General features: G+C 28.8%; 3 protein-coding genes across 4 annotated transcripts; 2 read left to right on the forward strand and 1 right to left on the reverse strand.

Moving 5' to 3' along the window:
- Positions 1 to 25,441: 25,441 nt before the first annotated feature.
- Positions 25,442 to 43,520, forward strand: LOC129968889 (transmembrane protein 181-like). The gene is made up of 13 exons (XM_056083221.1): positions 25,442 to 25,689; positions 27,260 to 27,437; positions 27,555 to 27,645; positions 31,051 to 31,181; positions 31,268 to 31,393; positions 31,699 to 31,779; positions 31,872 to 31,971; positions 33,914 to 34,041; positions 34,976 to 35,125; positions 35,223 to 35,325; positions 35,673 to 35,897; positions 38,643 to 38,709; positions 42,840 to 43,520. The coding sequence occupies exons 1-13, from the start codon at positions 25,541 to 25,543 to the stop codon at positions 42,904 to 42,906; spliced, it is 1,596 nt and encodes a 531-aa protein (XP_055939196.1). The 5' UTR covers positions 25,442 to 25,540; the 3' UTR covers positions 42,907 to 43,520.
- A 2,784-nt stretch (positions 43,521 to 46,304) lies between these two features.
- On the reverse strand, positions 46,305 to 61,918 carry LOC129968888 (pre-mRNA-processing factor 17-like). The gene is made up of 13 exons (XM_056083220.1): positions 61,650 to 61,918; positions 57,578 to 57,664; positions 53,875 to 54,004; positions 52,966 to 53,064; positions 51,075 to 51,217; positions 50,858 to 50,954; positions 50,270 to 50,484; positions 49,758 to 49,905; positions 49,544 to 49,659; positions 48,899 to 49,109; positions 48,382 to 48,482; positions 47,027 to 47,070; positions 46,305 to 46,764 (listed from the first exon to the last, which is right to left on the reverse strand). Exons 1-13 carry the CDS (start codon positions 61,794 to 61,796, stop codon positions 46,587 to 46,589), a joined length of 1,716 nt encoding a protein of 571 aa, XP_055939195.1. The 5' UTR covers positions 61,797 to 61,918; the 3' UTR covers positions 46,305 to 46,586.
- Positions 61,919 to 76,819: 14,901 nt separating this feature from the next.
- LOC129969405 (glutamate receptor ionotropic, kainate 2-like) lies at positions 76,820 to 118,844 on the forward strand. Of its 2 annotated transcripts, XM_056083967.1 has the most exons (15): positions 76,820 to 77,069; positions 86,790 to 86,945; positions 88,632 to 88,883; positions 89,831 to 90,027; positions 90,123 to 90,176; positions 92,014 to 92,172; positions 96,466 to 96,621; positions 97,628 to 97,732; positions 98,565 to 98,675; positions 102,631 to 102,840; positions 104,342 to 104,703; positions 106,864 to 107,062; positions 111,570 to 111,792; positions 114,872 to 115,134; positions 118,441 to 118,844. In XM_056083967.1, the coding sequence occupies exons 1-15, from the start codon at positions 76,997 to 76,999 to the stop codon at positions 118,609 to 118,611; spliced, it is 2,691 nt and encodes an 896-aa protein (XP_055939942.1). In that variant the 5' UTR covers positions 76,820 to 76,996; the 3' UTR covers positions 118,612 to 118,844. The 2 variants fall into 2 exon arrangements, with proteins under 2 accessions (XP_055939942.1, XP_055939943.1); XM_056083968.1 differs by lacking the exon at positions 102,631 to 102,840.
- The last annotated feature ends 4,947 nt before the right edge of the window (positions 118,845 to 123,791 follow it).

Here is a 123,791-nt window from a genome sequence, read left to right on the forward strand (position 1 = left end):
TTCGCAGTTCAAGCATCTTTCCTGCAGAGTAAGTAATAATTCTATATATTTGATTAATTAACGGTTTTAAGTATAGCTCTATTAACTAAGTATTTTTTTCTTTTCCTTTAGAGAACGAAGGATGGCGAGTAGAAAGGCAAATAAAGAGGAAGGAAGAGAATCTGGACTCAAAAAATCTAATGAAGGAAGCACATAACCGGTGAAACGAAGAAATTGAAATATTTAAAACTTTTTGGATACTGAAAATTCAGCAACGGAGGCACTCCTTCTCTATAGGGTAAGTGTTGAAAAAATTATTTTATATTCCGTAGCACCTTCAAACTCTGCGCATTCTCGATTCGAAATTAATCTTTTGATTTCATTCCTTTATTTCTTTTGTAGATGAGGGTGGGTTGTTGGAGAGTTGTTAGTGTTGTGCTGAATTTTCACAGTCCTTCGCAGTTCAAGCATCTTTCCTGCAGAGTAAGTAATAATTCTATATATTTGATTAATTAACGGTTTTAAGTATAGCTCTATTAACTCTGTATTTTTTTCTGTTCCTTTAGAGAACGAAGGATGGCGAGTAGAAAGGCAAATCCAGGTTAAGGAAGAGAATCTGGACTCAGAAAATCTAATGAAGGAAGCACATAACCGGCGAAACGAAGAAATTGAAATATTGAAAACTTTTTGGATACTGAAAATTCAGCAACGGAGGCACTCCTTCTCTATAGGGTAAGTGTTGAAAAAATTATTTTATATTCCTTAGCACCTTCAAACTCTGCGAATTCTCGATTCGAAATTAATGTTTTGATTTCATTCCTTTATTTCTTTTGTAGATGAGGGTGGGTTGTTGGAGAGTTGTGAGTGCCGTGCTGAATTTTCACAGTCCTTCGCAGTTCAAGCATCTTTCCTGCAGAGTAAGTAATAATTCTATATATTTGTTTAATTAACGGTTTTAAGTATAGCTCTATTAACTCTGTATTTTTTCTGTTCCTTTAGAGAACGAAGGATGGCGAGTAGAAAGTCAAATCCAGATTAAGGTAGAGAATCTGGACTCAGAAAATCTAATAAAGGAAGCACATAACCGGCGAAACGAAGAAATTGAAATATTTAAAACTTTTTGGATACTGAAAATTAAGCAACGGAGGCACTCCTTCTCTACAGGGTAAGTGTTGAGAAAATTATTTTATATTCCTTAGCACCTTCAAACTCTGCGCATTTTCGATTCGAAATTAATCTTTTGATTTCATTCGTTTATTTCTTTTGTAGATGAGGGTGGGTTGTTGGAGAGTTGTGAGTGCCGTGCTGAATTTTCACTGTCCTTCGCAGTTCAAGCATCTTTCCCGCAGAGTAAGTAATAATTCTATATATTTGATTAATTAACGGTTTTAAGTATAGCTCTATTAAGTCTGTATTTTTTCTTTTCCTTTAGAGAACGAAGGATGGCGAGTAGAAAGGCAAATCCAGGGGAAGGAGGAGAATCTGGACTCAGAAAATCTAATGAAGGAAGCACATAACCGACGAAACGAAGAAATTGAAATATTTAAAACTTATTGGATACTGAAAATTCAGCAACGGAAGCACTCCTTCTCTACAGGGTAAGTGTTGAAAAAATTATTTTATATTCCGTAGCACCTTCAAACTCTGTGCATTCTCGATTCGAAATTAATCTTTTGATTTCATTCCTTTATTTCTTTTGTAGATGAGGGTGCGTTGTTGGAGAGTTGTGAGTGCCGTGCTGAATTTTCACAGTCCTTCGCAGTTCAAGCATCTTTCCTGCAGAGTAAGTAATAATTCTATATATTTGTTTAATTAACGGTTTTAAGTATAGCTCTATTTACTCTGTATTTTTTCTGTTCCTTTAGAGAACGAAGGATGGCGAGTAGAAAATCAAATCCAGATTAAGGTAGAGAATCTGGACTCAGAAAATCTAATGAAGGAAGCACATAACCGGCGAAACGAAGAAATTGAAATATTTAAAACTTTTTGGATACTGAAAATTCAGCAACGGATGCACTCCTTCTCTACAGGGTAAGTGTTGAAAAAATTATTTTATATTCCGTAGCACCTTCAAACTCTGCGCATTCTCGATTCGAAATTAATCTTTTGATTTCATTCCTTTATTTCTTTTGTAGATGAGGGTGGGTTGTTGGAGAGTTGTGAGTGCCGTGCTGAATTTTCACAGTCCTTCACAGTTCAAGCATCTTTCCTGCAGCGTAAGAAATAATTTTATATATTTGATTAGTTAACGGTTTTAAGTATAGCTCTATTAATTCTGTATTTTTTTCTTTTCATTTAGAGAACGAAGGATGGCGAGTAGAAAGGCAAATCCAGGGGAAGGAAGAGAATCTGGACTCAGAAAATCTAATGAAGGAAGCACATAACCGACGAAACGAAGAAATTGAAATATTTAAAACTTTTTGGATACTGAAAATTCAGCAACGGAGGCACTCCTTCTCTATAGGGTAAGTGTTGAAAAAATTATTTTATATTCCGTAGCACCTTCAAACTCTGCGCATTCTCGATTCGAAATTAATCTTTTGATTTCATTCCTTTATTTCTTTTGTAGATGAGGGTGGGTTGTTGGAGAGTTGTGAGTGCCGTGCTGAATTTTCACAGTCCTTCGCAGTTCAAGCATCTTTCCTGCAGAGTAAGTAATAATTCTATATATTTGTTTAATTAACGGTTTTAAGTATAGCTCTATTAACTCTGTATTTTTTCTGTTCCTTTAGAGAACGAAGGATGGCGAGTAGAAAGTCAAATCCAGATTAAGGTAGAGAATCTGGACTCAGAAAATCTAATAAAGGAAGCACATAACCGGCGAAACGAAGAAATTGAAATATTTAAAACTTTTTGGATACTGAAAATTAAGCAACGGAGGCACTCCTTCTCTACAGGGTAAGTGTTGAGAAAATTATTTTATATTCCTTAGCACCTTCAAACTCTGCGCATTCTCGATTCGAAATTAATCTTTTGATTTCATTCCTTTATTTCTTTTGTAGATGAGGGTGGGTTGTTGGAGAGTTGTGAGTGCCATGCTGAATTTTCACTGTCCTTCGCAGTTCAAGCCTCTTTCCTGCAGAGTAAGTAATAATTCTATGTTTGATTTATTAATTGTCGCTCTCTTTAATCTGTATTCTTTCTCATTTCTAGGGAATGATTATGGCGAGTAGAAACTCCAAACCAGTGGAAGGAAGAGAATCCTTACTCAGAAAATCTAATGAAGGAAGCACATAACCGACGAAACGAAGAAATTGAAATATTTAAAACTTTTTGGATACTGAAAATTCAGCAACGGAGGCACTCCTTCTATATAGGGTAAGTGTTGAAAAAATTATTTTATATTCCGTAGAACCTTCAAACTCTGCGCATTCTCGAATCGAAATTAATCTTTTGATTTCATTCCTTTATTTCTTTTGTAGATGAGGGTGGGTTGTTGGAGAGTGTTGAGTGCCGTGCTGAATTTTCACAGTCCTTCGCAGTTCAAGCATCTTTCCTGCAGAGTAAGTAATAATTCTATATATTTGATTAATTAACGGTTTTAAGTATAGCTCTATTAACTCTGTATTTTTTTCTGTTCCTTTAGAGAACGAAGGATTGCGAGTAGAAAGGCAAATCCAGATTAAGGAAGAGAATCTGGACTCAGAAAATCTAATGATGGAAGCACATAACCGACGAAACGAAGAAATTGAAATATTTAAAACTTTTTGGATACTGAAAATTCAGCAACGGAGGCACTCCTTCTCTATATTGTAAGTTTTGATAAAATTATTTTATATTCCGTAGCACCTTCAAAATCTGCGCATTCTCGATTCGAAATTAATCTTTTGATTTCATTCCTTTATTTCTTTTGTAGATGAGGGTGGGTTGTTGGAGAGTTGTGAGTGCCGTGCTGAATTTTCACAGTCCTTCGCAGTTCAAGCATCTTTCCTGCAGAGTAAGTAATAATTCTATATATTTGATTAATTAACGGTTTTAAGTATAGCTCTATTAACTCTGTATTTTTTTCTGTTCCTTTAGAGAACGAAGGATGGCGAGTAGAAAGGCAAATCCAGGGGAAGGAAGAGATTCCTTACTCAGAAAATCTAATGAAGGAAGCACATAACCGACGAAACGAAGAAATTGAAATATTTAAAACTTTTTGGATACTGAAAATTCAGCAACGGAAGCACTCCTTCTCTACAGGGTAAGTGTTGAAAAAATTATTTTATATTCCGTAGCACCTTCAAACTCTGCATATTCTCGATTCGAAATTAATCTTTTGATTTCATTCGTTTATTTCTTTTGTAGATGAGGGTGGGTTGTTGGAGAGTTGTGAGTGCCGTGCTGAATTTTCACTGTCCTTCGCAGTTCAAGCCTCTTTCCTGCAGAGTAAGTAATAATTCTATGTTTGATTTATTAATTGTCGCTCTCTTTAATCTGTATTCTTTCTCATTTCTAGGGAATGATTATGGCGAGTAGAAACTCCAAGCCAGTGGAAGGAAGAGAATCCTTACTCAGAAAATCTAATGAAGGAAGCACATAACCGACGAAACGAAGAAATTGAAATATTTAAAACTTTTTGGATACTGAAAATTCAGCAACGGAGGCACTCCTTCTCTATAGGGTAAGTGTTGAAAAAATTATTTTATATTCCGTAGCACCTTCAAACTCTGCGCATTCTCGAATCGAAATTAATCTTTTGATTTCATTCCTTTATTTCTTTTGTAGATGAGGGTGGGTTGTTGGAGAGAGTTGAGTGCCGTACTGAATTTTCACAGTCCTTCGCAGTTCAAGCATCTTTCCTGCAGAGTAAGTAATAATTCTATATATTTGATTAATTAACGGTTTTAAGTATAGCTCTATTAACTCTGTATTTTTTTCTTTTCCTTTAGAGAAGGAAGGATGGCGAGTAGAAAGGCAAATAAAGAGGAAGGAAGAGAATCTGGACTCAGAAAATCTAATGAAGGAAGCACATAACCGACGAAACGAAGAAATTGAAATATTTAAAACTTTTTGGATACTGAAAATTCAGCAACGGAGGCACTCCTTCTCTATAGGGTAAGTGTTGAAAAAATTATTTTATACTCCGTAGCACCTTCAAACTCTGCGCATTCTCGATTCGAAATTAATCTTTTGATTTCATTTCTTTATTTCTTTTGTAGATGAGGGTGGGTTGTTGGAGAGTTGTGAGTGCCATGCTGAATTTTCACAGTCCTTCGCAGTTCAAGCATCTTTCCTGCAGAGTACGTAATAATTCTATATATTTGATTAATTAACGGTTTTAAGTATAGCACTATTAAGTCTGTATTTTTTTCTTTTCCTTTAGAGAACGAAGGATGGCGAGTAGAAAGGCAAATCCAGGGGAAGGAAGAGAATCTGGACTCAGAAAATCTAATGAAGGAAGCACATAACCGACGAAACGAAGAAATTGAAAAATTTAAAACTTTTTGGATACTGAAAATTCAGCAACGGAAGCACTCCTTCTCTACAGGGTAAGTGTTGAAAAAATTATTTTATATTCCGTAGCACCTTCAAACTCTGCGCATTCTCGATTCGAAATTCATCTTTTGATTACATTCCTTTATTTCTTTTGTAGATGAGGGTGGGTTGTTGGAGAGTTGTGAGTGCCGTGCTGAATTTTCACTGTCCTTCGCAGTTCAAGCATCTTTCCTGCAGAGTAAGTAATAATTCTATGTTTGATTTATTAAATGTCGCTCTCTTTAATCTGTATTCTTTCTCATTTTTAGGGAATGATTATGGCGAGTAGAAACTCCAAACCAGTGGAAGGAAGAGAATCCTTACTCAGAAAATCTAATGAAGGAAGCACATAACCGACGAAACGAAGAAATTGAAATATTTAAAACTTTTTGGATACTGAAAATTCAGCAACGGAGGCACTCCTTCTCTATAGGGTAAGTGTTGAAAAAATTATTTTATATTCTGTAGAACCTTCAAACTCTGCGCATTCTCGAATCGAAATTAATCTTTTGATTTCATTCCTTTATTTCTTTTGTAGATGAGGGTGGGTTGTTGGAGAGTGTTGAGTGCCGTGCTGAATTTTCACAGTCCTTCGCAGTTCAAGAATCTTTCCTGCAGAGTAAGTAATAATTCTATATATTTGATTAATTAACGGTTTTAAGTATAGCTCTTTAACTCTGTATTTTTTTCTGTTCCTTTAGAGAACGAAGGATTGCGAGTAGAAAGGCAAATCCAGATTAAGGAAGAGAATCTGGACTCAGAAAATCTAATGATGGAAGCACATAACCGACGAAACGAAGAAATTGAAATATTTAAAACTTTTTGGATACTGAAAATTCAGCAACGGAGGCACTCCTTCTCTATATTGTAAGATTTGATAAAATTATTTTATATTCCGTAGCACCTTCAAAATCTGCGCATTCTCGATTCGAAATTAATCTTTTGATTTCATTCCTTTATTTCTTTTGTAGATGAGGGTGGGTTGTTGGAGAGTTGTGAGTGCCATGCTGAATTTTCACTGTCCTTCACAGTTCAAGCCTCTTTCCTGCAGAGTAAGTAATAATTCTATGTTTGATTTATTAATTGTCGCTCTCTTTAATCTGTATTCTTTCTCATTTTTAGGGAATGATTATGGCGAGTAGAAACTCCAAACCAGTGGAAGGAAGAGAATCCTTACTCAGAAAATCTGATGAAGGAAGCACATAACCGACGAAACGAAGAAATTGAAATATTTAAAACTTTTTGGATACTGAAAATTCAGCAACGGAGGCACTCCTTCTCTATATTGTAAGTGTTGAAAAAATTATTTTATATTCCGTAGCACCTTCAAAATCTGCGCATTCTCGATTCGAAATTAAACTTTTGATTTCATTCCTTTAATTCTTTTGTAGATGAGGGTGGGTTGTTGGAGAGTTGTGAGAGCCGTGCTGAATTTTCACAGTCCTTCGCAGTTCAAGCATCTGCAGAGTAAGTAATAATTCTATATATTTGATTAATTAACGGTTTTAAGTATAGCTCTATTAACTATGTATTTTTTTTCTGTTCCTTTAGAGAACGAAGGATGGCGAGTAGAAAGGAAAATCCAGGTTAAGGAAGAGAATCAAGGACTCAGAAAATCTAATGAAGGAAGCACATAACCGGCGAAACGAAGAAATTGAAATATTTAAAACTTTTTGGATACTGAAAATTCAGCAAAGGAGGCACTCCTTCTCTATAGGGTAAGTGTTGAAAAAATTATTTTATACTCCGTAGCACCTTCAAACTCTGCGCATTCTCGAATCGAAATTAATCTTTTGATTTCATTCCTTTATTTCTTTTGTAGATGAGGGTGGGTTGTTGGAGAGTTGTGAGTGCCATGCTGAATTTTCACAGTCCTTCGCAGTTCAAGCATCTTTCTTGCAGAGTAAGTAAAAATTCTATATATTTGATTAATTAACGGTTTTAAGTATAGCTCTATTAACTCTGTATTTTTTTCTGTTCCTTTAGAGAACGAAGGATGGCGAGTAGAAAACCATATCCAGAGGAAGGAAGAGAATCTGGACTCAGAAAATCTAATGAAGGAAGCACATAACCGACGAAACGAAGGAATTGAAATATTTAAAACTTTTTGGATACTGAAAATTCAGCAACGGAGGCACTCCTTCTCTACAGGGTAAATGTTGAAAAAATTATTTTATATTCCTTAGCACCTTCAAACTCTGCGCATTCTCGATTCGAAATTAATCTATTGATTTCATTCGTTTATTTCTTTTGTAGATGAGGGTGGGTTGTTGGAGAGTTGTGAGTGCCGTGCTGAATTTTCACAGTCCTTCGCAGTTCAAACATCTTTCCGGCAGAGTAAGTAATAATTCTATATATTTGATTAATTAACGGTTTTAAGTATAGCTCTATTAACTATGTATTTTTTTTCTGTTCCTTTAGAGAAAGAAGAATGGCGAGTAGAAAGGAAAATCCAGGTTAAGGAAGAGAATCTGGTCTCAGAAAATCTAATGAAGGAAGCACATAACCGACGAAACGAAGAAATTGAAATATTTAAAACTTTTTGGATACTGAAAATTCAGCAACGGAGGCACTCCCTCTCTATAGGGTAAGTGTTGAAAAAATTATTTTATATTCCGTAGCACCTTCAAACTCTGCGCATTCTCGATTCGAAATTAATATTTTGATTTCATTCCTTTATTTCTTTTGTAGATAAGGGTGGGTTGTTGGAGAGTTGTGAGTGTCGTGCTGAATTTTCACAGTCCTTCGCAGTTCAAGCATCTGCAGAGTAAGTAATAATTCTATATATTTGATTAATTAACGGTTTTAAGTATAGCTCTATTAACTATGTATTTTTTTTCTGTTCCTTTAGAGAACGAAGGATGGCGAGTAGAAAGGCAAATCCAGGTTAAGGAAGAGAATCTGGACTCTGAAAATCTAATAAAGGAAGCACATAACCTACGAAACGAAGAAATTGAAATATTTAAAAATTTTGGATACTGAAAATTCAGCAACGGAAGCACTTCTTCTCTACAGGGTAAGTGTTGAAAAAATTATTTTATATTCCGTAGCACCTTCAAACTCTGCGCATTCTCGATTCGAAATTAATCTATTGATTTCATTCGTTTATTTCTTTTGTAGATGAGGGTGGGTTGTTGGAGAGTTGTGAGTGCCGTGCTGAATTTTCACTGTCCTTCGCAGTTCAAGCATCTTTCCTGCAGAGTAAGTAATAATTCTATGTTTGATTTATTAATTGTCGCTCTCTTTAATCTGTATTCTTTCTCATTTTTAGGGAATGATTATGGCGAGTAGAAACTCCAAACCAGTGGAAGGAAGAGAATCCTTACTCAGAAATTCTAATGAAGGAAGCACATAACCGACGAAACGAAGAAATTGAAATATTTAAAACTTTTTGGATACTGAAAATTCAGCAAAGGAGGCACTCCTTCTCTATAGGGTAAGTGTTGAAAAAATTATTTTATACTCCGTAGCACCTTCAAACTCTGCGCATTCTCGAATCGAAATTAATCTTTTGATTTCATTCCTTTATTTCTTTTGTAGATGAGGGTGGGTTGTTGGAGAGTTGTGAGTGCCGTGCTGAATTTTTACAGTCCTTCGCAGTTCAAGCATCTTTCCTGCAGAGTAAGTAATAATTCTATATATTTGATTAATTTACGGTTTAAAGTATAGCTCTATTAACTCTGTATTTTTTTCTTTTCCTTTAGAGAACGAAGGATTGCGAGTAGAAAGGCAAATCCAGGTTAAGGAAGAGAATCTGGACTCAGAAAATCTAATGAAGGAAGCACATAACCGGCGAAACGAAGAAATTGAAATATTTAAAACTTTTTGAATACTGAAAATTCATTAACGGAGGCACTCCTTCTCTACAGGGTAAGTGTTGAAAAAATTATTTTATATTCCGTAGCACCTTCAAACTCTGCGCATTCTCGATTCGAAATTAATCTATTGATTTCATTCCTTTATTTCTTTTGTAGATGAGGGTGGGTTGTTGGAGAGTTGTGAGTGCCGTGCTGAATTTTCACAGCCGTTCGCAGTTCAAGCATCTTTCCTGCAGAGTAAGTAATAATTCTATATATTTGATTAATTAACGGTTTTAAGTATAGCTCTATTAACTTTGTATGTTTTTCTGTTCCTTTAGAGAACGAATGATGGCGAGTAGAAAGGCAAATCCTGGTTAAGGAAGAGAATCTGGACTCAGAAAATCAAATGAAGGAAGCACATAACCGGCGAAACGAAGAAATTGAAATATTTAAAACTTTTTGGATACTGAAAATTCAGCAACGGAGGCACTCCTTCTCTACAGGGTAAGTGTCGAAAAAATTATTTTATATTCCGTAGCACCTTCAAACTCTGCGCATTCTCGATTCGAAATTAATCTATTGATTTCATTCGTTTATTTCTTTTGTAGATGAGGGTGGGTTGTTGGAGAGTTGTGAGTGCCGTGCTGAATTTTCACTGTCCTTCGCAGTTCAAGCCTCTTTCCTGCAGAGTAAGTAATAATTCTATGTTTGATTTATTAATGGTCGCTCTCTTTAATCTGTATTCTTTCTCATTTTTAGGGAATGATTATGGCGAGTAGAAACTCCAAACCAGTGGAAGGAAGAGAATCCTTACTCAGAAAATCTAATGAAGGAAGCACATAACCGACGAAACGAAGAAATTGAAATATTTAAAACATTTTGGATACTGAAAATTCAGCAACGGAGGCACTCCTTGTCTATAGGGTAAGTGTTGAAAAAATTATTTTATATTCCGTAGAACCTTCAAACTCTGCGCATTCTCGATTCGAAATTAATCTTTTGATTTCATTCCTTTATTTCTTTTGTAGATGAGGGTGGGTTGTTGGAGAGTTGTGAGTGCCGTGCTGAATTTTCACAGTCCTTCGCAGTTCAAGCATCTGTAGAGTAAGTAATAATTCTATATATTTGATTAATTAACGGTTTTAAGTATAGCTCTATTAACTATGTATTTTTTTTCTGTTCCTTTAGAGAACGAAGGATGGCGAGTAGAAAGGCAAATCCAGGTTAAGGAAGAGAATCTGGACTCTGAAAATCTAATCATGGAAGCACATAACCGACGAAACGAAGAAATTGAAATATTTAAAATTTTTTGGATACTGAAAATTCAGCAACGGAGGCACTCCTTCTCTACAGGGTAAGTGTTGAAAAAATTATTTTATATTCCGTAGCACCTTCAAACTCTGCGCATTCTCGATTCGAAATTAATCTATTGATTTCATTCGTTTATTTCTTTTGTAGATGAGGGTGGGTTGTTGGAGAGTTGTGAGTGCCGTGCTGAATTTTCACTGTCCTTCGCAGTTCAAGCCTCTTTCCTGCAGAGTAAGTAATAATTCTATGTTTGATTTATTAATGGTCGCTCTCTTTAATCTGTATTCTTTCTCATTTTTAGGGAATGATTATGGCGAGTAGAAACTCCAAACCAGTGGAAGGAAGAGAATCCTTACTCAGAAAATCTAATGAAGGAAGCACATATCCGACGAAACGAAGAAATTGAAATATTTAAAACATTTTGGATACTGAAAATTCAGCAACGGAGGCACTCCTTCTCTATAGGGTAAGTGTTGAAAAAATTATTTTATATTCCGTAGCACCTTCAAACTCTGCGCATTCTCGATTCGAAATTAATCTTTTGATTTCATTCCTTTATTTCTTTTGTAGATGAGGGTGGGTTGTTGGAGAGTTGTGAGTGCCGTGCTGAATTTTCACAGTCCTTCGCAGTTCAAGCATCTGTAGAGTAAGTAATAATTCTATATATTTGATTAATTAACGGTTTTAAGTATAGCTCTATTAACTATGTATTTTTTTTCTGTTCCTTTAGAGAACGAAGGATGGCGAGTAGAAAGGCAAATCCAGGTTAAGGAAGAGAATCTGGACTCTGAAAATCTAATCATGGAAGCACATAACCGACGAAACGAAGAAATTGAAATATTTAAAATTTTTTGGATACTGAAAATTCAGCAACGGAGGCACTCCTTCTCTACAGGGTAAGTGTTGAAAAAATTATTTTATATTCCGTAGCACCTTCAAACTCTGCGCATTCTCGATTCGAAATTAATCTATTGATTTCATTCGTTTATTTCTTTTGTAGATGAGGGTGGGTTGTTGGAGAGTTGTGAGTGCCGTGCTGAATTTTCACTGTCCTTCGCAGTTCAAGCCTCTTTCCTGCAGAGTAAGTAATAATTCTATGTTTGATTTATTAATGGTCGCTCTCTTTAATCTGTATTCTTTCTCATTTTTAGGGAATGATTATGGCGAGTAGAAACTCCAAACCAGTGGAAGGAAGAGAATCCTTACTCAGAAAATCTAATGAAGGAAGCACATATCCGACGAAACGAAGAAATTGAAATATTTAAAACATTTTGGATACTAAAAATTCAGCAACGGAGGCACTCCTTCTCTATAGGGTAAGTGTGGAAAAAATTATTTTATATTCCGTAGCACCTTCAAACTCTGCGCATTCTCGATTCGAAATTAATCTTTTGATTTCATTCCTTTATTTCTTTTGTAGATGAGGGTGGGTTTTTGGAGAGTTGTGAGTACCGTGCTGAATTTTCACAGTCATTCGCAGTTCAAGCATCTGTAGAGTAAGTAATAATTCTATATATTTGATTAATTAACGGTTTTAAGTATAGCTCTATTAACTATGTATTTTTTTTCTGTTCCTTTAGAGAACGAAGGATGGCGAGTAGAAAGGCAAATCCAGGTTAAGGAAGAGAATCTGGACTCTGAAAATCTAATAAAGGAAGCACATAACCGACGAAACGAAGAAATTGAAATATTTAAAACTTTTTGGATACTGAAAATTCAGCAACGGAGGCACTCCTTCTCTACAGGGTAAGTGTTGAAAAAATTATTTTATATTCCGTAGCACCTTCAAACTCTGCGCATTCTCGATTCGAAATTCATCTATTGATTTCATTCGTTTATTTCTTTTGTAGATGAGGGTGGGTTGTTGGAGAGTTGTGAGTGCCGTGTTGAATTTTCACTGTCCTTCGCAGTACAAGCCTCTTTCTTGCAGAGTAAGTAATAATTCTTTGTTTGATTTATTAATTGTCGCTCTCTTTAATCTGTATTCTTTCTCATTTTTGGGGAATGATTATGGCGAGTAGAAACTCCAAACCAGTGGAAGGAAGAGAGTCCTTACTCAGAAAATCTAATGAAGGAAGCACATAACCGACGAAACGAAGAAATTGAAATATTTAAAACTTTTTGGATACTGAAAATTCAGCAACGGAGGCACTCCTTCTCTATAGGGTAAGTGTTGAAAAAATTATTTTATATTCCGTAGCACCTTCAAACTCTGCGCATTCTCGATTCGAAATTAATCTTTTGATTTCATTCCTTTATTTCTTTTGTAGATGAGGGTGGGTTGTTGGAGAGTTGTGAGTGCCATGCTGAATTTTCACAGTCCTTCGCAGTTCAAGCATATTTCCTGCAGAGTAAGTAATAATTCTATATATTTGATTAATTAACGGTTTTAAGTATAGCTCTATTAACTCTGTATTTTTTTCTTTTCCCTTAGAGAAGGAAGGATGGCGAGTAGAAAGCCAAATCCAGAGGAAGGAAGAGAATCTGGACTCAGAAAATCTAATGAAGGAAGCACATAACCGACGAAACGAAGGAATTGAAATATTTAAAACTTTTTGGATACTGAAAATTCAGCAACGGAGGCACTCCTTCTCTACAGGGTAAGTGTTGAAAAAATTATTTTATATTCCGTAGCACCTTCAAACTCTGCGCATTCTCGATTCGAAATTAATCTATTGATTTCATTCGTTTATTTCTTTTGTAGATGAGGGTGGGTTGTTGGAGAGTTGTGAGTGCCGTGCTGAATTTTCACTGTCCTTCGCAGTTCAAGCCTCTTTCCTGCAGAGTAAGTAATAATTCTATGTTTGATTTATTAATGGTCGCTCTCTTTAATCTGTATTCTTTCTCATTTTTAGGGAATGATTATGGCGAGTAGAAACTCCAAACCAGTGGAAGGAAGAGAATCCTTACTCAGAAAATCTAATGAAGGAAGCACATATCCGACGAAACGAAGAAATTGAAATATTTAAAACATTTTGGATACTAAAAATTCAGCAACGGAGGCACTCCTTCTCTATAGGGTAAGTGTGGAAAAAATTATTTTATATTCCGTAGCACCTTCAAACTCTGCGCATTCTCGATTCGAAATTAATCTTTTGATTTCATTCCTTTATTTCTTTTGTAGATGAGGGTGGGTTTTTGGAGAGTTGTGAGTACCGTGCTGAATTTTCACAGTCATTCGCAGTTCAAGCATCTGTAGAGTAAGTAATAATTCTATATATTTGATTAATTAACGGTTTTAAGTATAGCTCTATTAACTATGTATTTTTTTTCTGTTCCTTTAGAGAACGAAGGATGGCGAGTAGAAAGGCAAATCCAGGTTAAGGAAGAGAATCTGGACTCTGAAAATCTAATAAAGGAAGCACATAACCGACGAAACGAAGAAATTGAAATATTTAAAACTTTTTGGATACTGAAAATTCAGCAACGGAGGCACTCCTTCTCTACAGGGTAAGTGTTGAAAAAATTATTTTATATTCCGTAGCACCTTCAAACTCTGCGCATTCTCGATTCGAAATTCATCTATTGATTTCATTCGTTTATTTCTTTTGTAGATGAGGGTGGGTTGTTGGAGAGTTGTGAGTGCCGTGTTGAATTTTCACTGTCCTTCGCAGTACAAGCCTCTTTCTTGCAGAGTAAGTAATAATTCTTTGTTTGATTTATTAATTGTCGCTCTCTTTAATCTGTATTCTTTCTCATTTTTGGGGAATGATTATGGCGAGTAGAAACTCCAAACCAGTGGAAGGAAGAGAGTCCTTACTCAGAAAATCTAATGAAGGAAGCACATAACCGACGAAACGAAGAAATTGAAATATTTAAAACTTTTTGGATACTGAAAATTCAGCAACGGAGGCACTCCTTCTCTATAGGGTAAGTGTTGAAAAAATTATTTTATATTCCGTAGCACCTTCAAACTCTGCGCATTCTCGATTCGAAATTAATCTTTTGATTTCATTCCTTTATTTCTTTTGTAGATGAGGGTGGGTTGTTGGAGAGTTGTGAGTGCCATGCTGAATTTTCACAGTCCTTCGCAGTTCAAGCATATTTCCTGCAGAGTAAGTAATAATTCTATATATTTGATTAATTAACGGTTTTAAGTATAGCTCTATTAACTCTGTATTTTTTTCTTTTCCCTTAGAGAAGGAAGGATGGCGAGTAGAAAGCCAAATCCAGAGGAAGGAAGAGAATCTGGACTCAGAAAATCTAATGAAGGAAGCACATAACCGACGAAACGAAGGAATTGAAATATTTAAAACTTTTTGGATACTGAAAATTCAGCAACGGAGGCACTCCTTCTCTACAGGGTAAGTGTTGAAAAAATTATTTTATATTCCGTAGCACCTTCAAACTCTGCGAATTCTCGATTCGAAATTAATCTATTGATTTCATTCGTTTATTTCTTTTGTAGATGAGGGTGGGTTGTTGGACAGTTGTGAGTGCCGTGCTGAATTTTCACAGTCCTTCGCAGTTGAAGCATCCTTCCTGCAGAGTAAGTAATAATTCTATATATTTGATTAATTAACGGTTTCAAGTATAGCTCTATTAACTCTGTATTTTTTTCTTTTCCTTTAGAGAACGAAGGATGGCGAGTAGAAAGGCAAATCCAGGGGAAGGAAGAGAATCTGGACTCAGAAAATCTAATGAAGGAAGCACATAACCGACGAAACGAAGAAATTGAAATATTTAAAACTTTTTGGATACTGAAAATTCAGCAACGGAGGCACTCGTTCTCTAAAGGGAAAGTGTTGAAAAAATTATTTTATATTCCGTAGCACCTTCAAACTCTGCGCATTCTCGATTCGAAATTAATCTATTGATTTCATTCCTTTATTTCTTTTGTAGATGAGGGTGGGTTGTTGGAGAGTTGTGAGTGCCGTGCTGAATTTTCCCAGTCCTTCGCAGTTCAAGCATCTTTCCTGCAGAGTAAGTAATAATTCTATATACTTGATTAATTAACGGTTTTAAGTATAGCTCTATTAACTTTGTATTTTTTTCTTTTCCTTTAGAGAACGAAGGATGGCGAGTGGAAAGGCAAATCCAGGGGAAGGAAGAGAATCTGGACTCAGAAAATCTAATGAAGGAAGCACATAACCGACGAAACGAAGAAATTGAAATATTTAAAACTTTTTGGATACTGAAAATTCAGCAACGGAGGCACTCCTTCTCTATAGGGTAAGTGTTGAAAAAATTATTTTTTATTCCGTAGCACGTTCAAACTCAGCGCATTCTCGATTCGAAATTTCTCTTTTAATTTCATTTGTTTGTTTATTTTGTAGATGAGGGTGGGTTATTGGAGAGTTGCGAGTGCCTTGCTGAATTTTCACTGTCCTTAGCAGTTGAAGCCTCTTTCCTGCACAGTCAGTAATAATTCTATATATTTGATTAATTAACGGTTTTATGTATAGCTCTATTAACTCTGTATTTGTTTCTCATTTTTTAGAGAACGAAAGATGGCGAGTAGAAAGGCCAATCCAGGGGAAAGGAGAGAATTCGGACTGAAAAAATCTATTGTAGTAAGCACATAATAGCGGAAACGAAGTATTCATATATTTAAAACTTTTTTTATACTGAAAATTCAGCTACGGAGACGCTCCTTCTCTATAAGGTAAGTGTTGAAAAAATTATTTTATATTCCTTAGCACATGAAACTCTGCGCATTCTCGATTCGAAATTAATCTTTTGATTTCATTCGTTTATTTCTTTTGTAGATGAGGGTGGGTTGTTGGAGAGTTGTGAGTGCCGTGCTGAATATTCACTGTCCTTCGCAGTTGAAGCATCTTTCCTGCAGAGTAAGTAATAATTCTGTGTTTGATTTATTAATTGTCGCTCTTTTTAATCTGTATTCTTCCTGATTTTCAGGGAATGAGGATGGCGAGTAGAAAGCCCATACCAGGGGAAGGAAGAGAATCCAGACTCAGAAAATCTAATGAAGGAAGCACATAACCGCGGAAACAAAGAAATTGAAATATTTAAATCTTTTTGGATACTGAAATTTCAGCTTATCCGGACGAACTCCTTCTCTATAGGTAAGTGTTGAATAATTTCTTTTATATTCCTTACCACCTTCAAACTCTGCGCATTCTCGATTCGAAATTTCTCTTTTGATTTCATTCGTTTATTTATTTTGTAGATGAGGGTGGGTTGTTGGAGAGTTGAGAGTGCCTTGCTGAATTTTCACTGTTCTTAGCAGTTCAAGCATCTTTCCTGCAGAGAAAGTAATAATTCTGTATATTTGATTAATTAACGGTTTTAAGTATAGCTCTGTTAACTCTGTATTTTTTTCTCTTTTTTTTTAAAAGAATGAGGATGGCGAGTAGAAAGGCCAAACGAGGGGAAGGAAGAGAATCTGGCCTCAGAAAATCTAATGAAGGAAGCACATAACTGCGGAAACTAAGAAATTGAAATTTTTAGAACTTTTTGGATACTGAAAATTCAGCTTATCCGTAGGCACTCCTTCGCTATAGTGTAAGTGTTGAATAATTTCTTTTATATTCCGTACCACATTCAAACTCTGCGCATTCCCTAATCGATATTAACCGCTTAACTGTTTTGCCCGAATGCTATACGTGCATCTATTTATCGAATTTTGATAGTTGTAAGCAAAAAATAAACCATTCATAACAATTATAATTCAATATTAAAATTACTTCGAATGCATAGATAAGTCAAGCATTCAATGGGTTTCCATTTGAATCAAAATAAGAAAATATTCCCAAAATAGAAGGAGTCATCTTATTAGATAGTAAAGAAAATTAAACAGTTAAGGGGTTAATCTTTTAATTTCAATCGTTTTTTTCTTTTGTAGATGAGAGTGGGTTGTTGGAGAGTGGTGAGTGCCGTGCTGAATTTTCTCTGTCCTTCGCAGTTCAAGCATCGTTTCTGCAGAGTTAGTTATAATTGTATATATTTGATTTATTAACTATTTTAATTATAGCTCTATTAACTCTGTATTTTTTCTCTTTTTTAGAGAACGATGGATGGCGTGTAGAAAGGCCCATCCAGGGGAAGGAAGGGAATTCAGACTGAGAAAATCGAATGAAGGAAACACATCACCTCGGAAACTAAGAAATTGAAATATTTAGAACTTTTTGTATACTTAAAATTCAGCTTATCCAGAGGCACTGCTTCTCTATAGTTTAAGTGTTGAATAATTTCTTTTGTATTCCGTAACACTTTCAAACTGCGCATTCTCGAATCGATGTTAATCTTTTAATTTCAACCGTTTTTTTTCTTTTGTAGATGAGGGTGGGTTGTTGGAGAGTTGTGAGTGACATGCTTAATTTTCAGTGTCCTTCAGGCTTGAATCATCTTTCCTGCAGAGTAAGTTATAATTTTATATATTTATTTCATTGACTGTTTTAAATATAGTTCTATTAACTATTTATTTTTTCTCAATTTGTGGTGAAATTGATCCTACGATGAAGGTGTGGTAAGAATGTTTTGGTAGCATCTGTGAAAAGAATATATCTTCACCACGCTGTATTTTCTGATCTAAGTTTAGAAAAGCAAGGAAAGAAAATATTAGCAATTTCTAATACAAAACATCCAAATGTCGATAAAGGTGTTCACTGTGAGAATCAATGTACCCTACGTAGACAGAGCAGAAATTGATGAACTCTCGATTTTAGTTGTGGTAGCTAGTAAAACAGAGGATGGGTATTATAAATTTGGTACTAAAACGGATATTTTAAAACAATTGTTTGAGAGATGTAAATTCAGTACTTACAAAGACCGAGTTATAACGAAAAAAGATGTCCCTGTTGTTAAAATATCTTTACTTGAAACTGCTATAAAACAATCTCTTCGTACCTACGTCGTGGTAGATTCGTGATTGCATGTCTACCTATGTATCCAAAATAGGTGTGCTTGCCGCAAAAATCAATTGCTATGTTATTCAAAGTGTCACATATCTTTAGATTGCACTAATATGCAGGCATAGTTTTATCCTATGTTTCGCAAATTCATTTCCTAAATTGTAATGATATGTTAGACCATTTGATTCTTTGTATTTTCAACTGATGGATGATTGATTTTCTCAACTTATTTGTTGTTACTTTGATTGTATTAACGTGGTTCTTTAGATATCGGAAAAATAAATAAAATTTTTAAATTTCGTTAATTGCAATGATATTTTAAACCGTTTTATTCTTTGTATTGAAGTTTTTCAATTATTTAATGAATTTTTCTATCGACTAATGTATTGATTGTCGATTGTATTAACTTGATTCTTTAGATATAAAAATAATAAATACATTTAATTTAGTATACAGAAATGTTGCTGTTGTTCCGGAAAAGATTTTATTTCCAATTTAATGAGTGCCTAGTAGTAAATGTGCAGATTATCTATTTAATTTCCAGATTATCAAGGTAATTTGTGAAATGTAACAGTTTTCTGCACTTTAATGGATTATCCTAGTTTATGTGCAGATTAGCTAGCTAAACACCAAATTAATTGATTTCTGCCCTTTAGCGGTAACATACATTTTATTACGAATTTGAAATGTTTCTTTCCAAAGCAGTTAGTTCCATCGTAAGACAAACAGTCTTACATACAGGTCTGTTGGATGCTGCATGGATAGCGAATCACCTGGTTTAGCGAACAAAATGGATGATTCTAGAATCTCCAGGAGTTTGGGCGATAGGGCCAATAGGAGACGAATTACGTCCATAATTTGAGAACTCTCTGTAATTTGTCTTGGAAACGATAATAGATTGGCAAAACAAGTTGAATCAGTTGTATAGTTACTGTCTGTCCACGACAAGAACACTGCTAGACAATCGTCTATGTTTACGGCGGGCGTTATAGAAACAGGTTACTGTAGGAAGAGTTCATTTCGCAGAGGTAGAAATTAATTCAAGTTTCTTACGTTGGCACATTTAACGCCAAATTGGCGATATTTGGTATTATTGCATTTAATTCTTGAAAACAAATTTAAAAAAATAATTCACTAAGCTGAAAATCATTTGCATACTCGGAATATTGAAAATATCTGATATTCCTGTCATATGTATACAAAGAACAAAACAAATCAAATAGAAAAACTGAATAATTATTTGTATGTCTAACGATTGCACAAGAAGAAAAAAATAATAATTAAGAAGTAAAATCATGCATGAAAAAACATTAATCGTCTTCATTTCATTTGTTTTAAATTTATATAAGTTATTAATATCAAATTATCCGCAGCAAACGCGAGGTAATCTGTCTAATTTAACATAAAAACTATAACATAATTAATCGTAATTGTTTCATAATTTTTATAAAAGGTTGCTTTTATTCTGTTATAAAGTAAAATGTCCATTATTAAATATGCTTGAAACCTTTCCAAATTTATATTTATTTATTTTTCTGATGTATATACTATTTCCCAAAACACAAAATTAACGATTACCATTCTATCAATTTTCAGATTTTAAAAAATCAAACTTTGAGTTGTAATTTATTTTCAATATGCACAAGCTTTTTACAGCATAATTAATTTCTCAAAGTTTATATGTAAAAGTATTCTGAATTTGAAGATAATTTAAGTGTTCATTCATGCACGTGCCGGATGTCCCGGACTTAAAGGAACCCAATTAAATAAGCCCAACATCGCTTTACATTATTCTACGAAAAACGCGGTAAAAGTTTGTTTTGGTATTCCAGATTACCATTTATTCATTTTCCCTGCCTTGAAAAAGAAATACAATTATTTCAAAGAAAAATTTTTCTCACGAACTGTCAATTCAAATAATAGAGTGATAAATGAACTTTTCCTTTCAATGTATATCAGTAGTCATGAGCTCGAAGTAATAAAGGATCCAAATTCCTGCATGCATTTTATCATTTCGGGGTTGAAAATTCTTCACTCCCAATGTTCTTCACATTTCTATTCAAAGCCCATCAACGCCGTTTGAGAATACTTATCTCCTACCGTTTATTATCACAATCAGTGCGCTTGAGTAGAAAGGAATCTCGTTAAATACTTTAATCCTTCTAACTCACATTAACGCGCATAAATTTTTAGATTCTTGGAATGATAGTTAAGAAGGAAAGCTATTGAAACAACAGGAAGGCGAGAAAACAAGCCTGAATAAATGACTATTTTTCTTTATTTTATTGAAAAAAAAAAGTAATGCGCTACCCATAATATAATATTTTCTTCATACCATTATATAGTTGAATAATATTTCGCAATAAAAAAAATTCAAAATCAATAATCAATTAATTTTACTTATACAAACAGCTGAGTATAATTTGCTTTAAAAGTTTCAATTGTTCCAAGAGTACTCAAAACTTCCGTTTTGTTCAGTGTCGAAACTTCATTTTTAATTTACCTAATAATTGAATTCCGACACTCCAACATTATGCACAATTTTACGTGCTTGTGATTTTAAAGTCACTCCTTTCTGGAATCGAAAAGGCATTTTAAAGGATATCAAAATTTAAGAGACAAAAAAAATATTAAATAATGAAATGCAGTTAATATTAACCAAAGAAAATATTAATAAAATATAAAAGAAGTAAGCTAAGCGAATATAAAGATACGTGCAACTGTGACTAAAGCGAGAAGACGAATGAGCAACAAGTTTTCTTTTATCGCTTCACATTGACGCCAAGAAAAAGAATACCCCCCAGACTTCTGTCCGATTCCACCCATTCAAAATGGATCGTCCCTACCTCAACCTGTTTCTATAACGCCCGCCGTAAACATAGACGATTGTCTAGCAATGTTCTTGTCGTGGACAGACAGTAGTCTGTTGAGTGAGAGTTGAGTTAGTCCAGGGAAGCACAAGCGTTGAGTGGAGCTCAAGTGAATTGTAGATTGAGTCGTGCAGTGAGCGAGTCTTGAAGTCAAGTATTGAAGCAGCCTCAAGTTGTGCGTTGAGTAGTATAGTCAGTACAATTAGAGTGAAGATGCAATGGAAAAAAGCAGGCGTTTATATAGACCTTCGCGAATAGCAATGTGAATTTTGTATTTCTGCTGCCATGCGGATTTGGGGCCTATATGATTGTTTACTACTGATTACTACTTGGCTGTTATTTGTTTTGAGCATTGCTGTGCGTCTTAGCTGAGTTTTGCCTATCAAACAATATTCCATGAAAAATTTACATTTTTTACTAAGACATCTTTATCTAAAGTCTATTATTATCTAGTCCTACCAAAATTTGTTGACAAGATGTGATTTTTTATTCATTTGTCATCCTGTCGGTTATACTGCCAATGCAGCGCAAATTATAAGCAGAGTGTATGATATTTGAATCAGGTGTCTCAAATTATGCTGACATTACATCGTCGACGTCCACCGCATTGAGTTCTTAATCGACCGCCTGAAAATTTTAGTCTAAATAAAACATCGCAATACCGACCAGTGAGATGACGAATACGAGGTCTGAACTGCCATGCTTTCCCCAAATTTTCACTAGTGAGAGTACGACGATTAGCCCACGACATCAGATTTAACGTGCACCAAGCCCACATACACGACGGATCTTTAATGGAATCTGGTTTCGAATCTAGAACCTTCTGATCCCGAGATCAACTCTTCCCCATTAGGTCACCTCGTATTCAGCAGTCGGCCACAACAAATCCTGTCGATACTGCTACGTTCAGTGGTGGCGGGGTGGTCGGCTGTACGCAAGAAGAAGAAGGTCACCTCGTATTCATGAGAGAGTGAACTGTTCTCTTTATGACATTTATGTCTATTTAAGGTATAATGTATAGTAACCGCCTTTAGCGACCAGCTGGTTCGCCGGACGGCATTGAGGATTTACTTTCAATTACATTTTTTATGCATTCATGATTCCTACGAAAAAAAAACTTTTATCATGAAATTATAATAGAAATCAAAGACATGTAATTTTAATTTCCTGATGTCTATTCTTTGTGTATTCTAATAGAATTAAATCCCATATCCCATTCAGAGTAATCATATTAATATTGTTACGAAATTTCCGGGTTCGTTTGGATAGTGGAAGTGATATGGTGTGGAGAACGCTCAATCAGCGTTAGAAAAAAAAAAAACGACGCTTATTTACACGAAGACAGAACAGCACAAAGACGAACACAGTAGCACACTTCAATAGACAGCAGCACACGAAGCGGATAGACAGAATCCAGCAGGAGAGGGGTTCCTGGGAGCTTCGCTCTACCGTCTCTCCAACGGCTGAACTTCTCGCTTTAGCTGTCGACTCGCTACTTCTCACATGACTTCACTTGCACCACTCACTTCTTCCTCGCAGCTTCAGATTGCCCGTCTTTTATAGTTCCGGGAGGCGGGGCTAGAATCTTCAGACCAATCAGCACGTCTCTGGGTGTATCTCGGTTCCTACTGGATGGATCGTGAAACTTCTCGAACTTTCCAGTGTAATCCATTTTGTCGCCAAAGTCGCCAAATTTATCGCCAAGTAGCCAAATGGTCGCCGAGCTCTGAGTTCATTGACGCTTAGCACGCACAGGACAGATCGTATATCCTGTCTTTCTTACGATGACACTAGTCGTACTGGGATGCAAAATTACAGGTTTGTAACAATAGTAAAAACGTAGCTATCAGAGTAATAAACTTTCCCGATGTCAGAATTTTATTATTTTTATTCCATACCAGCTGGTTCGCCGGAACTATTGATTATATTTGATTTCAGGTAGGTCGTTTAGATATATTTTCATCTCTCTGATTTCCTCAATTTATTAGTCGTTAAATTTGTGTGCTTTATGCTTTGGGTATCTAATTTTCTGGCAGCTATCCTGAAATTTGAACTTTAAATTAAAGTGGTAGCAATTAAACATCAATCAATATAAAAACATCTTTTGCTATGTCAAGCATATGTTTTTAAATAAGTATAGAAAACATAATCTTGAGACATTGAAGTTTTATGTGTATTACATGATAAATTTTCATAATTTATACAATATCACATTCAATATAAATTCCTCTGATTCATCATAAAATTCAGGTTTTAATTTTAATTTCAAAAGGAATTAGGTAATGTAAATATTGTTTCAGCCAATAAAAAAAAAACATCAAAAAATTATTAAGTCTTAATTTTATATAGTATTGTGGTCGTAAGGAATCGTATTCCTGACATTCTAACATTAAAAGAAGTTATTTAAGTTTTAACCTTCAGCGATCAAATCTAACCAAATTATGAAGGTCTGTATATTACAATTTTTGGCCAATCAATATTTTCATGATCTTAGGCCAATCTCCCTTATGGAAATTCTAGCTGCTAATTGGCGTATCTCTTTTTAGACAGCCGATAGAATGGTCAAATATCGCTCGTTTTTATAACTTAGTAAATTCAAATTTTTATAACTTACTCAACTTTTGTCTGGCAATTAGCAACAGACTGAGCCTTGCCTTTAATTCAAAACTATTCGCCTTTGGGAACCAACTGGTTCTCTGAGAATATTGGTTATATTAAACTTTGTTTATATCGTGTATGCATAACTTCCTGTCATGAATTCCGTTAAATTAGGATATATTAAAAGTGCATTATTTTGTCTCTTACATATGCTGTATTTATTGCGCGCATGAACTTTTCTAATGGTGATCAATCTTATGACATATCACAGTGCTATTAAAAACATAAATATCCGGTTTATGAATTTTCTAAATTTCGCGATATTGTAACTTCATATTTTATGCATCTCATAAATAATACAGATATTAAACAGAGCTTTAGCTTTCAATAATAGACAAAATATCACATGATCAGATGTCTGATGAAACAATAAAAAAGAATTGATTTCAGTGCAACAATGTAAGAAATCATCTGAAAAATATTTTTAAAAAACTGCCAAAATTCAACAAAAATTCACATGACAATTTAGCTAAAATTATAAAAAAGATAATTTTTTTAAAATTTCGAAACCATGTAAAATTTACTTTTTTACAATTATATTTATGCAAATTGTCGCGGGAAACCAAATTTCAGCTTAATTATTAATTAATGAAAAATCCAATTGAAATTTCGAAAAAATCAAACACATTTCCGATCTCTAAAGTATGCATATGCCAAATTTAGCAGCTGTAGTCCAAGCGGTCTGACTTGTAGAGTGCCCCCTCTCTCTCTCACACACACATTCATTCATCTTTATTCTTAGCATAGATGAAATTTGTTTGGAGTGTTTAATATTTTCAAGAACTTCTTAAAGAAACAATATTTTTCTTTTGAAAACTTCAGTGAGAAATCTTATTTGTGTACTAAAGTAAAATAACTATAACTTGGTCCCTCCGCCCCTTCACTAAGGGACACAGATTAATCTGATTGACCGGACCGCCACTACAGCAATAGAGGGAACTAAGATTGAGTCCTAAGGGCCAACACCGTTCATGGTGCAACCCTTCTCGCGAAAAGTAAGTCCCATCACCTTTAGGAAGTAGTCCTTACCTCAGAAAGTACCACCAGGGTCGCAAGAACCAATCATCATGCCGGGAGCTTGATGCTCTTCCAGGTGGGAGATTGAAGGAAAATAAGCAATTTATAATTGCTTCGAAAGATTGACATATTTAGCACTCTTTTGGGGAGGTTCTCTACATATGATCAATAAGTCCCGTCGCAATTATTTGGAAGGTCTTGGGACAATCCGCATGTTCTTGTTCTGGAATCTCAACCGCATTTGATTGACAGGATTGTTAGTTACTTTCTGGAGGGATCCATGAACTGTTATCGAAAATATTGTCGTTACATAGATTTCGATGGTTTGAATCATATCTTTCCCTCAGTAAATCATTTTTTTACATAGATTACAAAATAACTGTTCGTCGTCTCTATATTGATCGATCTCTAATTTCTAATTTATCAGATATACTTAAGCTATAGTCGACGCAAGCAGAAAATCTTAATTTTTTTTAAATATTTGGCAACACGTTGCGGTTGCCTAGCAACGAAAAGAATCGATTTTTTGAAATTGCGAAGTGGTGAATGAATAGATGACATGACTGGAGGACTCAGCCGTATGTTGCCGAATGCGTTGCAGAAAATACATTAATTGATATTTTATTTTTGTATCATGCCTTCTGATTTCAGTGCATTCAATCCAATGTTCCCAGCACGTACGTGGAGGCTCAAAATGCGATCAGCATTTTCGCAGTTCGGTGATATGTTTAGCGAGTTTGGAAAAAATATTGCTCCTACTTATTATCATGATCGCTGTGAGAGGTAAGATGATATTTATGAACATTGTTTTTTTTATTTATTTATATAATGGCGTGCTCTTGGTCAATTGTCAGTTCAGTTGAATTTTTATTTTAAAAATGATTAATTTATTGCTATACGTAAGCCTAATATTTAAAAGTTATTTGAAGCATATGTTTTTTTTTTTTTTTTTTTTTTTTTTTTTAAGATGTAGAATGCCTTATGCTTATTAGAAACTATATTGTCTTCGAAGATGGGTTAAAAGGGCATTGATTTGTGTAATTCATATATTAATGATGCATGGATTTTTGAAATGTGGTTTATATGTGTTATACAAATTTTGGTAAAAGTTACTTTTAGTGTGCACCCAGCTGCGCCAACAACGCCAAGTCGCCAATAAAGATGGCGGACAAAATAAACAAATACTTCCACAGAACAGTTACGGTTACCATTTCCCGGCATCTAATTAGGACTTTTTAAGTATTTTTTTTTTTTTCCATACTGCCCGGTGCCTTCTACAGATGCCTTCGGCATCTGTAGAAGGCACCGGGCAGAATTTTTTAACTTAAAAAAAACATCCTACGGCTTCGCTAGCAGCGGGAGCGGGAACCTAGTAGCTTCGCTAGCACATTTAACATAAAGACTGTGTGGAAAACAGAAACAGTACATAACCAAGAGAAAAGAAAAAACGGAGAAATAAGCAATCGGAACATTCTCCATACAAAATTTCAAACAAACATACTTTCCCCACCTTCATCAACTTGTAAAAGAATATATTCCACTCACCTTCCATCCATTCTGCCGGTTCGATATCAAACCATTCTCAATACAAAATTTCAAACAAGCATCCTTTCCTAATTTCATTAACTCGTAAAATATATATGTATGCATATTTAACTCGCTCTTCATCCATTCTACAGGTTCGAAATAATCCCGACATAACAAATTATGAAGGGAACCAACCGTTATAACACCAAAAGAATTACGAGAACTGCGAAGAATTCCATTTGCAGCTGTCTTTGAAAGTGAGAATGCAGACGATTTTTTTAAAGCGAATACTGACAATTAAAAATTGCAAAAGAATAAATATTTTCTGTTCGTATTCACATTAAAAAAAGAAAGAAGAAAATAACTTTTAATTATAAGCTTAAATTTCTTTATAATAAAGAACAAAAGTAAAATCTTTAATCGATATTTTTTTAATATTTTTAATTTAACATTTTTCATAATTTAATTGTAGTTTAAGTACAACTCAACCATTGCAAAAAGTAGTAAACAAAACAGCAGTACGGTTGCTAGAAGAGGAATCCGATGGGTTGCAATATTGGCGACAAACAGCTGGTGCACACTAATCTTCACTCAGGCCCAAATTTTAATTTTTTTCTTTGCGCTGATTAATGTTTCAACTAGAATTTCATTTGCTTTGCTTATTTTTTTATTTAACCAATTTTAATTATATTCTATTATTTCCATCTCTTGGATGAGCTCTTATTTCTTCCTGATGAAAAAAAAAAAAAAAAAAAAAAAAACTTGTTATTAAATTATTTATTTTAACAGAAAAATAACCTTAAACATTTCTTTGGTCTGTTTAAAGGTCAGTTCAGATGAGACTTTATACTATGCACAAAAGAGAATTTGTTCTTGCTATCTCTGGCTTTTTTGCAAGTTTTGGCCTATTTGTATTTATTGGACTTGCTGGACCTCCCATTACTAACACAATTACTGTAAATACTACTAACCTTAACCCAAAGCTTAACCATTCACAAATGGCTGTAAGTATGAATTATTTACTAAATTATTTTATTATCTGAAATTATTCACATATATAATTAAAATCTTATATGAATTTTTCATCGTTTTTAATTGTTTTGGTATTTCTCTATTGTTAGACTGGACCATTTGTTCTCCGTTCTCCTGCAGTATCAACTTTCAGTCAACAGTTATGGGTGATTGCTAGGATTATTCTTAAACATGGGGATGGTATTTAAATTTTTCCTAATTAAATAACAATTATAGTGTTTAGTATTTTTGTGTTCTAGATTTTAATGGTCTTTGGGAGAGATCTTGATTCTCAAATAATTCTGATTTCAAATTTCTCCTAATTTTCAAATCATTTCCTTTTTGATAATTATTAGAATATTTTTAAATTTATTTATATTGGCACTCATTTTAAAAACATCTATATTTTACTGTAATTGAGTCACCATTTTAGTGGTTGTTTGTGTAAGAATGACTGGACTGTCAAGTTTGTTATAGCTTCTTTGTTTTCTTATTTGTGATAGATGGATATCTTCAATCAGGAGCATCATCTTCAATAAATAACAAAAGTTAACTAGGAATTTAATTGAATGATTTTTCAATATACAATCCACTTAATTAGAAAGACCCACTGTATTTCAACTTATAATTATTATTATAAATATTTTAAATACCATTGAAAAAAATTAGATGATAAAATGGAATCACAAATCATTTAAGAAAATGTCGTTATAAGATACATTAATAATTATTATTGCCCAATATTCTTTTGACTAATAATAAAAGCAATAATTAAAAATAATAAATTCTTTTTTGTATAAATCTTTTCTTTTCTTTTGGCATAAAAGCTAAGTGTCTAAATAGAAAACAAATTCATTTTTTCAAAACAATATTTATTTGGCCTTGCAGACTAGTTGTAGTGTTAAAAATATCATTTCTTATTAAACAAGTTCTCTTGTTAAACATTTGTGCAATTGATAATGATGTTATTGCAAGGATTGAATTATTTATGGTTACTTGTGAATTAACTATGTGCCATTAATGAATGAAGTCAAATTTTGATTTTGAGAAAATCTATTAACATTTTTTTTTTTTTACTATTAATTTCTAGCGCATGGTTAATATATAAATATCAATTTTTATAAAGCATAAAGTTTTAACCATACTATATGATTACATTGTAGAATTTTAAGTACTTTTAATAATTTAAATTGTTTTATTTTCTTTTAAAGAATGCAATCTAATAATACTGAATTTCTGTTTAACTAAATTTGCAGTGTTAAATTTCTCAAAGCAATTAATTACTAAATAAATCCAATATCTAATAATGAATGAGTATGTGTTCTGGTGCTTTATTTAAGACCAGAGTCTAGAGCTGCCTAAATTGGCACATGTATACATTAAAAGATGGACATGTGCAACTTAATTTTTTTTTTGAAATTTTAATTTTAATTAATTTAAAATTAAAAAGATTTTTTTTTCAATAACTTACAAAAGATTTCTACTCAAAAAAGATTTCTGGATCACTAAAATTCTCAAAAATTATCTTTTCATTGATATAAGTTTTTTAAAATTATTTTTTCCTATTTTTAATCAATTAAAAAATATTTTAAGTGTATTTTACCACAACATATTTCATGTTGGAATGAAATTCAAATGATATTTTTTGTCACTACTAATGTTTAATCCTGAATTTTTTTTCCCCTTTGTAAACTTCAGAAGTAAGCATTGATGGAACTTTTTTTAAGTGTATCCATTTTGAAACACCTTACCTCTGATGACCAGTTGATTTGCCAGGAATATTCGTTATATTTAATTTCAGATAAAACATTTAGATATGATCATGATTCTATAAAATTGATAGACATTGAAACCACATTGTTGTCTTCTTTAAGATCTGTTCATTGTGTGTATGAATGCTTTGTAATGGAAATTAGTCACATAACATCATAGCACTATTAAAAACTAAAACTTACAATATATCTATATTTTAAAGTTTGTTATTGCAGCCACTTTTTTTATTTGTCTTGTAAACTAAACACACAAAATCCTTCTTTCCCTCTTCTTTCTTCTTGTAAAGTCATGTGATTAAATTTTTAATGAAACTATGAAAATTACTTGAATTTCAGAGTAACTATACAGCCTTTAGTTGGATATTAAATCAGTATTTTTAAAAAATTGCCAAATTTCAGAAAAAAATTTGTTTGATTATTTCATTGGTATCAATAAATTGATAGTTATTTTGAAATAGCATAAAATTCATTGTGCAATAATATTTTTAGAAGTTATCATGGAAAAATTTCAAAATGCAGCTAAATTTTTAATTAAAACTCTAGTTCAAATTTTTTTTAAAAATCGCTCTTTTTTGTGCATTTCCATTCTCTAAGTATAAATAGGTCAAATTTAGTAGCTATTGATCACATGGTCTGGACTGTAAATGCCATTACAAACACACATATTATCTTCATTATTGGTAGATAGAAATAGATGTATAAAAATATATTATCTTTCTTTTTTGTCTATTTTAGTGTACTGATTTTTTTTTTTAGTTGAATCATAGAATTTTTTTCATTAAATAATCCTGCGAATTATTACACATAAAACTTCAATGCTGAACAATTCTACTTTCTGTTCTTAAATTTTAAATAAAAGTTGGTATTTCTGTGTTGTAGTAAAAAATACAATATACCTATACCTAAATTCAATTGCTAAGCAACCAAGATGTATCTTTAAGATGGTTACATTATTTATAATGGAATTAGATGATCTTTTCATAATCCCAACTGTGAAATAATTCTGAAAGCCACTATAAGATTGTTTAGTTTTGTCAAGAATGTTTTTGTATTAGTTGAAGTTTAACCTCTTGTATTTTTTGAATGAAAGGTAAATTTTCACTAGAATTAAGATTTTCACAAGAATTCAGATTAATTCACTAGAATTAGAACAAAAATTGGGAGGATGTATTGCACAATGAATAGAATAATGCAAGACCTTTAAAATAGTATGTGTTACATGTCTATCAAAGATTAAAAATATTTTGCTGATGAAATGAGCAGCAGCAAGCTCATAATATATTCTGTTGGAAATTTGAGCAACCATTAATCTCTGTGAACCAGCCTTTAAAAAAAGGCTGCTAGTTATAACTAAATACTGAATCTACAAATTTAAATAAATGTATAGAAAGGAATAATCATGTTTATATTTTTAAAAATATGCTTGTTAAATTTAGTACTTGTGTATTAATTGCATACCAGTAGTAAACATAATCAAAACTTAGTTGAGAAAGAACCTTTTAGCAAATGGTCTTTGGTTGTTATCCCTGGCATGTGATTAATACACAAGTTCTCAGATTGTTCACAGTTAATAATTTTACAAATTTATAAAAATATTATGTAAAGCATATTTTTCAATAAAATTTTTTAGCCATTTAATGGTTTAAAAATTAAAAAAAACAACAACTTTTGACTACTATTAAAAAGCTCTTTACCACCGTTCTTCAGCAAATTTTATTAATTGAATACTGCTTCATTTTTGAAGAAAATATTTCATTAGAAGTTATGCATTCAGTAGGAAATTAAACAAAGGATATTAGCATATTCTTTATATATATGTGTGTATTTTATTCAGATGAGAGATTTAACAAGCCTTTCCATGTGTCTGTTACAATCCATGGAGTTACCGACCAAAACAAAATTGTTGTTGTCTTAGGGAATCAGCATAGCCACAACCGCACGAGGGAGCTTCATTGTTTTAATAGTGTGAGTCAGTTTCCTTTGCATAGATTAAATATTCTTTATACAAAACTATAACCAATTAAAGAAATATTTTCAAAAACATCTTTCAGGTATGTGAAGAATTTACCATACTTCACCTGGGTTTCTTAGATTATGCACATTACATCATAACTGTAAATTTTTATGGGCTTGAAAGGATTGAAGAAAATTACAATATGAAAGATGTAGTTTTCTATGTAAGTAGTTTTTTTTTTTTATTTTAAAATTCATAGAAATGTTAATGTTAATTCTTTAAATCTTAAGAAATCTTGTGTGATTCACTTTCAGTTTTAATTTTTCCTACTAATAGTTAATTTTTTTTTCTCTTATTCCCTTTATAATGTTTTGAATGGTATTATCAATTATCTTTTTCTTTTCTATAGTGTCTTATTTTTTCATATGTTATAACTTTACTTTATAAATATTTTTAAAATTTTTCATAAATAAAATTAAGAAAATATTATATTTGAAATTATAAGAACTTACTTCTTTTCTTTTGCAGTTTAAAACTTATAATCCCTCATTTACGAAGATTGAAATATGGTTTCGCTGCATCTTCATAGTTCTTACTTTTGCTACATCTGTATGTCTTTTATCAATTATCTTTTATTTCTTTAAAATTTCTAACCTTTTTTATATATAAAATCAATAAAATTTATTATTTGTATCTTATAGTGCTGGTTTGCATATTCATTGAGATTTTTCTACTTCTTTGATTGGTCCATTGAACAGAAATGGATATCTGTTCTTTTACCTCTCCTTGTATTATACAATGGTATGATAATTATATATTTTTAAATCTTTAAACATTCAAATGTACATCACTTTCATACATGGTAATCAGTGGTAGTTTTTCATCAAATTATAATAGAAGACAAAATGTGCCCCAAATATATCAGTTTTAGAACATTAATGTTGGTAGGTTGGTATTACTATCTGTAAACTGCAGAATGTTATATGCTCTATGAAAAAATTATTCAAAACATTCTATAGAGTGTAGTATAGGACTTAGAACTATCAAATGAGGTATATAAATTCTCGAGATGTAGGTAATTATTTACTAAAATGAAACTTTTAAAAGTCTTAACTAAATTTTAGTTAAAAATTTATAAACATTTTAATGTTTTTCCTCATTAATTTCAGAACATATTGTTGTACAAAAATCATTTTTTCTCATTTAAAATTCAAAAATAACTGTTCAGTCATATTTGTTTTATTTCTGAATAATTTTTTTTCTCTGATTTTGATAAATTAAATTCTTAAATAGATTTTGCAACGATATTTTGTGATTTTAATTACTATTAATTTTAATTAAATTATAATGATATTAAATACATTTTTTCAATGCACTTCATTATTATTGTATAGTTAAAGACAAAGTTTAGAAATAAAATAAAAATAGATTAATCAAATAAAAATATTATCATGCCATAATGTTTTGGGCCAAAGATTCAAATCTATTATAATTATTTTTCTCACTAGAATGACAAAACTCAAAATGTGTAACTTTTTCTTTAATAACTAAAATTTACCATTTGGGGTATTTTTGAAATTTTTGGTGACTTTTTCTTTAATGATATAATATGAGACATTTCAACAAGAAACACAATATCCTAAGATTGTACCTGAAGTATTGTTTTCTAACATCTATGGGAAAACAATTTATAGTTTTTAGTTTTCTTAGCTAAACTGTTTTCTTTTTTCTTCCCTTACACAAAATACTTATAATAATAATACTTATAATAAATAAGCATAAAAAGGAGAAAATTATAAATAAATTCAAATGACAAAATGAATAAAATTAATATAAATATATGCTTTTTGAAAAAATTTTAAATAGTGATTGAAATACAATTTCATAAAATTCCTATAAATTTTTCAAGAATCTGCTATTGTATCTTCACTTCTAAAATCACCAGTAACTACAAAATATTATTTTAAATATTTAATAACAGTCTTATAATTAAAGAAATTTTCACCTGCTGGCATATATATTCTTATTACTGATTCCATACCTTGCCAATAATTACAAAATATAAGTTTCCTCATTTGATTAAAGAAAAACTTATTTTCTTTTCATTTTTTATTATTAATGATATAATTCTTCTTTTCAACCAATGGCATATGTAGTATTTATTTAATGAAGATGTCTGCTGTTAGAGACCCTTCCCCCTTCAACTTTGAGTATATGAGCAAATTTTTTGTGCTCCTCTGTGTATTTAGAATCCTCTTTTATTCATTCAGCTTGCTTCTAATGCAAATTAGGGTAACTAGACTTTTTACAGCGGAAATATTCATAAAATCTCTGTTTATTAAATTAAGCAAATTTATTATTTTATTCTATTGTACAATAACCAAAACCTAAAGTACGATAAACTCCTAGATTTTTGCTTTGTTTAATTTTTTTGTACTCGAAACTTCAACACCAACCAATTTTAGTTCTACTATCCAAAGATCATTTTTGCAAATTGTAAATAATAACTGTTTTTAAGTTTATATAAAATGTTGCAAACAGCTTTTCTCTTGCCTTACCTTAAAAAAAAAAAAAAAACTATTAGCTTAAAATACAGAATTCTGTTGCATTCATTAATTTTTACTACTGGTTTTTACTTCTGATTAAAAATAGAAAAGTTGATTTAGATTTTATTTCTTGATTTAAATTACTTTAGTGAATTCAGGAATTGTGGCATTATTCAATTATTTTTCATCTTACCTAGATCCAGTATTTCCATTGTCATTTTTGGTAAATAGTTGGGTCCCTGGATTGTTGGATGCTATGTTTCAAGCAACATTTTTATGTGCTCTGCTTCTTTTTTGGCTCTGCATATACCATGGTATTAGACAGGTATATTTGTTTATTTGAATACATTATGAAAACTTTAAATTAAATTAAAGTTATACAGTTGAAATCTGATTTCTGATATTGTCACTTCACCAAAGACAATGTGATAAGTTTCTAGCCAATATGGAAACCAAATAGTCAAATTGAATGGGTTGTTTATACTGGTAGGCATTTTGCTTCTTAACATTCTCAGATAGCTGAATCATTTGCAACCAGACAAAAAATAGGCTTTAGTAAACCTTTTTTTTTTTTTTTTAATATTTACTTTATAATGTTTACCGTATACTATAAGAGATGTAATACAATAATCAAGCTTATTGCTATATAAAGATTAGTCACATCTGATATTTTAAAAGAATTTCATTACTGTAGATTGCTTGTAACAATTGCTTCTAACAAAATTTTATAAAAATTATCTTGTATTATTCTGATGTAAGATAATATTATAATCAGTATTAATAGGGTATGAAAATTTTGTGTTTGCTAATTAATTTCTCTTATTTGCATCGTATGTGCTGAAATATTCAATAAAAAAAATTCTTATCTTCGATAAATTAATAATTTACTTCTTCCTTTCTTTCAGTCTGCATCACAAATACAAGAGAAAAGGAGAGAAAAATTTTTCCCTTTAATGGTTTTGCAATGAGATTTTCATAGGAATTTCTTTGACATGTGTAGACTTAGGAAAGAAAATCTTGGGTATCTTTAAAAGAATATTCTATGAATTAGGGAATTTTATTCCTTTGCTCGGAGCATGAAAAAATATTTGAATCGTTAGATTTCTAGAGTGTTTGTTAAAAGTAGTTAAATAAAAGGTGGGAATTGATCAGGAAATAAGAGAACATTTTAGAATGATGTTAATATGGAATAAATTAATATTTCAATTAGATTAAGAAATATCATTACATTTATATATAATTTTTTTTCTCCCTTTCAGAATGAACGTAGTTTTTCCAAGTTTTACCTTCCAAAGTGTATTATAATAGGTTTACTTTGGTTATCTGCATTCACTTTAGCCTCTTGGCAGAAATATAATGAATTACGGGATCCCACATATAATTATAAAGTGGATACTGGCCATTTCATGGTTTGTAATTTTTATTTTTTCCATTTTAGAATGAAGTTGAAAAATAAGTGTCTGATAATAAATATGATTATTAATTTATGCTTCTCATATTTTTTAGGGATTTAAAGTATTTTTCTTTACTATTGGATCCATTTACTTAGTTTACCTGTTTTATCTCATCATAAGAGCTTACACGGAACTTCGTTCTATGCCATACTTTGGTAATATATTATTTTTTTTATTTACATGTAATATATTACTTTTTATTTTGGTGATCTACTTATTTTGTTTTTTAATGCTTTTGTTTTCTAAAATGCATTTCTTGACTCTCATATTATTTGAAGAAAGTAAAATGTTTAAAAGTTAGTATGAATATAAATGTTTTATATTTTAGTATAAAAACCAGTGCTGATTTTATATTAATATTATTCATTAATTTGAATTTAAACTTTTATTCAAATGCATTATGCAAAAGCAAACTAATCAACTTTTTACTCCTGTGATTAATCATTATTGTGTGTAATACTTTGAATAAAATGCTGGAATATTTTTCTTTTTATCCCAATAGATGTGAGATTGAAATTTCTTACCATTCTCATGGTAATTGTGCTGTCAATTAGCATAGCTGTTACAGTTCTTAGGTTTGGTGTTTCTGTCCTTCAAGATAATTTTGTTGCTGAGTTATCAACTAATTATGGCAGCTCTGCTGAATTTATGTCATTTTACAGTTTGTTGAATTTTTATCTTGTTACCATGGCTTATGTCTATGCACCACCAAGAGGAGCATTTTTTGGTAAATGTTTTTGATTTTTTTTTTTTTAAATTTAGTATTTACCTGAATATAACTACATAAGTAATCTTGTCGAATTCAAATACTTATTCAATTTTTTTGCTAGATAATTTAATGGTTATAAAGTGATTTTGTATCAAACATTTGTTATTAAGTTTCATTTCAAATAATTGGTATATAAAAATTCTGTTTAGAATTCTGACGAAAAATTTTGAATCAGTTGAGATATTTTAAAATTTTAACTGAATTTTTTTTAAATTGCAATTCTTGGGTGTTAATCACCCTTTCTTTTGAAAATTATGTTTAATATTTTCATTCACTGAGTTAATTTTCTCTTTTTTTTGTTGGGAAAAAATATTTTCATTTCTTATTTTTGTATAATTATTAATTTATTTAAATGAATTATAAATTATAAATAAAAATTTCTGTTTCTATATTGAATTTAAAATTCTCCTTAAACTATGAATATGGTATTGTAAATACTTTTAAGAAGTTATGAAAAATCATGTGGTTATAAAACTTTTAACAGAAATTCACTATTTCAGCATAGTATACTTTTCTATTGATTGAAATCTTATATATATATATATATATATATATATATATATATTGCACAATTTTTAAAATAATTTTTATTTAATCATTTATTATTATTATTATTACTTTAATAATATCAATAAATATTTCTATAATCTAAGATGGCCTGAGTAAAATTTGGCAAACTCTTATTTAGGGAATGTTATCTTTTGTAAATTATATATTTGGATTACTTTTAATGTTAATTTTTTTTTAAAAAAAAAAAAGTTCTATGATGGTTAAAAGAATTATTTGTCTACCTAATTTCTTAATTTCTGAAAGAATTGTTTCTTTATTTTAATTGTATTAAAAATGAAGAATCTTTCACATGTTTAGTAATTTATAATAAATTCTAATAAACATGAATAAGAAAGGTTATTAAAAATAATAAAATATTATTTTCTTTTATACAAAGTAAAGAGAAAGTATTGCGATTGTCAAAAAGATTTTTTATGAATCCTCACATTTTAGATCTTTCTGAGTTCAAAAACTCCTTTTTTGCATTATGTCTGTCAGTCTGTCTGTCACAATAATAACTCAAAATTACTTTGAGCTAGACTTAAAAAATTTGGACATGACCTTTAAACCAAATTTGTATTAAATTTTTAATGAAATCCATTCAAAGTCTGTCTGTCCAATATATATTAGCATGATAATTACTAAACAAAGAAGGCTGGATGGATAAAATTTAGTTTATAAGTATCTAAAGTGTAGATACTTATAAAGCTTGAAACCAAATCAGTTGAGTAGGTGACTTTCTGTCAATGTTTCACAAGCACTCAATACTCAATTTAATTCATGTAAACTCAATAATTCAAAAATATAATTACTTAAATGTATAAAATTTGATTTTGTGGCTATATTCGTAATTTCGTGTCCCAATTTTAATTTCAATCAGTTATATACAACGCTTCTAAAACACTAATTTGATTTTTGTTGATTATTTTTAAATGGCAAGGATTAATCACCAAAAAGATCGCTAAGGATTGATAATAAATTCTGTCAAAATACTAAATTCTCGTGACAGATCAGTATTTTGTAATTATTATTCACCGTGCTGGACATTTGCGACTTTACCCAAGGTCCACAATTTTAATAACACTTTTATTAGAGAGTATACAAGAAGGTATTGGAGACAAACTCCTTTTATGAAACTAGTTAAAATAAACCAAGTGATATTTTCCCTGATATTTATCACAAGTATCAATTTTTATATTTTATAAATCAAAATAAACAAATAATTTGTGCAACAAAAAAAAAAAATAAATAATAGGAATTGAATGTAATAATATTTTATTAAGCTGTCTGACAGATTAATTCACCTCTAACACATACTTACTGCTAGGAATAAGATGGTAAACACAAACACAACCAGTTATACTGTTTTTTAAAATCTCAGGTTCATGTTGCAAAAAAAAAAAAAAAAAAGATTTTATGTGAGGTATCTTAGAAGCCTCAGGTACCTCACATGGACACAATTTTAAATATCCTTTTTTATTTAAAGGTATATAAAAATTTATATACTTTTAGATAAAAAGGGTGTGGGGTGATTTATTAATACACACTTATACATCAGTCAAACATAACAAAGCTGAATATAAACAAATTTGATATTAAAAGATTTATCTACTTTTAAATGTTTTAACTAAATAAAACTATTTTGTGTAATATTAATAAACTTCATCAGTAATTGTTTATAATACTTAATAATAATAAATCTACATATACATCTAAATATATATTACAAACTAATAAATATTATGGAAGACATTTAAACATTTGAAATTTCCTTTAAAGAATATCACTTGGTTCTTGTAGTACATCGAGATAATTCTCTAATGATAAATGAGTGTACATTAAATGGATGCAAATTACACCCCACCTTTATGTCTTAGCCAATGAATATCTTTGCCAAAACTTCTTTTGGATATAGACTTTGTAATTAGCATTTCAAAATTTAATTAACATTTTTCTATCTTGATTAAAAAAAGATAATTAAAGATTAAAATGGCATTCAAAGTTTTAAAAAAATAAAAATGATATTTATAATTATTTAAGAATTTTAAAACATTTTAATGCACAAAATTAATCAAAACTTAATATATATCTAATATTTTAATTTCATAGCAATTTTAGAACCTGAACATACTGACATTTTTTTTTTTCTTTCAGAAACACGAGTAAAAGATAATCCCACCTTATCAATGATTAATGATTCTGATGAAGAAGTCATTTATGCGTAAGTTTTTATTTTTCTGACAATAATGGTCATTTATGATATACAGGTACTTCTAAAGAGAATGAAATAAGAAATTAATTTACTTAAAGGAAATAGATCTGCATTTAATTTTCAAAAAGTTACTCTTTTTAAATTTTGCAAGATTTTTTTAGATAGCCCTTGTCAAGATCGGTCAGTTAGAAAAAGTTTTATTTTTTCTGCAACAAGATCATTAGAAAAAAAAAACTATATATGTATCTTAAAAATTGTGTAAATTCTGCTAAAAGGAAAAATATTGGTACCATTAATTAAATTAGAAGTATATTGAAAATGACAGATATCTGATTAGACATCTGTCTAGGGTCACTTGACTGAAGGAAAGCCATGCTCATGAAAATTAAAAAACATTGTTAGCTTAGTTGCCTTTAAAAAATATAAATTCTTCTAATTATAAAATAAAAGAATAATATTAAGAGTTTGTCAAGTATAACTGATTATATATGTATCATTTTTCATTGATTCACTTTATTATGTTAGTATCTGTAAAGACCAATAATCAATATTATTCTTCATATTGTCGCTACCACTCAATCATGAATCATGATTTTTTTAAAAAGCATATTAAAAAGTTAATAAAAAAACAACAAAAACTGTAAATTAAATCATTAATTGATTTAGAGAAAAATATATTGAAATGTGAAGATAAATAATGACTAATTGATTTAAAGAAAGCCTCATAATGTGGACTGCAAAATCTCTAAATCCACCAATATAGGTCAAGAACTGGAAACAGAACTGATAAGACATGAGAAAAAAATCTTGCAATTCTGCCTAGATTCACAAATTATTTATAAATTTTCTGTACATTTTTTTTTTTTAATGATATATACATATTTGCATTGGAGCTGTAAAATCATCATAAATTTGCTCGACTTTGCTTCTTCATTGTTCAATTCATGTTGACATGATAATATAAAAAGAATTGTGGGGATTTAATTTTCATCTTGCAGGGCATCATAGAAAATTTCACTTTCATTATGATAAAAATTATTTTGTTGACTGAAATAATTAGTTATTTTTTAATTATCTCTCAGTATTTTTAATTGCTTTTATGGGCTATAATTTTAATTAAATTTTGTAGATATTTATTAGCTCATAAACTTTGCTTAATATTTTAAATATGTTTTCCTGTTTATGTTGAAATTGTTTTAATAATCTATTTCACTAAATTTTGTTTTCATTTTCATTTTTTGAAATTAATTAATGTGTTAATTAATACTATTAGAGTTAGGCCTAAAAGTACACAGTTCATAGTTTTTCATTATTTAAAGAAATTCTTTTGAAAATTTCTCAGATCATCACTTTAGAATTGTAAAATCTAAAGTGATGATTTTTGATTTAACATTTTTATCTTTTCATTACTGTAATCTAAATTTTAAAAAATAGATGAGAAATTATTTCCTATTCAAAAAGTTCCTCACAACTTAAAAAAGGTTGGATGTCAAGAACACACACATATAAATTAAATTATGTGTATGCATTCATTAAGATTAAATAACATTGTCCCTGGGATTGTGATGTCATTTGCAATTAATTGCTGTTAGCTTTATTAAGTAATGTTGTTTAAAAAGTAATAACAAACTGCAGGCAAGGTTTTTTAGAAAGGTAATTTATTTTCATCTGTAATATTCTACACTTTTTACAATGAGAGGGGGAGAAAAATGCTTTACCATCATTCACAGAACTGCTGGTATATCTATATCTGAACCATGGATCGATGAATAAGTCATGAAATTTTAGTAGCTTGTAGCATTCTGCAACTATTCATACTTAAAATATTCTTTGGAATTATTGCTTGTTTACGGGATAAAAACAGTCAGAACCCACTAAGATCATAACATGAATTACACAAATAATTTTATGTATGTATGAATGAAACAAACCATTAAATTAACTTTTTCTCATGTGGTTGAATTTTGAATGAAAAATTCTTTGATCCAGTAACACTTGAAGACTTTTTTGCAATCTGTAATTGGTCAAAAATTGTGGTTTGCCCCACTACTGATCTAAACAATGCTATTATAGATTTGTACATTGTCCCTATTTTCACATTTTTAAATGATAATAGAAAATTTTATAAATCATATGTAATTTGCTTCTTTATAATTCAATAAGGAAACAGATGCACATCTTTTTTCTAATCCATTTGCAGAAAAAAAGAAAAGTTTTTAATTTTGTAATTTTGCTTTAAAAAAATCAAATAAAGATATAAAAAAAGCACATTTTTTTGTAAAAAGAGAGGTCTATTTCAGTAACGTAAATTTATTTCTAATCTTATCTTGAATAGTTTTGTAATTTATATTACCTACTTATGTTCAAAAAGTAAAAAATTAAACACATGTTTCAAATCTTTGAAACTTATGTAGTAACTCCATATTGTTACTACATAATGCTTCACAATTTAAAGTAGTGTTAAATTACATCTGTTATTTAAATAGAATTTATTTTATATCTTCTGAAATTATTTTATTAGAAAATACCACAATGTTGTTAGTATGGAAAATAGCATCAAATTAAAAAATGTATTCAATTTTATTATACCTATTTTTAGACATTTAATTTCCACATCTTTAGGATTAATTGAAAACACCTGTAATAAAATTAATATTTGTATAGATGTTATTCAATCTTGTCATAGTCATTCCTAATCAACTAATTAGAATCCAGCTAATTCCTAAATTTTAAAGTGAAAAAAATCTTCTAAATGACAAAGGATTTTATTCAATGTTTAATTTAAGTGTACATCTGAAAAAATTACAATGTCTAAATTTGTATAAATCTCCCAATATTATTAATCATATTTAGTGAAATAATCTTATACCCTAATATTTTTTCCAGAAACATTTCATATTTCTTTGACTAAAACTGAATAAGTTATGAAACTGTACATATCTTTATTTCACACCATAGAAATAAAGAAATTCAAAGCTTTGCAATTCATGAAAGAAAACATGAACTTTCTTTGCATAAAATGTTGTTTGCAAAATATGATTAATTAAAAAAAAATTATAATTTACAAAATATGATTAATAGAGCTAGAGATTAGGTTTAGGTTAAATTATTTTTTCAGCAGAACTTTTCTTGACTCAAATGATATAAAAATTAATTTTTTACTTCATTCAAAATATTTTTATTTATCTCTAACAGTTAGCTTTGGGGCATGTTATAACGGATAGAATCAATTAGAGTGTAAAATAGCTAATTGTTGTACAGTTTAACAATTTTATTTAATAATGATTTGTGTTCCAAGTAAACTATAAAATAATAAGCATGCAATGATACAAGTTATATATTTTTTATTTTAATTAAAATAACTTTCAGGATTCTATTAATTAAATTTCATATGTTAAAATAGAAAACATCAAAAATAATAAATAAATTAGAAGCATGAATTCTTTAAGTGCTTTGAGAACAAAGGAGGCATAGTGAAAAAAAAAATTCTAACACAAAAAGGCTTTTTTTTCTATAATATATATATATATATAAAACAGTTTTGCTTTTTTTTTTTTGAAATACTGCCAACAAAAAGAATTTATATTTTATTCTTTTTAACAAACCGTTCTATCATTAGATCAATTGTAGAATAAGTAGTGAATATGCAGAATACTTCATTTGTTACACATTTTAAATTACTTAAGGTATTATTTATGAACTATAAATTAATATTTCTTCCTAAAACAGCACTTAAAAGTGATTCCAAAAAATAATCTAATTATTTAGTTTTATTTTTTCACTCGAATGATTGTAATGCATTAGGTATTGATTGCAATTCCTAACTGGAAGATTGCTAGTGGAAAATTTTATGTTTATGTTATTTTTAGATTATAATGAAATTTTGATGAAGTTATTTTTTTTATTACTAATCATTTTTAAATATATATCAATCATTTTATATATATATAGAATATTTATCAAAGTTTTAATTTCAAAAGCAATTAAGAAAAATTAATAATGATCAAATCTTTTGTAGTTATTGTCATATTTGTAATGATATTTTTATAAATATACTTACTTTTTATATTTAGAAAATATTTTTAAAAAATTTAAATTATACCTGCAGTATTAATGGATATCTACATATTTCATTTCAGGTCTGATTCGGAAAATAGACCTTTAAATCCAATTAGAAAAAGTCCAGATAAAGAAGAAAGCGATTAAAATTTGTGCACTGAGAATTGCTACATTTTGACACCAAAACAAAATTTCATTATTATGTTTCATGTCATCCATTTATTTAATCGTTTTCATTTTATTCACTTTATTTATAATCATATAATTTTCATTCATCTCAGAAATCTGAAATGGTAAGATTTACATTTTAGCATCAAACTTAGCAATGCAAAAATTATTCATGTTTGATATGAAATTTTTAAAATTCATACTGTGATAGAGTTTCAATTGTTCTTCCGATATTGTTGCTGTTATATTTATTCATACTATGCATATTTTAAAAAATATAATGCATTTCAGTTTAAACCACTTTTTGTTATGCATAGTTTCATTACCAAACCCAAGTATCTCTATACACAATGAATTATCTTCATATTTTGTACTAGAATTTCTACAAATAGAAGAATCATTTAACAGTGATGCATGAAATATTTCTCTCCCTTTTTCCATAATAATAAAATAGAAAAGTTTGCAATAATAAGTATGAAAGCAATTGACAACAGTGTGTTTACAATTTTGTTTTAGAAAAATTGTTTTAAGATTTACAAATTGCATAAATTTTAAATAGAAAGCATTTATGAAATTTTTTTAAATCTCACTTATGGAACTGTAATTACTTTTTGAGTCTACTGCAAACTAAAAATTAAAATGACTGTTAATGAGAAATTTTATTACTTTGAAATGTAGACAAAAAGATTTTTTTATGTGCATTTTTATTGTGAAGTGGAATTCAAAAATTTTTATGTAGTGATTTTAATTCAAAGAAGTTAAAGTGTTTTTCAAATTGTATACACATTCTATCAGTTTAGAAGTTTAAATTATGTTTGATCATTAAATAATTTTGAATTATTTTATTAAATAATGTCATTCTTATAAAGGCAACTTATAAGTGAAAGTACTTGTCGTATATCCTACAAATTAATATAATAGTTTTATCCTACATGTATAGCCAATATAAGTCATTACATAAATTATCATACATATGGAATCTTTAATAATTATCAATAACTTTAATAATTATTCTTCAGTTATTTTCCTTTAAAAGAAGGCTTTAGAGTAACAAGAGAAATTAATAGGAGAAATATGATTGAGAATTTGTTGAATCATTAACTTCTTAAAAACTTCTAGCATGAACTTTTTCCAGGTTAAGTAGAAATAACAATGTCATTGAAAAAAATTGTTTTTAAAGTATAATTTTATGTTTACAATAAAAGAAAATAGTCCTGTTATTAATTTGAAGTATATAGTGAACTCTCATATAATTGAATTAATATAACAATGATGAAAGCATTGTACTAATTATCAAGTGATAAAACATTCCCATATAATCTAGAAGATGGGATATCAACATTTTTATTAGAAAAGCAAATGTACACACTTACCTATTGTTTATATTTGATCAATACAACTGACAGCTGTAAAAGTAATATCTTACAGCAATGTAAGCAGTTACAAATTAGGCATGTTTAACTTGTATAAGTTCATTTCATAATACATGTCCCATATATTTCATATTTATTAATTACCTGAAACATGTTTATAGCTTTATATGAGAGTTTACTATTTAGAATTAATTTCTGATAAAAAGACCTTATTCTGTAAGTTATTTCTTATAATTAATTAATGGCATTAATTATTTTTTAAATTATAATGTTCATTTATAATAAATAAAACATAAACAGCACTGTGGCTAAAAAATTAACTTCTGTTGAATTATTCTTACTCATATAATGGGGATTAATCTAATAAGAAAAAAAATTATTTCAGATCTCCCACAAATATATTTTAACTATGCTTTTATTCTTTGTGCTATAGTTATATATTCCAGCATAACAGTAATGACAATCCTTCCAACAGTTTGCTAAACTCAAAATATGATCCTTATTTGTGTTGGATCCTTATGTTGAAAAAAATGCTGGACTGTTTTTAATTGTTTTAGATTGAAAATGGAATGCAGTAGAAAAATTTTGGTTATGAAAATAAACATTACTTTCATTATACTCTTCAATTACAGTAAGCAATAAAGTTTAGTGAGTCATTCCAATTTGGAATAATTAAATTTGCCAAAAAAAAAAAAAAACTGTATTCCATTTTTATAATTATTTACTTTCTTCTGTATGTATCTAGATAAGTTTATTCAGAAAGTTTTAAGAATGTTCCTCTGAGATTATACAGTACAATTCCTATTATTTTAATTTCAACCATCTGGATCACTTTGAGTAAACAAAAATTTTCAACTTAAACTTATTAAGACAGGAAAGCAACTGGTTTTGATTGATATATTGAAGCATTGACACTTTAATTCAATATATAAGAATACAAAATGTAAATTACATTGCTTTTGTTGTCATTAAATTGATACATTATAAGCATATTTGTGTTTTTCTTTTTAAGAACTTTATTTTTTGTCAATTAACTGAACCTGGTCTCAATTAACCTAAATAATTAGAATTTTATTAAAGAATACTGATTTGCATTTGTTTCAGCTATAAGTCATTTCCTTGGATATACTTAACCATAGTGCTGGTAATTCAGAAACATATGTAACGTAAGTTTTGTTTTGATATCCTTTCTTCAATTGATTTTAGTTCTTTTATCTTTTTACTGAATTTTATGTTCTTCCAAAATATACATACGGAATTTCATTATATTTGTGAATTTTAAAAGTTATTACCAAATTATTTTGTGTAATGTGTGGATGTTGTATTTGATTTTAAGAATAAATGTATAAGTTTTGTTGTTATTCTCACAATAAAAAATAAATTAAATTAACTTTGTAATAGATGTATTTAAAAAAATGTCACAGCAAAGGGTGAAAGAAATTGTTCTGAAAAAGATTGCAACTAGAATTGTTAACACAAGCTTCTGTGTTTGTTTACAGTTTTAAAATATATTGGGTGCCTTACACCAGCATGGCCCAAAAGATAATTTCTAAAACGTTGGAGATAGATAACATCAAATACAGTTTTTTTACGTCATTTTGAACTTGTTTAAATTGTTAACATATATTTAAAAGAGTACTATACTTTTGAGAAAATAATATTTCATTTTTTTTATACAATTCCCTTTCATAATTAATACAATTTTCTTGACATCCCAGTATTTTACATACAAAAGAAAAAAATGTTCTTACATTTTTGCAGCAAAAACTGATTCAGTTATTAAGCTGTATTATTTTATTTCACTGACTGCCTAATCAATCAATGCCCAGTTTCCTACAGGTGACTGTTGGTTGGTCTAAAATAATAAAATTTAAAGCTTCGTAATTCAACCAGTTTTAATTCTAGAAATATTGAAAGTTTTGTTTAAAATAGTAGTACATCAAGAAAATTTTATTAATAAATCAGATGTGAGAAACTTTTCTAAAAAAAATTACAAAGTCTAGATTGTTTTAAAAGTTTTTTATCAACACAATTAAATTTGTAACATTATTTACAGCATTTCCTCTAACATACATCTATTTTTCAATGTTTTAGAAATTAGCTATTGTATCACTATTAGAGTGGATACCTTATATTAAGAAATGGGTTTAAGAAAGCATTTCTTTTATTTGCTTAGTATGGATTTTTTTTAAAATTTATCCTTGCAGAAATAGTAAATATAGCTTTTAAATGATAATAGAATTTATTTACACATTTGTACATTTTCATATAAAGTATTTGCTCATTTCAGTCCCATAACTTCATAGTACCATCCCATCCAGCTGAAACAACTTTTGATGTTTCATGTGGATGCCAAAGAACACTGGAGCAGACATTATCATGTGCTTTAAATTTACTGAACAGTTTTGTTGTTTTCCAGTCCCATATATATACTTTTCCATCAGCATCTCCTGATACAATATAACTGAAAGGTAAAAACATATTTTTACTTGAACTCAGGCCAATAACTATCAACTTAACAACACATATTTTAGAACAGCAAAAAAGTTCATAATTAATCCTATTAATCATTTATCTTATATGTATAAAATATGTGATCACTGCAAAAAAATTATAAATTTAATAGATTATTTTAATAACTAATATGAGGAAATATGTTTTTAATGCTCAAAAATTCAATGCTTTTGTTAACTTTATTAATAATTAATAATGTAAAGCATACATACCTCATATCAGGAGAAAAGTCTAAGCTACAAGCATATCCAGCCACCTGAAAAAGAAAATTATCTTTAAATTCATATTTCTCTCTATATAATTATCTAAATTTTAAGTAATATATATGCTTAATGGTTTTGTTATAAATTAAGATTCTAATTTTTTTTTTAAATTTAATCATAATTAAGCCTTTGAAATCATAGACTTTAAGAAGTTCAATAGGAATATTATACTATATGATTATAAATATCTGGATAATTTTGGCTGAATAGAATGTATATTTATAATGATATAAAAGGGGTTTTTTTTTATTATAAAATGCAGAGCTTTTAACCAAATTTTTAAAGACAAATTTATGTAAAAATTTTATATGATATTTTACAAATTTTTGTAGACTATAGATTTAGGCTCACTAAGAAATCCAGTTTTGAGAAATTAAACATGTGAATTTAATTAGAATGTTGAATTTGAAATGCATGTCATTGACAGAATTTACTAGTTTGCTTTCACAAAAAATAACACATTGCAGAAATATTCCACAAACTACGGAACAATCTTCCTCAGAGGCCAGTGTGTCATTGTAACAAAAACTGCTCCACTTCTTATTGGTAAATAATATATCTGTAGGCTAAGCAAATCAAAGAGATGGATGATTTTTATTATATATTAAATTTATAAATAATAGTATTTTATCTTTATAATTGTATGAAGATTCAAAATATGCTAATAACTGTTTAAAAAATACCAGTTTGTGAAAAACTTTCAACGCATAGGAATCAATTGAAATTCAACTTTATGTAATGCCAATATTTCTCTTGGTCTATATATCTGGCATAGAAATGTGCTGTCTTGCATATGAGTAATTTCCACGGCATTTATATTCAATACAATACTATGCTAGTTTATTCTCATACATTTTGTTAAGTTTCAGATAATTTGGCTGAAAACTTTACATATTATAAGCAAACATGCAGTATATTACACATATATTCTGAATTTCATAAAATTTTCTCAAAATTTAAGATATCCACCATCTTAAAATGATAGTTTGTCAAGAATATTTTATTAAATATGAGTGATAGGACTGGAAGTTATTTTCCATCATGATTTTCATAAGTGAAAAGATTTCATTAATAATCGACCTTTTAACAGTTTTAACTAATAATTTTCTGCAAGTATTTTTAAGACATGAGGCTAAAACATAACAGTTCCATAATCTAAACATTATTTTAATTAATCTTAAAACTGATTAGATAATGTATGTCTCATTAGTAGTCATAGTAATTTGTGATGCTATTGCTTCTCCAGAATAATAGAATATTTTATATTGTCATTTAAAATTCAAAGTAGAAATATAAATTATTACCATGTGTCCTGTAAATGTTTTCTTCCTGTTCAACTTGAATCTGTTTAAAGCTGAGAAAACCATTATTTTGTTATCCATGGACTGACATGCTAACCATTTTCCTATAAATTCAAAACAAAACAAAAAATTAGTTAAAGAAGAAATATTTTTCCAAATTTTGATAATTTCCTCTCTTATTTTTATAAAAGACAATGATATTATTTTTTTAACTTTTCACACTGATGCTTATATAATATTTTTTATTTAGCTAGTAATACTTAGAAAATTATTTTATACTTTTTGGTGTTGAAAAGTGACTAGTGGATTTGTTGATACAATTTAAATAATATGATAAAATATTCAATAAAAATAATAAAGCTTCTTATAGGATTTTTTTAAAATTTTTTACAAAGAAAAGGAACTTAATCATTAGGAAACAAAATGGGGCAAATTATAAGTAAGGAATATACAGAATTATTCTACATTACAATTTTAATTATCATGATATTTTCTTTAAAAAAATGTAATCAATTCATACCATTGGGTGATAAAGTGACAGCTGGCATTGAGTGCATGGTTGGGTCTGCAATATACTTCATATCAACAGGTATGTCCCATTCCCAGACACGCAAACTTTTATCATCAGATGTTGAAACAAAACGACGATTCTCGTCAACGAAAGTTATAGTGTTTACTGCTCCTAAGTGACGATCATACTCTTGTACAATTTCATTTGAATTGATGTCCCACTGAAATAAGATAGTAAAAAACATCTCATTTTATAAAAAATTAACAATCTTTTTAAGAATAACTGAACATATATAACAAAATTGTACATTAATGATGATTTCCTAGGATAAATATTTTAATATTCCAGAAAAAATGAGATTATATCATGGAACTTTTTTTCCCCCCAAATAGCATTCTCAGCAGATAGAATAACTATTAATGTAAACTCTTTGAAAATTTGAGCAATTTATTAAAAGCATGAAGTTGAAATAAAGTCTACCAACACATGAATTTACACTTATATAAAATTGTAGAATTTATGCAAAAGTATTGAAGGGGATAAATAAACTTTACAACTATGATTTATGTAAATTAAATCATAAGATGTTTTTAGATGCAAGATTAATTTTTTGTAATTAAAAAAGGACATATACAAAGAGAAAAACTGACTTACACAAACTATTTTTTTATCAGATGTACCAGCAACAAAAAGATGCTGTTTATCATCATCTGGATTAAATTTCACACAATAAGGAATTTTTCTATTTGAAAATTGTCCTAAGCATTTTCCTGTAAAAGAAATTAATAATTTACCATGACTAAAACAGTATCATTACTTTGGAAGAGAAAGTGGAATTTAAAAATAAAAGCACAAAAATTTAACATACCTGTTTCTGTATCCCACAATTTTACATCTCTGTCATAGCCAGCAGATAAAAATTGAGTTCCAGCATTATTAAAGCATATATCTCTAACAGCTTGTTTATGACCAATGTAAGTTCTGATGCATCTCCTTTCATTATAGACTTCCCAAAGCTGTAAAATGAATGAAGATAATATCAACATCTTAGGAGAGGATGTCATATATATAAAAAAAGATTAAGTAATTTTTTTAGTTTTTAGTAATTAAGAATTATTACACTTTTCTAAAAGTTATTGGTTTCAGTTAAATTTTCTGATAGCAGCTAATAAGATATTAATCATTGGCATTTTTAAGGATAGTAAATAAGACTTATTATAAGTCTTAAACAGATATATATTCCACTTCTATAACATACAAAAACATATTTTCTTATAATTGACAATATTTTTGTGCATGAATTTAAAAAAAAAAAATTGCAGAAGGAATAGATTCAAAATGGATCTTCTACATAAACAAGAAATACTTAAAGTTAAGTACCTTTACTCTGCAATCCATACTACAAGATAACAACAAGTGAGCTGACTTGGGAAACCATTTGATAGCTGAAATGCCTTTTGTATGACCTGACCAAGTATGGAGAAGTTTCTTGGGGATAAAACATTTTTCTGGTGGATCTTCTGATTTAAGATTGACACCAACATCTTGAGGAACATGAAGAAATGATCTTCCTTGATAATCATATGCATCTTTGACTAGAATAAATTAAAAAGTCCCAGTTAAAAATATTCCTAGAAAACATGTTAAGATACTGCAAATTTTGTCCATTTTTTTTTTTAATTATTGCAGGAAACATTTGTAAATAAATATAATCAGTAGAGCATCTATAAGATTGTTTTAATTAAATATAATTTCAATTTAATACAAAATACTAACTTTATTTAGAAATATTAAATTTGAGAGTATTCACATTTTAAAGATAAATAGAATCTGTATTTTTTTTAAAAATTCATATATTATATTAAATATATTAAAAGTTATTATTAAATATATTAAAAGTTTTTTTTTAGTTAAAATTATTTTACAAACATTTCTTAAATTATTATGAGTAAATGAATATAAACATACTGTGAAGTATCGATTTTTCGTCCATTGCTTTGTCCTCTGTAACTTTTCCACGTTTTTGTCTTTTTGCTAAAATTTCTTCTAATTCTTCCTGTTCTTCCTATACAAAAATTTAAGGAAATATTTTAGAAAAGATAAAACTACTATGGAGAAATTTAAAAAAAAAATTGTATTATATTAAGTAAAATAAAAGGAGACTAAATATTGTTATATCTTTTACCTCAGATGGCCTCATAACTCTTTTTTCATCAATATAACCACCCCAAGGTCCAAGAAAACCATCTATATCTGATGCATCTGCATTCTTTTTTCGTTTCCGTTTATCACCATCCCTTTCTTTTACTTTATCAAACACAGTAACTTCTAAAAAAACAACAATTACTATGAAATATATATTTATGCATAAAATAATGCATCAAGTTTTGCCACAACAAAAGAGAAGATACCCTTAATTTTGATAAAATTTATTATTTATTTAATAGTGAGAAACTGCTGCAAAATTAAGAAAAATACTTGAATTTAAAAAAATTATGCATCTTTTTACATGTATGCATGCATACATAAATCTACATATTTTATATATGTATTCTTTAAATTTTAATGAATAATGTCTTCAACTGTAAAACAAATTTAGTCTTTTTTGGTTTTAACAAAAATATAAAAATGATCACAAAACTGTTAAAAACTATCAATGTCAAAAAATTAAGCCAACATTTATAAAATAAAGAATTGTAATCTTGTTCAACATTTCTTAAAATTAAGAAATCACTAGTTCATTTAAATGGATACATTATTTCAAAAAACAATATTGATGTAGAATCTTAGCATTATGAAAAAATTTTGTATTTGATTTTTATATATGTAGTAACAAAGATTTCATTATGACTGGGATAGAAAGTGTAAGTTTCCTCTTGCATTAACTTACAATATTTAATAATTTTATTTCTAATCTTATAAAGTTAAGAACGAAAGCATTCCAAAATGGCTACCATCATAAAATTGATAAAACAATGCCATGTTCTAAATGAGTTTTGTAAACTAATTTTTAATAGAAAAAATTAACAGTATTCAGAAATGGCTAGACTATAAAAAAAATTATCTTATTTCTTCTTATTGCTTTAAAAATTTCTTATTGCTCCTTGTAAATGCCCCTTTTTTTTTTTTTAAGTTTAACATTAATAAAGACCTGCTTTATAACTAATATATATATTATAAGATTATATATAATAATCTTAAGCTTTAAAAAATGACATAAAACATATTTATATATTTTAACAAAGAAATGGAAAATGCTTTAACAATTCCTAATTTTCATAAATAAATAAATAAAAAAAAAAAAATCCTGAAGCTAAGAAATGGTTAAGTTTGTTAGAAGCAAAAGAGAAAACACACACACTCAGTTGAAGCATTTATTTTTTAAAATATTCTTTGGAGCTAATCAGAGGGACATTGCTTCAAAATTTAAGAAACTCATCAAATGAACGATCTTATTCAATGAACTGCTTTAAATATGTTTGTTATTTTGATAACGGACACTTTTATTGATTTTAAAAAAATCAAGTCATAACTTTTATTGTTGAATATCTTCCTGCGATATTCATGAAATCACTAACAAAATATTGCTGAAATGGCAGTATTGTAAGTAACATAGGCAAAAAAAAAAAAAAAAAAGTTTGGATATAGGAAAATTTCATTACATCAATAATAAATTTTTCTAAATTATCCATAATTATAACTATTTAATTTTTAAAATTCTAACATAGAGTGGTTATATATTAAACATGTTTAATTCACAATATTCCAGAATGCCTAGTATTCATATCCTGAATATATCAAATTGCAGCAGGTTTCTACAGATCTTGCAAAGATACATTGAATACACAAAGTAATTAGAAATTTGAAAACAAATCAAAATAAGTAAATTTATCATTTATAAAAAGCATTGTTAAATTATATGAAAAATTAAGCATACTAGTTTCAGACAGACTAAACTTATATTAAACTGAATTTATCTTCAATTAAATTTGTATTAGAATTTAAAAATATATTAATCACATCATATGCGCTATTTATTTTACCAAGCAAAAAAAGAAAGAAAGAAAGTTTATTACTGTCTTCAACAGTTTCAGAATCTTCTTTCGCAGGATCAGATGTAATAAGTTTATCTTTTGTTTTTTCTGCATCATTCAAACTAGGATCAACAGCATAACCTAAATAAAAGAAAGATTGAAAAATTACATAATATTTAGTTTTTAAATATCTTATGTAAGGTAAAATCAATAATTTATTTAAATGATCAACACAAATTTCACTCATGTAGCGATATTTGTTCAGTTTGACTACTTTAACAGACAAACATCATTGAAAAATGTATTAGTTTAAATTCCAAGTGTTTAAATTATTCATTGACTTTTAAGTATCATTTTCACTCTTGGAGATTCAGCCCAGATAATCAGAATCAACTGAATAATCCTTTTATATATGCATTTATTTATTTATTTTTAAAGAAGAAATTGAATGAAAATATATTTCTAAGGAAAAAAGATTTGGTGGAAATTTTAACATTTTTATGGCTATATAAAAGAAAAAACATAATTGTTTGCATAAGCTGCATACAAAATACACACAAGTTTAACTTCAAATAATTGAAAATAATCAGGCCACAAATTGAAATTCTTATTGCATTCTAATTTAATCTGCATTGTTACTGCAAAGCGTGTAGTTAAGCAATATATTAAAATATTTGTACAAATAAACTAAAATGATAGTCAATAGTTGGATATTTAATTTGTTTGTTTTGATAATATATTTTTAATCTGGTTTTAACAAGACAAAAAGTTAATAGTTATACTTTAGATAATATGAAAAACTGGAAAGTTTAAAGATTTCCCAGATATAGCATTTTATAACATTAACAATGATAATAAAAATATTTAAAAACTTAAAGAAAAGACATCACTGTAAAACATTGAGTCATTTTTTAAACAAATTGGCAGTCATTTTCATTTGGAGAAACTTACCATAACTTGCAAAAGTTCTACGTTGACATTCAAAATGAAAATCACTTATATTTGCAGGTTCAACAAAACCAGCTAGAGTATTCTTATCTGCTTTCTGTTGTTGAGTTTTGAAAGGGTTTTCAGGTCCTGCCTATAAAATATAAGTTTAAAACATTGTATTTAACATAATTTTTTGTGTACTATGTTCTTAAATTTACATTAAAACAAAGTATAAAAAAACAACAATTATTTTTTAAAAATGAGAGTTTCTATTTATTTTTACCACAATTTTACCAGATGAAAATAATTAAATCATGCTTTGCAATTAAATCTAATTCTGGATATGGAATGATATTTTGAACAATGAATAAAACAAAAATCTAATAATGGAAATAAAAATTATAACTTATTGATTTTTTTTTAAAAAAAAAAGCTATAAAGATATAAAAAATATATAAACACTTAGCAAATATACCTAAATATATACATATACAAATCGAATATGCCTAAGCTTCAGTCTTAAAGCAACATTTTAAATATAAGTGTTAATTATACAGCAAAACAGAAAACAATCAATGTATAACAAATTAAAATGTTAATAACGTTTCTCTTTTCAAGAGAATTATTTTTAAATAATTAAGTAAAAATAAACACTAATAACATTTATTTAAAAAAAAAAATGTCAATAACATAGTGTCACTCATATTCAGTACAATGCAAATAAACAAATGAATGTCTGAACTTAAGAATGTATTCATATCATAAATCAATAATGAAAACCTTTTGATATAATTCTTATCCTCCAGTATGCAAAAATCCCCCTCTCTACAGTTTCAGCTAAAAAGCTGATTTGTCTAATACTGCTGCAGTTAAGAGGCCCAATATCAAAATGTTATCTACTCCACTAGAAGAATCACTAGATGGTGCAAAAGAGATATTAAGAATATTCAAGAAAGCTATTCCTTTTGTCACTTCTTTTAAATACAAAGGAAAGAACATTTTCAAAATCTATTCAATCTTGAAATTTTGATGAATCTATAGGCTTCTGTATTTGAAAAATCTATTTTTTTGGAATTATGAAATGAGTTTGACAGATAAATAATTTTTAAATCAATATCTGAAAGAAAAACTTCCTTTTGATGGATTTCAATCTTTTTGTCCATTTGAAGTAATTATGAAATCTCAAAAATATAGTAGCCAGCTCTTGCATACTAATTAATAATATGATGCTTCAGTTTTTTAACACCAGAATCATAGAAAAGTATCCTATTTTGAATGAAATATTTGTTAGTCTGTCTATCAGTAGGTAAGTGAATATAGTAATTCAAAACTTTATGAAAAAGAAAAAAAAAAAAAAAAAAAAAGAATGTATGTGATCTTATTACTAAAACTGTAGATCTGTACCAAGTGGAAGAAAAAAAGACATTCAATATGTATATTTCATTTTCTTTCTTAGACTAATACTAGAAAAATACAAGTGTTTATTTTGACTCCAAATAAATTTCGAACATTCAAACTTCCTTTGCTTATTCTTCCATTTTTTTTTTATTTATTTATAGATTTATTCCTAATTATACATTATGAATGTGGAGAATAAATATTATTTATTTTTGCTTATTATATGGAAACTATAAATGTATACACCTGGAAAGACAGACTATGATAATTTTAAGAACTGAAAAATACTATGGACTTCAATGACTTGAAATTCTTCTCTGCACTATTTATCTTTTATTTCACAGACATTTGAATATGGTTGATCGGAAGGAGTATAAATAAATAGAGATGGTAGCAAAAAAACACTTACAGTTCTTGTATTTAAAAACATTTGTGTTTTTGTAATAAATGATATTCATTTCTTCACTTCTTTAACATATATTTTACCTCATGCTGCCATAAAGACTTTTTGTTAAAAGAAATCTATAGGAATATTTTTTATATGTATGAAATTGATTTAGGTTTGGATGTAAAATCAAATTTATCTCAAAATTAACATATTGTTGATGATGACGGTGCGTAAGCTTAGCAGAAGAATGCTGATTTTTTAAAGAAATGAAGAAAATTTATTCATAAACATTGATATTCAACAAGCAAGTACTTCATGAAAAATAAGTCAAAGATTAGAATAAAATAGTTTCAAAAGCAAAATAGAGTACTAAAAAAAAAATCAAAAATATCTCTATTGAAAATGAGAAAAACTGAAAAGGCATTACAGAATCTATACAGATATATATCTTCAGATGCTTTTATTTCTAAAGGTTTTTCTAAGGAGAAAGCAACTTGGAATCTAAATAATGATTAACAATAACTTAATAATTAATTAAATAACAATAATAATGATTTATAACTGATCCAAAGAAATCACAATATGACCTAAAATTACAGGATTAAAATTACTTTGAACAGATCAATTTATTATAGTAACAGAGACCTGGAAATGTTAAGTGAAAATTGTTTGCTTTGTTACAATGCAAGTCAAAGCATATCAATAAATTCACAATTCTTAAAAATAAAAAAATCAGTTCATTTAAATACTACAGACTTTAAAAATTAGATAATCTCAGGGTTGATTTTGGAATAGAAACTTTTATTCATTCACAATATCTGTTTAATAAATTTTCATAATTAGGGGAAAATACAAATAGATCTATTGATGAAAGTGTTCAAGAACAAGTAATATAAGTCTCTGCAGAAGTTTTTCATAATATTAGAAGGAAGATATAACGTAATTGTGTGTGTGTGTGTGTGTGTGTGTTTACATCTTAAAAGTAGTAAGAATGTTATAGTGTAAGAGTTTCATTGGCAATGTAAAAAGAAAAAATTAGCTAAATAACTGAAGAAAAAAAAGGAAGAATTACATTCAAACAAAATGCTCGTGCATAATAGCACCATTGATTGATGGCATGCCAAAAAAGGAATCAAAATATAAGATTAAATATATTATAAAAACTTAGTTTAGCATGAAAGGATTTTGACCTTTTAAAAAAAATAATCAAAATAGCTGTTTCCAGGATGCACTGATACACTATATTGTGTTACTGTATGAGAAAGTCAAATGGGGGAAAAAATACTGGATAGTTCTCTTACTACCTCTTAATCTTTATTTAAAAATAAAAAAAAATATTTAAATAGTTTCTTGCTTTCTATAGCTAATTTTGAACCTCTGTTTGTGACTCAGATTTCCAATAGCTTTTTATTCAAAAAGTGGGCAACTGTATCTACATTATTTATTTGATTCTTCAATTTGTTATTTATTGTGAGCTTTTATTATTAATGTTCATCAATACTTATTCTTTATCTTAAAGAAGAACAATCCATAGATAATGTATTTTATAAATAACCAATTATTTCTCAGAGGTAATAAACATGGGTTAGAGCAATTTTTACCAAATTTAATTTTGTTAAATTTAATGTTAAAAAATATACAAAAACAAAATTATAACCAACAATACATTATAATATGAAAGGAGGGATAGGAATACAAAGAATTTATGTTAAATTGAAAAAATGATATTTGAAAATTATCGGAGATAAATCTCTCTAATCAAAATAATTAAGCAACACGAGTATGTGCGTGTACATGTATATATACCATCAAACAGAAACATAATATTTTTTATAAACAAAACAAATTATTTTTTAACCAACTGAACATGTATAACATAATTATGTGAATTTTCACTGTTTTTCCTGAAAGCAATTTCAAATCACAGGATTTACTTACTACTGGAGCATACAATTCTTCATATTTTGGATTATAACTTATTGTTCGGCTCAGAGGATCAACACAGAGTGCTTTGTCAAATTTCTCCTAAAAAATAAATATCAATTCAATTAAACATTAGAAACAAGCATGCTGTATTTTGTATATTAATAAAAAAAAAATCATTTAAAAATTCAGATACCCACCACATCTTAAAACTTCAACTGATGAAAAAAATATATATAAAAAGACATCACTATGTATTGACTTTCAGATATTATATTTCACCTCTTTACAACATGCATATCATATTAATGAATGGTTTCATTTAAATATCTCTGTTTTAAAATACATGAAAGTAAAATTTCATCTAAATATGTCTACATATTTTTATAAAAAATCTGTTAACTAGTATGCAAAAAGAAATTAAATGACTTCATGTAGTTTAAAAATAAATTAATTGGTTAGATACATGCATACCATTTTTTATTTGTTTTAAAAATTCTCCTATTGTAAAAATCAAATTTAATTTCTACTTAACCTCAAGTTAATGTTATTATAAAAGACATGAAAGGATAAATTCCACTAGTAATTTTAATTGTAATAGAAATTTTTTAATAATTTCAATTTAAGGCATTTCCACAATAAATGAATATATATTTTTATAAAATTACAAAGTAAATACAAAAGATATATGTATATCAACTGAATTCATTGTTATAGAAAATTTTTAATAATTTCAATCTAAGACATGCCACAATAAATTAATATTTTTTTTTTTTTTACAGAGTTACAAAGTAAATATAAAAGATATATGGATATCAACTAGGGATTGCAATATAGGTATACCGAATACCAGTATTTTGAGCCATTTGTACAATTTTGTAATATCAGTAATCACAAGTTTAAATACCGTTTTTTAGGTATTTACTAGATTTTTTTAAAAATTATCTCCACTATTTGTTCAGGGATCGCCAACATAGCAAAATATACGTTTTTGTTTATATGTGTCCCTAACGGGCGAAATCAATTAGACTGAATATGAAGTTGCATCATACAATCAAGAGAAGCAATAAAATACTGTTTGACAATGGACTGTAAAACCCTCCTTGCTTTTGTGCATGCGTTAAGATGGGTTTAATTCGACAAAATAGAGGTGAGAGGAAAGATGAAAGGAGGAGATGGTTAGATTTAACAATGAAGACTCGCAGTTTTATGAGACGTAAACATTACAGATAATAAGTAATACAGAAGGAAAAAAGTATTAATGCATAGTAAAATATTTCAGAGCAATTTTTATTTAATATAAGGGACATAATTATTAAATTATGAAGAATAAATAAAAATTCTGTTTTTCAAATTTGGTAATTACTTTTTTACAAAATAATAATGATATTTTTTATATTAAGAGGCTTCTTTTTATATGTTATTAAATTTTTTCAGGAATATGTAAATTCCCTGTTTTCTGCTTCTTGGTCACAATATTTAATGATATTATGCAAAATTTTCTTCATACCATTCCTGAAAACTTTTTTATCACTTTTGGCTACACATATCAATAAGAAATTTTGAGTTAAAATAAAATGCTGTCAGAAATAACACAACACTCACATACACATGAAAAAAATTCAACTAAAATGTATCTAATAGGGGGAATCCAAGGTCATATAGAATTCAATTAGGAGTAATGGATGTATTATACCAAAGAAATAAAGAACAGAAGAATCCAAATACTGTGGATATAGAAACTTCAGATTCCGACTTTGAATAGAGTGAGAGTGATATTGACAATGAGGATAATGACAATGTAATTGTTCAAGAAGATATTGCTAAAGAGGATGAAATATTAACCCATCAAGAATTGTTTCCTATAATTTATAAAGTTCGAAAAATTGTTAAGATATTTAAACATTCCCCTACAAAAAATGCCATATTACAAAAATATATACTAACTGAAAATAAAACAGATAACAGAAAATAAACAGATAATAAATAAAATAAAACAGAAAATAAACAAATAAAATATTAATATTAGATTCTTAAACACATTGGAACAGTTTAATTCTAATGATGGAGTTTAATCCTAATTTTTTTTGAAACTGAGAAATCCAATCCAAAAAGCAATAATCAACTTAAACCTGCAAATTCATTTTTCAGATAGTGAAATCGACTTAATATACAGAACTGTATCAGCTCTACTTCCAATAAAACTGGCTGTTGAGGGATTATGTCTGAGAGATTCTAATTTATTAACAGCTAATGCAACAATAAATTTCATGTTGCTGAAAGAGCAGCACATATCACTATCTAAAGAATTGTATGTTACATTAAAAAATCGCATAGAAGAAAGGCATACCGAAATAGAAAATGTCTTATGGTATTACATAATTATATTGGTATGGTATTACATAATATAATTATTGGTATGGTATTTACATAGTTATAATAATTTTAAAAATGAAAATGAAGAAAAGAGACTAAAAATTCAAATCTGATTTAGTTTATAGTAAATTTTCTTAAAATTTTTTACCCACAAACCTATTTACATTCAGAAGAATTTGGCACAGTTATCGAAGCTTATGGTGACATTAATGTCGATAGTGAAAAGGAATTGTCTCTTGAACAAAAATTAGAATTAACAAAAAAAATTTCAACAAACCGAAATACAATACAGAAATCAGCTATATCCAAAACCATTGGACGAGAAATCGATTAATTTGAAGATGAGAGATTAAGAGATAAATATTTCGAAAAAGTATATCGCGCATTGCTAACAATACCACCATCTAGCATAGATGCCAAAAGAGTATTTTTGACAGCTGGTAATTTTTGCACAAAATTACGTTCCAGGCTTAATGACAGTACAATTTATGCATTTTGTTTCTTAAGATAACATTTCAAAAATTTGTAATAGTACCACAGACTGAATAGTTATATTTACACTTTTTTGTGATTTAAATAAATAAGATTATTAATTTATGTTTTTTGTGATTCTTTATATAATGTTATAATTTATAAGTTACAAACATTATTTTTTGTGATATTTACACTGTCCAATAAAATTGGCAAATAAAACAAAGAAACACTTGTGTGTTCTTTCTTTTACAAAAATTTCTACTACCGGTATTAAAACTGGTATCACGGAATTAAGATCTAAAAAATACTGAATACTGGTATTGAACTTTTGTTCCGAAATTGCAATCACGAATATCAACTGAATGATATTGGCAAACTTTAGAACTAACTGCATGCCATAGACAATCATTAATTATGAATGACCCTATTAGAGTGTAATCTTCATAATTTTTCTGATGATTGATCATTGTGGTTTGGTTTATATACAAGTCCCATACAAAAAGCTTCACTAGCATTCAATCAGTAGAATCTTTCTTAAAACTCAAATAACAAAACAAAATTGTGTGTTTGCCTTGTATCTAACAAATTAGCTGGCCACAGTAATAATTCAAAATATAAAATAATTTGTTGAGAGAAATTGAAGAATGAATTATCATCAAGTTTTAGAATAATAATGCCAAAATTAGAAACAAAAATAGGTAATTTTTCAAAATTCAATATTTTAATGGAATCATAAATTTGCATAGTAAACTAAAAATACTATTTTCAATTTCACAAAAGAAATATATTGAATCTGGTCACTATTATTCAGGTTTGTTCGATTAGAATTATTCTTGTAAATAAAATATTGTAACAATTAAATGAATACATATATATTAAATGATATTTAAAGTTAAAAGTCATATTAGTCTCATAGTTCACTTGTAACAAAACAATTATAGACAAACAATGTAAAATAAGTCTTTCACTGACAATAAGCATATATTCAATCTATTTAAGCAATAAATATTTTATTGATAAAATGTGCATAGTTATTTAATTTCATAAGTTTAATTTTAATAAATCGTAATAAAGTATATTCATATAAACTTTAATTACTGCATAAAAATACAAAACAATAATAATTTAAGAGTAATACTATAAACAGAAACAATTTTCGATCCTATACGTTATATTTAAGTTTCATCGCATTATAAAATGGAAAAATAGTAAAAATAATCCATATGCATATACGAACCTTATATTCAACCAAAGGAGCAGCATTTATATTGAATTTACTTTTAAGTTCTATAATGCTTTTGGTACTATCTGGGATTTCAGTTGCATCGTCAGCGGAAACATCGCTGTCACTTCCATAATCCTTTATCATAGATATTGCGGCCATTTTCCAAATGTTGAAAGAAATGTCACAATACCATATAATACAGAATATCGAATTTCAAACCAAAATTTAAAATAAGAACAAGATTGATTGTATGCTTTGCAATGTTTTGTTTACTTGTTAAGAATGGCTTTCTTGATTTCAGTTCAGTTCAAGAATCATTCAAACTCTATTATTCAAAAATGTTATACATTTTATAACTGAATGAAACAATTTATAAATTCAACAGAGTCATAAAATTTGAAATCTTATTCTCAATCTCCGCTGAACTGTTTCTAAAAAATATCTTTTTTGCCTTTTTTTTCATCTCATATGAAATTTATTTCGGGAGTTTAGTTTCTCAAAGGATCGACAATAGCATAAGTCAGTAGTCCCTTTAAATCATATCCAAATTACAAGTTCTGATACAGCATTTGAAGCATTTTAAAATTATAAAACTTCTTTTATTTTATTCAATGCTAGATTCCAAATTTTCCCAGAATTTCATCCAAATATTACAATTAAATTCCCAGTACTGCACAAAATTCTTTTCGAAAAGCTGGAAGGCAAAAATAAATTCCTTATAATCTAAGATAATGTTTTGAAATTCCTTTCAATCGTTTGACAAAAACAAGACAAATGGGCTTCTCGAAACATTCTCGCATTCTCTTCAATTAATTTTTCACTTTCTCCACATAAAATTGCGGATTTTGATAATGCTTCGAGAATACCTTGCAAAGTGTTGGTGAACGATAGTTACAAAATACAGATCTTTAGCGTTAACTAGCAATTTAATTGAATGCACATGTGTATTAACATCAAAATTTGTCACGGAACTGCAGTTATAAACAACATACTGAATTTCATTGATATCAGTCAGTATGTTTACGAACTATCGCGTTTACATACATGCGAAGTATGAACAGTCAATCATTTAATAGCCTTGGTTTAAAATTTGATGCGAATCTATATTTTAGATGTTAAACCTAAATTTAAGGTACATAGCTCTTTGCGTTTTGCAATTATCGAGTTCATTTGTACTCAAGCATTCAGCCATTGTTTAAATTTTGTTCAAAACTTGATAGAAATCTACAAATTTTGTCTTAAAATTCATATAAAACTTTTGATTTATATAATTCAAAACGTTTTTGAGTTATCGTGTTGCAAACAGATAAATAGACTGATTAACAAGTAGACATAATATAAAAAAAATACCTTTAAGACAGTAGTATGATATTTTCAAAATAAATCGTTATTATGAGTTTAATACAAGGACCAGTTCATAGGTTAAATCTAAAATGGGTGTCTTTTTTTATAATTTTTATTACAGCATACTCAAAGTAATTCGACAGGCATGAAGCCGAAGGGCCTCCAAACTAACAAAAGCTCCAAAATAATGAGGCTCATTTGCAAAAAAAAAAAAAAAAAAAAAAAAATTAAATAACAAAACTTATGTTTTTTTCATAAAAAATACAGAATTATATTAAAAATTGTTCTTTATATAATGAATATTGCACACTTTACAAAGGTAACTGCCATCTTATTAGTAAATTAGTTGATCACTAAATTAAAAATAATAAAGGTAATAGGTACTTCAGTTTTTTCAAAAATGTCAACAGAATTTTTTGAAATTAGAAGAAGTCAAAATTCGGGGTTGAAATTTCTCGGATATTAATGGAGATATGCATAAGATTCTCTAAATATAGATATTTGGCATGAATCTGTCATTTTACTATCAAAAGATTATGCATTTTGGACGATTTTTTTCTCATCCTATCGACACCAATATTTGACACAAAGTGTGACAGTAGTAATCACAAGATAGATACCGATTACGTTTACAAGTATGCGAAAGAACAGACAGATAGACGGTCAACCGTTTGGCGAATTTTGTTCAAAATTTGATAAGTATCTATATATTAAAGGTTAAACCTCTGCACAAAATTTTATCTACCAAACTCTAAATTTTGTAGGTATTGAATTCAATTGTATTGGAACAGCAGGACAGATATATTTCATCCGAATGCATATTTTTCAAAATTTGATAGAAATCTACAAATTTATTCGTAATTCCATGTAACACATATGAACCGTTTACCTCAAAGCGTTTGAGAGTTATTGTATTCACAGAAAGAGTATGTTCTTTTTCGGAGGGGAGGAGGGGGGGATCTAACACTAGAGATTGACAAAATCTCGAGTTCGAATTTTTTGAAAATTATAATACCTTTTATGTTCTCCGTATGCGAGAAAATAAAAACCTTAGAAAGTATATTCTCTGAATTATGAACAAATATCGGGATATGATTATACGTATTGAAATAAATAAACAAATTAAATCAACAAAAACTCTCGTGAAAAGGCAAAAATGTTTCCGCATTAGAGTAGATAATTATGTTCTGAAATATATGATTATTTTTACTTTCTCGTATACGAATTATAGAGAAAATATTGCAATCGGGTAAAAATAATAAATAAAAAAAATTAACTCTAGATTTTGTTGATTCTCCATGTTGCAGATCCCTTTGAGAACGAAAAACACATTTTTGGCGTTATGTCTATCTCTCTGAGAACATGAAAATTCAAAAAGCCAGATGGTTGAACTTTAAGATAAATGGCTGAAATTTTTGAGATCAGATGAAATTTGGAACAAAACCGTTCATAAAAAGTTTGTCTGGCTGGTTGTTCGAGTACAAGTGGATTTGATAGCTAAAATGCAAAGAGCTTACGAGATAAGATTTGGTATACAGATTTTGCGTCTAAAATGTGGACTCTTATGAAGTCACATCATCTTAAAATTCAGTTTTTCTTCTTTTTTTACGATTAGGATTTTTTGGTCATAAAATGTTTCCTATTATTAATAAATTTAAAAAAATATTTTAAGTTATTTACAACAAAATATTTCGTTATTGAAGTGAAATTCAAAACTTTTTCGTTGTTGCTAAAAACATCTCAAACTTGCACTTTTTCCACTGATGATGAAAATAGGAAAATTCGGCTTATTTTCCCACATTGGACACGTTTATGTATAACGATAAAATTTTTGTTTCGTTTACAGTACAAGTTTAGTTTCAGAATCATTGAAAAAGATAAATGTTTTAAAAGCGTACGCAGTTTTTCTGATGTAATTGGATGTATTCTCTATAAAAATATAGAGAGAATTAGTGAAATTCATAGCAAAATGAATAGAGTGGTGCAAGACTTCTAAAATAATATGAGTTTTAGGTTAATCAAAATTTGAAGTTAAAGATATTTTGCTGAGGAAGTCATTAATATTTTGTTACACAGAAGTGTTATTTGAGATTTTTAGTAACTATTAATTCCGGCATACCAACTAGTCACCAAAAGTCGCTGGTATATAATACAAGAGAGTATTTTTGTTTTTTCAAACCATCTGGATATTTTTTATTTTTAAATAAACAATAAAGCAAAAATAAATAAATAAATAATAATAATTATCTAAATAATGCTTCATATGTGTTTAAATATGCATGATTGTAATGGAAATCCAAGATTCATTAAAAAATTCTAATAACATGGTACGTTTTTTTAGTAATATTAGAAATAGAAATGTATCAATTTAAGGTTACAAATTGAAAATGAATTAAAGATATATTTTAGTAAACCGAAATATAAAAAATATATTTAATGAAACACAAATAATAACATTTTGATTTTAATTTTAAAAATGGAAATAAATCGAATTGCAAAATGTAGAAATCCTATTCAAGAGTATATTTTTTAAAATGCAATATTTTATTGTCTAATGAGAAAAGTGGCGTAACTAGAATAAGATAGGCAGGGCACATGCCCTAAACGCATCTGCCAGGGGGACAAAATTAAAGTATCAATTCTTTATATTTAAAAGAAAATTAAATTTCTTGTAACCTCTTATCTGAAAGATTTTTCAAAATTAAAACGGTTTCAGCAAAATGAGAGAACATTAAAACGTTCCCTTAAATGAGACTTATAAAAGCATCATTATTAAGTTGGGGTTATTTTATGTATTAAACAGGATAAATTACAGAAAAACTCATATTAGATAACTTGGTTTTTATTCTTATGAAGAGCAAGCCATATTTTAAAACTTTCGGATTTATGTGTAAAGTATTAGAAGTAGTTTTTATTTCTAGACTACAGCGTAACTAGTGGTAGTATAAATTTCAAAATGTTGCAATAAGAGTATTATCTGTTTCAGCAAAGTCGTTTTTCGTATATCTGGGTTATAAAACAGATTACCGGAATCGTTCCGGAAAAGCGAAACTTGATATATCTGAGTAAAAAAACTATATCTATTATTGATGTATATTGTAAGTATATTTATTATTTATATATACATTTAAAGATAAAATAATGAAATAACTAAACTAAACTCAGCTTTTCTTATTTGGAGTAACGATAGATGACGGAGAAAAACCGCGGCGCCAGACTGCATATAAAGACAAAACGATCACATTTATTTTCTTTTATTCAAATCTCTATTAAGCAGGAAAAAAAATCAAAATGTATTCTGAATGACCGATCTTTTGGAATTTGGACTAATGCTCTTCAATGCGAATAACCGGAAATAATTTTCATTAACAATAAAAAGGACATATCATGTAAATTATAAGCAGCAAAAAGTTATAGCACGGTTTCAGATGATGTAGGTTTAATAATAACCAAACATCAATCAGATGTTTGTATCACATACACATTCTTCAAATTATTTCTTTATTTTTAAATTATGCCGGACAACTTAGCTGATACTTAAGACGACAGCAATATCATGTAGCAAAAGATATTTTAGATAACTAAAGCTTTTTATTTTCAAATTCTCGGAGCTTCAATGCGATAAAAAATTACTGTGATTTTTGGAGTATTAATTGAATACAAAAATATGAAAAACTTTCGCATTGATAAAATACTTTAATATTGAGTCGAAGATTTTACAATAGCAATCTTTCTCAGAAATATTTGAGATACATTGTTATTAAAGAAAACGAATATTTTCCTCAACTATAAAATCTGTCATTATTATTATTATTAGCATTCAATATCACAATCTTCGAAAATATAAAATAGGATAACAAAATACTGAAAGAAATCTTTACTTTTTATGCTGAATAGTAAAGCAATAACTAAACATTATGTATTTTTCCAAAAATTTAAAAATTCTACTGGGATTTTAAATGAAGAAATTAGAATATTTCATTAAAAAATAAAACTAAGAATTCCACATTTAACTCGAGCATTTAAATATAATTTCGAATTTTTATAATCTTTATTTCTTTTCTGGAGTTCAATACAATGCATATCTTTTGAGAACTTGTCCATTTAATTTTTCATTGCTAAATATTATACAGCCATTCAACAATATATTAAATAAAGTTTAGTTTATTATTTACTAGCCGCCCTTGGCGACCAGCCGGTTCGCCAATTTTAATGTTCGTTTAAATTTTAATAATTAAATAGGTTGAACCGGAGTTTAACCCCCTTCTTCGCCAAGTTGCGATAACGCACCAAAGCTGGCAATCTTTATTATGCACTATAATTGAACATCTGCTTCTTTGCTTTTGAACATTTCGCAAGGCCGTTGTTTGCGATTTTTAAAAATTTCGCCAAGCAGGGGATAAAACTCCGGTCGTACCATTAAATATTTTACGCAATTCCAACTTTAATAGATTCTTCAGCAAAATATTTTAAAACTTCAAATTTTGATAGTCATATAATTCACTCATAATATTATAAAGGCCTTCAGTTATAGCGTGATATGTATCTCTCTAATTTTCTGTTACCCCTCGTAGAAATTATGCTTTAAATTAAAGTGTAAATGATTAATCTGCAATTAATATAATAATATTTTTTACTGAAACAAAGCATTTTTTTAATAATATGATTACTGATAATAGAGTCACTGAGCGTTTAAACTTTATGGTCACTAAAGAATATCTTTCTTAATTTATGTAATATCTCAAGAATTTGTCAACAAAAATTTCTCATATTCATCAAGAACAGATCGATTCATTAACAATGTTTCATTTTAAATGCATCAAACAATAAGAAAATAAAATGAATCATTTAAAATAATCGGTCGAAAACAGGTTAAAAAAAAACTACTTAAAAAACGATGTACTTAAAACTATAAGCATATACAAAAAATATATAACTAACATAAATACATTTTGCTTACAAAAGCATGCAACTAACCTAAAAATAATTTAAATCGTCCGTTGATTGTCATGCCAACAATCAGAACAATGCGCATGCGTGGATTTTCTTCGCCAGTTACGTTAACACAAATGCGTAAATTTTTCTACGCCAGTTGGGGTAATGCTATGCAGATTAGACATTTTTAATTTCCTTTATTCTGTGTTATTCTAATTCAAAAGTACTTCAGAATGAATCTGAAACATGGATTAATTAACAATGTTTAATTTTAAATGCATAAAACATTAAGAAAATAAACAGAATCGTTTGAAATAATCCGTCGAAAAATGTTAACCCTAGCCTCATTACTGTTGGGAGAAAAAAACAATTGATGTTTTACTTATTTGGCGGTGGGAAAAATGGAAGATTTTTTTGGCGGGAAAGTTAGTTTTTAATTAATAATTAAAATTCTTATTAAAATTTCAAAAAAAGGGACCCCAGGTGCACATTCCCGACCTCTAAGGTATACATGTACCAAATTTGATAGCTGTATGTCAAATGACCTGGCCTGTAGAGCGCCAACACACACACACATTGAGCTTTATTATAAGTATAGATAATAACTCCAAAAATGATACAGTTTGCAAGGCAAAGCTGTATCTTCAATAAAGAAATCGTTTTCAAGTTAATGCGTTTTTTTTTTTTTAAGAAAGACAAAATTTAAAAAATAGTAATAATAAATTCAATTTTTCTCATACTTTTATATTCTTTCCATTAGAACAAGTTTTTTTTTAAAGAATTTCACCTCTGAATATGTCATTTTAAAGGCAACAGAAGAGAATATTTGGTAACAATTTCTGATCGATATTTGGATTACATTTTTTAAAAATTCGATTTTGCACAAAGAAAGAAAAAAAACAAACAAACAGGGTCCTTGAAAATCACCCATTAATGCTTTCTTATTCTTCTAAATTTGTGGCTAAAATTAATATCCATGGGAATAGCGTTGTAAAAAAAAAGCCTGTTACTTTGATAATGACTAACCATAATTTTATGCGTTCTTCCATAATTCTTTTGTCTTAGTTTGAATTCTTATTCGTGATGCATTTGATGTTGGCTAAGAATCTTTACGTCTCTTTACATTTTTGTTCCTATTTATTTATCAGTTCAGATTGAAAATAAAAATAATTCTGATATTTGACTTCTAAAGAAAATTTTGATTGCTCATTTGCTATTTTTAAGTTTAATTTTTTTGTCAATATTATTCGAATTTAAAATCCTTTTATTGTGAATTTCTGGTTCGAACTATTTCGATTAATATAGATATGACAATATATATTTATTTGCTACTGGCGTCAGTTAATTAATCTTTTACTAGCAAGAAGAGCGGTGATTTTTCGGTGATTGTTTTAATATTCATATTAATATCATCGAACATTTTGCTCTGTGATGTCACATTATATTTTATAATGTTACATTTTGCGTAATCTTTTTGAGAATGAAAATGCATTATTCAAGTTTCGAGTTTTATAAAGCCCCCCCCCCCAAAAAAAAAAAAAAAACAACCACAATTACATATAAATATTTTTCTAACAATTATAAGTTATCAGAAGATGAAAATTTGATTAAAATTTTGAATCTTGATTTAGAAATTAATTAATTAAATTATAAATTATAAGAATAACTAGGAATATTGTAATAACTCAAATTTGGTTAGAGATAAGCGGAAAACAAATGACCTGTAGTTTTATTCTGTTTTCATGTAGCTTTCTGTATATAGACATAGGCATTTTACACCATCTGTCTGGCGGTTATAGCAGATAAGTTGGATTGAGATACAGTTTCCGAATACAATCAAACCTCTATTAATGAGCACTTCGTATAATGATTGATTCGCATAAAGAGCGGCACAAAAATGTAAGCCTCTTTTAACGATGTTTCACAGAACGAGTGGCGAGAAAAGATTTTGGCGTCACATGCTGAATTGGCTTGTATTACTCTGTGTTGAGGGTTTGTTTGAAAAGAATCCTTATATCATGCATGGGAAAAATTTTGGCTGGATAACATTGGCGAACACGACTCCGAAGGGTTTAAGAAAACACCTGTGAAGCCTTCATCGATGAGATTTTGTTTCTGGTTAAGAATATGAATGAACACCAAAGACATTCATGAATTGGTAGAACACAGCCAGAATTACCGAAGAGTTCATAGATGTGCATTATGCGTCATAAAAAAAAAACTGCTGAAGAGATTTGGTCAAAAGAAGAAAAAAATGATAGAAGCAACAACCTTCTAATGAAATAAAGGAAATGCTGAAAGCATGGAAAATTATTGCATCTTCTGAGAAGCATCATAAGACAAGGCAGTAACTATGCACGCTACAAATTCATTTAAAAATACTGTGTGTCATTTTCGTCAAATTTTGAAGTGCAGCAAGAGACAAATGCCCTTAAACAATTTTCTTTTTAAAAAAAGAAAGAATTTAAATAATAAATTACATTATTGAAAATTTATTTATTTATTTCGAAATAGAACGAATAATTCTTATGGAAAAAATTATTTCGCTTAACGATTGTTTCGCAATACGAGTAAGATTTGGGGATGGCTTTTGCTCATTAAACGAAGCTCCACTGTATATGCATCTAATCCCATGATTTCCAAAGATTGACAACACGAAATAAATCATCATTTAAATAGTTTAAACACATTTTTACTAAATCACAAGATATATTGGATATTTTCACTTTTGGACTACTGAAAAGAGTAATGACCAATCATAGAACTGAAGCTATTAATGGGCTTGGAAAGGAAAGATTAAATGAGCCCAGAAAGCTATGGAGGAGGAATGGAGAAAAATAATTACTGAAAGTATTATTATGTCAGCAATTCCGATTGGAATTTTTATTTGGAGCAGGCAGGACTTCTGCTGTTGGCGGTTTTTCAAAGTTTTCAAGATATCATAATTTTTATTTTTAATAAAATAAATAAATAAATAAATAATAATAATTTTTGTAATATAAATAATAATTATTAGTAAATAATTAAAAAAATAATAAAATAAATGATAATCCGCATGACACCAACGCGGTGTCATCAGCATTTGTCTGATAGTGTTCGTATGACACTAAGGTGGTGTCAGCAGACGACATAGTGCTATTATAAAATTTAAAACATGAAATGATAATTTTGTACAACAAAATAGAATATTTAAAGGCGGGAAATTTTATGCAACCATTTTATTTGAGTAACGTCAAAATTGTTCAAAGCAATATGTGAACAGATACTAACTATATTGCCTGCATCAAGTCCACTCTCGTTTCTGTGAGACAAAAAAAAAAAAAAAAATGAATTCAGTAATATAAAGGAACATTTTCTGCTACATCTAATAATGATGCTGTTTTTTTTAGCGCTTTAGTAACATTTTTCTCAGTTTTATTAGTTATACTGATTCTTATTACATTGATTTCCCGATTAATTTTGCACAGAATATATATTAATTTTATTTATGTTATTTAACTCGATCAATACTGAAACTAACCAAACACTCATTCAACGAAACTACGGCTGCGCCTGAGACGCCTGGATGTCATTGCTAAATTTCTTTCCGTTTCATTAAGAGTGATAGATTGAATATTAGAGGTATGTGTTCTCTAGCAGAGAGTATTAGAGGTATAAGTTCTCGAAATATATATTCTAGGCCCCAGGAGACAAGTAATTTGTATCAGAAATTTTAGCCGATATCTGATTATACATGTACTAAGTAGCCATCAGGTAATCCGGGTCCTCTTTTGTCTATTAATTCTTGAGAATACGGGCTGCCATTGCAGTTTTTGAAAGAGGTTGGGAATTTCTCTTGCCTTTGAATGAGAAACTTGACTGTTTTAGTATTCTGAGGCGCTTGAACTCGAATGATCTTAGGAATGAGAAGGTTAAATACAAAATTATTGAACAATTATTAGGATTTTACGATCAATTATTAATGTTCTTAAAGTTCATCAAATTAGATTTAGCAAAGAAATATTTAGGAATTTGTAGATTCATAACATGATTTAACAGGAAATAGTTGAGGATGATAAAGTGAAAAGGATTAAAGGTAATACAAGTTTATAATATATCAGAGAATATGAATTATAAAGGTGCCATAAGAAAATTTCTGTAATCCATATATAAATTTTAGTGATTCCACTTGATTAAAAAAGTTGATAGATAGAATTTTATTTCCAAAAATAAATGTGAGATTTTTTTTTTTTTTGTTATGACCATAATAAGAGTAATTAATGAAAAAAAAAAAGAATCCCAAATTTAAATGTTTCAGCTAATGTTAAACATCAGTGGGGGAAAAAAAATGGCGAAGGAATTTCATGTTTTCCATTCGACAAAAAGTCATTTGGCAGAAATATCAAAATGTATTTGCAGTTATGAAGTTCTAAATATGTTTCTGACCTTGAAACAAATTTAGATTCTTGGCTTTCAAATGAGTCTAAAATTATATTCGTAGCAAAAGATGAAGCTATTAGTTCGAAGACAAGATGGAATATTCGCTGGAAAAAATGGAAAAGGGTTCACTCGCCAGAATTCTTGGCTCGGGAAGTGACGACGAGTGAGTAGCGATGTGTTGAGAAAAATTGGGGAAAAAAAAAGAAAAGAGGATGGCATTATTTTCTGTTGTCAGTTTGAGGCGATTGCCAGCCGCTTTGCAGGAATGTCACGCATCTGTGGTTATCAGACGAGTCAAAGGGGTCTTTTGTCTAACGGAAAAAAAAAAAAGAAAAAAGAAAATCGTTTGGTGAGCATTTGTTTTTGATAAACTGACTGCTCGCTAGTGAAGCACGTATTAAAGTAGTACGCGAACTTGAATTTTACATAATCGACTTTTGAAAAGTTCTAGGTGGAACTAGAAATAAAATGGGCTTGGCTAATTTTAATGCCTTTCACTTGAATTTCTTTGCGATCCTTAGAGTTTTCCTGTTAATTTTATGTTAAAATAAAGGGTATGGTCCCTGCTTAGGCGTTTTGAGGTTCTAGGCTATGCCCATTATGATCCCTTAATTCTTTTAATAAACATTTTAACAAATACTTTATCGACATGTTTAAGACAAATTATATTTATGTAAGCATTATTTTATGTGAAGCAGAATGCAGTTTGAAGACAGTGAAAATATTTTTGATTTCGTGACGTCGTTTTATTTCATTTTGAAGAAGCAGGCATATGTACAAGCGATGAGCGCACAGAACGACACAGAAAGGAATGAGGAAAAAGCATTTTATCACTGATCTTATATAACCTGAGATTTTGATAGGGAAAATATTTCTTTACAGTTCTAATATATTATTAAGATTTCGATAGAGATTTTCGTTACACGCGTCGAAGAGGTAGGGGAAACACAGGGAGATTTTAAAAAAGAATTTATCCCGTCAGCGGTATTTTGTCTCTTCATGCGGAGTGTGGGAAAGTTAGGCTTTTAGCCGATTCAGCAATTTTACAAAGCTACTCTTGAATTAATTAAGTAGAGACAGTGGAATTGGATCAAGAAATAAGAGAATATTTTAGAATGAAGTTACTATGGGCTAAATTAAGATAAAAACTTAGAAATTAATTAAATTGAAATTAAAATTTAAAATATCATTACACTTGCATATATTTAATCTAATAACTTTGTGACGGTGTGTATATTTTTATTTGTATATTTGTTAAGACTCATGATTGCACAACATTTCTTATTTCACATAATATTACTGTTTGTTTCAGAATTCTGAGACGACCACTTTTCGACGATTCTATTTGATTAAGGGGAGATACGCGGAAGGATGAGCGCATTTCCGGAATTCCTCGTTATTCTTTGACCTTGATTTCCACCCTATTAGATACGTTTTTGTTCAACTTTTTTTCATCTGTATGTGAATATCATATCGTTTCTGACCGTATTATTTTAATTCAGTCTCCGAATAATCCGAGTTTGTTTTATTATTAAATGTAAACATGCCCTCCTTTCATCTTTTCTTTTACCCCTACTTTGACGAATTAAACCCATCCTAACGCATACTCAAAAGCGCGGAGGGTTTTAGAATCCGTTGTCAAGTAATATTTAATTAGATGAACTGTGTTTATAAATATGCTAATAGCTAAGTGAATATAGAGAAATTGATAATGACCTGATCATTTACAGTTGGCAAAGTTTTAATATAATCCTAATATTTTAGAATTCCTAAAATTTATATTTTTCTTACTCATTTATTTATTTGAGAACCAGACTAATTACATCTTTTTTGTTCGATGTATTTGAAGCTCTAAAAGCCTTTGGTAATTTAGTCAGAAATAGTAATTTGAATATTTTTAATTCAAATTTTTCTAGCAGCTAGAATTTTCTACTAATGTAATGTTAAAATATCGCACAAGAAATGAAGCGGAACCTACAATTCGAATATATTTAATTTGAATTTTTTAGAACCCTAGAAATTATTATATAATGTGAAAATATTGTCTATTGTTCGATTTCATTTTAGTTAAAATCAAAAATTGCAAAAAAAGTTTGATGATACGTTTCTGATTATGTTGCATTATTTATACCAAGAGGAAGAACGTATGTTCTTGCTTACATGTATATATATAAGTATGTAATCATATTTTAATTCTGAATTTCAGATTAAAAGTACTCCAAAAAATTTCCCTATCTAAACAGGTTGGCAGGTCGAATGAATTTAGCTATTCTCCAAAATGCTGAACCATGCATTTTTTTTTATCTATTGTATTTTTATTATTTCCATTTCAAAACATTTGACTTACTTTTTCTATGAATAGCTATTGAAATCCTAACATTTCCAAATGATCACAAATTGTTTACCTTGAATCTTTATTATAACAAATTTGATTGAAAATCTTAATTTTAAACATCACTTGAAAGCTAAAACAAAAGACATTTAATATTTTTTGAAATGACTACATCTCTGTTAAAATACCTGCACAACAAGTATAATATGCATAGTAATAACAATAAAAATCATAAAACGCGAGTGAATTTTTATTTAATTTTCCCAAAAATAAATACACAAACTCAGCGTTCTTAATTAAAACTTTCGTATAGTTCGGTAAACAAAAATCTACTCGACAGTTTTTGATTTAATGTAAACTTTCCCCAATTTCATCCCACGATCGGTAATTTTTAAATTTTATAATATTAGACTCTTTAAAACCCAACAATAGTTTCAAATCACGTTTTCTCAAGAGATAATGGATAATAAATTAATAGATTAAGTTATTACTGTTTGATTTCTAAAATAGTATCTAGTTATTAGCATTTTTACAGAATTAATAAAGGAATGTGAGAATGGTAGGCAGCTGAAAGATTGAATCATTTTTACCAGAAATATGAAACGGCAGCTGAAAAAACGAAAAAATAAAAAGTAGCCACCTAAAAAACGATGGAGAATGATTCTTGCGGTTAGTTACTTGATGCTATTTAATGAGCTTACAAGAATAAATTATACTTGAATGGTTATATCAACTTGTCATACCAATTTTTGCTAAGGGTGAGATAGATATTTTTAGATCGGTATATTTCATGACAATAAAGTATCATAAAGTAGAATTAAGATTAAAATATAAAGAAGATAAGTAGAAAGTAGAAAGAAATAAAGTGTAAAATTTTAGGCAGGAAAGATATTTCTTAGTTGCTACACTTCACGAAGATAAAATATCACCAAGAAGTACAAACAGTGGCGGATTTAGGTACATTGTGGTACACAGTGCACATGGCGATGCCTCTTTTTTAATAATTTGGCCAATTAAGTTTTACTTTTCAAAAATTCTTGGCATATTCATAATTTATTTTACTTTCCAAATATAATAAATCTTCTTTTACTTAAATACTTTTTGAAAATGTACTTGCTTTTATTTATCTATGAAGATTCCAGCCTGGCCTGTATTCGTATTTGTGCTTAATGCTATTGAAGCAAGTGTTCGGTGTTTATAAGTATTCTATTACCGTAAACGAACGTAATAAAAGTTATAGGTATTTGTTAAACTATTAATGTTATACTAATATTTTATAATTCAACGAACTTGTATAGTCTTCAAACTTATTTATATGGCAACTAAGTATTCTAAATGACTTGTGACTTGCTTTCGGCCAAATCTTAGCTTAGCAGCTTTAGACAGATGCCCATTTTGTTAACTAGAAATCCATAAATGAGCAAGAAAGTTTGGATAAAGAATACAAGGAAACAAAGTAGGAAATGTTGATCAATCTAATAATTAAAATATATATCCATTGCAATATTTTGAATCCTTTGTTAAATATTTAGTAAAATTTAGTGCAATTTGTGTATTTCACTGTCATAAATTCGAGTTTATCATGGAATTACTCGCGTTTTTGCAATAATATGGAATATGTATTTTTTGCCATTTATAAAGGAAAACAAAACATGCATAACATCATTATTACCTACACCGCAAGTAGCCCATTTTCCTCGTATCTACATTACAACCTCATCAATAATCAACTCAGGAGAGCATTTACGACATTTAACGTATCATTTCGAAACATAATCATGACTAATGATTCCCAAACCGTGAATCATCACCATAATAAAGACAAATGACAAATTAACCATTTGTTTTCATGGACTTCCGAAGCAGACAATGTCACCTGGAGAAAGGTACAGGCTTATGTTTTTGTCATGAGCTGCCAGAAAATACATCAAAATTGCCAACTAGGCATAATGAGTAATTTCTGTTGTCGTAACATTGAAGAATGGGGGGCAATTTACTCCCTGGTTCTTCTGCGAAGAATTTCTTTCAAAGAATCCGACAACTAGAATTCCGTGAAGTGGTATAATAACGACTCACGTGGTTCCCCAGTCAGTGGGTTTTTGCGTAGGAGGCAGATGCCAGTTTCTTTTATTATTATTTTTTTTTCATTTTTTCGCCCTCTCTTTTTTCCCGTTACAATGGAGAAGAACACCACCGGATAGACATCTTCGAGATTCCAAATTAAGAGCACCCTCCCTAATTTTCCCCTCCCCACTCTCCGGTGAGAACTTCACCCAAGTTGTTGATATTCCATCCTACCTCTGCGATGAGTGAAAAGTAGTAGATCGACATGCTGTCGAAGTGGCTCTTCTTATGGTCTACTTTGTGTTGCATTAATGCTTTGCCTAGTGTCATACGTTTAGGTGAGTTTGACAAAAATTTATAGAAATTATGTACTTTTTAAAAATGAAGTGTGTTTTTAGATTTAATTTTATTCAAGGTTTCGCTTTAAACACTGATTTACATTTTTGATTGCCTGTATTGCCTGATATTTTTATTAAAAATTCCGTAATTTATATAATTAAGTTTATTATATAATGAATTATTATTATTAGATTCATTTTTATCTCTATTTAGATAAATAAGAAATAGAGGTGAATTGTAAGTGAGCATCAATATAAATAATTAATAAATTCTAAACCTCTTTTAATGTGTTAGTCTATATAATTAATAAATCTGCATGCGTATTTATCTAACATATCCTTACAAATAATAAAAATGAATATGTGCGTTTCCATTCTACAAGCCGGACATTTTGATTTACAACTACAAAAATTTATATATCGGATATTTTTGAAATTTTAATTAATGTAAAACTAAGTGAAATTTGTACTTTTTTTTCATCATAATATCCGAAAACATTACGGCACAAAATTGACTTTTACATCATCTTAAAATTAAAAAAATATATCATTTAAAAGAATTAATTTTTTTTCTAAAATTTTTCTATTTTAATTAAATTTTAAAATATTTTAAATCTATTTTATAATCATGTAATTCATTGTTGAAGTGAATTTTAAGCTATTTTCGTTGTTGCACATTTATATTTTATCCTGGCTTATATAAATTTATCAAAATGCGAAATTTAAACATACTTTGCTTACGAAATCATTAAAACTACCTTGCATAAAATATTTAATAAAAATTTTAAATAAACATTAACCCTGGTTAAACAATGGGTTACAAGATTTATCCCATTAGGGATGCAATTCAGCATTAATCTATGCAATTAATAAATTCTACCCTGCAATAATGCGTTAATCTATATACAGTAGACTCCCGATTATCCGCGCCTGCCGCACTAAGTTTTTGTTTTGCTTTCAAGCAAAGAGAAAATGCTTCCAAAGCAAGAAGCAAACACAAATGACTGATTTCTTCAAAAAGGTGTAATTTTACAGTTATGCTTTTGTAATTACATAATATATTACAGTATTAAAACAGTACATATGTATTAATTTTTCTGTGTATCCTTGACGCCTCTCGTAAGTACAAAGCACTTCTCTGTTTTCATTAACAAAATGCATTTTAGGTTAGTTTTGAGTGATATACTAAAATATTAAGCGTTAGTTAAACATTTCCTGCTGTTTATTTTACGTTTTATTGTGCATTTTTCAAAGTTGGAATGACTGTTTTCTCTTTTGCTATACCCGTTTTTAGCTTTTTTCGGATTATCCGCGATTTTTGTTATCCGCGGCGGCCGCGCCACCCAATTCCGCGGATAATCGGGAGTGTACTGTAATTAATCCATTGCAACCTGTACAGATACGTTAATCTGTATCATTAACAGATTTCATCTTATTCCGTTCCTTGCTAAAGTGAGTGAGAAATGGTTGAAATATATGCAGTATGCAGCATAATAAATATATGCAGCATAGAATAAATATATGCAGTATAATATATGTTGCATTAATGTTATGCATGTTATGCAAAGTATCAGATCTTTAGTTGCGTTTTAGCAAAAATTTAGAAAAATGACAATTTTTCAAGATAATTATTTGAATGTGTTTTTAAAATAGTGTTGCAAATTAAATTTGATTTCGGGATTTATTTTATAATTTTTTTTTTCAGAAACATTGTATAAATTTATGTAAATGAACATAAAGAATGCAGAAAAATTACAAAAATATTTTTAGCTTAATTTTTAAAGATAAAATTAATTAGAAAAGCGCCATCATAATTCGATTAAAATTTATTTTCCAATATTTTCTTTTTTAAGTTAAAAATGCATATCATATTATATATATAATTAAGCAAATAATTCTTTATTAATTTATTAAATATTGAAAAAGGGAAATAGGGTCGCGATGCAAATATGAACTAATGTTCAATAATTACAATTAGACATTATTGAATTAATTATAAACTATAAAAGTAAGCTAATTATGCCTCAATAATGAATGTCATAATCTTTAGAAAATATAATCTGTATTTATTAAAAAAAATTAAAATCTTATCAAATAAGGAAATTATCATAGCTGATGAAAAAACAACTTTTATAGAAATTTCTTTCATTAATATGAAAACAACACTTTTTTGGATGAACTGAAGTTTTATATCTAAATCTCAACTAATAATAAAAATGAATATGCGTCTATGGATTTATCTTTTGATCCTCTTAGATGACTGCTTTATTCGTTGTAGTAATTTGGCAATAATCAGATTACTCTAGTAAATTTGGCATAAATATACTTTGAAAATGTGCGTTTTGGAGCAGTTTTATTCGAAGGTTTTAATTTTAAACAATTAAAAATTAAAAGAAAATTTGACATTGACAATTACTGTGACAACTTTTTTGCATAATTTCAAAATATGAAATTGTAATTTCTTTTGTGATATCTCTTTCTCTAATTTTAACAATAATTAAAAACATTCTTTTCATGCTCTATTTAAATTTCATCCTATTTCATTGCTTTACTTAAATTTAAACTATTTTTTATTTATTTCATATCAAATCAATAATTAACTAAGTTTATCGTTTTCGGTAGGTATCTCACTTTTGAACTTCGAAACAGAAATTCATTTCCCTGCAATTTAATAGTATACTCTTTGAAAATATATGTTTCTAATCAGGATTAAAGGATGAATATATTTTTATTCCATTTCGTGAGCTTTGCACAGTTCAAACCAGTATCGACATTTTAAAATAGTATTAACTATTTATTTCTGATAATATTCAGAGCAAGAGCAACGAAAACGATTCTTATTTTGCATAAAGGAGTGGTTTGTTGTCTTTCAATTGCTTTTATTTTCTCACATTCGATATAAAAAAAAAATCTCAAATTTTAAACATTTTGAACTTGATATTTTGACGAATCTTCACGTTTCAGATCTTTTTCAGATCAGAAACTCATGTTTGACATTATGTTTGTGTCTCTTTCAACAACAACAAAAAGTCTTGTTTTAGATAAATGGAATTTGATACATGAAAAGACACAAATTGTTAGACTTCTATCAATTTTTGAACGAAATCCATTTACAGAAATAAGTCTATCTGAATATCTGAGAACCATTGAACGCGATAACAACAAAGCAGAAATAGATAGAATGATAAAAATTGATACACAAATTCGTCATCTAAAGCGACGATCTTCATCAAATATTGAACCAAATGCGTCAAGGAATTGTCTGTGTGTTGGTTTGTGTTTTCATAAGTATGCAAAGGAAAGATTAAAATAAAAGAAATTGTGCACGCGATTTTGTGAATACAATTGTAGCTTTATACCAATTATCGCTTTCAATCCGCCGGGGAAAAAAACGTCAAAAATAAATAATTCGATTTTCTGGTTTCTAATTTCTTCTCCAATGTCATGCAAATAATACAAAATTACTGGTTTTCTATACTATACTATACAAGGAAATGCACTATCTGCATATGGAAAAATAAAAATCTGAGTACTTACCCCATTCATGGCCCTGCACAAATTCAATAATCTTATGCAGAAGCTTGAAGTGTGCGGGAAAGTTTTGGAAAAACTACTCTGTTGGTTTGAATGGAAAAAAAAAACACACTGAGCATTCAATTTCTTTGTATGCTATGCAGCGCATTATTTTAGTAATTGAAGAACTATTAATGATTTAAATTTTAAATTATATTAACTATAAATATCGGTAAGGAAACTAAAATATTCAGTTTTATTCTTATTTATTTTTTTGTTCTAATAAAAATAACTTTCTATTTTCATTGATCTCTTAATGATCAATTTCTAAAATTGTCCCCTATTTTTATTTTCTTGCTGGTGTAGTGGTTAAAATTATGAAGCTCGTCAGAAAACATACCTTCAGGGTGCCTCAAAAACGAAATGCAAACATAATTAAGCGAAAAAATTGAACTTCTGCAAATTTTTCAACACTATATTTGAAATAGCATTAGAAGAAGAAGAAGGCTAACTTCAATTAATTTTGCTCCAATTTCGTGTTAAAGCCTGACGAATAGTTTGCTAATTAGAGAAAAAATTTTTTTCAAATAAGCCAACAATTTAGGTTTGATACAATTTCTAATAAATGGTTAGTGTTAACTTACTTGAAAGGATTTGTAGATTGTGAACCATCGAATCATGCGCTCCATTTAACATCCATCCTTGACCTCATATAGAGAGATGTTATTTTCATTGGCTTACCATGAACTTAGAATTATGTTTGTTGTTCTATCTATTAGCTGCGAAATCTGCTGATTATTCGATTTGTATTTTTGTGAACATGGCAATTCAAAAGCTAACAAATCCATCTTCTAAAAGTGAATTTTAGTATCCACGTATCAAAATTGTAGATCTCAAATGAATTTTGCAGTTTTAAGACGTGTTACTACATTTAAGAGAAGTTTTTAAAAAATATTATAAAATACGTATATTTTTGAATTTTTTTTGCATAAAATAGAATAATAAAACATGGATGAACAATAGAATAATAAAATATAGTAATTAAAACCAAAAAAAATGTTTTAAAAATTGAAAAAAAAAATGTTTTTTTTTTTTGGTTAAAAAGTTGCATAAAATAAAAATATTCAAATTTAGTGGTTTATCAAATGATTTGTTTGAAAATTTGCAGACAGGAAATATGTTATTTAGTTTTCTAACTAAGAATATGTCACATTTCTATATAAGCTTTCCATTCTAGTTGGATAAATTCATGGTACGACTAATAAATAACATGAAATTTTCAATTGCTATTTATCAGGCTGCTTATTTTGCAGTTTAGAAATTGCAGAAGACATTGAAAAATTATTATACCAAATTTGAACAAAAATATGCATTATAACTTTTATTGGAACTTTATAAATTAGTTTTTAATTTATAAAATTTTTTATATGAAGATTTTACCAAAATTTAAAAATTTGGGAAAACAACATTTAAAGATAGCATTAAAATGCATAATATTGAACTATAAAAATGAATATAATTCCCCAAACTTAAAAACGAAATTTAAATGGCTTTATAAAGAAAACAGGTCAAAAAATAAGATTGAATTTTAAAAAAAATATTTGATATTTTCGTTAAAAACCTTTTTAGTGTACTCTCCAAAATCAATAAAAATCTAAAAACATGTGAAGCTAAACCGAGGAAGAAAAATTATTTCAGTACTTGTTGTTTAAGTGCATGAAAAAAATGACGGAAAACTGAATACATGCTAGTTTTTGAGTTAGACCTGTTTACAGAAAATGCCCAACAACACTGTTAGAATATCTATACGATGTTGGCTGGCATTTATAATGTCTAACAATATAGTAAAGATATTATACACTATATTGTGTTAGTAGGGAGCGAACCACCATTTATTATGCAGCAGTATTTAAATTTTCAATAGATCAAATACAACAACGCATAAATGGCTGTAAACCAAAATAAGAACCCTCAGCACTCTTTGAGCATCTTCAACTGATGATTAATCATTTCTTTTGAACTAAGAACAAGATAAAGGAATGTAAGCAAATCCTTCTGAACTATGAGGCGGAACTCTTAGATGGCTCAAGCAGATTGTTTTGTTTTGTTCTTTTATAATGGAATCATGTTACAGAAAGTGGAAAGAGTGATGTATATACGTTTCATGCTTTGCTATCTGGCATTCAAGCAAAACACATGCTTGTCGCGTCACTGAGATTAAGAACAGGTGTGGAAAATGGATTGTATCAACTGTCTTAAGGGCTCTAACGAGTAGGCGCGTCATTTTAATTTCAAGATATGAAATACTGAGAAACTATTGTAGTCGTCAATTGATTCGAACTCCAAATTTTGACGAATCTCTACGTTTTTGTCCTCTTTGAGTTCAAAAAACACATTTTCGTCATTATGTCTATTTGTCTATCCTTTATAAAATTAACTCAAACACTTTGAGCTATACGGATGAAATTTAGTATTGGTCTCAACACTAAATTTGTAGTTTTGAGCAAAATCCGTTCAGAAGGTTTTGACTGGTTGTTCGAATGTAAAACACGGTAACTATAAAACAAAAAACTGTATGTATAATATTCAAAATTTAATAATACACAGATTTAACAACTCTAGTGTAGATAGCTACCAAGTTTTGAGCTAAATCTAACAAGATGTTGATCATCTGTCGGTCTATTCCTTCAATATAAAGACACTAACTCAAAAAATGCAATGACTTAAATATGTAAAATTTGGTACACGATTTTGTGATTAAAATTGTAATTTTGAGTCAAGTTTTGGTGTTATTTTTTGAGACGAATGTGCCTAGAATACTAACCCAATTTTCGGATACTTTTATTGCACGGCAAAGATTAATCGCCAAAAGACTCGCCAAGGATCACACGATATATTCAGTAAAATGCTAAGTTCAAGTCAAAAGTTAATATTTCGTAATTATAGTATACCAGTACCATGAAAGGCGTTTTCTGCCTTACCCAATGCCTAAATTTTTTGCGGAGTAGTGGTGAAATTAATACCTTTATAAGAAAGTTCGGAGAAAATTTTGGGGTCAATCACTCCCACTGTTTAAAAATCTTAACAAGCTTTTAAATTTATAAAATAAACATTTTTTTTTTTTTTTTGTCATTAAGCATGTATTGATGATGGTTTGATAGTCCAAAAATTACTACTTAACTGTTATGTTGCCGGATACAAAGTATATGTGTATGAAGTAAGGTTATTATTATAAAAATTGGATTACAAAAGTTTGTGAATTTCATCTATTTTACTTTTTTGCTTACGAAGTATACAAAGAAAATGCATTATAATTGAAAAAAAAAAGATCTTGAGACTTTGGCAAATTCTTATGTTTCAGAAAATCCAGAAGACCCTGAATCCCTAAATCCACAAAGTGCATTTTTTGAATTATATCTGTCTATCAATAAGAAGATTCCAATATTCATTAAATTTATTCATGAAATCTTTGCTCTAAATTCGTCGATTTTTTAAAACAAATTGGAAGAAATATTGTTTGCCAAGGAATTCTAAAACCTTCCGCGTTTTTGCGTGTCCGTTAAGATGGGTTTAATTGGACAAAATCGGGTGAGAGGAAAGGAGATTTTTTCATTTATACTTATATAAAGCTCAATGTGTGTGTGTGTGTGCATGCGTGTTGGTGCTCTACAGGCCAGATCGTTTGACCTACAGCTACCAAATTTGGTACATGTATACATTAGAGGTCGGAAATGTGCACCTGGGGTCCCTTTTTTGAATTTTTAATTAGAATTTTAATTATTAATTAAAAACTAACTTTTCCGCCAAAAAAATGTTTTTATTTTCCCCAACGCCAAATAAGTAAGGCTTCAGTTCTTTCCCCCCACATTAGTGAGGCTAGGGTTAACTTTTTTCGGCCGTTTATTTCAAACGATTCTGTTTATTTTCTTAATGTTTGATGCATTTAAAATTAAACATTATTAATTAATCGATCTTTCAGATTCATTCTGAAGTATGTTTGAATTAAAATAAAGCAGAATAAAGGAAATTAAAAATTTCTAATCTGCATAGCGTTACCCCAACTGGCGTAGAAAAATTCATGCATTTGCGTTACCGTAACTGGCGTTGAAAATTCAAGCATGCGCATTGTGTTCTGATTGTTGACAAATATTATCAACGGATGCGGATTTGATTTAAATTATTTTTAGGTTAGTTGTATGCTTTTGTAATTAAATTGTATTTATGTTAGTTATATATTTTTTATATATGTTTATAGTTTAAGTACATCGTTTTTTAAGTAGTTTTTTTAACCTGTTTTCAACCGATTATTTTAAACGATTCGTTTTATTTTCTTAGTGTTTGATGCATTTAAAATTAAACATTGTTAATGAATCGATCCGCTCATGATGAATCTGAGAAAATTTTGTTGACAAATTCTTGAAATATTACATAAATTAAGAAAGATATTCTTTAGTGCCCATAAAGTTTAAACACTCAGTCACTGTTTTCAGTAATCATATTACAAAAAAAAAAAAAAAAAAAAAAAAAAAAAAAAAAACTTTGTTTCAGTAAAAAATATTATTATATTAATTGCAGATTAATACTTTCCACTTTAATTTAAAGTATAAATTCTACGGGAGTAACAGAAAATTAAAGAGATACATATTACGTAATGACTGAAGGCTTCTATAATATTATGAGTGAATTATATGACTATTAAAATTTGAAGAAGCTGTTAAAGTAGGAATTGCATAAAATATTTAATTATTAAAATTTTAACGAATATTAAGATTGGCGAACCGGCTGGTCGTCAAAGGCGGCTAGTTTAACAATAAAGTAAATTCCGGAAAAGGCGCACATCTTTCTGTATGTCACCTCTTAGTGAGATAAAACCGCCGAGAAGTGGTCGTCTTAGAATAGTGAAACGAACAGTTAAAGTTGCCTTTCGATAATAATGTAGATAAAAATGATAACTGTAAACTTTGAACAATTAGATGGATAAAATTGAGTGTAGTTTTACTATCTAAAATTTTGAACTTAAACTGTCTCTAGTTTAACCAGCTGTCAGTTTATATGCAAGCAAATGCAGTTATTCAAAAATGCAACGACATAGCTAAATGAAATATGGTATTGATGCTAAACTGTAGTTGTATATCGGGTTTTAGTTCAATTGTTGTTCAATAAAAGGCATTCAAAAATGTATAAATGATTTTCCTCAGTATACTATGAAAAATAATTCTCATATACGGGGCTATTTTTGAGATTGTACCTCAGTAACTGGTTAGAGAGACAGGTATTAGAACAAGGTAACTCATATGCACTCAAATGTAAAGACATTAACATTTGGTGCGATATGCTTGCCCTGAAAATTTCTAAGCTATTTCAATTTTTGAGCCACATTCCTTAATACTTTTCCAAAATATTTATTTATTACACAAACAAGACAAACATATCTAAAAAAGTTGTTCTGACATATGCATTTATTTTCACATCGGTTCGCCATTCGTATTTTTCGTTCTTTCTGGGTGTCAATTTCTGACTGTACCTTCCTGAATTATTTCCCTAAAAGGAACATCCTCAGTACAGTATATCTAACAATAATCTGGGCAAGATCGTGTATGCTTGTAGAACATGCTGTAATAAACAATCTAAAGAATATTAAGGTTTCTAAGTGTTTTCATTTTTTTTATTTATCACATTCACGATTTAAACCTTTTGATCATTTTCTGGTGATGCTTGTGATCCTTTTTCACAAAAGATTCATCATATATAAACTAAAAATTGTTTTTTTTCAGTTTTTATGAAGAAAATATCTAAATTTGTATAAATTTCATTTTAAAGTTTATTTTAAATAATTTTTCCTTCATTTTTCTATTTTTTCTTAATATTTATTATATTTCTGATGAAATTGGTGTAAAAATCAGGAAAAATGAATAAAAATTTGAAGCAGACGATAAAAGTATTAACTACGAGCATTTTCCATCATATATTGCTGTCCTTCATATATTGTATCATGTGATATCCGTTCCATTTACAAAACATTGAACAACTCATAAAAAATTCAAGGTTATACAAAATTTAGTAATTACATACTGATTTTGCTGAAAGCTTGAATATGAATTCATAAACTGGGAACAAATAATTAAATTTTTGAAAAATAGAACTGCAGAAAATATTTCTTTTTGTTATTAAAAAATTCGTCCAGATAATATATTTTTATGTTTTTAGGTGGTCTTTTCGACACCGATGAAATTGAACAAGAATTATGCTACCAGATTGCGGTGGACTGGGTGAACGAAGATAGAACAATATTTCCTAAATCTATTCTGAAAGCTTATAAAGAGATTCACGAACCGGATAACTGCTTTGAGGCAACGAAGAAAGGTATTTTCAAATGATTTTATTTAATTTGATTCCTTTCATGCATTTTAAGATGAAATTTTGCATCGAATCCGGTCTTCCCTTGGTCAGATATCTGTCCAATAACTAAAAATCAATTGTAATCTTGTTTTTTGTACCAACTTCTTTAGTATACTTGCACAGGTGTGTTTTTCTGATTGTGATAATATCATTCATTAAGGCATAAATTAGTGAAACGTATAATCTATGATGCTATTTTAAACTTTAAAAAATATTGTTATTTAAATTTGGAAATTTAAAATCAACATTTTTTAAAGACATTTTATTTATGCTAGAACACAAAAATAGAAACTTCTACAATAAATTAAGAAACAGCATATATTTACTTATAAGAATTGTACTCTCAGAATCATAAGAACACATTGATTCTTTTGAAATATCAATGTTTTTGATATGGTGTAATGCTGGTTTAACGAAAGGAAATTAATTTGGGGTTACATTCAGTCAGTTACAATCCATCCAATAAGACCACACAAGCTCAGAAACTGTATGATAGCAAGTACTTGTCTCATCGAGACAAGAACTTACTAGTACAAAGATTCTTTCAGCGCATGCGCAATCTTCCTTCCGTGAATGCTTGACTGGAGTTTTATAAGTGGATGAGTGTAAACACATCTCAATTATTTTTATTATTACATATTGTTGGTGATTCTTATTTTACACGGTGGTTATAATTAAAGTTCCACTTTGAAATGGTCATAAAAGAAAAATTACTGGACCAAATGTTATCAAACTTGGTAATAGTTTAAAAGAGGTCATGAGAATTTCTTTTCAGCCAAAAAAAGATCAAAAACTCACCACCAGACGAAAAATGGCGCTGTATGCATATTGATAAACAAAATAGGACGTGAAGATTTCGGTTTAAAATGTTTTTAATCTATTTCTGAAACGTGTTATAAAGCATGTTAAATGTGTGTTATCTCAAAAAGCACTGTTTTTGTTAGAAATCTAAATAATATGGCGGAACTGAATGATGCTATACACAGACATGTGCATAACATCCCTCCCGATACTACTGTTAAAAATGCGGTAATGCGATTTAACTTGCTTTCAGAAAATGGTGGACGCCACATTGAACATGCTTTGCAACATGTTTCAAAAAAGATTAAACACATTTTAATCCGATATCTCATGTGCTATTTTGCTTAACAATATTGCATACAACGCCATTTCACCCCTGGTGGTGAGTTTTTGAACTTTTTTTTTCTTTTTTGCGGAAAAGAAATTTCTATGACCTTCTTTAAACTATTACCAAGTTTGATAACATTTGGTACAATAGTTTGCCTTTTAACCATTTCACAGTGGAACTTTAATTATAATCACCCTGTACTTGCGCTGTTTTAGCATGGCGAAGAAAAATCTTGGGAGATGACGAAAGAATAATAAAGTTTCAGTTCATCAAAAATATTCAAAATAATTAGAGTAGAACTTGAAATGGAAGCATGAATATTTTCCCAAAGGCCTAGATTTTAACCGCCTATATGTGTTAGGTAATTCTACAAGAGTGCTGTTCTAGCATACTGCTCCTTTCTGCCTAAGATCACCCCCTCGCAATCATTAAAAGGTTTCCTTCATTCTGAAATTGGCAATGCATCATTGGTAGTTATAAACTTTATTTTTTCATTTTTACCTGCGTTCAATTTTGAATAGTCTGCAAGCTGCTGGGTCATGGTTTGGCTGGAATTTTCGGACCACAGTCTTCCGTGGCCGCAGCTCACATTCAGTCCATCTCGGATGCACTAGAAGTGCCCCACATCGAGTCCAGATGGGATTACAAGCTCCAGAGAGACGATTTGTCCATTAATTTGCACCCTCGTGCATCCACATTAAACCAGGCTTATATCGATGTTGTGCGAAAATGGGAATGGAAAGACTTCATCATTGTTTATGAAGAAAATGAAGGTAAGTTTTCATTATTAAATAATTTTTTAGATGAAATCAAATTCGTAATATTAGCTTATTTTACCTACTCCTGCAAAGTTTTGTAATCACAGAGCGTTAATAGTTTGAATTTGGTAGCCATGGATCATTTTATTTTTGTATAGATCATTTATTGGATCACAGAAGAAAGGTTTGGGTATTTCGAAATTAAGATAATCAAGGTTGGATGCATAAAGTATTTGATATTTGGTACAGGGTATGGATAAATCTTTTTATTTTCGTGTTTGGTGTAATTGTCATAGATCATTGAGGTATCATGTAAATTTAGGTAGGAACAAAATAATAAATTATACTGGTCAGGGAAAAAATAAATAAAAAACTGTTTGCAACATTCAAAGCACTGCATACCGAAAAGAAAAGCCAAAGTTAATCATTTTATTAAATTAAAATTCATTATTTACTAAGAAATAAGGCATGCAGACTCACAACAGACCAAACACAGGGTAGGTGAAATTAAGTCGTTATTAGTGTGGAATTTGCTAGTAGTCAAAATATATAATCGGAATATATATTTTGTCATGCCTCTAACCTCCATGTAGCTGTTCCGGCTTCTTGACAAGAAGCAGATGAAGTAAAGAGAGAAGGATAGTTGTGCGGGAGTGTGTGGCTGATACCGGTAAGAGTGTGTGTTGACAGGAGTTCCTTTGGGAACTCCGAGAAATGATTTTAAAATCAAATTGGAATTTTAATGTAAATAGTTATAAATCATTTAATCCATTTATAATAAACTTGTGTTACCAAGAAAAGTGTCATCACTTGTGAAAAGTTCCGCGACGTATTTATTGCATTTCTTCTTGTATAGAAAACTACCCGATATTGTTTATGATAAATTATTTATTCTTGAGATTGTGGATTTTTATTTTGATGTTAAATCCTCATTTCCTTCGATAATATGTATGCTATTGCAGGGATTATTCGTTTGCAAGATTTCCTAAAGGAAACCTCCACCCGTAACTGGAATATTCAAGTGTACAGGTTCCAACCTGAGCAACCGTACAGAAGTCTGTTCAGGCAGATAGGGTCAACCTTCTCGAAGCGGCCGGATCAAGATATTTGTATTATACTTGATGTTTCGAGAAAGCACCTTAAAAATGTTTTGAAACAAGTAAATAAATTTCGTTAATAACTATAAAATCAACTATCAAAATGGATTGAAATGGGATTTAATTCCTTTGATACTTATCGTTTGCCATATTTTAGGCTCAACAAGTGGAAATGATGACAGTCAGGAACAAGTACATCATAACGTCACTGGTATGATACTTGTGTATGCTTGAACATTAGGATTATCTTTCATGAACTAACTGAATTCTAACTGTTCTCTGAAATGTTAAATGCATGTTTAAAAATTAACTCTTATAGAAGAAAGTGACAGTATATGAGAAAAAAGTTGAATATATAATAAAATATTCGAAATCAAAAGAAAAATGATAATTCATTTATAAGAACGTTTAAACTGAAATTAAACTTTCATAATTATAATTACAATTATTGCTCCTTAATCAGTGGATAATTAAATTTCAATGTATTTTATTAGAGTGCCTTTAAGAAAAGCAAAAATAAACTCGTTTTAACAAAGATAAAAAAAATGACTCAATTTAAAAAAAAATATTTTTATAATTGAACTTACCTATTATATTTTATGAGAAATATATATTTAAAAACTGGTTTCATCGCACGAAAGTGACCAAATATGATAAAAAAAGTTAAATGTATTTTAATATATAATTAATTAACAGTATACAAATTAAGGAGATATATAAGAATGTTTAAATTCAATTTGAACTTTCATAATGATAGTTTTATAATTATGATTACAATTATTATCCATAAACAACAGATAATTGAAATGTAATAAATTTATTAAAGTGTCTTTAAGCAAAGCAAAAATAAACTCATTTTAACAATGGCAAAAAATGACTCAATTAAAAAAATATTTTTTTAATTCAACTTACCTATTATATTTTTAAGTGAAATATGTATTTAAAAATAATTTCCTCGGAAGAAAGTGGTCGAATATAAGAAATACGTTAAAATATATTGTAATTTATTACTAATTAACAATATACAAATTACTAATATTACTAATTAACAACATACAAATTAAATAGTTAAATACATTAAAATATTCGAAATCAAAAGAATAATTACACATATAAAAACCTTATAATTAATTACTTTTTTATTTAATATTACTTTTACTAATTACTTTTTACTTTGCTTTTTATAATAATTAATTTTTGCTTTACTTTTTATACTAATTAATTTTTACTTAATGAGCTGCAAAATAAATTATAATTGCAACTATAATATGCAAGTAGCAAATAGTTTGATTACAATGAATTATTAGAATGCCTTTAAGAAATGCAAAAATAAACTAAATTTTATAAAAAAAAATTAGGCTCAATTTTTAAAAGAATATATATTTCATAATTTATTTTGCTGTTTTACAGCTCAGTAAGAAGCATTTTAGTTAATATCATTCTGAAAATGACTCCCAACCAAAAAAGGTTACCAATTTTTTTCTGATGAATGCTGAAGCACAAAAAATAAGCATAGCATTACGAGTTTAAGAGAAAATTTTAATTATGTAACTTTTTTAGAGTAAGATTTTAGTTTTCGTAAATTATTATTAGTTTTCAATATGTACATTAACAAAATTAGTCTTGCAGTCAAAGCAAAAGCACTTTTATTGAAATTCAAATTATGAAAGCTAAGGCAAGTATTGACTCATACAAAACGAGTTTGGATAGGGTATAGAAAAAAATAATGATGGATTGCTTTATCTTTCCTGATGTCTTGAGAACAGCAGATAAATTAGCTTTGATAAGAGCTGGAAAATGATGGATCACTGTGGATAAATATTTCAAAATTTCGAAAACGCAGCCAGACAACTTATTCTATTCCATTCGATTTTCTATCATAAGTCAAATAAATCTTCGAGTAAGACAACAGCAATTAGCATAAATTGACAACCAATTTTTCAGAATGATATATCTGAGTGAACGTTTTGTTTCTGTGCAGAAATTCTGACGATATTGACTATTCTTTTGATAGAAAATGCATCGATTTTTCTTTTCCTTTTTTTTAGGATCTCCACACAATAGATTTAGAAGATTTCCAATACAGTCGAGCCAATATAACTGGATTTCGGCTAGTGAAAACCGAAAGTCTCTTATATCAACAACTTCTGAATGAGACCAATTATCGGTTGATGAATTTGAGAGAAAATGCTGTGGATTCGATTTCTGTGTGTTTTAATTTTTGCATGATTATCGTAAATTGGAAATATTATCATATTCTTATTTTCTAATTCAATTCAACCACATGTTACACATTGTTTTTATATCACAGAATTCGTACAATATCATGCGAAATACTCTTCTTATGTAATGCACAAAATAATTTTTTTGAAAAATGGAATGAAGATAACTTTAAAAAATCGATTTCTCAATTTTATCAATAAATGCTCGTATTACAGAAATGCATAAAATTAAAAAGCAAAAAGTTCATAAATTAACACTGAAAAATGTAATTAATAAGAACCCTCCCCCCCCCAAAAGTTTTTTTTGTCTTCTTTTTTTTCGTTTTTTTACCTTGTATCTTGTATAGAGAAAGTATTGTAATCGTCAAAAGATTCAAACTCTTATTAGATTTTAATAAATCTCCAAGATTTAGAACTCCCTGAGCAATTTTGGAAAATGTCTGTCCGTCTGTTTGTCTGTGACAAAGATAATTCAAAGACGCTTTAAGCTAGACAGATGAAATTTGGCATGCGGTCTTTACACCAAATTTGTAGATTTTTATCAAATTTTGAGCAATATCCACTCAGCGGAAGTCTATATGTCCGGATGTTCTAATATAAGTTAACACGATAAATACAAAACGATGAGAGCTAGATAGATAAAATTCAGTTTACAGATTTAACATCTATAATGTAGATACTAAATTTTGAACTAAATCCAACAAGGAGTTCACCTGACCTTACATGTTTCTTTCAGAAACATATAAACGCGATAACTGAAAAACGCAATGACTTAAATATATTTAGTCTGAGAATTTATGACTACAAATGCATCTTTGGGTAAATTTTTTTTTCGATCGGTTAGTAAAAACATCTAATACACAAATTCGATTTTCAGATGCTATTTACCAATTGTAAAATATATATATATATTATATATATATATCGAGTTCGGCATGATTGATTCAGTAAAAATATTTAATTCACGCCAAAGGTTAATATTTCGTAACTATTGTATGCCAAAACCATGCAATTCATTTTCTGAGATATCACTTTTATTAGAGAATGTCCGAGAAAGTTTCTAGGGAGACCATTAACGTTGGTTTCTCCCCTTTTCTCAAAACATGTTTATGTCAAAATTCGGCGAGGGCATAAAATTATTTTATTGCATTCGTATAAAATTTGTAATTAATATTTTTTAATTTAATATTCATTGTATAATTATTTAATATTATAATTAATATTTATAATTTTTTAAATATAATATTTATTGTATTTTGCAATTTAATATTTACAAGTACTATGCAACTGTTTACCCCATTCTTACTTATTTCTGTGCAGTAATTTAATATTAAGAGTCTTATTGTAATGATAAGCATATGTAGGAATTATTTCCCTGATTTTATATTTGTATAATATTCAATATTTTTAACATTTTTATTTTAAGCAAGTAAAAAGGATAATAAATTTAAGTTGTAAATTAAATTCACTCATATCCAAAATATTATCCATTATTTTGGAATATAATTTGAATTTATTCAGAATTTCCTTTTTTAACTTACCGATTGTGACTGATGATCTTGAGGAATATCACATCACGTCATATTTTTGATTTACTATTAATATATATATATATATATATATATATATATATATATATATATATATATATATATATATATATATATATATATATATATATATATATTAATACAAATATTTCAAAATCAATACTAAACAAATATTGTTATGATATCTCATAAAGAAGATAATCCATTCTTTCTATATAAATATATTCAACATTTTAGATAATTTTTTGAAATTTAAACTTAAATTTCGAATATTTTCTTTATCGAGAATATCCCATCTCCCTTAATAAAAGTTATATACATTGTTAATACACTGTAAACTATATATTTGCCTCGGGTTTGCAAAAATTCTCAATTCAATGCATGACTGTAAAAATGTTAAATCTATAATATAATTCTTTTTCTAAGCATTTTTAACGATTCTTAAGATCAAAAATTAATCCAGGTTTTACTGTCATGCATATATAAAATTTCTGAGCGTGATTTCATTGCTGGGAAAGTAACGAAATGATTTTTTTAAAAATAATGCAAGCATTTATTAATGTACTAGATAGTGTGAAACATGATTGTAACAACGTAAACAAGTTAAGTAAATATTCTTCAGAAATCAAATTTTAAATATTTTCATAACTTATTCTTAAAAAAAATAATTAGAAAATTTCTTTTTTTTTAATCTTTTTTTTAACTTAGAGATTACCTTTTCTAGTTTCTTATTTCCTTATCTCCTTTAGCATTTCGTGTTTTCACGATTTTTGTTTGACCAACAGAGTTTTGATTTTGATTTCTTTTTTTTTACATTTTGAAAGCTTTACATAATTTTTTTTATTTTGTTATTTCCTACTTTTTTGTTTTTAACCCATTAGCATCTTATTTATAGGATTGTTACATTTCACTTCCAGCTAAGTAGAATATATTTTATTCCTTCTCTTTTGTTTTGACTGACAAATCAGTAAGTATTCTTAAACATGTAAACAATTTTTCAACAACAAATAAACTAGAAACACAATCCATTAGTCTAATTTTAAAACCAATGTAATACCATTTTAAGATTTCTTTTAAACAAGGAATTCTTTTAATTTTTTTTTCTTTTTTATAGTTTATTGTATTTAAAATTTTTTTTAATGTATAAAAAAAATTTTAAACTAATTTTTTGTCGATTTTACGCTAACATTCGCCAAAAGATTTTTTCTTTCTGAATTTTATTTTATTTTATAGTTATTGTAATCCTAATGTTTTTAGCCTAATTAAAAATAACTTTAATAAAATCTAAGTTTTAAATTAAGTTGGAAGTCAACGAGTAAATATATTTCATAATTCGTTGGTATATTTTTTACAAAATTTCTTTACCAGTTTTTCTTAATTTGAGCAACAGATGGAGCCATGGATGTGCAACCAAATTTAATAAAAAATAAATAATCAATTGTTAATTTACTTATGAAAATACTGCATCAGCTTCGTAAAGATAGAATTTTAAGGAATCTTAGTAGTTAACATATCAAAAAATGAGTAAAAATCTATTACAAAAAATCTTTGCGAATGTGAAAGAAATCTATTTGAATAAAAGCGTATAAAAGAAATTAAATAAAATGCTTATCACAACTGTATATGACAAAAATATCAATATTATAATTTTTTTATAAGAGAAATTATTAATTTACAATAACGTGATAATTAATAAAAATATTTGCAAATGGTTCAGATATTTAATCCTTACGGATTTCCAAAATATGAAATATTGTGTTACTCAAATGAAATCGCGTTTTAATCTGGTCAGGTAATTTAAACACATGGTAACAACACATACATTAAATACATAAACACTTGACATTTAAACACATTTTGCGTAATATTGGGGGCTTAAAGTCAAACAGTAAAATATGAGATTTTCAGATAGCAATTTGAAACGAGATACATTCAACTTTTTCTCATACATTGAGCTCTTTGTTTCCATGCTACTTAATACATTTTAATACTATTAAATATATACTAAATATACCACTAAATTTTATCTTTGCGTTTGGAGTCACCGAGTTCACTTGTGTTGAAACAACAAGAAAGACTGACTTATTCAGTAGGAATTTCATTTCAAATTTGTTGGAAATCTACTACTTTGACCTAAAGAAAGTATACGAAATATCATCTGTCCCTTGAAACGTATTTAAGAGGGGGGGGGGACAAAGATTTTCGGACTCCAAAAAGTTTGAAATGTGGAGATTCGTCAAAATCTCGAATCTCGATTTCTTGACAAAAACTATACTTTCTCTTTATTTCGCAAAGTTTCAGTATAATTTACAGTTGTCTCATCATCCATAACACCTAAATTTTTGTTGAACGGAAGTGGCATCGTGTGTAGAATACAATTGCTTTTATATCATTTTTAATTCATTAAAAAGTCAATAAGCCTATTTCATTGAAAATTAAAGTTCGATCCACTGCTGATGTTTATGAGTTAGTTAGAGGCTATTTTGTCGACATAAAATACTTTTAAGAGCCTGTCGATGCAATCATATTAATTTTACATTACTATCTTCAATGTTATTTCATTCTAAAGTTTGGTAATCAGAGAATGCCTTAGAAATTGCACTATATTTTTCATATTTTATGAAACATAAATACCAAAATTTAAAATATGCTTTTTGTACTATTATATTAATTGTATTTATTCACATCTTTTATTTTAAAATTTACTAAAATCGTGTCTTCGTTTTAGACAGCTTCCGCCCTGATTCACGACGCCGTGGTGCTTTTTTCGAAGGCACTTCAAGATCTAGACTACGGCAAACACGTGGAGAGTTTTCCTGCTATCTCGTGCGACGATATCAGAAAAGGCACTGATGGAACGAGTATCATCAATTACATGAAATCAGTAAATTCATTCATCTTATATTCTCTTAATTTATACAAAATACAATCCTATTTTACCTAAACTAAAATGTTCAGACATCCCGAATTAATCAGAAAAATTGAGAATTTTTATTGTTTTTCGTGAATTTGCCTCGAACTTTAATTATAGTTACAGGACTATAAATAAATACTATTTACTTTTAAATAGGTCTTTAATTTATGTCTAATACAGGCAAATTAAATAATATATTATAAATAGGTAAAAATGTTATATAACCTATAACATTATATAGGTTTAAAATAGCTAAATAAATATGTAATATATTATGAAATTAGAAAAGAAATTAATCTTAAATTACATACATCACATTTCTTCTCAATTTTTATTTTATTTTTAAAATAATCAGATATTCCGAAAATCGAGAACACAATTTTTGACATAATCCTGTGTTGAAAAGTATCTCGAATTTCGATATCCTTGATTTTTATAATTTTCACCAATTGATAAATAATTAATGTAAAAATAAATTAGTTATGTTCATTTTTTTTCAAAAGTTACCTTCTGAAGAATGTTTTTTTTTCATTTATACAAAGAATGGGGTCACTCTAAAATGAACCAGTATAAAAGAATCTCTATTAAAGAAAAATAGTAAAAATAATAATAATAAATTCTTAACGACCTTCTTATTTTACTGTTTCTTACTTATTTATATATCCTAACTGGGAGACACTTTAGATATGGAGGTATAAACAGTTTACACTAAATTCATACTCTTCGGTCTTATCAAATGGGATTATTTTAAATAAATCCATTCCATATTAATAGTTTTGACAGCCAAGAAAACAAATATTCCGACTGAATAACCTCATCTCCAAAGGCATTTAGCTTAAAAATATAAATTAAATTAAATCAAAATGTTTATCGCTTTTATTTGTTATAAATTTGTGTTATATGAATGTCTAGTATAATAAACTAAATAGATTTAAAGATCTATACTTTACCATAGATTTTTCTTCTTGTTACTTAGAATAAAATAATAGGAGTTACAGGATTGGTGAATTTCGACGTCCAAGGATTTAGATCATCTTTCGACCTCGACATTTTGCAGCTGTCGAAAGAAGGTCTTAAAAAGGTGAAATCTATTTGTAATATGCATGAAATAATATTATATTATATATATATATATATATATTGAGTTAAAAGTGTAAGTTCTCTTCTGTTAATCATAAGCATTCTTTGCCATAAAATTTAAATTAATGTTCAGTTCATAAAAAAGAAATTTTTCTTTTAATTAGTGAAGCTTTAGAAAATTATGATTCAATATAGAATTTTCCTTGAGAAACTCAGGACGAAATTCTTCTCAAGAAAAACGAATTTCTATTTGCGAATTCCAATTAGCGAATTAAAATATAATGAATGTTATGAGAAGAGAGACATTTTATGAGAAATTAAATTATAAAAAATATTTTTGAGAAGCTTAGTCTTTTGAGGCTGAAAAGGAAGCTAATCAGCTTTATGTTATACAAAATGAAAAATAAATGTTTCAAAACAAATATGATAATTGATTCAGACAATAAGCATTGAATTGCAATAGTATTTTGAATTTATTTTATAACATTAAAAACTGCAGTGTTAAAAATATTTATTTTCTGCGATTTGATAAATGTGCGAGATTTGATAAATGTTTTCACCATACAATAAATATCGTTTAGTATTTTCTATCATGATATTTCAGTGTGAAGCTTTTAGACAGGAAAAAAAAGACGGCATTTACATTACGATTTAAAATGTTAAGAATTAAATCAGTTGAAAATATTAAATTAGCATTTTTGGATTAATTTGTTTAAATAATGAACTATTTTTATTTATATTATGTGGAATTTGATATTTTTTAATATAAAACTTCTTGTGTATAAATATATTAGTGTAAATTAAGAATAAAAAGCTTATCGTTCTTAATTTAGATTGGAGTTATTTTGCCTGGCAGATATTTAAATATTACAGACATGGTTGAACCGGAGGTTACTACCGAATATTCTTTGGAACATCGAAAATATGTTATTACTACTATACTGGTAACTTCTTTATATTTGTTCAAATTTTAAAAGTTCTTTTTATTGAGTTTCGTGTGTACTGAAAATTATTAACTTTGATTGTATTTCATTTAATATTAGGAACTCATTTTTATTGTTCATTTTAATTTTAAGAAACGATATCTTGCCTTTTCAGAAATAAGTTATTTAATCGAAATGCCAAAAGTATTACAAGATTATTTTTTATAAATAAATTATCAAAATTTCAGTCTCAAATATTGGCATTTAAATAAACTACTTCACAATTCAACTTTTAAAAAAAGAAAAAGAAAACAATTACATGATACATGGTGATCTCAGTAGAAATGCATTATAGGTTAAAGATTCTATAAAAATGAAATAATTATCAAATATTTTATATAATGGAGCTTTTTGAATATCAATAACGCATATCTTTGATTTTATTATAGATAACTTATCTGATTTTATGCCGGAATACGTAATCATGCAACTTCAGCAATACATTTCACATGATGCCGCTTGCAATAAATATTTCCAATTACCATCTAAAGCTTCTAATTTTACACAGTGGGGATTCTATTCTATTCTATTATATAATAACAAAAAAAATATACAAATATAAAATAATGTTTTATTCTATTAATCACTTCAACAATTTGTAAATTTCAGATAAAAATGGGTAACTTGATTACTTGTTATTAAGTTATAGGCAAGTAAGTGTTAATTTCAAACTTCATGGCTCGAAAGCGCTGTAAGCGGTCTCACCGTGTGGTATATAATCACTCTTCTATTCTTACGCACCACCTGTTTGTCTATATCTCTCTCCTGTTTAATTTAATGGGAGCAAATAAGTGAGCACTTAGTTGAAGAAAAGAGAAACTTTTATACTTTCATAACAAAACAACAATAAAGAAAAGGTAGAATGCAATGCGTCCATAAGCTTTTTACGTCATTATGCAATGGCAAATAAATATCATTTCTATCTTGAACATGGATAATCTTTATACAAATTTAGCATCTGCACATCTATAATTTTATTAAAAAATATGGATTGAATTTAATCTATAGATTATGAATTCGATATTGTAACAATAAAATATAAATTATTATTCGGGCTTAGTAAAAAACAAAATATGGTAATTGATCAATTCATTTCATTTTACATTACTATGAAATTTCTAATGTTTAATTGAACAGAAAACGAATGAAACAATAAAAATAAACAAGAAGGTTATATTACGAAAAGTGTGCACATGGACATTTACATATTTTTCAATTCATTTCCTTCTATCAACTGTTTGACGGGTTTTCATACTGTGCACTGCCCAGGGCTGAAGGGTGTCCACTAGGGATTGCAATACCGGACAAAAATTTCAATACCGGTATTCGGTATTTTTTAGATCTTAATACCGGGATACCGGTTTTAATACCGGTATTAGAAATTTTAAAAAATGAAAGAAAACACAGGTGTTTCTTTGTTTTATTTGCCTGTTTTATTAAAGAATGTAAATATCACAAAAAATAATTTGTAACTTATAAATTATAACATTATATAAAGAATCACAAAAAAAAAATAAAATAAAGGAACATCTTATTTATTTAAATCACAAAAAAAAGTGTAAATATCAATATTTAGTCTGTGGTACTATTACAAATTTTTGAAATGTGATCTTAAAAAACATAATGCATCCATTGTACTGTCATTAAGCCTGAAAAGTAATTTTGTGTAAAAATGACCAGTTGTCGAAAACGCTCTTTCGGCATCTGCGCTAGTTGGTGGTACTGTTAGCAATGCGTGATATACTTTTTCCAAATATTTACTTCAAAATCCCTCATCTTCAAATGAATCAATTCCTCATCAGATGGATTTGGATATAGGTGATATCTGTATTGTATTTTGGTTTGTTGAATTTTTTTAAAATTTTATTTATCGCTAAATCTAATATTTGTTCAAGAAACAATTGCTTTTCAATATCGACATTAGTGTCATCATAATCTTCGATAACGGTACCGAATTCTTCTGAATGTGGATAGGTTTGTGGGTAAAAAATTTTAAGAAAATGTACTATAAACTTGATCAGATTTGAATTGGTTAGTCTCTTTTCTTCTTTTTCATTTTCATTTTTAAAATCATTACAATTATGTAAATACTATAAAACATTTTCTATTTCGGTATGCCTTTCTTCTGCTTGATTTTTCAATGTAATATATAATTCTTCAGATAGTGATGTGTGCTGTTCTTTTAGTGACTGCAACATGAAATATATTGTTGCATTAGCTGTTAATAAATAAGAATCTCTCCGACATAATGCCTCAACACTCAGTTTTATTGGAAGTAGAGCTGATATAGTTCTGTATATTAAGTCGAATTCACTATCTGAAAAATTAATTTACAGCTTTAAGTCGATTATTGCTTTTTGCATTGGATTTCTCAGTTTCAAAAAACGTTAAAAAAAATTATTAGTAAACTGTTCCAACGTGTTTTATAATCCAATATTAACATATATTCTGTTTTATTTTCAGTTAGTATATATTTTAGTAATATATCCTTTTTTATAGGGAAACGTTTAAATATCTTAATAATTTTTCGAACTTTATAAATTATAGGAAGCCATTCTTGATGGGTAAATATTTCATCCTCATTAGCTATATCTTCTTCAAGAATTACATTGTCATTATCTGCATTGTCAATATCATTCTCACGCTTACTCTCTTCAAAGTTGGAATCCGAAGTTTCTATATCCACAGTATTTGGATTCTTCTGTTCTATATTTTTTTTTGGTATAATACATCTATTACTCCTAATAAATTCCATGAAGTGCAATTGCTGATTTGCACCAATCAACTTTCCAACTTTTTTCATAACTGTTGTTCCACCAGTCGTTATGGATATAATATCTTCTTTCGGGGATAATCCATGTTTCGCTAATTTTGATTTAAGCACTTAATTAAGCCATTAATTAGCTAATTAATTTCGCCCGTTAGGGAGACATAAAAAAAAAACGTATACTATTTTGCTATGTTCGTGATCCCTGAACATATAGTGGAGACAATTTTAAAAAATTTTACTAAATACCGAAAAACCGGTATTTAAACTTGTGAATACCGGTATTACAAAATTGCACAAATGGCTCAAAATACCGGCATTCGGTATTCCGGTATACCGGTATTGCAATCCCTAGTGTCCACATTCGCCATTGAATCTTAAAATCTTAGACGAAATCCGTTATGTAGTAGATAGATGAGATTCGGCATACGGTTTCATTTTTAAAATTGTAGTTCTTTTTCGAATTTTAGATGAAATCTAATAAAGGGTTTCTAAATCATTTTTCTGTTTATATGTGCATATGATGTTTTTCTGTTTATATAAACATATTATAGCTCAGAAATATATAGAGCTATATGAAGAAAATTTAAAGTTTGGTTTTAACACAAAACTAAAGATCTGTAGCACAGTTTGTATTTTGTCGATAAAAGGCAAGTAGCGAAGAGACATGTTCGATGATCTTTACCATATGAAGATATTTACATAAAATTCGCTCTATTACAGAAATATACGAAAGAAGATATCTATTAAAGTACTATAAACAATATGTTGGTAAGGAATTGGATAATTATTTTTCCTAGAAGCAAAGTGAAAATTCTGAACTTAACAGCAGTCGAAACGTTACTAATTTTGCGAAATTCAGATGGGTTTCTTTTTAATTATCTTCACATCACTTAGTCTGGCATGTAGTCAGTCACCAATCAAACTATTATCTACAGTTGACAAGTCACGAAGTTATTCGCGTTAAATAATTTTTACTGAAATATTCCTTAAGTTTTCTGTTCGATTGTATTGCCTTACTTTAAAAAAGTACATAAAAAAAGAAGGACGCGAGTTTAAAGTTATGAATAATTTCTTTACATTTATGAAAAAGAAATGACTGATATGAAGAATATATTACTCATTTTATTATCAGTATCTTTTTTGCAGAACAAACCTTTTGCCATGCTCAAGAATTCTCCGAAGCAGTTGAGCGGGAACGAGAGATATGAGGGCTTCACCATTGACCTCATTGAAGAACTGTCCAAGGAATTACACTTTTCCTATGAAATACGGGAAGTAGCGGATAAAAAGTACGGAGTGGAAATAGACAAACAGAAGGGTGTATGGAATGGAATGGTCGGGGAAGTTCTGTCAGGAGTAAGAATCATACATCACTGGTTGTTTTTTTCTGATTAATTGATAATTACTTCATATTCAACTTACTTTTAATTTTATCGATCAAAGTATACAAATAAAAAAAGTGTGGTAATTGTAAAATATTTCAACTTTATAATTTAATGAATTTTCCAGCATTAGTCCTCACCGAGATCATAAAACTACTGTTTGGATTACGTCTGTCTATCTGTCTGTCCCTGAAAAGGAATTTCATAAGCGGAAAGAGCCAAATGCGGGGGCCAATAAAAACACACTTGAAAGTTTTTCATATTTTATATATGAGGCTGACACAATCACTTAAAGAATGGCACACAAACAAAAACGACTAGAAAATCACCTTTCTTTATTGGAAACTGATCAAAATTTTCTTTATTTGTATAGTATTGTTTCATCAGTTAAAATTATATATTAAATTTATATAACATGTGAATGGCCCATTTTCATTAATTGTCTCTGTACATATTACTTAGTCGATTTTATTCTTTCTTTATTCTTTAGCAATGCAAAATGAGATTAAATTTTGAATTATCCCATATTCTTGAATAAGCATTCATTGCAAATCTATCAAAACACCTATTGCAATCAAAATTGATATAGTTAAACAAAATTGTTGTGAATCTGTGATAATGTTATACTGTGCAGGCAGTTTGATAAGAAGGAAGATAGAGATTTTTAGTGGATGCTGAATATATGCAGAATATATGGGAGTTTTTGTTACAAAAATGAAATTTCTAAAAAATACATTAATTTTAGTGATATCTTTATTATTTCCAATCCTTCCCAAAAATTATATATCCCATGAAGGAGGTTTTATAAATGTAGCTCATAAACGTGAATTAATTCTTTCTTTGAAGTGTTGATCGCTGAGCAAGCTCTCTAGTTGTTAGCATAAAGCTGTTTACTATTTAATATATACTATTTGCATGTGTGTTGTTGATTTTTGGCAATGCCGTTTTTATAGAAGCATTATAGATTAAAGTTTTGTTATTCGTTATCGATCTTGTTGAACTATTTAACCATATCCATCAGGTAATTCCCTTAACTGTATTTTTTACCCAATTTATAATATTTAATTCATAAAAATTTACATGTTTACATTTTATCAGCCATTTTCATATTTATTATTCACTTGATTTTGTTATTTTTATTTTCCCTTCCTACTTTTCTTTGTCTAAGTATTGAATACTCTCTTAAATGGACATTCATTAATTATAAAGAATATCAGATAATAATGAACTATAAATTTCAAGAGAAATAAAATTTCTAATTATCCATAAGAATTAAACTATATTATGAATTAGATGAAAGTTCTAATTTTCTAAGAATATAAATATCATCACATCAGGCTGTTACAAGTTTTGCTTTGAATTTCATATTTATGATAAACAGCTATTTATCCTTTAAAATATTAATAAAATGCGTTTTTAAAATCTTATGCTTTTTAATATTGCTTAAAATCATCTTTTAAATGCTTACAAATTAGGTGGCGGACATGGCCATAGCTGATCTCAGCATCTCATCAAAACGAGAGAAGGTGCTCGATTTCACCTTGCCTTTCATGAATACGGGCATCAGCATCCTGTTCAAGAAACCGACAGAAAAAGTGAAATCCCTATTCTCCTTTTTGTCCCCGTTCTCTGCGGAGGTCTGGTTGTTCGTGATGGCTGCTTTCCTGGGAGTGAGTTTCATTCTTTTCCTAGTGGGGAGACTCAGCCCGTACGAGTGGGACAACATAAACCCATGCAGACAGGAAGACAAGATTGAAGAGAACTACTTCACTCTTCTAAACAGCATGTGGTTTACCATCGCTTCACTCATGCAGCAGGGCTGTGAAATATCGCCAAGGTAAGATGTCTAGAACGTGATTACGTAATTAATGCTATAGAGATGTGATACTAAATGCAGGGTGGGGTATTATACTTTTCTTTAAGTCATGATAAAGGTGATCATGATAAAGTAATAAGAACAGAGCCTTCTTGTGATCAAGGGCCGCGGTGGCCTGGTGGTAAGGTCTCGGCTTCGGAACCGGAGGGTTTCAGGCTCGTGACCTGATTCCACCGAAGAACCGTCGTGTAAGGGGGTCTGTTGCACGTTAAATCCGTCATGATCAAATGTCCTCCCGCTGGTGTGGTGTGGAGAGGGGGTGCCAGCTCAGGTGTCGTCCTCGGTCGGTTCAAAATTACGATGTCCGTCTCAAAATAGCCCTAGTGTTGCTTCAAATGGGTTGTTAATATGACCAAACCAAACCATTCTTGTGATCAAAGAACACTTGAAGCATCCAATCATCACCCGGAAAGGAACTATAGCATGATTCGAACATGCATTCTAATCTATCTAATCATGGCCCAATAGTTAATTTCTGTACCATTAGAGATATACATATATTTCTACTATTACAAAAATGATCTACATGAATTAAAAATTTATATTTTACGTTGTTGGAGTCAAAAAATTGTGAAGTAATTGTGAAAATTGTGATTGGTCAAATAAGTCCTATTTGTAAAATATTCTTGGGATACTTATATTTTTAAAAAATGTTCCATATTTTGACTACTAAAACCGACAGAATTATTAGAATTTGAATTTCATTATTAGAAGTCAATCAATGAGCGTCTTGAACAAGCCCTGCTCGTTGATTTATGGATATTCCTCGAGGAAACCATTGAAATGATTTAAAATCGTTCAAAATATTAGGGTTTTAAGAATGATTTACTAAATATGACTAATAGGATAGAGGAACTGAATAAAAAATTAGATATTTCAATATTTTCAGCAGTACAATAATTGACACAAAAACATAAAATATAATTCTTTACGTCATATAGAGATTTCTTCTAATAGAAAATATATGCCTATCTATAAGGATTTAGAAATTAATTATTGGAGCAATTTTATAGACATTCTGTATATAGGATAAGTTGAGTACTTAGAGGTTGAAATTTGTGACAAGTAATAATTCAATTGTATGGAGTCAGCTCAGCTTGACAATAGCAAGTAATTCGTTGCTAATAACAGAATAGATAAACAGCTTTTGAAAAGTACTGATTGAGAGAACAGAGGAAAACTGAATTCATAATGTCCTCCACTCAATTTAATTTCTTCAGCCATGTTATGCTTTGACCATATGGCACTTTTTGATATTAGTCCCTCCTTTAATATGCAATATAACGAAATAAAATATACATATGTTACTAGTTTGTCTTCTTGTTGTTTTTCCTTATCAACTGACATTCATGCATTTATAGAATACGCCATTGCATATATAATATAAATACTAGATCACTTATTTTACTTGTAAGACTATGCTTTTATCTAATGAAAATATTCTCTCTATAATGCGTTATTTTATTTTGTTAATACAGTAATTGCTTTTACCGAGTGGTATTTGAAACTATATTTTGAAAAATCTGTCGTTGCTGTTGGTGTACATTCATGATTTATCATTATTACAATGGACATGTTCACACTCCAGCCGAATTGTCGAGATGAACACGTTGCGGATCAACAGATTTTTTTTTATAAAACAGAATGACACACAACTAAACTTTTGAAACAGTCAATATGGAATTAAAAAATCTGCTGAAATTTCCACTTCGTCTTTAAGCATGTACTTTTAGGCATCAATTGCTAATTATTATGTGGAGTTAATAAAAATGAAAAGCTCGAAATTTTTTTAATTTTTCGTTATTTAGTAAAATTATGGATGAAAATATCTACTTTCTTTATATTTCTTGATATCTGCATAAATAATATAGTTTTCTTGGCTCTTAACTGGCATTTCTGAAATACAAACGTTACACGGACAACTCTATTGTAATATGGAACAGAGATTATACACACTTTTATTAATGATAATCGATGTCAATTGTACCATAGATAAAGACAATACTATTAATTTAATTTTTATGATTCATCACATTTTTTTGCATTATTTCTTTACGATCCTTTTTTTTTTCTTTTTCCGAAACGAATAAATTAATCAACATTACTTATGTATCCCTTCAGATCTTCAGCCACCCGAACAGCTGCCGGCATATGGTACTTCTTTACTCTAATCATGATTTCTTCGTATACTGCAAATTTAGCTGCTTTTCTCACAATCGAGAAAGTTGTCTATCCTATTGAGTCAGCGAAGGACTTGTCACGGCAGACGAAGATTAAATATGGATGTCTCGCCAGTGGATCAACCAGAACATTCTTTGAGGTAAAATGCTTAACTATATTAGCAATATTGTTTTAAGCAGAATTTTGTTTTTAATTTCAATAGTTTTAGTGCATAGAATCGTAAATAATTCCTCACAATGTGAATGGAAATGCATGTTAGGGGATGTAAAGCCATACTCAGGAGACAAAAAGAAAGGTTAACATGCATGTTAACTCTCATGTAACATATTAAACTTTTTGTAGAGGAAAAAATACCTAACTCATATTGTCATCATGATAATGAAGAAACGACAGCAAGTTTATCAAGAAATGACACATTTAAGAAAACGTTAGTCATTTATACGAATTTTAAGCCGGCAGAAGACTCCCCGCGTGTGTGGTGGCTGACGCGCGTATAAATCTGTCGTGGTCACAAAGTCCTCCATGTCGAGAGTAATACCACTAGGGGTACTGGATCAGGGGTGATCGTTTTCTGATTCAGGTCTAAATTACGATCTGTGGATGAGTGAATGAAATGCATGGATGAAGTTCGCCCCTGGGTAAACCGGAAGTAAAAAGGGTTGTGATGTGTGTGTAGCTAAGTCGTTCTCTTGGTCCTAAATGGCGCTGCTGAAAAAACAAGACGTACTCTTGGCTTAAACCACAAATGACTTCTTAAAGTCAGTGGGCTTGTCTAGACAAGAGCCATTAGAAACAACAACAGCGAATGTTAAACATTGTGCAATGTGTAAGAATTGAAAACAATCTGTACCACTTTAGGTACTTTTACACAGTGTACCATTTCCAAATAGCTTTACAGTTATTATAATTTTTACACATTAGCGGAAGTTCATCAATTTTTACTTCAGTAAACAATATAAGAAAATAAAACTACAGCTCAACAAGTTTCGCATGTTATCCATCAGTTTCAGATAATATGTGAAACTGCAAGAAGGATTCTACAATTGCTAGAAGTGTTCTTGGGAAATGTTCAGTACATGGTTCAAAATACTTTTTTTAAGGTCATATGATCCTTATGTTGTCATTACTTACCAGATGTATCAAATACCACCACAGCCAAACATCACATGGATTAAGATGCGAGGGTCGGGAGGCAGTAAATAAAATTCGTGAATTGTTTATCGGTTTCATAACAGTTACTACATAACGTCATTTACATGCTTCATACAGGATTCAGAGATATCTGGTGGCAACATGAGTAAGTTATTTTTTTAACTGAAATAAATTTCCATCCCTTTATGCAGTCGTCGACACAATTTCCTGCATTTCGGAGGAATAGTTATGCCTGTAAAATAATTTGAAGAAGGTTTTTGTTTTTTTAAATTATACACAATTTGTATATGTTGAGCTTAAAAGCAGTTAATGGCTACAAAAAAGATGGTTAACGTTATAAAGCAAAAATAATTCAAAGAGACAGATAAAAACAGTTACAAGAAGGCAAAACAACACATTAGTTATAAAATAATAATTGAACGTTTTTTTTTTGGAATCATAATTCGAAATTGTTTTTGTATAAGCCACATGAAAATTAATAACAAACTCATAAAAAGTTTAGAAACAAAAGTAATCACTTGGAAAAAAAGCCTTTAAAGCAAATTCAAAATGTTTTGTAAAAGCCCCGATTAGAATTGATAAAAAATATTAGTAAAAATGTTCAAAAATAAAAATAATCATTGGTGAAAGTTTCATTACGTCAAGCTCTCTTGCTGCCAGTGAGTTAACTGGTCTGTAGTCCAGGTGTAACATAAAGAAATACTCTTCAGATATTATTTTATTTTATATTTGTGAAATTGTAATATATTAACTATATAATATTATTTATTTATAATTATATTATTTATTATTTATATATATATATATTTTTTTGCTCCTCAGTAATTTTATTAGATGACTATTTTGGCTGGACCATAAGTACACACAGTTACCACATATGGTTCTAAAAGGGTGTCAAATTATTATAATCCACTGAGCTCAAATTTGTTGAAACGGTATTGCATTAATGGGGGAAGCAAGTGATCTTTTGGTTTATTTTTGAGTTTGGTTGTTATCAAGTTAAAAAAAATGAAGTGGTCGATTCATTGCAGAGGAATTCTTCATATTAACTAATGAATTTCAAGTTATCATATCTTCGTCTTGATTTAAGTGTTTGAGAAGACTTTCATTCCCCTCCATAATATCTGTTGTACATTTCTTCAGATGGTGTGAAATGATTAGAGGTGTAGATTTTTCTATCTTTACCTTATCCATAGATGTCTGTTGGATTGCGGTTAAACCGCAAAAATTACGTTAAGAAATAACTGTGTTCCTGGCAAACCTATTTTTATACTTTTACAATGGAGATGATGGCAATCATTTTTGAGGAAGAGGAGATGGGTCTTTTTCACTCATCTAAATGCAATATTTTTAGCACAGATCTTTCTAAATAATGCATTTATTTGAATAAAATATAAGAAGAATTTCATTTATGAATAAAGTACTAAAAGTTCTGTCTGTTTGCCGTAACTGGTTGGAGTCACAGGGAATGAAGGAAAATTATGTTGTGGAAAATCGGTCAATGGATGCACGGTGAAAATAGTCTGATTGGTGGGTCAATTGAAAGCGGAGTTTTATTTCCCAAAACATACGCAGCACTTTTTAGTAAAAATACAAACGAAGTATATACAAATAGGATAATACTCAGAAATTAATAACACACATACGAAAGATAAATCATTAATTAAACAACACCAACTGCACAATAGTGCTCGGCCCATCCGCTCGCAATGCGATAACATTCCAAAAAGATATTTAATCTTCACATGATCACAAAATCTCGCATTTTAGGGACTTATAACAATGAACTGGAATTTTTAGAAGTAATTTTGATCACGGTTCCCAAGAAAGATAGTGCCAGTATTCCTGTATTTTCTACAGCCTTTGTTTTTTCACAATAATCGCCAATTTTTTTCCAAATGTTCGCCAAGTTTTTTCGCCATAGACGAGAGTTTAGTTTCATTCATTCAACATTCTTTAAGAATAGCCATAAATCTTTCATTTCAGCAGTGACAATAATAAAAGAGATAGCACCGAAAATTGTTGCCTTTTTCAGAACCTTCCTTTTTATCATTATAATCAGCAATTTAAAAAAAAAATGGCGACCAAATATTTGTCATTGGTTGCGAGACATTGACCTGACATTCTTTAGTATCCTTTAAGAAGTGCTGCAAATTTCTCTTTTCAAAGATGATGCTAACAATGCAGAAAATCAATATTATATATCATAACAATATATATGCTATTAAGACAGTCTAGACACCTGGTCAAAGAGGTGTCATTTGCCTTCAATCGAATCAAAATTGAAGCATGGTGTAGCAAATAAATATGATGAATGGAAAATCGAAAACATAATGAGATATAGTACTTACTTTAAAAAAATGTAGTTTAGGAAAATTAAAGTCAAATTTTAATTCATATTTAAAATAATAAATGATTTTTTTTTATGATCAATCGTATCGAAATGACCGAAAAAGTTTAGACCTACCTTGCTCTTCTCCATGACAGGATTTATTCCTTCAAGATCAATCAAGAAAGAATTCTTCAGTTGCCTATCTACAGTTTGCATCTTTCATATTGTACTTTAGAAATAATTGTTGAATTAAAGAAAGCCGGCGTGTGTAATAATTACAATCAGAAGTTTTCATGATACAAGTGGTTCGGAAATCATCCACTGAATCAATGGAATAAAAGTATCAACTGATACGGTTTTTAAATTACTATTCATTATCTTTCTAATTCTGTTGAACCATTATTTAAAGAGAAACCTTTTACTTTGTATTGCCTAAAATTGTGTCAAGTATATCCGAATTTATGGAAACGCAGCCAGTAATGATTGAAACATCTTGTTTTTTTTATACTTTATCATATGCTGCATATGCAAAAAGAAAGCTTTGTAATTCTTAAGAAAATTTGATCGAAAGATTTAAATATATTTTACACAAAAACGTGAAAGAGTTCGTTAAGAGTAAAATTTTACAATTATATATATATATATATATATATTGTAAAATTTTTAATAGCAGGTTTCCTTATTGCAGTAAAATTCAATCTGTTTTTGTCCTCTCATCAGATATTCAGTAACTAAATTTTATTCCATTGTTTAAAGCAAAGGAAGAAAGACCATTTTTAATATCCGTTTAAGACCGTTTTAAAAAATCAGGAGACAAATGAGAGAAATATCTCCATTTTCAGTAGTATTATTACGTCATGGGATTTGATTCTATTAGTAAAATTCATTTACAGAATAAAGTTAATTTCATTTCACAACTCTAAAATATATCACGACATTGATACTTATAAATATCTTTTTGAAAGGATCCGAAACATAAAGCTTTCCATTTAATTGAAATTAAACGCAAGTAATAACCAGCTGATTGCGAAAGATTGCTAATTTTTAAAACGAAGAAATCAGCATTAAATCAGTTTCGAAAAGCTATTCTGAACTGTGACAGGCATTTTTCTGAATAATCTTAACTTGCCATTAGATCATGAAATATGCCGTTTCCTTTCAGAGTTCGTCCATCGAAGTTTACAAGAAGATGTGGGCCTTCATGGAGAAACACCCCGAAGTGCTGATGGAAAGTAACGAGAGGGGCAAAGAGGAAGTGTACAAAGGGAACTACGCCTACCTGATGGAATCGGCCTCCATCCAGTTTCTAACGGAGAGGGAGTGCAATCTCACCCAAATTGGAGGGTTGCTCGATCATAAGGGATATGGAATCGCTACAAAGAAAGGTAAAATGGCTTTGCATTTAAAGCTTATCTGATTAAATTAAAAGTAGGAAAGGTTTGAAGTAAAAGGAGTCTGTTAAGATAAACACAGTATATGCCATGTGATAGATCTTTTTCCATTAAATAGGTTGTTTTTTTTCTTTTTTACTAAATAACTATTTCCAAATTTTGAAATTTTTTCTTTGTATTCATTATATTAAGATTATTTAAATTATTGTACATATATCATTAGAATTTAATTACATAAGAGTTAGTTGTAAAATTTTTACACAAAAGTTTTTTAATAAAAAACATTATTTGTAAATTTTGCATAAATGTTTCAAATACATATTAAATATTCAAATACATATTTTAGCACACGTTTTTGTAAATTGCACACTATGGTGCGTCAATACTCAAAAATTGTAACATACTGTAAGGATACCGAAATAGATAATGTTTTATCTGAACAGATAGCTTTTCGGATTAGTAAAGAAATCAGTTTCATATATTTCATGCGATTGAAATCTTATGAATGAGATAAATAATATATTCAAAATATTCATAAAAGAGATAAATAATAAATTAAGCAATATTCAGCTATATAATATAAAAGAATATAAATGTATTTCCTAAAAGGAGATAAAATATGCAATTATTTTTAAAAATCTATATCTTTGCCATTTTTTTATGTTATGATTTTAATTAAAAATAAATATAGGACTATATTAAAACTAGGACTTGAATTTAATTTGAAATTAATGAAAATAAAACCAGGCATATTGGAATTGATTACGATGAAGTAGACTCAATGCATGATACTTGTTATTATGTATCGTATGTAGTATATCAATATATTTTATAGTTAACCATTTTTGGCGGTCATCTGATTTAATTAGCTGTGTTTACTTTCAATTAAATCTGATATGCATAACTTAATTTTCATGATTTCTCAAAAAAAAAAATTCTAACTTTAAATTGTTAAAGATATCAAAGCCGAGCGGTTTTAATAGCCTTACGCCTGCACTTTTTGCTATGTATATAAACTATTCTAAGAGAGTTAACTTAATGAAATCATATCAACCAACTTGAATGAATCTATTGGGTTGGCAACTAAGTAATTGCGAATTTTAAATCAGTAGGAAAATTAAAACATTTTGCTTAAAAATGTAACTTTATTCAATTAGGCAATATCCATCTTTGTAGATGACCTTTTTCCATCTTTCAGACAGTGTCATAATTCCATAATGTCATAAAAAATGTAAAATTTCCGATTTCTGCAAACGAAAAACCGAATTAAATGTGATTTTACCTGATGAGCTTCATTCAAAATTTTATTATTTAAGGAATTCTGCATGGAGCGAAATAAATGGTAATCTGAAGACCCAAGGTCGGGAACTATATGGTAGATGTGACAACACATTCCAACCTAGTTCCAATAATTTTTGGCGAGTGACCAAAGATGTGTGGGGATTTACATTATCATACTGGAAAACAACACCTTTACGATTCGCCAATTCTGTCGCTCAGTTTGGCGAGTTGTTGAATGTACCGTTTGAATTAATCGTTTGGTTTCTTGATAAAAGTTCAAAGTGCAAAATTCTTTTATAATCCCACCAAACTGACAGAATATTTTTTTTGATGAATCTTAGCTTTTGATATTGTCTGGGCAGGTTCAATTTCTTCGATCCAAGATCTTTTCTGAGTAACATTGTTATAAACTATCCACTTTTCGTCACCAGTAATTAGTCGTTACAGAAATGGATCAATTTCGTTGCGTTTCAGAAACGAATCGCAGATGCTAACGCGATGCATCAAATGAATTTTCTTAAGCTTATGAGGGATCCATAAATGAAGTTTCTTGACGCAGCCAAGCTGTTAAAAAAATTTTTAAATCTATGTGTGCGATACATTAAGCTTCTCTGCAATCTCATGTGATGTGTTATGACGATCTGAATCGATAATAGGTTTTATACGGGTCTCATAAGCGGTCAGATAGTTTCTCATTTTTTCAGTGAAAAATCACCAGAACGAAATTCGGCAAACCATTTTTGACACTGCCTTTCTTTCAAGGCTTCATTCCCATATATGGCGCATACCTTCTTGTGCGCTTGTGATGGGTTCTTGCTTTTTTCGAAATAATACAATAAAATATGTCTGAAACGCGCGTCTTGTTCTTCCATTTTTAAATTGCGATAAAAGCGAAACTAAATAACTAATTGATAATATTTTTTTTGCTAAATTGAAGGTGAAAGTCCAAACAACAAGAAAATAATATAGGTTAATTTCTTTGAACACATTGACAAAACAAAACAAAAAAAATGTGTTAAATCCATCCATTGACAAAATCCGCAATGCCTTAATTGCGGATTCAATACATTTTTACCCAACAAATGAAGTACTCTTTTAAATTAAACTTGAACAATAGAACATAGAATGTTCTAATTGGTTAGTAATGTTTACAAACTAGAGAAAATGACCCCGTTGTTCAAACTGGGGGGAGGGACTCTGTCAAAGTTTTGTTTTTTAATATCTTTCGAAATTTTAGAGAGGCAAAGAGCCATTGCTGGTGCTTCTAGAAGTTTTCATACAAAACAAAACCTGATGAAATCGGACAAGCAATAGTTGGATAATTAGTTCTTTGGGTTTTTTTTTGTTTGATTATCTTAAATATATAGATTGTTTAATAGAATAAATTAAAATAATTTTTACTATAAACACATTTTATTGATTCTTAATTAGAAAATAATTTTGTGACGATATATATTTTCTGAAATTTATTTAAGCTGTACAATTTTTTTAAGGAGGAGAATCCTTGCATCATCTTTATTCAGCAAAAGAAATAATCGGAATGCACTGATAATTTTTTGGACCTATAAAAACTATTATTTGGTATTATACTTAAATTACAGGTTGATATATACAGAACTAAGATTAAATTAAGACATTATCTTGATATTTTTCTCACTATAGAATTGCATATTTTTTTATTAAATTATTATGGGCATCTTATGGCTGTGTAAGGGAAAGTCAAAAGGAGAATTGTTCCGCTAATTTATTCAATTCAAATTCTTTTGTTTATTTCACCAATTTGTTTTTTCAGGCAATGGGTCATTGAGCTCGTGGCTATCCGGAGGTATCCTAAAACTGCAGGAGGGAGGTATCTTGCACACCCTGAAAGAACGCTGGTGGAAACAGAAGCGGGGAGGCGGGAAATGCGTAGAGGCGCCATCCGGCTCTGTCCGAGAACTGGGTCTTGGGCACGTGGGAGGAGTTTTCGTTGTCTTACTTGTGGGCATACTGTTAGCAGCCGCTGTCGGTGCTTTGGAATTTTTATGGAAATATCGAAAGTATATGTCATCTGAGGTAATAAACATTTTTGCTCAATCCTTTTTCAATGTTTCTGAGGGATATTTTTTCTTAAACAGCATCCTTTTCAGAATTATTTTTATTACTTTAGAATTAGACTTTGGTAAATAAAAATTTATACACTAATATAAGATTTAAAGGAAAACTTAATATATGTATCCTTAGATACATAACATGTGAAGAAGGATACAACATGAAGTATTTCTGATACTCTTTTCCCTCTATACTTTCTGCTAATTATTAAATAAAAATGTAATAATTGGCAGAAAGAATAAAAAATAATCGTCCTATCTAAATGCTCAAGGAAATACGAATGGTCGCGTTCAAGATAGCAGAAGGTGGGATATTGAAGTTGTGTCTTAAGAGCCATCATAGGCCTCGGAACATCCTTTCTCTTAGGAGATGCGTTCTGTAATTGGAGTGGAGTTAACTCGACCCTAAACATTACTTTACTCACTTGAGTTCGCCACAGTCTTCTTACTTACTTGGAACTCAATATCTTAAGGTTGCTGGCGCGACGTGATTTGCTTAAACCAATCATCTAGAAATTAATTTCACATGCAAAGACGACGAATATATGTATGCTTATAGAAATCAGTTTCCCCAAAGTATTTGTTTTTTATGTGTAACAGGATAACTCAGCAATTCAGAGTAATCAATCGAAATTTCTGAGGTAAGCATTTTGAATACTTTTCCTAAACAGATAATTGCTATATTACTGTTGTTTAGCGTTTAAAATTTAAAGATATACTCGACATTGTTCGGAATATAATTTTTTCAAATTTAAATATTACATGACTTTAGAGTGAATGAAAGTTTTTCACAACAGCATTCTGTGCTAATTTCCATTCGGCCTTTCTTATACAAAGATAGACCTCACTGCCAGCAGCCATATATCTCAATTTCTCTTCTTCTTCTTTTTTTTCTTTCTTCTAATCACATTCTTCGAGTGTTGTAACTATCAAATTAAATATCTCCTAAAAAGCAAGGTTTCTAATAACACAATTTTTTTTAACAGTATCAACAGGACATCAGTGAAGGTTCATTAATTTTCTCAATTATAGTTTAAATATCATGTTAAAATTATAATTTACATAGTCGGCAGTATCACAATAATTAAATTCAAATTAATTAAATTACAATATTGCAAAGGATTTTATGTACAATGCTTTAAATTAATATTGAAAAATTTATTAAACAAAGAAAAATAGTATGATACTTAAATTTTTCAATTAAAAAAAATCATTTCTTTACTTCAGCAGATAGCTTATAGGGTAATATAATCGTACGGTAATATCTTTGAACGTTACCACAGGGAAATGTCAAAATTTCTCTTAATTTTTTAATTAATTAAAATTCAAAAAAATTGGACCGATGCGCATATTCCCACTTTTTAAAGTATATATGTACCACATTTGGTACCTCTAGAAAAATCTAGGTTTAGTCTGAAGAATGCCAGCACACAAATATTGTTATAGCCAAAAAATTTGATCTCTGGATTTTGATGTATATTTCTATTTCAGACTTCTCCGAAACCGAGAAATATGTTTTTTTTTTGTTTATGTCTGTTGATGAAACGATAATTTAAAAACTTTGAGCTAGACGAATGAAATTTAGTATGTAGCAAATTTGTATTTTTCGAGTGCAGTGGACGAAATTTGTAGACGTCTATCAAAGTTTGAATGAAATCTGTAAATAAAAAAAAATAAACTGGCTATCTGTCCAAAATAACATGATAACTTAAAAACGCAATGACCAAGACAAATGAAATTTAATACACAGTTTTAGTGTCTCAACTGGAGATGTGTATCACATTTTGAAAGAAATCCATTCCCATAAATTTTGGTTTTCTGTCTAACCGAGATCAGGTAAATAAAAAAACTCAGAAACACAATGAAAACTGAAATTTAATATACAGTTACAGTGTCTCAAATAGCGATATGTGTTACATTAATGAAATCTTTCGTCCATCTGCGTGTCTATACATTGTTATGCACGTAAACGCTATACTCAGAAGTTCTACGATTTAAGTAAATAAACGGCGAGTGATTTTTATTACTAAAATTATAGTTAAATATCATATTTCATCTCATTCAATAAACAAAAGGGGTTCAAAGTGCATATTCAGTTTTCTTTACTATATGTGAAGTACATAACTCTTATGTACGGATTCTGAAAATAAAAATTTGAGCACTGTCACTTTGGCTAAGGTACAAAATTTTATGTCGGTGGGGAAGAGATAAAACCTTTATTAGAAAGTATGTGAGAAGTTTTCGATGACTTTATTCCAGCTGGTTAAATACCACAACCGTAGTAGTCGCAGGTTTGCATCAAAATTTGTTTGATGATTTTAAGAATACTCTGCATAAACAAAATTGATCGTCAAAAAGTTAATTATTTTTACAACAGTACGAATAGACAAAAGAGATTGCGTTTTATATGTGATTTACTCTCAAAGTTTACTTTGTGATTTTAGAAATAAATGCATAAAATTGATTGCAAAAAAAAAAAAAAAAAAGTGGAGTAGTTTTTTCAAAATTTTTTAGTATGCTCTCTAATATATTTGTCATGCCAGAGAACGCCTTACATAACATTGGCATACAATAGTTACCAAATATTAACTTTTGGTGTGAAATTAAACATTTTTATTGAGATATCGTGTCATCCTTGGTGAGTTATTTGGCGATTAATTCCTGGATGTATTAATGGTATCAAAGAATCTAATTTGTGTTTTAGACACATTTTTCTCAACTGATTACAAACAAAAATTTGACACAAAACTTCAGATGTAGATACAAAATTCCATATCAAATTTGATATATTTAGGTCATTGATTTTTAAATCATCGCGTTTACACATTTCTGAAAGTACAAACTTATAGGCAGTCAACCCTTAATTGGATTTTTTGGCTCAAAATTTAACTGGCGTCTAAATTAAAAATGTTAATTTTGTGTACCGAATTTTATCTATCTAGCTCTTCTCGTGTTGTAATTATCGTGTTAACTTAAATTCGAATAGCTGGATTGACGGACCTCCTCTAAATGGATTTCACTCAAAATTTGATAGAAATCTATTTATTTGGTGTAAAGACAGTATACCAAATTACAACCGTCTAGCTCAAAGCGTTTTTGTGTTGTCTTTTCATAGACAGACGGCCGTTTTCTAAAAATGTGTTTTTCGAAATTAGGCAGGACTAAAAGGTGGAGATTCGTCAAAATCACGACTTCTAATTTTTTGACGATTACTATATTTTCTCTATACTACGTATACGAAAAAGTAATTAATTACTTTATTCTTTTGCAGGAAGATATTGGCAAGCTAATGGCAAAAGACCTCAAGTTTGCTTTGACCTGCAGCAATTCAGTCAAAGAAGTGCACAAGTTCAAAAAGAAAAAGCTTGAGAGTAGCCAGTCAACCATGGCTGATGTCAACGACATAAAGTTTAGTTATTCTGATTTTTCCACTAAAGGTTGATGCATTGGAAAAGGCTGAAAATTTTCATAATGGGTCCATACGTTGCAGTATGATAAATGAAAATACGAATATAATAAAACATTGTCTTGTGATAATGCAAACGTATTTTTAAATGTGAACTGTTTATTTGTAAAATATTTTATGGAGTCTAGTGTGAAATATTCGGATGCTTTCTGGAATTTTTCTAAAAATACCACTCAGTATTAATAAAGAATAAAGAAGAATTAATTTTATTTGTATGAATAAAAATGTATTTCGAAATATTTTTACAATTTATATAGAAACAAATAAATAATAAATATATAAGCATTGAAATAAAATATTTAACAAATGAACTTATGTTTTAAATTAACTTCGAAGTTAATTTCTTCAAAAATGAATATGATATTCAATGAATTTTAATGACGTTTTGCATTACATTTGACTTGATTAAAATGGAAACTGTAACCGTTAATTCACACATTTTTCAATAATAATCGAATTAATTTTACGAAGAACAAAGAGTTTGGATGGATTCTTTTCTTCTAAATATTATTCAGTCTCTTTCAAAATATGACATTCAATGAATTTTAACGATAGTTAATATTACAACTCACTTGATTGAACTGGGAATTGTAACTTGTAATTCACATATTTTTAAATAATGTTCGAAATAATAAATATTATGATGAAATTAGAATTTATACATATTTATTTTTTGTAAATATTATGTACATGCAATTAGTATGTCAATGCATTCAATGATACTATTGTAACATTAGTATACAAAAATACATGAAAACTATTTTTTTACCTAAAAACATAAATGCCAAAAATATTACACAAAATGAAAAGCTATGCCGAGAAAAAAAATATTATGCTTAAATTTAGTTTATATTTGTAGTGACATTTTGCTTTACTTTTTATAGAACGAACCCCAAAAAAATTGTAGCAATGATCGAGAAGTAATATTAAATAAAAAGTAATAAATATGAATCTTATAATTATGAAAATTATAAATTAACATTTGATTTAAGAGAAAAAGATCCAAATAAATTTTATTTGTCTAGCCTTGGTGTATTTTCTGATTTTGGGACAGAATATCAGATGGATTCTAAATTTATCCACACAATGAATTGTTTACTTGTTTCTAAAGCAGAGACAAAATAAACAGGGAAAAGTATACCTACTACAAGCAGATAAAAATAACTCACTTTATTAACCTTCGAATTTGTTATTTAGATTTCAGAGCCGTGAGAACTGGATATTTTTTTTGCAGAAAGATAACAGCATTTCGTACCAAATAACAGAATACAAAGAGTTTCGTTCGTATAAGCTTATGTAAACTACATAATTCTTAGTGAGCTAATTTTAGAATGATTGGAAATTTATTTTCATGAGGTTTTATTCAACCGCAAATTCCCATGTCAGAATAAAATGTGTGATAGGTGAACAATTTAATCTTTTAAACAGGGTGATTCAATGAATCCTTTCAAATATCACTTCAGGGATATAAAATTTGATCACTGATACAATGATTCCATTAGTATGTCATATTTTGGGTATATAAAATTTGATCATTGACACAATGATTCCATGAATATAACATATCTCTTTGGGGATATGAAATTTGATCATGGACACAATGATTCCATGAATATGGCATATCTCTTTGGGGATATAAAATTTGATCACTGATACAATGATTCCATGAATATGACATATCTCTTTGGGGATATAAAATTTGATCATGGACACAATGATTCCATGAATATAACATATCTCTTTGGGGATATAAAATTTGATCACTGATACAATGATTCCATGAATATGACATATCTCTTTGGGGATATAAAATTTGATCATGGACACAATGATTCCATGAATATAACATATCTCTTTGGGGATATAAAATTTGATCACTGATACAATGATTCCATGAATATGACATATCTCTTTGGGGATATAAAATTTGATCATTGACACAATGATTCCATGAATATAACATATCTCTTTGGGGATATAAAATTTGATCACTGATACAATGATTCCATGAATATGACATATCTCTTTGGGGATATAAAATTTGATCATGGACACAATGATTCCATAAATATGGCATATCTCTTTAGGGATATAAAATTTGATCATTTGCACAAGGTTTCGTTTGGTTTTTTTTTGTCACAGGGGTCATAGATTTAGCCATGCTGCGCCACTAGCACAAGGATTCTATGAATATGACATATCTCTTTAGCGATATTCATTCATTTCATAGATAATTAAGAATTCAAATTCTTAATTTCATTATTAGGAATTCAAATAATAAATAATTTCCTTACTGGATTTATGTAGTAAAAATGATACAAATTTCTTGTTTGGTTTTCTATGCTTACCACAAATCCTGTCATTCCTCTAAGTTTAGGTTACATATTATCATTTCTTTTTAAAATTCAATTTTCAATACAGGATTTTTAATTTAAAAAACTTAAATATTAAGAGTAGAAATCAACTAAGTATTCCCACAAGATTAAGAACGTTTTCAGAATCTTAATCTAGAATTAATTCATATATGTATATAAGTTTTATTTTTCATTTTATTTTGATTTCCTCTTAGATTGCTTTGCTTGGCAACTTTCTGTTACTCATGGCAAAATAATTACTGATTCATGGTTGCATAATAATCATAAAAAATCAATAATTTACAAATGAACAAAGACAGGAAAACTCTGCTTACACAATAAGAGCAGGAATGAAACTATTTTCCAAAAGTAAAGAATTTATTAGACGAATAATTCAAAATCTAAACAAATTTACCTACTGTAAAAATTTTTAACCAGCCGCCCCAATCAAATACTCTTCCGCCTTATTAATAATATTAATTTATTCATGTTATGATGAATTACATCTTATCACATCAAAGGGGAAAAAGAATATTTTATGTTATATTTTCATAATGCAGCACAGCGGATTTTGAATGGTTATCTATATACAAGACATAATGAATTAATTGGCGAAATCGTTCCATTTGTTCGGGCCGGGGAATACTCCAAAACTTTATTTCGCAATATTTCTCGAAAATGGAAGATTAATGGAAAGATAGGTGATATTTGAGACATATCTAGGCATCGATTGGCATCATGAATTTTCAAACGGAATTAAAATTTGCAAAATCGAACAAATAGTTGTGGCTGGAGGGCTGTGTATACAGTAAAGTGTTTTTATAGTAACTATATAGTAAAGCATTGTTTTTGACATTTCTTTAAAAAAATAGGGGGTGGTAGGGAACAGAAATATTGATGCCTTGTCTAAGGATCATGAAGTTTCATATGTAGTTGAAATTGGCTGAAATTGGTGACAGGGGTGGCCTTATTGTTATTTTATTTCACGAAATTGTAAAATTTCAAATGTTAAAAAAATTATTGAAATTGAACTAGTGCAGGGTGCTGGGGGACTGATTCTTTATATTATTATATCATTTAAAATAAACAAATTTTATTCCAGTAGAAACTTTACAATGTATTTGCATGTTAAAGACATAATTTTAACTTAACCACCGTAAAGAGTTCCATGGTTTCAACACTTTTCAAAGAGCTGGTTCCGACGAGGTGCGAAGGTGTCTAAATGACTATCGTTGTGGCAGTGCACTTGATTTTCTTAAGCAAAAATAATTGGCAAGGAACTGCCAAGTCGAGGGTTCTAAATTATCGTTGGCAATCAAAGTGCAACTCTGATATATAAGATACATTTTTAATTTGACAGTTACTATAATAAATTTCTTTTTACGTCCTCCTTTCTTTCTTGCGAATACGAAATTTGGCACAGATTCACGATTTCTTTCGTCTTCTCCAAGATATCAAGAATAGATTACGTTGTATTAACTTTATAAAAACTTTAATGCACTTTATTCTTGAATGAGTCGACACTCTAAGCACGAACGCGTTAAGAAGGGGTTAGAAATTTAAACAAGCGGTGAAATTGATTCGCAATAGTCAGATTTTTTTTTCTTTAAAAATGAGATGCAAATTTTCAGTAAATAACGAAATGAGTGTGCCAGGTGGAAACAATTCTACAATGATATTTTGTTCTTATATAAACATTTGATATTCTAAAATCCCGACAGAATTTAGAATAGAAAATTTTCGATGTTCTAAAATCTTGGTCCAATAACTTATATTGCATTATTTTAAGCCAATTAAAGGCTGCCGAGCAAGCACTGCATGGAAAATTTCCCTTGAAGCGACCATTGACTTTTTAATAGTCTAAAGTAGTGATATTTAAAATTTCATAACTTGGTTCATTTTATTTAAAGGAAAATGAACATTTTTTGTTTAAAATATTATATTTTACTCCTTCATTTTTACACCAGTACATTTAATGATCCAAATAACATAAAATTATTTTTTAAGCAACATTACATCAATTTTGAAATTTTACAGTAGGAAGAAAATTAGCTGAATTTTTGAAACCAATAAAGGATTTCTTTTTGGAGCAATACATCAGATATAAAAACATGTTATATCAAATGGGGAAAAATTCCCGCCCTCAACGGCAATTTTTCCAACTGGTATTATACGTCTTTTACAAAGATTTAAAAATTAGTTGTTGGATCATGATAGCAATAAATACCCTGTAAAGTGAGAGCGATTAAAATCTATACTTGGTATATTTGCCAATATCTTTTGCTTACTATTAAACAATCTAATTTGTCTGTCGTAAAACAATTAAGTAATTTCTATATGAATGAAAGGGGCAAATTCGGTGTGCTTACTACCGAAATTTTCTAATTCTGTCGTGTGCAAATTGAAAACCGAGAAATAATTACTATTTTCAAAAAATTTGATCTCGAGGTTTGAACGAATCAACCCGGCTCCTAGAAAAGTCTAGAAATCTGCCTATCTGTGAATATCATGATAAACAAATGGAAAGACATGGTAGAGTAAAATGCGGAGCAATATATTATTATTTTTTTTACTATTTATTAAATATCTGACGATACTCAGTCAAAAAAAAAACTTTTTGCTTACTGAAGTGGGTTGTGTACATATGCGATAACGCAAAAACGCAAGGAATTAGATGAAAAATTCCGCATTCTATAATGGCTAATGAGATGAAATCCATAATCGATTTATTTTAATCTTCAAGTATATTTTTTAAAACAAAGATACATGAATTTAAATCATTCAAATGTTTTTTAAAGCGGA

This window comes from Argiope bruennichi, chromosome 5 (genome assembly GCF_947563725.1).
Source record: "Argiope bruennichi chromosome 5, qqArgBrue1.1, whole genome shotgun sequence".
NCBI lineage: Eukaryota > Metazoa > Arthropoda > Arachnida > Araneae > Araneidae > Argiope > Argiope bruennichi.

Excerpts from the sequence above, each read along its gene's own strand:
- LOC129968889 (XM_056083221.1), top strand. The coding sequence starts at position 25,541 with ATGCCTTCTGATTTCAGTGCATTCAATCCAATGTTCCCAGCACGTACG. Across the intron at positions 31,394-31,698 it reads TGAAAGATGTAGTTTTCTAT|TTTAAAACTTATAATCCCTC; the intron begins GTAAGTAGTTTT and ends TTTCTTTTGCAG. Across the intron at positions 31,780-31,871 it reads TTCTTACTTTTGCTACATCT|TGCTGGTTTGCATATTCATT; the intron begins GTATGTCTTTTA and ends TGTATCTTATAG.
- LOC129968888 (XM_056083220.1), bottom strand. The coding sequence starts at position 61,796 with ATGGCCGCAATATCTATGATAAAGGATTATGGAAGTGACAGCGATGTT. Across the intron at positions 51,218-52,965 it reads TTCTGAAACTGTTGAAGACA|AAGTTACTGTGTTTGATAAA; the intron begins GTAATAAACTTT and ends TTGTTTTTTTAG. Across the intron at positions 50,955-51,074 it reads GAGTTATGAGGCCATCTGAG|GAAGAACAGGAAGAATTAGA; the intron begins GTAAAAGATATA and ends ATTTTTGTATAG.
- LOC129969405 (XM_056083967.1), top strand. The coding sequence starts at position 76,997 with ATGCTGTCGAAGTGGCTCTTCTTATGGTCTACTTTGTGTTGCATTAAT. Across the intron at positions 86,946-88,631 it reads CTTTGAGGCAACGAAGAAAG|TCTGCAAGCTGCTGGGTCAT; the intron begins GTATTTTCAAAT and ends AATTTTGAATAG. Across the intron at positions 92,173-96,465 it reads ATGCTGTGGATTCGATTTCT|ACAGCTTCCGCCCTGATTCA; the intron begins GTGTGTTTTAAT and ends TCTTCGTTTTAG.